Source organism: Cannabis sativa, chromosome 4 (genome assembly GCF_029168945.1).
Source record: "Cannabis sativa cultivar Pink pepper isolate KNU-18-1 chromosome 4, ASM2916894v1, whole genome shotgun sequence".
Lineage (NCBI taxonomy): Eukaryota > Viridiplantae > Streptophyta > Magnoliopsida > Rosales > Cannabaceae > Cannabis > Cannabis sativa.
Genome location: NC_083604.1, coordinates 3,769,208 through 3,878,828, shown reverse-complemented (window position 1 = coordinate 3,878,828; position 109,621 = coordinate 3,769,208). Strand labels below are relative to the sequence as shown.

At 31.3% G+C, this 109,621-nt stretch overlaps 10 protein-coding genes and 1 long non-coding RNA gene across 21 annotated transcripts; 7 read left to right on the top strand and 4 right to left on the bottom strand.

Annotated features, from left to right (window-relative positions):
• The first annotated feature begins 15,071 nt into the window (after positions 1–15,071).
• Positions 15,072–17,536, top strand: LOC115712864 (polygalacturonase 1 beta-like protein 3). The gene is made up of 2 exons (XM_030641268.2): positions 15,072–15,335; positions 15,429–17,536. Exons 1-2 carry the CDS (start codon positions 15,183–15,185, stop codon positions 17,247–17,249), a joined length of 1,974 nt encoding a protein of 657 aa, XP_030497128.2. The 5' UTR covers positions 15,072–15,182; the 3' UTR covers positions 17,250–17,536.
• Positions 17,537–33,468: 15,932 nt separating this feature from the next.
• LOC115712039 (protein NUCLEAR FUSION DEFECTIVE 6, mitochondrial) lies at positions 33,469–35,234 on the top strand. 2 transcript variants are annotated; one of them, XM_030640248.2, is made up of 4 exons: positions 33,469–33,729; positions 34,237–34,355; positions 34,842–34,886; positions 34,996–35,234. In XM_030640248.2, exons 1-3 carry the CDS (start codon positions 33,557–33,559, stop codon positions 34,859–34,861), a joined length of 312 nt encoding a protein of 103 aa, XP_030496108.2. In that variant the 5' UTR covers positions 33,469–33,556; the 3' UTR covers positions 34,862–34,886; positions 34,996–35,234. The 2 variants fall into 2 exon arrangements, with proteins under 2 accessions (XP_030496108.2, XP_030496107.2); XM_030640247.2 differs by having other exon boundaries at positions 33,471–33,729; positions 34,842–35,234.
• A 2,387-nt stretch (positions 35,235–37,621) lies between these two features.
• Positions 37,622–40,131, top strand: LOC115715029 (uncharacterized). The gene is made up of 4 exons (XM_030643813.2): positions 37,622–38,637; positions 38,743–38,946; positions 39,038–39,129; positions 39,221–40,131. The coding sequence occupies exons 1-4, from the start codon at positions 37,849–37,851 to the stop codon at positions 39,972–39,974; spliced, it is 1,839 nt and encodes a 612-aa protein (XP_030499673.2). The 5' UTR covers positions 37,622–37,848; the 3' UTR covers positions 39,975–40,131.
• A 192-nt stretch (positions 40,132–40,323) lies between these two features.
• Positions 40,324–42,904, top strand: LOC115712546 (uncharacterized). The gene is made up of 8 exons (XM_030640844.2): positions 40,324–40,769; positions 40,860–40,962; positions 41,030–41,127; positions 41,232–41,362; positions 41,455–41,563; positions 41,680–41,871; positions 41,982–42,118; positions 42,229–42,904. The coding sequence occupies exons 1-8, from the start codon at positions 40,449–40,451 to the stop codon at positions 42,515–42,517; spliced, it is 1,380 nt and encodes a 459-aa protein (XP_030496704.2). The 5' UTR covers positions 40,324–40,448; the 3' UTR covers positions 42,518–42,904.
• An 806-nt stretch (positions 42,905–43,710) lies between these two features.
• LOC115712545 (uncharacterized) lies at positions 43,711–49,536 on the top strand. 2 transcript variants are annotated; one of them, XM_030640842.2, is made up of 19 exons: positions 43,728–44,193; positions 45,228–45,265; positions 45,370–45,392; positions 45,921–46,027; positions 46,126–46,177; positions 46,260–46,344; positions 46,660–46,750; positions 47,178–47,216; positions 47,379–47,446; positions 47,551–47,613; positions 47,761–47,816; positions 47,905–47,978; positions 48,088–48,180; positions 48,262–48,363; positions 48,457–48,537; positions 48,632–48,723; positions 48,825–48,840; positions 48,933–49,043; positions 49,132–49,536. In XM_030640842.2, the coding sequence occupies exons 1-19, from the start codon at positions 44,089–44,091 to the stop codon at positions 49,231–49,233; spliced, it is 1,398 nt and encodes a 465-aa protein (XP_030496702.2). In that variant the 5' UTR covers positions 43,728–44,088; the 3' UTR covers positions 49,234–49,536. The 2 variants fall into 2 exon arrangements, with proteins under 2 accessions (XP_030496703.2, XP_030496702.2); XM_030640843.2 differs by lacking the exon at positions 48,825–48,840 and having other exon boundaries at positions 43,711–44,193.
• A 458-nt stretch (positions 49,537–49,994) lies between these two features.
• On the bottom strand, positions 49,995–56,908 carry LOC115712544 (ubiquitin-like-specific protease 1D). 4 transcript variants are annotated; one of them, XM_030640838.2, is made up of 14 exons: positions 56,367–56,908; positions 55,474–55,543; positions 55,109–55,194; positions 54,776–55,023; positions 54,591–54,639; positions 54,290–54,366; positions 54,156–54,188; positions 53,939–54,034; positions 53,147–53,249; positions 52,255–52,349; positions 51,935–52,057; positions 51,314–51,431; positions 50,789–50,896; positions 49,995–50,700 (listed from the first exon to the last, which is right to left on the bottom strand). In XM_030640838.2, the coding sequence occupies exons 1-14, from the start codon at positions 56,721–56,723 to the stop codon at positions 50,476–50,478; spliced, it is 1,788 nt and encodes a 595-aa protein (XP_030496698.2). In that variant the 5' UTR covers positions 56,724–56,908; the 3' UTR covers positions 49,995–50,475. The 4 variants fall into 4 exon arrangements, with proteins under 4 accessions (XP_030496698.2, XP_030496700.2, XP_030496699.2 ...); XM_030640840.2 differs by having other exon boundaries at positions 56,388–56,851; XM_030640839.2 differs by having other exon boundaries at positions 55,492–55,543; positions 56,367–56,847.
• Positions 56,909–66,216: 9,308 nt separating this feature from the next.
• Positions 66,217–71,836, top strand: LOC115712717 (RNA-binding motif protein 25). Of its 6 annotated transcripts, XM_061114805.1 has the most exons (9): positions 66,796–66,859; positions 67,306–67,699; positions 68,094–68,159; positions 68,309–68,550; positions 68,696–68,848; positions 69,296–69,710; positions 69,848–70,534; positions 70,642–71,219; positions 71,367–71,836. In XM_061114805.1, exons 3-9 carry the CDS (start codon positions 68,153–68,155, stop codon positions 71,619–71,621), a joined length of 2,337 nt encoding a protein of 778 aa, XP_060970788.1. In that variant the 5' UTR covers positions 66,796–66,859; positions 67,306–67,699; positions 68,094–68,152; the 3' UTR covers positions 71,622–71,836. The 6 variants fall into 6 exon arrangements, with proteins under 6 accessions (XP_060970791.1, XP_030496914.2, XP_030496917.1 ...); XM_061114806.1 differs by lacking the exon at positions 66,796–66,859 and having other exon boundaries at positions 67,305–67,391; XM_061114808.1 differs by lacking the exons at positions 67,306–67,699; positions 68,094–68,159 and having other exon boundaries at positions 66,217–66,870; positions 68,287–68,550.
• A 417-nt stretch (positions 71,837–72,253) lies between these two features.
• On the bottom strand, positions 72,254–74,400 carry LOC115712718 (equilibrative nucleotide transporter 1). Its single transcript, XM_030641058.2, has 2 exons — positions 73,706–74,400; positions 72,254–73,148 (listed from the first exon to the last, which is right to left on the bottom strand). The coding sequence occupies exons 1-2, from the start codon at positions 74,241–74,243 to the stop codon at positions 72,418–72,420; spliced, it is 1,269 nt and encodes a 422-aa protein (XP_030496918.2). The 5' UTR covers positions 74,244–74,400; the 3' UTR covers positions 72,254–72,417.
• Positions 74,401–80,381: 5,981 nt separating this feature from the next.
• Positions 80,382–83,752, bottom strand: LOC115714637 (ATP sulfurylase 2). The gene is made up of 2 exons (XM_030643382.2): positions 82,026–83,752; positions 80,382–81,076 (listed from the first exon to the last, which is right to left on the bottom strand). The coding sequence occupies exons 1-2, from the start codon at positions 82,824–82,826 to the stop codon at positions 80,618–80,620; spliced, it is 1,260 nt and encodes a 419-aa protein (XP_030499242.2). The 5' UTR covers positions 82,827–83,752; the 3' UTR covers positions 80,382–80,617.
• Positions 83,753–92,373: 8,621 nt separating this feature from the next.
• LOC133036436 (uncharacterized) lies at positions 92,374–97,791 on the bottom strand. The gene is made up of 2 exons (XR_009687084.1): positions 97,693–97,791; positions 92,374–92,623 (listed from the first exon to the last, which is right to left on the bottom strand). It is a non-coding gene; the product is annotated as an uncharacterized LOC133036436 (long non-coding RNA).
• Positions 97,792–98,523: 732 nt separating this feature from the next.
• On the top strand, positions 98,524–100,051 carry LOC115714648 (uncharacterized). The gene has a single exon (XM_061113173.1). It carries the CDS (start codon positions 98,876–98,878, stop codon positions 99,842–99,844), a length of 969 nt encoding a protein of 322 aa, XP_060969156.1. The 5' UTR covers positions 98,524–98,875; the 3' UTR covers positions 99,845–100,051.
• The last annotated feature ends 9,570 nt before the right edge of the window (positions 100,052–109,621 follow it).

Here is a 109,621-nt window from a genome sequence, read left to right as displayed (position 1 = left end):
ATATATATACTAATATATATTTTTAAAGGAAAAGTATTTTTTTAGGCTTTGAGATGGGTGGGCTATAAGTAGAGCTTAATTCATTTATCTACTTTGGTATCTCAAAAAATTGTTTGTAGTTATTTAAGATGTATCTTGTAAATTTTTTGAGAAACTATTTAGAAAAATATAATATACCGAAAAAAGTTCAAACATTTTATTGCAAGTGTAACTGTATTGTATGTACTATATTTTTGGGTGCTAAATTTTTTTCGAATTTCTCAATATAACTTAAATAACTATATAACATAAATTACCATAAAAAAATTAAACTAAAAAATTTGTTAAAATGCTAATACATAGTACAATTTTTTAACCCCTTTTAATTGCATTATAAAATTTTTCAAAAATATATAATTGCGCCACAAAATTAAAGGCAATGCTGTCTTGTTGTATAACATTACATGTGGCCATATATAATTCTCTATCTCTTTTCCTTTGTCATAATTTGGATAGAGAAAACCCACTCCCTAAAGGGTACAAATTAAATAAGTGAAAAGAAAGAGGGTATTTTATCCTTTCTTTTGGCCATATATCTATCTATCTACTACTACTATACAATTCCTTTTGGGTGTAGTTGTGTTTCATTTCAATTTATAACTATCAAGATTAAGGTCTGTTTTTGTTTCTTTTGTCATTTTCCAGTCTCTTTGGTTGGACAACGTACATGTAAACTAAAAATACATTTATTTTACAATAAAAGATAGGCTAATTATGATTTTTGCCCTCTGAACTTTGATATCTACCAAATCATATCTCCTGAATTTTTAAGGTCGTTAAAAATGCTTATTGAACTATTGAGATTGTTGAATTTAAGGACTTTTTCTAATTTTAGTAAAAGAGTCTAACATAAATAAAAGTTCAGGGGGCATAATTTAGTACATGTCAAAGTTCGAGGGGCATAATTTTGGTAGATATCAATGTCTGGGGAGCATGGATTAGTACATAAACAATCACTGAAATAGTAAAATTGAATAAAATTAGATAAAAATCTTTAAATCTAACAATCTCAATAGTTCAGGGACTTTTTAACGACCTTAAAAGTTTAGGGACATGATTTGGTACGTCAAAATTTATGAAGCAAAAATCCTAATTAACCTAAAAAAAATATATTATTTAGTATATATATATAGTTCATGAAAGTTTGGAATGAGATTACTCTAGCTAGTTTGGATTATGGTATAAAAAGTGTAAAAAGAAAGACAAATGAATTTAACTCGAATGAATTATCTATATATGTATGTAGTGCCTTATTTATTTGATTCATTTTTACTATCAAAAATAAAGCATATAATATACAATCAATTCATATTAAGTTGTTTTATTATTCTTCTATGACATGATCGAAATTTAAATGATCATGAGATATGTGTCATTTCTCAAGACCGTTATAGTAAAAATAAAAAGTAATTTCTGCAATTTTTAACTGCTGATAGATAAGGTAATTTATTTTTGTTTTGTTTGTTTTTTTCTTTTCAATGTCAAATGGTACATTTATATTTGTAAGAGAAACTAAAAATAAGTACATTTAGTTTCATAAAAGTTTGGAATGAGATGATCACTAGTGTATATAATATATATAATATATACCATCCCATGCTAGTAATAAAAGTATCAAAAAGGACAAATGAATTTAACTTTAGTAAATAGAGTATATTTTTCGGTATGGACTAGTGGAAGTATTTTGATTTTTGATCTCATTTTTTATTTCTGTTTTTTCACCATAATATTTATTTTTATAGTAGTAAATCTTTTACAAGTTTTCAAAGAGAAGAAAATTAAAACAATTTACAATATCAAAAAACAGAGTTAAATTGAATAAAAGCACTACTTACGTATTATGGGGCTGGTAGTTAAGTTAGGGCATTCAAATATGGCTGACATATTTAAATTTAGTTTTTTCAGTATTATAAACATTAACAATATATATAAATAATAATATAAGATGTTTTTACAATGTATGTACCCTTTATTTATTTTGATATCGTAGTTTAATTTTTTTTTTATATCCTTGTACGTTATAATTATTTATGATATCCTACAAAATTTAAAGAAGTTCAAAATAATTTACAATATAGAAAGCAGTGTTCAAACAACTTATTTTACACGTGTATAAAATAAAATAATCAAGCGTGCAACACACTTTTTGAATCATATTTTTGATGTGTTAATTTTTTCCAAATTTCTTAAATTTTATAAAATATCTTAAATAATTATAACGTACACATGACTATGAGAAAAAATTTGACTAAAAACTTATTTTGAATACCAAATCAGATAGAAATATATCAGCGCATCTCTTTTAAAGGGATGTATTATAAAATTTTCCAATAATATATATAGAAAGAGAGAAAAGTAGACTACTATATATTCTATATGTATACGTATATAGATATATAAGTTTATATATAGTTTTATTTAGCAACCAAGGAAGGAAGAGGCATATATGCATGACAAAAACAAACTCACATCGTTTTCAAGTAATAGAGACCGGACGGACTGTGTTCGTAATCTATTAATCTCAGAGATGAGACGTGATCACCAATATTATCATTAATTCCTAAAATAACCTTTCTGTCTCTTTTGCAATTACAAAACTTGCCATTTTCACGAGCTTTGTCACTGTCCATATCATAATGTTGCTCGTGTTTAATCATTCTAATAATAATAATGCAAAATGTTGGAAAGAGAGAGGTCACTAAAAGATTCTAATCAAATTAACACACAAATTTCAAAAACTAAAACGCGTTAATTAATTAATCACCATTGTTATTAGGCACCCGTAACAAATTATATAAGTGGTATTTTATGATTAGTTATCGATATTCTCTAAAAGTTATTTTTTTTTTTAAATTATATGGTACCCGATACTTAATTATACTAATAGCGACATGACGCTAAGGAGAGTGTTAGACACCAGTGGTGCTTTTTAACAATTCTCATTAATGGATTGGTTATGGAAGTACCAAGCACTACTATAAGGTGGCGTTCTGTGATATTCTATAATTTTTATTAAAGTAGAATAAGTGAGACTCAATATTAAATTACACCAATAACGAAATTATATTTCATAAAATATGAATACCTTTTAGCATTTCTTTTAATTAATATTCATTCTTGTTTTTGTTATTAATTTACCGTCACCTCATGTCCATCCAATTAAATGGTGACATGTGTCCCCAAACAAGTTTATATAATACATAATAGAAATATTAAAAGGTACCAGTATTGCTTGTTATATTATAATATTAGTATAATTAAATATCAGATGTTATATAATTTAACGTAATAATTTATATAAAATATCGCTATAACTGATCACAAGATGCCACTTTTAACTAGTACTAGGCACATGTGTATAAATCATATTTTCAGCGCGTTAAATTTTTTATAATTTCTCAAATATTTACATAATAGATGTCTTAAATAATTATATTGTATATTATTATATATATAAAAAAAATTACAATTAAAACTATTTTGGAAACCACTAGTGGAATATAGTAATTTCTACTTATTTGTAGTGAGAGGAAAAACTTAATCCTTTAATAAAATGCCAAAGGCTGCAAAGTGAGCTCTGACTCGCTTGTGGAAAAGAGTTTTGGAAAATGAAAAATGATTTTGTTTGTACACTTTATTATAATTCTACTACAATTTCATTATTATATATAAAGAAATTAGTGACCAAAATAAAGAGGATTAAATTATTTATTTTATAATTAAGATTTTTATTTTTTATAAGTGGGGTCAATTTTGTTTCTTTGGTTTCTATTGTATTTTTCAGTGTTAGAGGAAGTCCTTTAGTGATTCTTTTTGGAAGAGACCATGAATTTTGACGTTTGTTTGTGTGTGGTGTGCCAAGACAAATTTTTCGAATGTTTATGTGTGACTAATACTATTGCCTTGGGGTTTTCGTAGCTAGGACCCATACTACAATAACAATTGCATGGTCATTATATGCTAATTAAACTTGGTATTGATTACAGCTGGAGTTATCATTATTAATTTATTATTACTTGTATATCATTCGTGTTTAATACTTTAGTGTAATATCGAGTTCTATGTAATAATTTTTAAAAATACAACTAATCAATTCTTATGAGCCACTGAGTTGGATAAAGAGACACCAATGGGGTCGGGTTGAAGTTGAGACGGATTCTTTGGTTGTTGTTCAAGCAATCCGAGGTTCGGTTAACATTCCATCTCCATTTGGTCAACATGTGTCTGCTTGTCGTACATTGTTGGCTTTCTTACCTTTAGTCACGATTAATTTTGTTAAACGTTCTGTAAACAAAGTTGCATACTGTCTTGCTCGTAGCTCTTGTTTGTATTCAGATCGTATTTTCAGTGAGAGTAATACTCCTGCTAATCTTTTATCTATTGTAATGGTTGAAAGTTCATTCTATGTAATAATTTTTAAAAATACAACTAATCAATTCTTATGAGCCACTTCTAAAAGGTATAATATATAATGTAATAATTCTCGTTTTCATTTTCTTTGACTTCATGTGTATAATTAGTTGGATTAATTGGTCTAAAAGAATTTGCATTGAATGATTCAAATTGTGAATTTATAGATATGCATATTTTACTATTCATCTTTAATATTTCTACTGTGAATGTCGAGTAATAACGATTAAATAAGAATTACTTAAATGATAATAATTATTAATGTACTTAATTTTGTTAAAGAATGAGAATAAATTATTTATTAGACTCCCACTAAATTTGGAGTTATAGGGTTGGCAATTTAGGTGTGGTCGGGGATTATTATTATTATTATTATTATTATTATTAGATAAATAATCACTTCCAACAAAATATGTATTCCTTTTGGAAAAGAAAAACATAATATTTATCCTATTATTAAAATTTTAAAACTTATTAGTTGTTAAATGTAATGTAAACATAGTGTATTAAATTCTTCTTTTTTAAAATAATGCAATGACTCATTTGGCATTATTTTCTTTTCTTTTCTTTTTTTTTTTCTCCTAAAACATTTGTCACTAATTTCAACGATAAAATAATTTTTTGATCAATTATTCAAAAAATATATATGTATATTTAAATATATTTTTGTAATTCCAATTTATTTATTCTGATTTGAAAGCAAAACAAATATATAGGTAAGAATATTGTTAATCTGATTTATTCAAAGAGGGAATACCATGTCTGGGATAAGATAGAAATAAAAGCTCTTTTTCATGCTTTCATTTAGGTTATTTTAATTACAAATATCAATTATTCAATTATTCTAAATCTATAGATTTATTTTGTTTTTGAGATTAGATCTTAGATGTTGATTGTCTTTTTTTTTTTTTTTCTTACTATTTACTTCTCATATTAGGAAAAATGCTAATTAAGCTGTACATATAGTTTAATAAAATATGATTGAGAGTTAGATAGAGACATTTGTTGGATGAGAGAGAGATCTCTAATCCTATTTTCTTGATGTAAACGAATTATGGTTTATAATAATAGTGATTTTCTTAAAAAAAAAAAAAAACAAACAAACAAAATCTTGCCAGTGTATTTGATTACATGAAAGAGTATTATCCTAATAAATATAGAATAAAATAATATTATTTTATTAAATATATATATTAATTCTACCAAGTAGTTAAGTATATTTTTCTTTTTAAAATAAATTATTATTATTATTATTATTATTATTATTATTATTATTATTATTATTATTATTATTACATTTGTATTATTAAGAGTACTTACATCTCTTTCTCTACTTTATTTCTCAAAAAACATCACAAAAATGTATTTTTTTATTCTATACATCACCTTTTTTATTTTCTCTTATTTATAGAATAATATATTTATTGAACCAACACCTCAGCAAGATTCAACATATTCTAACCAACTTGGATAAGTTGGTTATGACAGCTAGGACATTTTGCAAAAACTGTTTTAACTGCATTTTCTTGCTTTAGTGTAACATCTTGATTTCTGTTATTAAGTTCTTGTTGTAAGGTCTCTGACCATTATTCAATATAAATAAAGGTCCAAAGCTCAACATTATTTAGTTGAGCATTTCCATCATTCCATCGATCACTTTTCTCTCCATTACTCCTTTACTGCTCTCTCTCTTTCTCTTCTCTGTTTCTGGTCATTTTTTTTTCTCTGGTTTATAAGGCTTTACATGGTATCAGAGCCATGGCAACCGATCGACCAGAAGCTCCAAAAAATCTGCTACCAAATGCAGCTACACCAGCTGCTTTACCCAACAACAACCTGCTCCCATTGAATCTGAGACTTGATCGATCAAACTACCCTCTGTGGAGATCCTTAGTCCTTGCTGCAGTTCGTGCGTACAATCTTGATGGCCACCTGCTTGGAACAAATCCTCAACCACAACGAAATCTTGCAGGTAATACCCCAAACCCAGCTTTTCAACAATGGATTCGTCTAGATCAATTTATTATGCATTGGTTAATGAATTCCATATCTGAGGCAATGCTTGCTCATGTGATTCATTGTCAAACATCGGCCGAGATCTGGACGGTTCTGAATCAATTGTTCGCCACAAGATCCAGAGCAAGACTACTGCAAATTCGTGGCTTATTGCAGTCCACCAAGAAAGGGTCACTTACCATTGATGATTACTTCTTAAAGATGAAGCAATATGCAGATTCTTTAGCTGCAGCAGAACAACCAATATCTGATGATGATTTGATTCTATACATACTCGGTGGTCTTGGATCGGAGTACGAATCGGTAGTTGTTAATCTCACCTCGCGAATCGACAACCCCACCCTCCAAGAAGTTCAGTTTATGCTTCATTGTCACGAAGTGCGACTCAATCAACTCACCACGGATTCCCTCACCAACATACAGGCAAATCTTGCCAATACAAACATGCCACAACAAAATCGAGGTGGATATCAAGGAAACTCATCAAGAGGCTACAGGGGCAATCGAGGAGGCCGTGGAAACTATGGCAATCGAGGGGGAAGGGGAAACAGACCAATCCGCGGTTATGTGGCGTAGCCGCCATACGGGTCTCAAATGTTATCATAGGTTCGATATTACATTCAATGGCCCTCCCCCAAACCAAGGATCATCATTGACTGCACCTAATGACTCACCCCAAGCTCTATTATTCGAAACTGCAGCAACAAATGACACCTCAGGAGCATGGTACCTGGACAGTGGGGCAACTCACCACATCTCCAATACATCCGAAACTCTCACCAACTCAACAGACTACAAAGGCAAGGCAAAAGTGGTAGTTGGTAATGGTTCTAATCTCTCCATAAATAAAATTGGTTGTTCTTCCATTCCCACCAAATTTCCTCACAAATCTTTACTTCTCAAAGATATTTTACATGTCCCAAGTCTTACCAAGAACCTGTTAAGTATATCTCAATTCACTAAGCACAATAATGTAACCATTGAATTTGATGATATTTGTTGTCTTGTAAAGGACAAGAACACGAAGCAAGCACTTCTTCGGGGTACCCTAACTGAAGGTCTTTACCGACTTCAAGTGCCACATTCCCCACCCACAAGTCAACCTGTTGAACAACCTCCCAAGATCACAGTCAAACCAGCTATATACAATTTCACTACAAGTAGCAATCCTGTCCATGACAAGTCCAAGACATCCTCTGTATGGCACTGTCGTTTAGGACATCCTTCAAGCAAAATTCTAGCAAAAGTTCTATCCCAAGTCTCCCCAAATACTAAATGTAACAATGTTCCTTTTTGTAATGCTTGCCAAGTAGGGAAGTTACATCATTTTTCTTTTACACAAACTGAAAATAAAACCTCTATGCCCTTTGAATTAATTCTTTCTGATGTATGGGGACCCTCATTTTATCCTTCCAAGGATGGATACAAATATTATCTCAGCTTTGTTGATGACTATACTCGGTTTGTATGGCTCTTTCCTATGAAAAACAAGTCTGAAGCCACATCTTTATTTGTCCATTTCAATGCTTATGTTGAACGAATGTTTCAACAAAAAATAAAGAGTGTCCAAATGGACCTAGGAAAAGAATATGAACCCTTGTATAAATTGTTCACCACCCTAGGCATTGTAAGACGAAACTCATGCCCACACACACATCAACAACAAGGTCGAGTAGAACGTAAACATCGACATGTTGTGGATATTGGTCTTACCCTTCTTGCCCAAGCTGAAATGCCATTAACTTTTTGGTGGGAGGCATTCACATCAGCTGCCTATTTAATTAATAGGCTTCCTGTTCCCAACCTCAACTACCAAATCCCATATAAAATGCTATTCCACCATGCCCCAGATTATAATCTTTTAAAGGTTTTTGGCTGCACATGCTTTCCCTTATTAAGGCCTTATGAAAATCACAAAGTATCCTTCCGCTCTTCCAAATGTCTTTTTCTTGGGTATTGTCACAACTCAAAGGGCTATAGATGTCTCCACTCTAGTGGTCGCATCTATATTGCCCGAAGTGTAACATTCAATGAAACCGAGTTTCCATACAAAAGTCTATTTTCCCCATCCAAACCTACCACTCAAACTCACACCACTCTCCTAGATCCCAATGATTTTCGTGTCCCACATACTCATCACAACACCATTATCACACCTACACAGCCCCAGTCAACCAACAATTTGAGTCATACCCCCTCCCCAACCATTTCTGAGTCAACCAACCATAATAATACATCAAACCAGTCATCACACCAGCACACCGATTCTGCCACTTCATCCGAAGCTCCCCCAGTAACACATAACATACATCCCATGTCCACCAGGTCAAAGATGGGCATCTTTAAACCCAAGATTTACCTTACCACTTCCAATACAGGATCTGAACCAACTACCCTAAAGGAAGCCTTAGCCAATCCGATATGGAACTCTGCTATGAACCAAGAAATGACAGCCTTGGTCAAAAATAGAACTTGGATCTTGGTTCCTAAACCAGCAGACACACCAATAGTGAGTTGTAAATGGATTCATCGCATAAAATACAGGTCCGATGGCTCGATTGAAAGACACAAGTCTCGATTAGTTGCCAAAGGTTTTCAACAAACTCCAGGAATTGATTATTTTGAGACATACAGTCCGGTTGTTAAACCTTGCACCATACGGATTATGTTTACCTTGGCAGCTACCAACAAGTGGGACATTCAACAAATCGATATTAATAATGCATTTTTGCATGGTGATCTTCAAGAAACAGTATACATGGCACAACCTCCCGGGTTCATAGATGCTCAACATCCCACACATGTGTGTAAACTCAACAAGGCTATATACGGGCTTAAACAAGCTCCTCGAGCTTGGTTTGACACCCTCAAAACCACCTTAATACAATGGGGCTTTCACAATTCAAAATCAGATACAAGCTTGTTTTTTATACAACAACACACATCTCTGCTGCTCTTATTAGTCTATGTAGACGATATTCTAATCACAGGTGATAATCCTACACACATTCATGCCATCATCAATGCCTTACAAAATCAGTTTGCCCTCAAACAACTAGGCTCAGTAAACTACTTTCTGGGATTCGAAGTCATCAGGGACAATGACACCATCTTTCTCACTCAACAAAAGTATACACGGGACCTATTACTAAGAACCAAGATGCTTGATGCCAAGCCACAGTCCACACCAATGTGCACAAGCTCCAAATTGTCCATAAACTCCGGCACTCCTCTACCAAATCCCACTGAGTACAGAAGCATCATCGGGGCTCTTCAATATCTATGCAACACACGGCCTGACATCTCATTTGCTGTCAACCGTTTGAGTCAATACATGCAAACACCCACTACAGAACACTGGGGGGCTTGCAAACGTGTTCTCAGGTATCTCACAGGCACCATACACCTCGGTCTCGTATTCACTCCTGCCCCTGCTCTCAGCATCAATGGTTACACTGATTCAGATTGGGCAGGGTGCCCAGATGACCGCAAATCAACCTCTGGCTATGGCATCTTCCTTGCCAATAATCTCATAAGTTGGTGTTCAAAAAAGCAACAAGTAGTGGCACGAAGCAGCACTGAATCCGAATATAGAGCTCTAGCTTTAGCCACCTCTGAAATAATGTGGATACAATCCCTCATGAATGAAATATCAGTCCCTATTTCAAGTTGTCCGATACTTTGGTGCGACAACTTAGGAGCTGGTTCTCTAGCCTCCAATCCCGTATTTCATGCTCGCACTAAACATATCGAGATCGACCTTCACTTTGTCAGAGATCGTGTCCTTGCTCAACAACTCGACATCAGATATGTGGACTTCCTCAACCAAACTGCAGACATATTTACAAAGCCCCTGTCTGTCTCACCATTCCTATTTCTAAGAAACAAGTTGACACTTGGTGTCCACCCGTGTCACTTGAGGGGGGATATTGAACCAACACCTCAGCAAGATTCAACATATTCTAACCAACTTGGATAAGTTGGTTATGACAGCTAGGACATTTTGCAAAAACTGTTTTAACTGCATTTTCTTGCTTTAGTGTAACATCTTGATTTCTGTTATTAAGTTCTTGTTGTAAGGTCTCTGACCATTATTCAATATAAATAAAGGTCCAAAGCTCAACATTATTTAGTTGAGCATTTCCATCATTCCATCGATCACTTTTCTCTCCATTACTCCTTTACTGCTCTCTCTCTTTCTCTTCTCTGTTTCTGGTCATTTTTTTTTTCTCTGGTTTATAAGGCTTTACAATATTTTAAGTATATAATATTAATTTATACACACTGTTGATACAATTTTTCATCAATAAATTTATAAGATCGTAAACGAGTAAGATGAACACAAGCACTAATTAATCAATGTAAACCGATTTGTAAAAAAAATTAACAAAGATGAACACGAAGATTTTATAGTAGTTCATCCCCTTTTGGTGGCAATAGACTAGTTCACTTGAAGTATTATTGATTTCAAAGCTTGAGGAGAATTTTCCCTTTCGGCAGCAATGGGCTAGTCCAATTAGAGTGTTATTAAATGCTTGATAAGAGTTCTCCACAGTTATGTTCTCCAAGAGTTCAATCCATAAGTGAGTTTGTAAAATGAGAGAGTGGGAGCTAAAGAGAATAATTTCATGAGAATCAAAATTGGGGTCCCTTTAAAAGTGACTTCACTCCCCTTATATAGATTTTCATCTAGGATTTAAAATCTCTGAACCCTAGAAGCACCTCCTTGTAACTATAGCCGAGTTAGGTTTGAAATACAAGTGATAACAAAAATCACATTTCAAAATAAATATCTAAAAAAATAATAAAAGTTAAATATATCTTCAAGGTCATGTTGGTAAGTCATGAGAGACATGTACTGCTAAGGTGAGGACCGTCCCTTGGGTCGTGACGACAAGCATGTTGAGGCCCACATTGGGCTAAGGTGATGTGCATGTGAGGCCCCCTTTGGCCGAGATGATGGTGAGGGCGCGAGGCTCCCATTCTAGCCGAGATGGTGAGGCGCGAGGACACCCATTGGTGGTGAGGGCGCGATGACCCATTGGGGTGATATGGTGAGGGCGTGAGGACCTTATTGGGTGGAGATGATGAGGGCGCAAGGACTCCATTGGTAGTGAGCGCGTGAGGACACTATTGGTTGTGAGGGCGCGAAGACCCCATTGAGTCGAGATGGTGACGGTGCGAGGACCCTATTAGGTCGAGATGGTGAGGTTGCGGGGGCCCCATTCGGGCTAGAAGTGTAAATAGATCGGGTCAGATCTGATCCCACCTGATCTAGATCATGTAAGGATCTGCCCCATCCCGCTAGATCAAATACTCAACTTGAATTTGATCCGACCCGACTTTTTGTAAAGAATTTTAATTTTATATCTATTTTAATTTTGTATTAGTATTATTTAATACAATACTATATCTAGTATTGACTTGTATTAATAGATTGTATAAAGCTGTAATATATTTTTAATAAACATGACCCCAACACCAACTATCAGTCGAGTCCGGGTTCGGGTCCGGGTCTGGATCAAGATTTGGCTCCCATTGTGGGTCTCAATCTGGGTCCCGGGTTCGGGTTTGTGTTCGGGCCCCGGGTCCGGGTTTGTAACTGGGTCTAGTTTAGGTGCCTAGTCCAGGTCTGGGTCTGGTCTCGAGTTCGAGTCTCGGATCTCGGGTCTGGGTCCCAGGCCCGAGTTTGGTTCTCGAGTCTCGGGTTTGGGTCCGGTTCTAGTTCCAGTTTGGGTACAGGTCTGAGTTCGGGTCCTGGTCCCGGGTCCTGGGTCCGGGTCTAGTCCTGGGTTCGGGTTTAGGTCCCAAGCCCGAGTTCAAGTCTCAGGTCTCGAGTGCGAGTCTGAGTTTAAGGGCGGGTCCCGTGTCTGGGTCTGAGTCCGGGTCCAGGTCCCAATTTCGAGTCCGGGTCTGGGTCCCAACTCTTGGGTCTAAGTTTGAGTTTGGGTTTAGGTTCGGTTCGGGTCTAGGTTTGGGTTAGGTAACCGGGTTCAGTCAGAGTCTGAGTCCGTGTTGTGTCTGAATTCGGGTCTAGGTTCGGGTTTCGGTCTGGGTCCCGAGTCTTGGGTTCGGGTACAGGTTCAGGTGCGAGTCCATGTCCCAGTTTTGGGTCCAGGTCCGAGTTTGGGTTTGAATCTAGGTCCCGGGTCTGAGTCATGGACTAAACCCGGGATTGGCCCGCACCCGGGTTTAAGTTTCAACAACCTCTAATAATATTAACTCGTGGACTAATATTCTCAAACATCCGAATCACATAAAAATCATTATGTCATTTATAATAAAACCTAAATATTCATATTTTTTTATATATATATTTTTGTTCTAATTACCAAAAATCTTAATCAACCATACTAATTTTCCAAGTTAGCATATTCATCTCAAAATTGTTCAATTAAAACATTTTGAAATTCAATTGATTAATAAAATTATACTAATTCTCCCAGTTTATCTCATTACTTTTAGATTTATATTATAATTGCTTTCTATTTGATGTTGGTTTAAAAAAATTAAATAGAAAATTAGTTTAAATTAGTTTAGTCTGAGTTAAGAAAAAATTAATAGAACTTTTGTTCATAATTTAATTCACACATAATAAACTAATTCTAAATTTTATAATAATAATAATAATAATAATAATAATAATAATAATAATAATAATAATCTATACAATGCGTAACTAAGAATAGGATATCACAAACAAAATTTGTAACTAGCATGTAACTGCATGTATACACTGCGTAACTAGAACACAAAAACGGAGCTACATAAGCAGTGACAGACTCAGAATTTTTACTTTGTGGGAGCTTATTTATCATTAAAAAATATTTATACCTATATTATAATTACTCTTACTAGATTTATTTAATTTTGTGGGGGGCTTTTTCTACTATTTTAATCTATAATTATGAAATTAAAAAAAAATGCATTTAATTTTTTAAAAGGCAGTATTTTTGTTAGTGGGGGCTATATAAAAGTGGGTTCGTCCCTGATTGGAGGGTGAGGTGTAGGGATGCACGGGATAAGAAATTAGCAGGGAGTGCTCTCTCCGTCTCCATCCTCGCTAAAGATTTTAATTCCCCGCTTATCTCCCATCGAGAATGGGACAGAAAATCCCCTAATGGGAGCAGGTATGGGATTGGACGAAAAATCTCTTCACAAAAAAAATAAAGTTTATAATAAAAATTTAAATGTATAAAAATATTAAACTACATAAAAATTAAAACATTATATATTACTTATTATTCAATAAACTAATTATTATCCAAAATACAACTTTAAATTTATAAAAAATAATACTAATATACTAAAAAAAATGTAAAAATAAATTACAAAATATAAAATATTGCTAGAAATATAAAATAAAATATTAAAAGGGTCATTGCCAGGGCAAGGAGTGTGATCCTCGTCCCCGTTCTGTTACATTTAGGAAAAAAATAATCCTTGTTCCGGCCTCGTTCGCCATTTACACGAGAAATTCCTGCTCCATTACGGGCAGGTCCCCGCGAGATCTATCCCCATAAGGAAAATGTACATCTCTAGTAAGGTAACTTTGACCCCTGAAATTTTTATATTTTCTTAAAAATTAAAAATCACATTCAATTATTTATATTTTCTTTTAATTTCTTCTATAATTATGTTTTACCCCCTTTAATTTTCTCTTTAGATTTTGGCCCCCATTAGTTTGAGATTTCCACCCAATCACTTAGATTATTAAAATAAGTAATTAAAGATAGTTTATACCAAACAAGTAACTTAGATTATGTATTTATAATATTTCGTACTACCATTAATTTTCTAGCAAGTGAAAAAAAAAAAAAAACAGAATATAAACAAGATAAGACAAGATAGGCACACACGTAAACAAATTTTCAGCTAGATTGTTTTGATATCCGTATTTACATCATAAATCATGCTCTTTTACAATTCCAATTCTAATTGCATGATTCTTACTATCTTTGTTTAAACTTATTTCATTTTGTTACATAATTGTTTATTTTATCAATTAACTTCGACAATTAGTTGCAACATAACTCTCAAGTCTCTCAACACACCATTTTTTTTTTATTAAAACCATTTTTTATTTAAAAAATTACTTTAACAACATTTATTTGATGTGTAACGGTTAGATTAGATCAACCTCAGTTTTTCATACCACTTTCTTTTTACTTAGTTTCAAAGCAAGAACAGTTCATTTATTGAGTATTAATTACAATATTTTATTACAATTATTTATCAATCTCCAATTACATGTTGGAATATTATTTTTTAATTTTTTTCATAACGGTCTTCGTTATACTCACCGTATCATCCTTGTAAATTTTTGAAAAATTTCGAACAGTTTACAATGCTGAACATAGAGTTTCTGATATTTCAATTTGTTAAGTATGTTCAAAAAATTCAAACGTATTTTTAACAGTGTAAATTATTCAAAATTTTATAAAGATGATATTATAAACCTAACAAATAGCACCACTTACAAAAAAAAAAAAAAACACAATATATATTTTCAAATAAAAAATTAACTAAAATATTATAATAGAAATTCAGGCTAACACTACTCTTTATTTTATTTATTTATTTCCTAAAAAAAGGCCCAAAGCCCCAAACCCATTTGAAAATCGCACGCACACACTAACTCACTCACTCCTTCCCGATTCTCTTTTAACTCTCTTCACTCACACTCACAATATAAAATCCTTGTTACAACCCAACAAATGCACCAACATTCTCTCTTTTCTTTCTTTCATTTTTTCAAAAATATAAAAAATTTAAAATTAAAAATGAAATTTTTTCAGTTCAATGAGAGACCTGTGACTCTTGTTCTCTTTATCTTCTTCTTCTTCATCATCTCATCATCATATCTGAATGTAAGTCTTTTCATAATATCATCTCTTATTAATCTTTTTTTTGTATGTATATGAGTATTATATATATATAACTGAGTGTTATGGCCAATGCAGGTTGTTCTTGCCGGAGAAGAAAACCCATTTTCCCCACAGGCTTATTTGAATCGTTACTGGAACAAAGAGATCCGAAACAACTTGGAAAAGCCATCGTTTCTTCTCTCAAAGGCTTCTCCTCTCACAGCTACTGATTCGGCCATTTTTGCAAAACTCGTTTCCCAAAACTCACTCGCCACGCGCCTACCGGAGTTTTGCTCCTCTGCCCACCTTCTCTGTTTTCCCGATTTGGCTCCCAGTCTCGAGAAGCACGACAAAGATTCCAACTTTGCCGGCTATGCCAACAAGAACTTCACTAATTACGGAACGGATCGGCAAGGGGGATCCGACCAGTTCAAAAACTACTCTCCCGGAGAAAACATCCCCGTCGATTCTTTCCGCCGGTACAGTCGTGACTCACTGGGTCACTCCGACAAATTTAACAATTACGGTTCCGATGGCAATGTTGTAGACCAGAGTTTCAACACTTACGGTGCTCATTCCATAGGTGGAGCCGGAGATTTTAGCAAATATGCCGATTCAGTTAATGTCCCAAATCTCAAATTCACTTCTTACTCCGACGATGTTAACGGCCGGCACCAAACATTCAAAGGGTACAGTGAGAACGCCAACGCCGGTGACCAATCTTTCGCTAGCTATTCCAAGAATGGAAATGGGGCACAGAACGAGTTCACGGGTTACGGAACGAGTGCCAATGTGATTGGGTCTGGATTCTCGAGCTACGACCAGACCTCCAATGGCGGAAAACACACGTTCACTAACTACGGAAAAGACAGTAACAATCCCCAAAACAATTTCAGAAACTACGGCGACGGAGGAAACGCAGTAGAAGAGAAATTCTCAAACTACAGAGCTCAATCCAACGTGGGTGACGACTCATTCGACTCGTACGGGAAATCTTCAAACGCAGAACAGATCAATTTCAACAATTACGGTAAATCTTTCAACGAAGGAACTGATAAATTCACCGGGTACGGAAAAGGAGCAACGGGTCAGTCAATCGGGTTCAAGATCTACGGCGTGAACAATACATTCAAGGAGTACGCAGAGAAAGAGGGTATCACATTCAGTAGCTACACGAAGGTGAGCTCAGGTCCAGGCAAAGCTTCTGTAACAACAATGGCGGAAGTCAGTGGCAAATTGGTAAATAAATGGGTCGAACCGGGTAAATTCTTTCGCGAATCGAATTTAAAGAAAGGGGTTGTTATGCCAATGCCTGATATTAGAGATAAGATGCCTGAAAGGTCGTTTTTGCCCCGAACAATTACCTCAAAATTACCATTTTCGACATCGAAACTGGTCGAGCTGAAGACGATTTTCAAAGCCGCCGACAATTCATCGATGGAGAGAATGATGAAAGAGACACTCTCAGAGTGCGAGAGGGCACCAAGCGCTGGTGAGACGAAACGGTGCGTTTCATCTGTTGAAGACATGATCGATTTTGCCACGTCGGTATTGGGACGAAACGTCGTCGTTCGGACAACCGAAAACGTCAACGGGTCAAAGAAAAACATCTTGATTGGTTCGGTCAAAGGAATCAACGGTGGGAAAGTAACGCAGTCAGTCTCTTGTCACCAGAGCTTGTTCCCTTATTTACTGTATTACTGCCACTCTGTCCCTAAGGTTCGGGTTTACCAAGCGGATATTTTGGACCCGAATTCTAAGGCTAAGATTAACCACGGTGTTGCCATCTGTCATTTGGATACATCTTCATGGAGCCCAACTCATGGAGCTTTTCTCTCACTCGGGTCGGGTCCGGGTCGGATCGAGGTTTGCCATTGGATTTTCCAAAATGATATGACCTGGGCAGTGGCTGATTAATTATTCACTTTCACAAATAATTTAGCTCACTCTTATCTGATTTGGGTTCGAACCAAATGGCTTAAGAAAGCTTAGCCAATGGCTCGACTTCAAGTTAGTCCCCAAGTCCCAACCTTTTTTAGCATATTAAGTAATGCCTTTTTTTTTGGTTTTGATTGATAAGAAATTTATTAACTTATGTTTTTTTTTTTATGATAGATATTATATAATATTTGGTAAATTTTAATTTGGCTTCCTCAATAATAGGAAGACCAATTGCAATTAATGCAAGAATGATTTAAGCTAAAGTGTTACTATTATGTGGTTGATAATAATAATATATCGATACTACTACATATTATAATTAATGCATGTTAGTTGGTTTAATCATTATTTTTTTTAGTAGTCAAGTAGAAACAATTTTTTTTTTTTTTTTTTCATTTTTCTTTAAAACAACACATCATCTATAAGCATTGAAAAAATGCCAAAATATGAGGACGGTGAGGTGGTCCAAAGAGTCATCCTTTCTCATGTGTGAGATTATAAAAGAAAGAAACCATATGAGACAGCTGTTGCCCTGGCTTTGCTCTTATTTTGTTTAATTGAAAAATCCACATAACGTTATGGAACACAATTTTTTTTTTTTGGATGAGTGGGAAATTTCATGGATATTAGCTCATTTTGTAGCCTTTACAACACCCAACAATAGAAAAAAGGCTAAAGAGATTTCATTTCATTTATATGCAAAGTCAAAATGACGGTGGAGGCTTTGGTGTCCCTCCCTAGAGTTTTAGACACTAATTGAATCAAAAGTATTGGAAGAATATAAACACTAGAATGATGGGTATGTGTACAAAATGGTGACTTTTAGTGAAATTTGTTCATTAATAATTGAAATAGAGACTAATGAAGGGTATGAATGAGTAATGGTGGTTGTGTAATGTAAATGTAGTGGGAGACAGAAACTGCTAGATGATCTTCTTATATTATTTTTATTTAGGTCAAGAGTTCGAATCTCATCACATAAGAGAAATTATGTTGTATATAACAATAACTCAGTTAGAAGAATATTATTAGGTGTGAATTCTTGTAGTTAAGTTACCGAAAGAATGGAAAAATACTCGCGCACCACGTAATCTATTGTTTTATTATGAAAAAAATAAAATTGTTTAAAATGCAATTGATCAAATTTCATGATTTTTAATCTCACAATCACCAAAGGAAAAGTGAGAGCCAATTAGTATTAATTTCATGATTTTTAATCTCAACAAGACTACTTACATATACTTATTATTACTAAATTATATTTAGCATATCATTATCAGAACATAAATTTGGTGAGGTACACATATTATTAACAAAGAAAGCGAAAGGATAACGGCTACGTTTTATTGTATAATGTTCATATTCAATTACATAACCCCAAAAAACAATTAATATACTAATTACGGAATTTAAGAAGAGAACAGATTTAATTAGATTATGACATGCAATTCTCTGTTTTCTTTAAAACATGTCAAATCATAATCTAAATTATTCACATTGGAGATATATCATTGTCATAAGATCCTCCATATACAACATTTTCTAATTTTCTTCATGTTTGGTGAGAGTAGCTCATGAGTAACTGAACAATAATTCTAAAATATGATGAATAATTAATAATCACCCACATCTTTAAATTTAAAGGGTATATATGTATGAATGAAGTACTCAAAACTTGATATGTATATATATATAGATATATTCATCTGAAGTTAATAAGAACATCACTTTGTTCATGAAAAAACTAATATTAATTAAATGCTACGTACTGTATTTTTTCAGCGGTGGAATATACGTACTTCTCACTTCTCAATTCTACTTCTACTCCTTTATATATGTGTATATTATATATAATGGTGTAAATTAATTTTGTGAATCCAAATTATTATTAAGTGCAATATTGGATTCCAAATACTATTTCAACCATCCATGTCCTATCAAGTATTTAAAAACGCATTAAATTATAGCTGTCCTGTATGTACCACACTATTTTATCATGTATGTGTTTATTTCGAAGGCCATTATCATTATATAATATAATACAAATATATATATATATATTTATATAGAAAATAAAATAGTTGTCGGTTGAGATGAATGGCAGTTACTAGTTTCTTCTTCTCCAGATATATACTACTCTGTTCATATAATTATTTGCATATGCAGATTATTCATCATAGTAGCAACTTTGAATTGAAACATTATTATCACAATAATGATATCAAAATAAAAAAAGGGCTCAAAAGTTTTTATGATACACTTATTATACTGCTTTTTGATAATTTTATTATGTAACGTTTGTATGAGGTTGAAAAAAGTATAACATTAGATTAGATACGATTACGACCCAACCAAAACTCTTCCCTTATTATCTTCTTTCTGACTTTTCTCTTTATCTAAAGTAAGAAGATAAGGCAATTGTTTTACTTTGGGTGAAAAAAGTAGTATTCTAACGGTTTAAAAAACGTTGAAACTAATAGATATATATGTATACTTTTTCATTACTCAAATCATCATAAATATTTCACAATAGTTGTTCTAGTAATAAAATAAAGTGAAAGGTAAGTTTAAGACTATACATATATACAAATATATATCTATTCTATATAAAGTCTGTCTATATAACTGAATTTTTAGTTTATGAGAAATTCATTGGTATTTTTTTAAAAAAAATAATTTATAATTCAAAAATAATAATTTTATTTTATTAAAATGTATTTTAATATTAATTTTTAAATAAATTAATATTACTTTTAAATTTTAATCGGGTTTATGAGAAATTTATAGATAATTTTTTTTAAAAAAATAATATTCTATTCAAAAATAATAATTTTTTTTATGAAGATGTATTTTAATATTAATTTTTAAATAAATTAATATTACTTTTAAATGTTAATCGTATAAACCTAACAGGAAACACAATCTCTGAAAATTCTCAATAAAATAACTAACCTCGAGGGGATGAGCAACCAATCGTGATTATTTAGGATAATCATTTATAATTTCTTTTTCTAAATCTCAAACCCTCAAACCCTATATTGCTATTGAATTATTGCCTCATCTATTCTCTTTGATCTTTCAGCTTCTATGCCGTGATTCATGGCCTCTCCCTTGCTATATTGCTTTACTTTTAAACAGTTTTGGGATATGCGAAATATAATGTCATCCGTTAAAGAGTTTGTTGGGCACACCAAAAGTAACAAGATATCATTTTCAATTTATAATCCTTAAATTTTTTATGATGCTCATTTTGAAAGGCTAGGTGTAATTGTAATGTCGGAGTAGCTAGATTTTTTCAGAAGATAAAACTCACATCAGCACCGCCATTGCTGGCACCCATTCTAACGAATACTATTCTTCTAAGCTCATATCTAACACACAAACAACATAAAGTTGAGTTGAACCAAGATGAGATAAACATTTTTAAGTGTATTACCTATTAATATAATAAAAAATACCTACCATAAAATTTAGTATACGTGTCTCGCACGTAACTTTTTACTAGTATATATATAAGCACCAACATATATATTATATACTAGGGTCCTTATTGAATCCAATCTGTACTATTATGTTTATAGTTCATCCGATCCGCACTAAATGCAGATTTTATTTTTTTTTAGATCAAATACACACAATAGCTTAAATCCAATTCAATCTAATTCGCAAAATTGTGGATTAGATTGGTTATTTTGAATTGGTTACTTTTTAACATTAAACTATTTAATATTTATGAAAAAAATATTTTTCCACATAATTAGCAACAAAATAAAATAAATTATTGTTATTTTATGTCTCCAACAAAAAATTAAAATAAATAAAATAACAAATTCAAAAGATAAAAAAAAAATGTATGTATATAAAAAAATATTTAATTTTGTTTTAAATTGTATGTAGAAAAAAAATTATATATAAAACGGAATATACATTTAATCTATTAAGTTTTGAAATATAATTGTATTATATGTATTAGACTTTTAAATTATTATTTTCTTTACATTAAAATATTATTTGTATATATAATTTTTTAAATTTTTTTATAAATGTGTGGATTTGATTAGATCGGTTACTTTTACATGTCAATCAATATCCAATCCGCACAAGTGCGGATTTTAAAATTTTCAGTCCAATCTAATCTGCATAAGTGTGGATATCCGCACTTTGCGGATTAGATTAAATTGGATTGTACAAATTGAATTGAATCGGCTATTTTATTTTATGAACACTCCTAATATATAGGCATTAATATATATACATGTAATTAATCTCAACTATAAAGTTAACTTAGTTCATTTGTGTTAGTTTATTACGCAATTGTGATTCTTAGTTTACTAAATAAGAATTGGAAAGATTTTTGTAGGTACTGTAGAATATTACTACAACATCTATACTTCACTATGAGAGGAGGGCATTTATATCTATTCTATATAAAATGTGCCTATATAACTAAAATTCTTGGTTTATGAGAAATTTATGGGTGATGACTTATTATTTTTATTTAATAAAATAATAAAATATTATTTATATATAATAAAATAATAATAAAACCAATCTCATTAATATTTGAACTGATATTTAAGATTCTGATGTTTGTTTTCTTTAATCTTATACTTTTAACTGAATTTAAATGTCTCAAGTATATATATTATATAATAACATATATTTTACTCTCACTGATTAATCTTTTATTGTTCCTCATAAATATAATAGTGTGCATTCTTTTTTATTATTATTATAAATTGTTGTCGTTACATATTGAATTTGTATTTGACTTGACTAATCTCAGTGATAGTGTGGTAGTGGCTTTCTTGCAACAATGTACTTGAGGTCGATAGACGATCAATGTGTGAGTAAAGCGAGTACAAATAGTATAGGTATTCTTTCTTTTCTCTTTATCTCTTCATCTCCTATCTCTTTGAATTATATTTGTATTTATAATTTTTATTAATTTATTGCAAATTTCAATGATGATAACATTGGGTTCGAGATACTTGAGGTTGTATTTTGTTGAAAATACAATAAAGAATAAGAAAAATTGTTACAAATGTTATAAAGAAGACATTTATTTAGTGAATCAATTATAATTTGTGTGGAAATCTCAAATTTTGAGTTATATATATACTTTCTTTCCATGTATAGTTATTCTTCATTAATCTAATCCTTATATTTATAATGATTATATTTAGTACTATTCATGAAATCTCCATTTTCCCTAAGCAATACATAGTTTATTTGTTTCTATAATTTTGTGCTAATTTTATTTTATATTTTTTATGTGCCAATTATAAAGTGATAATATATATATATATATATATATCTCATATTTTCTTAAGGTAGAGTTTATATTCAATTTCATATATTGGCTAATTGTTGGTACTATCTGGTTCTATTTTTTCGTAATTTTTTGTCTTATTAAACTAATTATTATACTTTAAGTTACTCATTGAGTAAGGTAAAATAATTACCTTAACCTCTGAAATTTATACTTAGTTATGAAGATTTTGACAACAAAGGTCAATACAATTTAAGTAAAATCTTATTTTCAAGTTTAGCAACAAAATTCAAAATGAAGAAAAAAAAAAGTTTGAGCATGAATTTAGTGAAGCTATGAAAATTCAAAACATATACTGCTAAGATATTTTTTGAAACAATAATAATCAATTCTTATTTTTCAAATTAAAACAATAATTCAATTAAAAAATTATGATAATAAAAAATTAAATTAAATTTAAATGTAAACTATACTTAAGATATTTTTCAAAAAATATATAACTTTTATTTTTTCTCAAATTATCTTAAGAATTATTTTAGAATATGTATATATTTTCACATTATATATGTATTTATAATGTATGACTAAGTTTTTAAATTAATTAATATAGCATATTATTATTAATAAATTAACTACGTTAAATAATAGGTATGGTTATATATGTAGAATATTATTAAAACAATTATTCTATAGATTTTAAAATAAATACCAATAATAATTATTATAATCTATAAAATTGATTGTTATATCTATTTTCTACCTAAAGTGTGCCTATATAACAGAATTCTTGGTTTATGAGAAATTTATGAATGACTTTTTATTTATATTAAAAATAAAATGGTTTATTAATAAAAATAATATAGTTTATGAGAAATTCATGGGTTACTTTATATAATGAAATAAATAAAATAAATCTCATTAAATCTAAAAAAATACGATTGGGTTTTTGCTTTATATATTATATATATATTGCTAAATAATTTTTCTATTTGTTTTTTTGGCTCGATCAGGTTATAATTGCTTACCTCTACATCTAAATCTGAATATATAAAATGTGGCTATATAAACGAATTTTGGTTTATGAGAAATTATTGACTGACTTTTTTTAAAAAATATTATCTTTTTTTTTATATAAAATGTGGCTATGTAACAGAATTCTTGGTTTAATATTATTATTTATTTTTCTGTCAAAATATTAACAGAATATTCTAATACTTGACAGAATATTCTGATTAGAAAACGTTAATTATAATTGATTAATTTTAGATAAATAATCCTACCAAAATTTAATCTAACAAATTTTTCTCTCTAGAGCAAAAATCCCAGCCTCCAACATAACGTTTACCAGTTTATAACCTTAGTTATAATTTCTTAAGCTATATTTTATAATTTTAATTTTCATATAAAAATTTGAAAAATACTAATGAAGACAACATGCTACATGCTATTATACAAAAGTATTGCATTTATATATCCCACGATGTTTCAAAAATACTTTTGAAAGTTCATCTTAAATTAATTATTAATATGTAATAAATGATATTAGTTATTATATTATTACTTCAAACAAAGGAAAGTTCTAGCGGTGCTTTTACTTTCTAATCATCTCTTGGTTTCGGGTAGAAAGTCATATTCATGTGTATATGTGTACGTTAAATTTTTGTTAATAGGCCAGGGAAGAGAGTATAGTCTTACAAAACTTGAAATGTGAACCTGAGTTGTCAGCATATACATAACCTCAATTTTGGTTTCTTTAACCAGCTGCCACACACAAGTTACTTACTCTAAATTTATAACCATTTACAATTTTTTAACACTCAAAAAGTTACCAAGTTTGTTTTCTATAGCTCTACTTATTAAGGTAGAAAAATATTTTCAGATTGACTCCTCTATTCCGTTTATTAAATGAATTATTTTCAAGTTGACACATTAACTTAAAAATGACACAATAATGACCTACTACAAAGTATACACTTATATTCATTCTATTTATTGAGAATCAAAACGTCAATCTTCTCCACTAGATTAGCCAGACACACACAATATTATTTGGACATAAACACAGGACACAATATTATAACTCAAACTCATAAACACTTAGTCAAAACTTGAATGAATAATGCCACTCTTTTAAGTTTTAATTAAGACTGTATATGACTAGGCAATTTTAGTTATTGTATTATCATTGCTGCTACATAATTGATCATTTTTTAGATTTTTGATGTGAAATTTTGTATTGTGAGCTTTTTACAGTTTCTAATAGACTTCAATGAGTAATAGATTTATATAATTATACTTGGAATAAATTTTGATAATTTTATTTGGTAGATTCCTATTTTGTTATTAGGTAACATAATATTATTATTCGTTAGGTCTGTCACAATTATTAGAATGAATCAATTTAAAATCCTTTCACTATATTGAAAGGTGAGATTGATTTTAATATGAGCTTAATTATATATTTTATTTTGTATATCTATTGTTTTATTTGAAAACAGGTGAATAAATGACTACACTATATACAACAATTAAGGACATCACTCCAACTACAGAAAGTTGGAAGAATAAAATGAGAGTGTTAGAAAAATTTGAAAAGCGGACAAATAAGAGTTCACCACTCAAATATCAAATACTTAATGTTAGCAGACAAAAAAGTATACAATCAGTTAATTTACTGTTGAAATTGTCAATACTCTACTAATAAATGCTATATTTTCCGAATTTTTCCTGTACACCCGCTGCAACAAATTATTATTTCATAAAAATATATATTTTTTTCTTAAAAATGAACACAGGGTAATGATGTTGAACCTAATAACTAATAATATATATGGGTGACTATTTAATGGTTACATTTTTATTGTAACCATATGGTTACATTTTTTTTTTTAACCTGTAATAGCAGGTTACCAATAGGTAAATTTTCCTTTTTTAGATTTAATTAATTATAATTAACTATTTTTTTTAAAATAATTAATTAAATAGACATTCCTATTTTAGAATTATTTAATTATAATTAATTATTTTCTTAAAATAATTAATTAAATATTTAACAAGACCTCTTTTAGCAATTAATATTTATATTTAAATACTTACTTGAATTATTTTAATAATTAAGCCATTTAATTATAATATTTACAATAAAATTTATTTTTTTACAAAAATTAAACTTCTTTTGACACAAATTAAAATTCTCTTCTTATAATAAATTTTTAAATAATTAGTTATTTTGTTACAATTATATGAACTAAGTATGAGGCCTCAAGCTAATCAATCGATAACAAGTGCAGCCATTTTTTTCTAAAAAATCCTTCAACTTATTTTATTTTTTACTTTTTAAATATTTAAATAAAAAAATTAAATAATTAAGTATAGTAATTTAAAATTAAGATTACAAGAATAATAAAATTTAAATTATGAAATTATATGTGTATAATTTTAAATTATAAAAAGTTTTGCACTAAAATTCTAAATAATTTAAGTATAAAAAAATAAATTGCTAAAAGATCCTTATATAGTAATAAATTGCAAAAAATTAATTAATAATTATAAATAATTTAATTTTAAAATATAATTAATCTTAATTAAAGTTTTATAAGGAAATAAATGATTAGGTTACTTTCAGGTTACAAGTTATTTATAATTTATTTTTATTTAATTTCCAAATTAATCACAACCATTTAATAGTAATCCAATGGCTTAAAAAAATGTAATCATGATGGTTTCCATATATATATATATTATTTTTAATTGTATCACTTTTTAATAACGTAGAAAAAAACTAACATAAAATTTAGTATACGTGCCTCGCACGTAATTTTTTGCTAGTATAAATATATATATATATATATATATATATATATATGTATATATACTTTGTATTGTGACGACCTATGTAGTCAGTCAATTCTACTCATTATATATACATGATCTCACTTATAATATTTTTGCTAGAATTAACTAGACACAAAATAATTCTTGTAGCAATAAATGACTACTTTTACTAAATAAATACCTGCAATTAGTCTTATATAAGAATATCTCATTTATTCTCTTCTATAAAAATTGAAGGAACAATTTTATATATAATAATAATATTATTAATGTGAGTTGTGACAACAACATAATTACAGCCGATTAATGCAGCTAATTAATTAACTAATCAACTTTGAACCTCCATGAAAAGAGGCTATAAATAAAATTAAGTTATAGATTTTTCTCAACCAAACAAAAATTAAAATTAAGGTGAGAAGAGGACCACTGACCAACCATATCAAGACCATCACTTGCCATAAATTTTGTTAGCTATAAGAGCTGATTTTGAAAATATTATTGTTATTAGGCACCAGTAATATTTAACATTTTTAAACATATTGTTTTGCGATTAATTAATGATACTTTTTAAAAATTATTATATTAAATTATATAAGACATGATACTTAATTGGACCAATAATAATATTAATACATAATAGGTATTTAGACTATTAGTGTTTTTTGGGTAATTCTCTTGAAAAAAAGGGTTTTTCTTATTACATTTTTTTTTGGGCAGAACTCTATGTAATGTATTTCCTTTCTCAACAAATATCATAAGCCAATTAGCCAATCTGTATTCTCTGGACAAAACTCAACCACTCTCTTCAATATTTTATAATTATATCATAGAGAAAGAAGAGAAGTATCATAAATGAATAAATAAATGTACATGTATATTAAATTTTGTAGATGATATATGACCAAAATATAGTCATTGCATATATACACCACAAAGCCAATATCCATTTCACAAACGACATTCAAAACAGTTGTTTATAATTACACACATACATCAAACTTATTGTTTATATATTAAACTGATCAAATACGACAAAAACTCATTTATGTAACAAAAACTTCTGAAGGTGAAGTGTAACAATATTTTTTACGAAAAGAGAAATATATATATATATATATATATATAACACTATATATCACAAAACTGGATAAATTAATGGAGAGAAAACGACATAATAATAATACATTGGCATGAATTTTCAAAGCCCAGTTTCTGAGTTCGTCAGATATAGAATTAATGAAATTTCTGTAGACTCATAATTTATGTCCTTTGCAAAAGGACTCATAATACTTAATTCACCTCAACAAATTCAACTCATCTCTATCTTTTTCTCTTTTGATTTTTCTTTAGTACATAATATATGAGACATGTTTCATACTATTGTCATTTATTACTTTCATGGTTTTAAGATTGTCCATGTGAAACTTTTTATATAGTCTGCAAAAATCTCAAAGTAAAATACTATATTTTATGTATATATATATTAATTATACTCTGATTTTGTTTTTGACTGATTGATATTGAAAGATACATAAATCCCATATTCTGGAATCTTTTTTTTTCTTTGTAAAAAGTAAATAAGTCTTTTGATGAAGAATATTGTCTAAACTGCAACATTTTTTTAGGCTAAGAAATAATATATAATATATATTATTATAGGTGTTAATGTAAGTCTGTAACTCCATCACTTTGTGTCTGCTCCTAACTTTAAAGTGAGAATTAGTAAATGATTTATTTATTTATTTATCTTCTGATTTTTTCTATATTTTTAAGAACCATTATTGCATTAAAATTACAATTAAAAAGTACCATATTTTTTGCTTATGTATATCTTGAGTTTATGATCATGATGAAGTCTCTAGCTTCTTATATATGCTTTTTGACTTAATTTTTCACTTTTTAAAAAACATTATTCCACATAGCCAAAGATGAAAGAAGCATATTTAGCCATTATTATTTGCTCAACAAGTTTAGAATCATGAAAATGGGCCATGATTATCACCATTTCTTCTTTGAATAGCCTTTAATTTATGTTGACCACTTTTGGGGTTCACAAATCTTTTTTTTTTCTTGGGTGTTTTTGTTTGGTGATTGGTGTTAAAAAATTTGCTCTTAGGGAAATGATCACTTGAGGTTTTAAATTTAATAAAATATTATCATGTATCAAATTAATTTGTTTTTGTTGGTTAATCAAATAATCAACCTAGTTTTTATTTTCTGCTGGGGAAATAATTAACCTAAACTATGTTGAAAACTAGAAAGTTGGTTTTTCCAACAATTATTTAACACTCATGGTTTTTTTTTTCTTTCAATTGAGTCAATAAGTTTTAATAGTAACAATTAAGTCTTATATATATTCATCAATTTTATTTTATATACAATATAATTAACATTTTTATGCTTCAATTTATTAGTACATAATTAGAGAGTTGGTAAAAATTAATGTTTACTGTTGTAATAATCTCTTAATCCTTAATTATCAATTTATAATGGATTAATTATTTAATTATAAATTTGAGATCAATAACTAAAGGGAAATTTCATTTTTTGCCCTTAATAAAACCCCCAATATCAAAATTTAGACCCTCCACTAATTTGTACAAATTAATTCCATTGATTACATGAACTTCCCATTTTACCCTTTTATTAAAAAAAATAAAAAAAAATTGTTAAAAACTAAAAAAACTTCCCCCTCTCTCTTCCCTCTCTCTTCCTCTCTCTCTTCTCTCTCGTGCACCCCTCTCTCTCTCTAAAAAAAATTGAAAAAACTTCCCTCTCTCTCTTCCCTGTTGAATGTTTATTTTTCTGTGGGCGGTGGTAGAAAACCGGAGCACACCCCAATCACTCAAGAATCTTACACCATTATAATGGATAAATTGTGTTTTAAGCATTTTGTTAGATTTTATGTAATTTGCTTCGTTATATGTGTCGTATTTATTGAAACTGGTATTTTTTGGTTTGAAATGGTAGAGATCTTGCATATCTAGTTTTCTGTCGAAATCTGGGTTTTCCAGAAGTTATCGACAGTTTATCGATAGAATATCGATGCTATGTCGATATCCTGCTAAGAAAGGTCAGGGATGACCATTATCGACATGTTGTCGATAGTTTGTCGATATCATATCGATTAAAAAGCAAATTAACCCTAAAATTGAAAGTAGTTTGACCAATAAAATTGTCTGTGTTGTTAATGTATATCGATGGGATGTCGTAGGTATATCGATAGGATGTCGACACAATGAGAATAAAAAAAAATTTGACCTAAAATGTCGATAATTTGTCGACGGTATATCGATAATTTATCGACAATGTGATTTAATTGCTTTCTGTGTGATAATATCGACCTCATGTCGACAATTTTGTTTGCTAAATAGGCGTGATCATACTTGGAATATCGATAGCATGTCGACAGTATGTCGATATGTTGGCGACAATGTGATGTAATTGCTTTCTGTGATTGCTAAGTGTGATATTGATTGATTGTCGACATCATGTCGATAGTGTGTCAACAATTTTGTGTCGACAAATTCTCAAATAAATTATGTATGTTAATTTGCTTTTTAATCGACATGATATCGACAAACTGTCGACAACATGTCGATAATGGTCATCCCTGACCTTTCTTAGCATGATATCGACATAGCATCGATATTCTATCGATAAACTGTCGATAACTTCTGGAAAACCCAGATTTCGAAAGAAAACTAGATCTGCCAGATATCTACCATTTCAAACCAAAAAATACCAGTTTCAACAAATACGACACATATAACGAACACAAACTACATAAAATCTAATAAAATGCTTAAAACACAACTTATCCATTATAATGGTGTAAGATTCTTGAGTGATTGGGGTGTGCTCCGGTTTTCTAACACTGCCCACCGAGAAATAAAACATTTGACAGGGAAGAGAGAGAGGAAAGCTTTTTCAGTTTTTTCTAGAGAGAGAGAGGTGCACGAGAGGGAAGAGAGAGAGGAAGAGAGAGGGAAGAGAGAGAGGGAAGTTTTTTTAGTTTTTAACAATTTTCTTTTTTATTTTTTTTAAAAAAAGGGTAAAGTGGGAAGTTCATGTAATCAATGGAATTAATTTGTACAAATTAGTGAAGGGTCTAAATTTTGATATTGGGGGTTTTATTAGGGGCAAAAAATGAAATTTCCCTAACTAAATTCATTTAGGATAATATTCCTAGCTACTCATGGTACCAAATCTCCAAAACAAAAGTTATTATGCTCATTATTTTAAGAAACTTCAATAAGTAATTCAAAAGACTTAATAAAGTTATTTGATACGAATTGAATCTTTTATAGTGAACAACAAGTTCATAAAAGAAATTAATTTCACATAAGTCTAATTACGCATAATCATTATTATATAAAACACATTTATCAAGATCTCTATCCATATTAGTAATTTGAATTTGGATCATGTGCATTCTTTAAGTTGTGCTCAATAAACTAACTGTATTAACAACCATTAATTAAATATTCTATAGTTTAATTTATTACTAACTATTTTATTTATTATTTGTCATCTTAATTCTCTCGTATACTAAATACAATATCACATCCTATTTGTGTGTGTTGGAGGTCCTGGGTTCGAGTCTCAAGTTATGCTGATATAATATATAAACGCTTAAATAAAAAAAAAAACTATTCCATAATATCTTAGATATTAAATGCTGTAATATTCAAAATCCTCTAGCTTGGCTAGGATTGTAAAAAATTAAAAATAGATTAGACTATAAGGTTGAGAGTTGCATACATAAAGGGCTTGGTTACATAGAGTCTTGATTATTGCATTTGTGGATAAAGGCCTATGTATGGAATCTTGATTGTTATGCTTATACATATAGGACTCAACTAGAGCTTAGCTAAAAAATTATTTTGAGTAGATTAAATACATGATTGAGACTTCTAATTACTTGCACTGGTTGTAAACTTGTAATATTTCTCTGTCACATAGGTCATAAATTAATCTATATTTGGTAGCATAAAGAAGGGGGAGAAAAGAAATAATAGCAGGGAAAAAAAAGTAAGGACACATCATTTTAAGGGAAATTTTTAAAAATACCCTTTTTATATTTTATTTACAATTTCTTACAGCCTAAAGTTTTTATTTGTTTAGCAAAATGTAAAAAGACAACTAAAAATAACAATAAATAAATCTCATGAAAACAATAAATAAACTATAAACAACCAAAAATAATATAAAAAACCTTATAACAATTATAATATAACTATAAATAAACTATAAAATAACCAAAAGAGTGCTTTATTATTTTTACTGAATATGTATTTTTGTAAATAAAAAAGTTCAAAGCGTAAAAAAAAAAAAATCCGTGTTAATGTATTTTTATGATGATTTTCATATTTCTGATAATTTATGTAATTTTTTCTAATTTTAATATAATAAGATATGATTATTTCAAATTTGGCAATTAACTTAATATTTTCAAAGTAAGGAGTAGTAAACCATTTTTTGAGGTCATTTTCCTGCTATGACTCCCCACGGAGTCTACGTAATTGGCGATGGGCTCATCAAAATCCTGATAATAAGGCCCAAATAATAAGGGAATTTTATAAAAATACTGCTTTTGGACCAAAACTTTACAATTATACTGGGACACGGCAAAAATAACATTTTTACTGCCCCAGCCCAATTTCATTACTTTTGTACTGCCCAAGCCCAACAGCATAACATTTATACTGTGTGTGTGGGGAAACAACCTTCTTCGTGTGTGGGGAGACGCCGGAGACGGAAATCACCAAGAAAAAACCATTAAAAACCAGTAAGAATAAACAAAAGCAAGAAATCGACGTCAATAAATAATCATGGCAAAACAACAGTAAAACAACACTAAAACAATCAAACAAAACAAAAGAAAAAAATGATTAAAAAAAACAAACAATCTGCTGCACAACCTCAACACCAGATGCAAAATCAACTATATTTGCAAGTCTATTCCTAGAAAATTATAAAAAAAAACTACTAAAACAACACTGAAACAACACAAAAACAAATGAAGCAAATATAACTACTTAGAAAAATATAAAAGAAACACACACCTCAAAACTCTCTTGTGAGTGAGCTCGTCAAATATATTTATAGGAGAACCAAAAGAAAAAAACCACAAAAATAGCCAAAGAGAACGAAGAAGAAATGTATTTATAGCCTCCATCTTCCACACTCACAGACATAACCATCACAACAACACGAGAACACCCAGAAAATACCTATTAATTCAAATAAATAAATCATGAAAAACAACAGTAAAACAATACTAAAACAATACTAAAACAAAAAAAAAACAATAAAAAAAAATGATCAAAAATTAACTATGTTGTGCACATCCTCAATACTAAATGCACTATATTTGCAAGAAAAGTTCTAGAAAATTAGAACAAAAAAAAACCACACTAAATCTTATATTTTAAAAAAAAAACATAACTAAGAACTTCAAAAATTAAAAAAAAAAAAAAAAGAAGAAAAGAAAAGAAGATGAAGAAGAAGAACTAAGAACTATCACCTTCATGGTCTTCCTTCCCCTCATCATCTCAGCCATGAATGGTGTTCTAAGTTTCTTTCTTTTCCTTCAATATAATTTTTTTTTTTTGAATGGTTCCTTCAATATAATTAAGTATATATAATAGTAGAGTTGGACATCATATATATATGTTGATAGGAGAGGAGATGTACGTGGCAAGCATGCATGAATGTTATGATGTTATAACATATTAATTTTCAAATTTTACATGCAAACAAAAATACTATAAAAATAATTAAAATGCTTGTCACTTTTGTCACATCCCACATCCAATCAACTTTTTTAATAAAACAAAAAACTTTAAATATTGATGTGAGAAAATCTTATAGAGATATGTACACAAAAAAGTCTATATTGTTGATTCAAAAAAAAAAAAAAAGTTGGCAGCCGAAAAAAAAAAAAAAATATAGTACAAAAGTTATTTTTGGAGTGTAACAGTATAAAAGAAATAAAATGGGAAAACACAGTAAACTGTGTAAATTTCCCAATAATAATAATCCAAGCCCAAAACGAAAGAGTGGACTTTGATCCATATCGAGGTCCAGCCCATAAAGAACCCTTTCTCTAGCGAGAGGTCGATCTCTGCTGCGACCGAGGGAGGGAAGCTTTCGAAATCGAAGAAAGCAAACAATGGCGGCTAACTGTGTGAGGCAAACCCTACGAGCATCGTCGGCTTCTGCAAAATCCCTTTGGAGTTCTTCTCCTGCAGCTTTCGCTTCAAAAGCTTCTAAGTCCACTGGACTCGGCGCTTCCAAGCCCAACTTAGCTTCTCCTTCACCTTTTCACAAACTCAATTCCTTAAGGTGAGCTCTCTGTTGTTTTAGCTTGTGGGTATTCCTTTGTTCATTTTACTAAGCTTAATGTACCATTTTTTGCCCTTATCTTATCAATTTAAGCTTTCATTGTTTTTGTTTCATACACTTATTGAAGCTCTTTAAGCTTGGTCTGATATTTAATTTAAACCTGATTTGTCTCAATATAAGTCTCTACAAGATGAAGATTCTATGGTAATAAGTCTAGCATTATATGTATTGTAACTGCTGTATGATATGAATTTGAAATTCCAGCATTGTGAGCATACTGTACAAAATGAACATCTTTTAGGGTGCGTTTGGTTGGAGTTATGAAATAGAATGAAATGGAAATGAATCAATTTTGATTTCTTTGGTTGCACAGTTGCATTTCAAAGTATTGAAATTCCTCCCAATTTTACCAGCTACATTTGGATACAGCTTTCTCTTTGTTGTCTTTATCAAATTGATTTATATGTTGTTATTAGAATTTATAAATGATGATTTTGTACTTGCTAGGCTTCCGGTGGAGTTAGCTGGCTTGCAGTCTTTGATGCCCTTGCATAGTGCTACTGCTGCAGCCTTGTCCACATCTTTGCTTTCTTTGCACAATAACAAGTGGGGTTGTCTATCAGAAGGTACCTTCAAATTTTAGCTTTCGTTTTGTTCTTGTTTCGATTCAATGCTGTAGATATAGTAGACACTGTGCATTGTCATCTGATGAATTTATGGCATATAGCTCTTCTGTGTCTTTTTTAATGTCATTTTCGTTGATACAACCGAATTGACTGAAGAACAGAACTTTGATATAGATAGCATCTGTAGTTTTTAGCTTCAAAGATTGGGGTTTTCTGACAAGGATTTAAGAATAATGCTTTTTATGTGGATTTGAATGAGATTTGGTGTTCCATCCATGGTGATAGTTATCGTAGAAATTGGTCTTTTGTTGCCTATTCATTTTACTATTGGAATTTGAACTAGATGTGGAATTGGACAAAATAAATGCTTCGATAGCTTGGCTTTTATATTAGAATGTAGTGTGCTTGTTTTTTTATGTCTCTTTACCACTAGCTTCATAACTATACTTCTCTGAATGGTTGCTAAGATATTGTTGTTTTGTGCAGGTTTTGCCACCCCACTATAACAGGACCGATGAGCTTGAGTTATAGGTATAAACCAGAGACAGTTTTCTGTTTTGTAATGTTTACATTTGAGATTAATGTAACTCCAGGAATGAGATAGATTGTTACATTGTTTGTTTCACTGGTTTTGTGACAGAGACCTATGTTGTCATTCTTTGAGTATTTGGGCAAGGGATCATCAATACCAACAAACACTGGATAAGCTTGTAATTAGCTTATTTCATTAGTAGTACAAATAAAATTATAAATTGATCATTTTTGAACACGTATATTTGTCAATGAAAAACCAATTAATATCTGATCATGTATGCATATTCATCTTATGATGAGACTGTTGTATATTTTTCATGGTTGATATGTTCTTTTGGACTCAAACTCGGTCACCATTCTTTCTCTCTAACTTTTCTTTCATGCCATACTAAATATAAGATAACATAACCTAAACACATTACAATATTAATATTGTTTCCTAGTACTCAGTGTTGCTTCCTTGGTCGTTGGCAGTAGGGGTGATCTTCTCAACAACTGCAATTGATAAGTTTTTTAGTGAGGGTCAAACAAAGTCTTTCTGAACAACTTAAAACAACCTTGGCCACCACCTTACAATGATAGCCAAGGATTATATTATCACAAACCTTTCTGCACTCCATGGTTGCTTTATGGTATGATTTGTACACACTAGCTCCATCACCTTTAAGAACTAATAGAAAACTAATAGACGTATAGAGTAGTGTATAATGAGTGAGAGTAAATTGGTATCTTTTAGGAAAATCAGTTCAATTTATAGGGCATGATGATGTGACTTACCTCTCTTACAATGATATAATTGAATTGTTGCATAATCATAGTGTTAGGATTTTATGTCCTAAATACAATTTAATTTTATTATAATCTTATTTACTTTCAATAACGATCAAAAATTATATCTTAACTTTATCATATGTTTTGTTCACATGTTTAATACAGATTATATATTTAATATACAAGTTTTATTAAATTCCGAACATATAGTTATTTATAATTACAGTGATGTCACTACAGTGAAAAGTAATTGTGATTATATGCTTCAAATTATTAAGTATCACGATTTATCAGTATACTGGATTTACATTGACGTGATAAATCAGCGATAAGGTTTATTCAACTTGAATAAGTGGAATGTCTTTTATTGGGCATTAGTACACTAGTATCAATGTATCGGCTATACATCGGTATGGACTGATATTGACAATAGAAAAGATATCATAAACTTGCCATTATATCTTTTTTAAGTCAATGACACTTAGTTGATTATAAATCATTTGATCTCAATCTTGCGATGGTTAAGCTCTAATTTAAATGTATTGCACGAGTTCCTTGACTTGTTCGTTACAGATTACATGTAGGCATAATACTTACATCTTGGGAACTTGGTAGTACAATTGAGTGAGAGTATTAATCATAAATATGGACATTCTATAACTATTTAGAAGTAAAATGATGGTTTCTTAGAGCTTGGTTTAACGCGATAAATGATAGAATGCTCATTTCGGTAATTATATTAGTTTCTCGATATATCATTTACAAGTGGCTAAGTGTTTAAAGGATAAAATACATTGAAAGATAAAACAGTAATTTTGTCCTTACTCAATGTAAACCATCGATAGAGGATCAATAATTATTGTGATTTAAACAATGGATAATTTATAGCATAATTATATTTGGTATATAGAGTGTTTTATGTAATCAAGAGTACAATTCCGAATATATAGTGGAGTCAGAAAGAATTAATAAGCTAGAAAATTTACGTGATAAATTTCAAGATTTGCTTATTAAGAGATTGGTTACATAGACTTATGGTCCCACACTAGCTGAGATAATATTATTTTGTAATCTCAATTAAATGATTTATTTAATCAAGTAGTATTCTAAGTAAGACTATATCTTATTTATAAATTTTACTAAGAAAGGATATATTTGAGCAAAAAAAGAAAATTTATAGTAATTTCTTAATTAAGAGACCTTGAAAGTCTAATTAATAAATATATTTAAATGTTAATTTATTTAATAATTAATTATAATTATTAAATAAATAAATCTATTATTTAAATAATTTTGTTTAATATTATTAGTAATAATAAATATGTTGAAGACAAATGTGTATACACCATTGTTGTGAATTTTCATTTTCATTTTCAAAATTATTTTAAAGATAAAAAAAAAAAGTTTAGCCTCCTTTTGAGCTACAAGATTAAATCTTACTAATTCTATTGAAGTGTTTACTATGCTGGAAAAAAGTGTAAAAAGAAGGAAGAAAAGGAATACTTTGGTTCCAATTAAAGTCTCTCTTTACTGTTTTGAAGAGTGGACTTAATTAATAAATATAAAATTTTTTGATTATCTTTTTTAGCTTTGATTAATCAATGTAACATCACTTTTCCTAACGTCCTTTGCAATAAATGATTTTTAGTTTATTCTTATTATTAGTTTTTTTTTTTAATTAACTCAAAATTAATTTACTTGAATCCAAGTCTTTAAATCAATATTTTTTTTTAAAAAAAAAAGTCTTTGCATTAATATAAAAAATAAATGATTTACCAAAACAAGCCAACAAAATAGAGCCTTTTGTTAAATTAAGTCACAAGGCAAACCAAATAGGAGCCAAACCAACTGGTAGATAAAAATAAATGCAATGTAATTCAAAAACTCATTACGAAACGACACAGTTTCGAGAATATGACCGTTGCACTTGGCGCAACGTTCGAAAATTTAAAAAAGAAAAAGATTTCCTCTTACTAATTGACCGTTGCCAATATCCACTGGGCAAATAAAACCCCCAGCTCAACCACATACTTCCTCATCTCCAACTATGGAAAGAAACTGTTAATCTTCGATCCAAGATCGTCATGAATCTTGATTCTCTCGAATCTTGATCAAAATCCTCGATATCTGCTTTGGGTTTTCTTTTGTTTTCGATTATCTTTCTTCTAACAGCTCTGTTTTGATTATCATGGCTGCTCTAGCACCGGGAATTCTTTTGAAGCTCCTTAATGGGATGAACACAGGGACGAAACCCACCAGCGAGCACCGGAATTCGCTCTTACAGGTGACTGATATAGTCCCGGCCGATCTCGACGAGAAGAGTCTCTGGCCAACTCAAGGCTTTTTCATTAAAGTATCGGATTCTTCTCACTCAATTTACGCTAGTCTTCCTTCTGAACAAGATGATATTGTTCTTAGTAATAAAATGCAGCTTGGTCAGTTCATTTACGTTGACCATTTGGAGCCAGGGTCTCCGGTTCCGATCATTAAAGGGGCTAAACCACTCCCTGGTCGACACCCATTTATGGGGACACCAGAACCATTGATGGGTCTTAGAGAGAGAGGTGAGCAAAAGTCTAATTCAAAGGCTTCAGCTTCATCAAGAAGGGGTTCTTGGGGATTAGGCAAAAGTGGAGTAGAAGATGGGATTTCATCACCCTTTGTTCTAAAGCCTGTTCCTTTAGATTTCGACCAGTGTACACCGGTGAAAGAGAGGCAGGCGAGAGCTTTGAGTAGTCATCCAATGTCTCCAATGATCAGAGGAAGAGCAGGAAAGGATGGCGGCAACTCAAGTGCTACCGGAATTCGGTGTTCTTATGGTGGTGGAATTTTGGGTAAGATGCTTGATTCTAAAGGTGAAAGTCCAGCATTGTTAAGGAAAAGTTGTGTTGTTCCTTCTTCTAATGGGAAATTTCCAAGAAGCAGAAGTGTCTGCGAAAGAGAGCCAAGAATTCCAATTAGTCCCTTCAACTCAGCTGTAGGTACATTTTCCCCTTAAAGTAAATATTGGTATTGAATTGATGATGTTCTTTGAGAGCTCATTTCTGTACATTTTGTTTTGATACTGATGTTGTTGTTTCAGGATATAAAAAGCTCAACTCCTCCACCAAGATTGCGAAATACAAAAATAGCAACTCAACTCAACATGGCTGGAGAGTCTCAAAACTCATCATCCAACACAAAATCGTCTAATCAGCCACAGCATGTTAATAACATATCACCTGATAATAATAAAAGCACATGCCTATCTATGAACTTGCCAGGAAAACTTAGCATTTTGGGCAAGGTGAATTCTATTCTATGTTTCAATACATTCTCTTTGAACTATATATTAAGCTTTACCAATTTGTTTACCCTTTTATCTTTGATTTTTATAGGAAGCTGTTCAGCAAAGAGAAATGGCTCAGAAGATTGCTCTTCAAGCACTAAGAGATGCTTCAGCAACTGAGGCCTTAGTTAGATCTCTCAAGTAAAGAACACTCTCCCTAGTGCTGAAATTTCTTATTACCAAGTTCTAAAGATGACTGATTTTCAACAATGTGATTTGTTTAACTTTGCAGGATGTTCTCTAACTTGACCAAATCAGCAAAAGCAGAGAACCCATCAGCCTGCTTCGATAAGTTTCTTGAATTCCATCATCAAATTGCTCAAGCAGTAGCTGAAATGGTGTCACTACAAGCTGCCACTTCAACTGAAATGTCCCAAAACTCTGTTGGGATTAAAAGGAAAGACAAGGAAGAAGACATCAACCCTTCTGTTTTAAACGAAATAACACACAATTCTGCTAACCACACCGAGTTAAACTCATCAAAAAGGCGGTCAGCGTTGCACAAATCAGTTACAGGCAATTCTGAGAAGAGTGAAGAAAAAACAGCTACTGCCAGTGGCATTGGAAAGCTCCTGAGATCTAGCAGTGTGAAAAAAGCTTCTTCAGAGAGAAAAACATGTTCTTCCTCTACCCCACTTGGAAAATTGTCTCTTGACTCCATTGCTGAGAATGATGAAAACAGCAAACCGGGTTCTTCTTCTTCTTCATGTGGCTTAAGCAATACAACCATAAAATTGGGTAAACAGATTGAAACAGAATCTGGGAACTGGTTTATGGAGTTCTTAGAGAAGGCTTTAGAAACTGGTTTGAAGAAACAGAAAGGGAAAAAATCAGCAGATGGGGAAGCTCAGAAAGTTCCTCAGTCTTTGATACTTAAGGTCATTAATTGGATTGAGGTAGAACAAAGTGATAGTAGTAAGAGGCCAGTACATCCTAAAGCTGCACAAATAGCTCGAAAGCTCAGAATCAAGATGAAGAATCCTTAAGAATAGGAATAACATTTTCGATTAGATTTACATTTTTATATACGTTGATTATTTGTAATGAGTTTATGGAGTTTCTGTGTGTGTTGTTACGCATTATTTGTTTGATAATGTCCACGAAATATATAAATATCTAAATTTGTTTGCCGTTTGAAATTAATTCTAGTTTTATCGACATGAACGACATGTCGTTTATATGTAAAACGACATATATAATAGAGCAATTTGCGGCGAAACCCCCTTATGTTTTGATTTTTATACACTTAACCCCCTTATCTTTATTTTTGGTGGCAAAACCCCTTTATGTTTTAATTTTTATACACTAATTTTTAGACGACAGTCTTTCCATGAATATAACGATTTTCAGATTTCGAAGATAAAACAGTGTGAGTTTCAAAGTATTATCAACTAACTAACTATAAACAGCTTTAGTTTGAAAACCCTAGCGAATTAGGGCACAGATTAACAGACTTTGCCATGGAGATTGGGTGCATGTGGATGAGACGAATTCGGTTGAGACCCAATTCTCTCATCACTTCTGTGACCACTCCGATTGGCTCCTCCTCCTCTCCAGCTTTCAGAGAACCCATTTTGTACATTTTCCGGAAACGTAGAACCCACGTACAGGGTCTCTTTCAGTTTCTTCGAACCCACCGTCGTTTGCTTACGACCGCCGCCGCCGTTTCACCTTCAAACCCTCGAGCTCCCTTCGACTGCGCTGAAGGAGTTGACATTGATGATGTTTCAAACAAAAGCTCGAAGGTTGTTCTTAAGGGAATGAATTACTCTGAACTTGAGGTAATTTTTTTAGTGGGAAAATGAATTTTGTTGATTGAAAATTGGGAAATGAAATATAATTCTAATTTTGAGGATGTGGTGGGTATGTAGAAATGGGTTCAATCACATGGATATAGACCTGGTCAAGCTTTAATGCTATGGAAACGCTTATATGGGGACAATATTTGGGCGCATCATAGTGATGAGTTAGAAGGTATATGTTTGGTCTTGCGTCTTTTCTATTTACACAAATTGCTTTGTTAAAAATCTACTTATTGTAGGTTTGAACAAGGATTTTAAGAGCATGTTGAGTGAAAATGCTGAGTTCAAGGCGTTATCTTTGAATGAAATTATAACAGCATCTGATGGAACTAAGAAGGTAGGCATAGTCATTCCCCTCTCTCACTTGTACTGTTTAATTATGTATTTGTTTTCTTTCTTGAGAATATTCTCATTGATTGTGAACCTCACAGGAGGTTGCAGATTTTATTTAAGTTGGAAGATGATTTAATAATTGAGACTGTTGTTATACCTTCTGATAGTGGCCGTAACACTGTCTGTGTTTCGAGTCAAGTGGGCTGTGCCATGAACTGTCAGTTCTGCTTTACTGGCAGGTAATCTAAGATTTCATTTTCATTTCTTTGTTATATTCATTTTGTAGTTTGAGTCACATGTTGATGTTCTTACTCCCTTTTACACTTTTCAGGATGGGTTTAACAAGAAATCTAACTGCAGCTGAGATAATTGAGCAGGCAGTATTTGCAAGGCGCCTGCTCACTAGCGAAGTTGGTTCGATTACAAATGTTGTATTTATGGTATGTTTGCTGGTTGATTCGGTGTTTTTTTCTCTATCTGGGGTATAATTATTAATTATCTATTGAAATTTACTATCCTTATGTCTTTTGATGGCTCTAGTAATATGTTTTCATAGGGAATGGGAGAACCGTTTCAAAATATTGACAATGTTATCAAAGCTTTAGACATTATGGTGCATGATCAGGGGCTGCATTTCAGTCCCCGCAAGATCACGGTTTCAACTAGTGGACTAGTCCCACAGCTGAGACGGTTCCTCAAAGAGTCAAACTGTGGTTTAGCTGTTAGTTTGAATGCCACAACTGATGAGGTATATTTCAGTTTTATCTGAATGGGCAAGTCATTCATGCTTACCTGCGTCAGTTTCAACTATGCACAAACTTAAAAGTTCTACCATGCTTAATCTTATTATTGTTGCAGGTTAGAAACTGGATCATGCCAATCAACAGGAAGTATAAGTTAGACTTACTTCTTCAGACCCTTAGGGAGGAACTTCGCTTCAAACATAAATATAAAGTTCTATTTGAATATGTAATGCTTGCTGGTGTTAATGACAGGTTGGATTAGCTTTTAAATTTCTACATGTTTGGAATTGGATTACTAGCATGAATGCATCGAAGTGACATTTACTAATCCTTTTCATTGTTTGTTTTTCTGATTCTTGCAGCATGGAAGATGCAAGGAGGCTAGTTGATCTTGTTCAAGGTATTCCATGCAAAATCAATCTCATCTCTTTCAATTCCCATTGTGGATCCCAATTCAGACCAACTAGGGATGAGAAAATGGTTGAGTTCCGAAATTTTTTGGCTAAAGCCGGATGTACTGTGTTGTTGCGACCTAGTAGAGGTGATGATCAGATGGCTGCCTGTGGTCAACTTGGCAATCCTGGTCCTGTTCGGGCTCCTGTCCTCCGTGTGCCTGAGAAGTTTCGAACTGCCTTAGAAGTTTCAGCATGATTTTTAAGACAACCATGGGAAAACCATCATTTGGTTATTTCATAGTCTACTGGCCTAATTCTTAGTAGCTTCTAAGTTTAGTACCCTATATAGTACCCTATATAGCCTGTGCGGTTTTGTTAAACCAACCACTTAGGCTAGGTGCTAAGCAATTTAGTAGAATCTGGTCCTTTAAACATGAATCTCACGGATGCCATTGAATAGTGTAATGAATCTCACGGATGTGATTGAATAGTACGAGTACTCTTTAAAACAACATTGGTCGACGTAAAATCTCCTTCCGCTTTCCCATGCCTTATGGGGTCTGCTCTTGGAAAATTCATCACGTTCTGTTTTTTCTTGAGCTCTTCTCTCGAATAAAACGGTGCGTTGCACCTTTAATCATCACATCACCTGTTAATTTTCAGTTGATAAATCAATTTAGTTATCATTTACGAAAATACCCTTCAGAGATAAAAAAAAAAAAAAAAAAAAAGAAACCCCCTAACAGAAATGAGGTCAACCAACACAATGTAAATACAACCCATTACATTATGAGGCCTCTTACATTATTGCTACTACGTTTCGTGATTACACACGTTATTTCTTTTATTATTATTAGTTTTTTTCTTTTTGAAAAGCTTTTATTATTATTAGTTATGTCACTGTAAACATGTCAAATTTAGAAAATTATTCCATGTGCACCTTACAATGTATAAACGCAAAAATCCATATTGTGTTCATAAAATGGGTTCTTTTAAGTATTTTTATAATAATATATCAACTATTCACAAAGACAATTGGCTAATATTATTGACAGTAGATACTCAAAACTCCAATCCATCTCTCTCTCAATGTCAATCCAAACCCAGAAAGAAACTTAACACAGGTTTATTCTCACTATGACTGTCACTGCAAATTTTATGTGACGTTAAAGCAATTAGGATTGGACAGCTTATATATAATATAGCATACAGGCACCAGTGGTCCTTCTATACGTGAGTATCTATTGGTCCAACTAAATATCGGATCCTATATAATTTAATATAATAACTTTTAAGAAGTATTGCTAGCCAATTACAACGCAACATGTCGAGAAGGTGCTAGGTACCACTAGTCCCTAATAGCACTGTTCTAGCACCTAAATGAGAGCCACGTAATCACTTAGCTCTTTTCCGTGGGTAACACGTCTAAAATATTTTGGACAGATTTGTCTCAGAATCACGGTTATAAATTTCAACCGTCAGTCGTTTACAAACACCGTTAGTTATTACAAAAATTAATTAACATAACTTCCTTCAGTGTTTTTTACTGTTTAACAGTTAAATTCCCTAAAAGAAACTGCTAATTTAATTTGTTGATTAATAACAATATTCTCTTCTCTCCTTTGGTCTCGTCGTTTGTGACGCTATATATCGTTTCTCTCACGTTTTATTCCCTCTTATTTTTTAGTCCCCACTCAGTAACCACCTCTCTACTACTCTTTTATCCATACTTCTCTTTCTCTCTCTAGCCAATATTTCCAAATTCCTTGTTCTTCGGTTCTCTACTTCTCCATTCTTCGCTTGTGCATTTTGCTCTATTCAGTACAAATGGAAACTCCTCCTTGCTCCGATGTGTGGGAGCTCATCTCTAAGGATCGCCGCTCTCTGAAGCATGTTCATGACAACGTGCATGGAAACATCTATCTCGAACCGGTACTATCAACTTTCGTTTCCATAGCTTCGAATCTTAGTTTTCGTTTTTGATTTTGTTCTTTCGTATTATCATTTAAATAATTTACTTAAATCGCTTTTGGTTTGAAAAAGCTTTAAGTGCCTCTGGTATATCTGCTGAAGTGTGTTTCGATTTTTCTTCCGTGAGTAATAATATTGAAAATAGTATTTATTAGATTTTTTTTGTTAATTTTTCTTTCCTCACTGGTTTATTCTGTTGTTTAACAATTTCTTTCAATTAGTTATTTATAATACGACGCTTGGAAGTCTTTTTGATGTATATTTTGATTTTAAGGATTGTATAATCGATTGATGTTCTTATATACTAAATAGATGCTGTATTTATTCGATACTGTTTGTTAAGATAACTGTTTACAATATTTATATTTATTTCTTACATTTTATGCATTTACTATTTCCGGTGTGTGAATAATTTCGTTGAATTTGAATTTGATTCACTTATATTTATTTATAATATTTAATTACAGAAGTAATTATTGACTATTTTTCCGCTCTAATCGTCGTTTTTTCTCTGTAATAAATATTTTTCCTAAAAATAATTAATTACTTCTTTTTTAATGGCTCCGTTTTCTGGCTATAATCTGAATTGCGATAAGAGTTTATATGATGATGAAGTAACCATTCGCCAGTTTCTACGGAAGATTAGAACTCAAAAGATATAAAAAAATTATTTTAACTCTGTGCTTGAATATCCTTTGAGCTTTAATATTTGAAAATGCTAATCACGAAAGCCTTGCGATGAAAATTTGTTTATGAACTGTTCCTTTCTTAGAAGAGAATATTAGTTTTCAATTTATAAACAAAATATCGAAGAATAACTGGAAGAATCTTCATAATTAATAAATTTTGACAAACAAAATATAGATTATGGAGGGAGAAGCACTAAATTAGGCAAACTTGGAACTAATTAGTATTTTTATTGAGTTATAGTTATATTATATATGTATATATTTGAAGATTATATATATTCTAATTTTTGTTTCTGTACTTTCTAGCTGTTCATGAAGTTCATTGATACACCACAGTTTCAGAGGTAAGTTTGATTGAATTTCCAGCAACAACAACATTTTCTTTTGAGAACATTTTTCTTATTTAGCCATTGCCACTTCTTTCTGATGACACAACTACAAACTGCAGGCTGCGGGATTTGAAGCAGCTTGGTGAGTTGACCATTATTAAAAACATGTGTCTTTCTTTCACTGGTGTCAGCAAAATAAAAATTATAAAGAGACATTTAACAATTACAAAATGGCATTTTGTGAATAAGTAATGTTTGATAATCCAAAATTAAGTTAAATTACTTTCAAGGCTGACTAATTATGATTGTAATGAAGTTTTGAATTGTGTTTCACAAAAAAAGCAACATTCAAAATTTGATGGAATCTATTCCAAGGGAATGCCGTCTTTGTAGTTTGTACTACAGTAATTGGAAGAGTGAGGCGAGTTTTGGTTTTGTTTTCCTTTAGCTAGCTGGAGGAACCCTGATTGGTTGCCCTTCAATAAATTAAGATGTCGGAATCCATTTATGATAGCTGTAATAAAATTCTTAACCCATAGCTAATATGTGAGGCAATCTGGTATTCCTATATTAAACTGGTTTCAGAGGCAACTCAATGTGGCATTGTTTCCGTCCAATTGAAATACTTTGTTCATCTTTGACTTTATCATTTTTTTTCACTTTTATCCAGGTCTGACACACATGGTGTATCCTGGTGCTGTACATTCTCGATTTGAGCATTCACTTGGGGTGTACTGGCTTGCTGGAGAGGCTATTAATAAAATTACAGCTTACCAAGTAGGACTTTGCTGTAACTATTGTTCCATCTTATGCTTAACATTTATTATTGAGCATAGGAATGAAAATATGTCCTCCTTCACATGCCATCCTTACAGGGATTGGAGCTCGAAATTGAACATGATGATATAAAGACAGTAAAACTTGCAGGTATGCCAACTTTTCCAGTCACACAGTATATACTTTAGCTTAAGCAAATTAATTTGACCAATCTTCTATTGAATATATTTAGGCTTATTACATGATGTCGGGCATGGACCATTCAGTCACTTATTTGAGCGTGAGGTCATGTCCATGGGACCTGGTGGCAATATATGGTGACTCACATTATTCAATCTATTTAGGCTATATTTTGCATAAAATAGTTGAAACAAGATGTAATCTACGCATCACTAATCATTTGGTTCACGCAACTTTAGTCGTTTGAATTGTACACAAAATCTGTTGAATTTTTTTGTCTTCGGGGCATGTTTATGAAGCATAAAATAAAAATAATAAACTTTATACATTATAGAAGCTGTGAAGGGCCTTCACAATAGCTTGAACCCGTTTTTTTACCTGGTTGTGACCAGTAATTATTATTCATTTGAGAAACTCATCTAATTTTCTGCTAAGAATTGAAATGTTTTCAGGTCTCACGAAAACATGTCTGTAAAAATGATAGAGTACATGGTTGATGAAAACAACATTGATATTGATCCGGAAACACTCAAGAGAGTGAAGGTTAGTTATGCTACTGTATCTTTATTGATCGAAACATATTAATTTAGTATTGGTTGTGTTAAATCTCATTTGGAAAGGATTTTTTCTGCTATGTACACTTTCAGACATATATCACTGTCTCACTGTTGATGTTCTCTTATGGTTTGCAATTTTGGTTACTAAGATCAGCTTTTCCCACATCTCATTTGAAAAGGATTTCTTTCTGATATGAATGCTTTCAGACATATTCCATTGTCTCATTTTTGGTGTTCTCTTATTTTTGGTTTGCAATTTTCGGGTACTAAGATTAAACTTTTAAATGTTTTATACTCTCACGTAATGCTCATGAAAGCGGAGCTGGTAGATATCATATATCACTACATCTTTTATCTTGATACTAGTGAATTAATCATTATTCTGACTGATAAATTTCTGTTCTGATGAACAGGATATGATCACTTGTAGTCCTAAAGATGTTTTACTCACTGTAAGTCGCATAAGTTTTTGCACTCCAGTTCTCAATAATGTGTTTTTTTTTGGCAATACTTTTTAAAATTGTTCTCATGGCATAATATAATTACCTTTAACATGCATCTTCGTATTATATCCTCATCCATTTCTCTTTTTTGCCATTTTTCTTAAAATATAGAGTCTGAAGCCAAAGTCCTTCCTGTATGATATTGTTGCTAATGGTCGAACAGGAATAGATGTTGACAAGTAAGCCACCAGAAATAAACTTTGATTTTTACTTAAAATGTCATTTGATTGGATCATTTGGTATTTGAGATTCCTTAATTGAAAGAATACTATTTGTTAAACAGATTTGATTACATTGTACGTGACTCTCGTGCTTGCGGCCTTGGCTGCAATTTTCAATTTGAAAGGTTTTGCCTTCTTCGGAAACCCTTAGCGCCTGTAGTTTATAATAATTTCAAGTTAACTCAAAATTTGTGTGATTATTGGTCATCACACAGAAACTATGTATTGATTGGGGCTGTTGACCAATATATGATTATGTTTTCGAATTGCAGGTTGATGGAATCTATGCGAGTAATGGATAACCAAATATGTTATCGTGCTAAGGATTGTATGTAAATCTTGAATATTCCATTATCATTTTGGAACAATCAGTTGTTTCCCCACATTTTTTCCTTATATTTTCTGCTTTTGAACAGATTTGACCATCCACAAGTTATTTGCCACTCGTGCTGACTTGCATAGGACAGTCTATACCCATGCCAAAGTGAAGGTATTAGAAGTTTGCCTACTTTTTCTATCTGGGAAAATCAAAAGCTTATTTATTCTATGTAAATTGACTTTCTAACTGTTGTGTAACTTGGGTCCAATCTTTTTCTCAGGCAATAGAACTCATGGTTGTAGATGCTCTCAGAAAAGCTGATAGCAGTTACCAAATTGTGTCAAGGGCGTTTAGACCATCCGAATTCTGGAAGGTGAGAAACATCACCTGCTATTACTCTAATGATAACTAGATTTTAATGTTTATGGGATTGAGTGTTTATCTTCAAATATAGTTGGATGACTCAATTTTGAAAGCAATTGAAACATCTTCTGAGCCAGAGTTAAAGGAGGCGAAAGATTTGATAACTCGAATTCGGCGGAGAGATTTGTACAAGGTATGATAAATATTACCAAGAATATAAGGTAGCTATTTGAGAAATCTATTGCCAAGTTTTGTTCACATTCTTACCATTTCATCTGATTTTCAGTTCTGCAACGAATTTTCTGTCCCAAAGGAGGAAATTGACTACTTCAAAGCCATCACCCCAAAAGATATAATCTGTTCCCAGGTCCAATTTCTTTTATTTTTTATTAGACGTTATGTTCCAATTTGGAACAATTAGCGTGTATGTGGTATGCTAATGAGTAGGTTTTTTCAATCAGAAATCTGGCCACACTTCATTAACAGAAGAAGATGTTGCTGTAAGCAATGTTAAAATTGATTTGACTCGTGGAACTGATAACCCTTTGCAAAGGTACCTGAGAATAAACCAATTATGCAACTCTTTTCATTTCTAATAATTTCTCATTATTAATTGGGTTTTTCTCTTCTCATGCCTTCACTCCTTGCTCACAGCATCAAGTTTTTCAAGGTCTACCTAATGCCCTTTTGGTTATAATTCATGTCATCGCTCGTATATTAATGGTTCTCAATTATGGACTTAATAGTTATGCTTTTTTCCAGGATTATGAGAGCTCTGATACATTTCACATTGAAGATGATCGCATCAGTCACCTGTTGCCAGCTTTTTATCAGGATACGATTGTTAGAGTTTACTCAAAGAAGCCTGAACTGGTCTGTTAAGCTATAATAGTCCAAGGATTTGTTCTTGCCTCAGCTTTATATAATACTTACCATTAATGATGATATATCTATCTTACAGGTGGAAGCAGTCTCTGCTGCATTTGAAAATTTTCAGCTAAAGACGTACGGTATGAAAAAGCAAGTTCACGAAACTCCCGAGAAGAAAAAACGTCGAAGGTAAACACTGATCAAGTGTTTAGCTCTCTTTTTTGTTTTGTTGGAAGACGTAGATACATATACGCACATTCACATACAAAGAAAAGTACTTCATCATAAAGAAATGTATATGCACGTAACGTAACCCTTATTATTTCTGAAAATGAGGTAAAATGTACATTTACTACCTGAATGCCTGCCTAGATCAGATACATTTTTACTGCTGAAAATTTTGTAAACACCCCAACCAAATACTCTGCTCAGCAAAAAATATGTTCTATGGCCAATCTATGTGAATTGTTGTATTCACTCCCAAGTAATTTCGATGTGAGTGCTTGTCTTTGGTTTACAACTTCATTAACTTAATCCAATTTCTAAACAAAAATTATTGATGTGCTGTACTAAAACACCTCGCAAGATTCAATTTGGATTTCACGAGATCAAATACTTTAGTGAGTAATATGAAATATTTTTTTAATTAATTATTTTTATTGCAAATATCTATTCAATTGTACACCAAATATTTCTGGTTACTTTCATCACAAATAGAACAGATTTGACGATTGCATCAAACTATACCAAAACAGACCAAAAAATTAATTTAAAATAATTAATCCTACATACTTTCACCACAAATATTTCTAAACCATAAATTTTTACATCCTATCTCTCTGAGTACTCACCTTTTTTATGAAACGAGAATTTTTTATGGAAGTGATCAAATCGCTCCCTACCTATTGGATAAGTTGCCTCAAATGCTAGTACAGATTGCAAATACAGTTATAATTATTGTTCTCAATCTCAAATTTACTATTAAAATATTAATGTAGAAATTTAAAACTATAGGTAGTCAGTCCAAAAAAAAAAGTATAACTAGTCAGTTTACATGGTTAGTGAACATTTGCTCAAAGAACCATCACCATCCTCAACTTTAGAGGGCTTTTCTTCAAAGTCACCAGAAATTGTGACTGTGCGTCCCAGTCAAAACTGGTCGGGTTGCTATTCTTGAAAGTATGGCACTTGTGCCGATCTATACAAAACTGATCTCAGAACTTTATACAGCTGATTGGCCATTTACGACTTAAATGAATGTGTCAGAAGAAGCAATGTATTTGCATGATGCATCATCAACTATGTGAACTATACAAAAAGAGAGGCTTTAGAGTGTGAGAAGCAATGTGCACCAATCTAACCTTTAGTTGGCCCCACATTATTCATCTGAAGCAATCACTTGAAGAAAAAGGAGAGACCTCTGTTGCCCCTTAATTCATTCCTCTAAAACAACACTAGGAGGGGAACCTTGCGAAGAGTCCGATGTGCAATTAGCCTTTGCATTTTTGAATTCTTCTTGTAAAACAACACTAGGAGGCGAACCTTGCGAAGACTCTGATGTGCAATTAGCGTTTGCTTTTTTGAATTCTTCTATGAGTAGCTTTCGAATTTTCTCCCTCAAACCAGAGGCCTCTTCGGGTTTAAACCACTTCTTCCCGAACTGACAAGTGCAAACATCATATGATAATAAAATTTATGGTGGGAAAGAATACACCAACACACAAGTTGAAATCAAAATGTTAGTGTACCATTGCTAGATCTTTCTTTTTCAGCCTTTCAGGAGCATCTTCGATGAACCGCTCCATGAAGAAAAGTACAAAAAGACCACAATCATAATCGTTTCTTTGTTGAGGAACCTGGTGGGAAATGTTAGAAGAATCCAAGATAAAGTGGTAAGAATCTGACCAAACACTTTCAAGAGGATAGAAATCACAAGCTTAATATGTTCGAAGCCCGAGAAAACACAGAAAAACAGCTAAAACAATAAGCTTGTTTAGGCTAATGTTAAAAATCCCTCCACCAATATGCATTATTTTCTAATCATATTGTGATTTCACTTCTTAAGGAAAAAAAAATAATTAAAACCAACTATGATTTAATAATGTTACAAAATAAATAGTGTGGACGCAGTTGAAACAAATAAAATGCAAGCAACAAAATTTAGAGAGCAGGTATATGAGATACCAGTGCTATCTATCTCAATGTTCATCTGTGAATACATAATTCACAGAGTATATACAAAATTTTGTGAATGATTTGAGGACGAAATTTACCGTAATGATTTTATCTGTGATTTTGTTTGGAAGATTTCTCCATATGCTTTCTGGCAAAGGAAAATCTGAACTAGAAGTTGCTTGTTGATCCAAATACTGCCATTCTTCTCTCAAAAATCTACAATGAACATTTACACATACTTACAGGAAACTGATATTCTTTCGCAGAAAAGGATTTCTTCCATATCAATCAGAAATAATGCTTTATGTTTTAGGTATACAACGAGTAAAAAGACTAGGAGAGTGTAGTGAACACGTATCGAGTTAATGGTCATCTGTTTCATAATGAATTAATAAGTGAGTTGCAAAGATTGAGAAAGTGGCTATGCTTTGGGAATGTGTAGAGAAATATATACTGGTTTGCTAGTGAGGTAGATATTTTGTACCGGCAAATTTTAGTGAGCTACTCTAGGGAGAGTTTCAAGTCTCTAGAACACTCGGAAACTTTTTGAACTCTTGCTAATATGCTCTGCTCATTGATTTGTGTATGAGAGAGAGTGTGTGTATCTCTAATTTTCCAAGTCAGTGCCTATCAAAGTCAATGGTTGAAAATGCTTACTCTACATGGTAATGATCGAACAAAAGTATAACTAAAGTTGGGAAAGCCTTTTTATGTCTCACCTTTTAATGTTTTGAAAAACTGACTTGCTTGAGTGAAGTCCTAATGAATCTAAATGCAGCACAATTGGTCCTGACTCTTCTTTCGGGTCTGGATTACAAATTATCGCCAGGCTCCAGTGAAGACTGAATACACCAAAACGAGAAAAAGAAAATGTGCATGGATTATAATTACGCAGAATAGAACAGGAACATAAATCATGTCTCAATTAATCAAAATGTCAAAGAGATGCAGCATTTAGCAGCTGGTAATTTATAAAATTAGTAGAAAAAATTCCCTTTTCTAAAAAGCACTTAAGCATCTAGATGCCTCAAAGACTTACTCTTCATTTATAGGAACAAATATGTATTCCTTCTGAAATATATTTACACCCTTCCACCATCTTCTGAGCTTGGTAAAAAAGTCCTTGCCATTCCCCTACATGTTACAATTAATAATTACAAAGCATGAAAAAGGTAGAAATGGCAGTTCAACATCATGAAAATATTAGATAGCAAAGTAACTAATAAATTTATTCAAAAAATAATCACTTAACTAATATTTTAACGAAAAAAATAAAAGAATTCGTTAAAACAACAATTTCTATTAGATAGTAACACTTTATACATAAATAGATAAAGATATTTAACTTTCTTCAACAAAATATGCACATATGTATGATTTAAATATATATCTACACACATGTTATTTATATATTTCATAAGTTTCATAAATTTAGGTGGCATTTGGTTGGAGGTAATAAAAAGGAATGGAAACAATTTTCATTCCATTCTTTTATTTGGTTGCATTTTAAAGTATTGGAATGTCATTCCAATAGGATGTCCTTTCCACCATTTTAGTGGAATGACTTCCATTTTGAAATGGAAGGAAAGACCATTCTAATGTAACATAAGAACAAATTTAATGATTTTTTTATGAATTTTCTTTATGCATTTTAAATTTTATTCCATTTCATTCTTATTCTCATTCTTATTCCTATGTTTTCATTCTTCCCAACCAAACGCAACCTTAATTTTTGTAAAATAATAAAATTGTTTTATTGTACTTCATTTAGTACTATATAATCAAATAATCAAATCCAATCCAGACCAATTCAATACGGTCTTAACAAATAATTCAGACTTATCCAATCCAATCCATCTTGTTCGTCAAACAAGCCCTTAAGTATAAAGAGCAACCTCTTGAAGGTAAGCAGGAAAAATAAAGAAACAAACCTTGTTAGATACAGCTTCTTTGAGCTTATTGTAAAAGAAGGTATTAAAGAAATGGCAATCGTGCATTGCCCGATTTGTTGGAGAAGCATGTTGCTGTAGGTACCTAGCCAATAATCGAACAGTTAGAACATCTCCAAGGGTGCACCATTCCACCAAATTGGTGTGGAAATTTTAAACCATTTTACTCCAAGAATGGTGTGCACCAAATTACACACCATTAATGGTGTTGGATTTTGAATCTACACTAAATTGGTGCATAACTTTTTCTTTTCATTCCAACAGTTCTTTTAATTTGTTTTAAAATATTATCATTAATTATTTGTTGATAATCATAATTATATCATGAATTAGTTATTATTGGTTATTAATCTTAAATAATATAAGATATGAAGTCTTTTAAGCAAAATATTTTTATTTGGTGTCATATTTGGATTTGGTGTTGAATTATTGGAATTGTTGCACCAAAAGTAATAGATTCTGCACCAAATTGGTAAAAAAATGTACACCAAAATGGTGCAACTGTTGGAGATGATCTTAGTAAAATACGTAGCAAAATGTTAACAAGAGATCTAATAATATGCATAATGCTAGCACGAAAGCCTCAAAACCATCATCAAACAAACAGTGATCAAGCCCATGAAGATTATGTCTATAAACATGTTTACTAGGTTCGCCTACACAACTACAAGGACCGACAATACTATAACAAATCATATTTAAATGGAAAATAGTGAGTACTTGAAAAGAAGGCAATAAAGAAAATTAACTATATGAAAAAAAAAGAAAGTTTACCGCATATAAAAGCTCATGATAGTTGATGCCAAGTAGCATTGAGGAGCAAGGCAGTCAAAGTCCGAATAAGAAATCACGTCACATTCTGGATCATCCCTAAAAGTATTTACATGACAAGAAACAAAGAACAAAAAAACGGATAAATCATCAATTAATATAAATTTCAAGAATGTCACTTGATTCATTCTACTAATTGTAAAAAACCAACTTCATATACCTCGATGGGTAGTATACCTTCACCTCTCTCATGCTGAAAGTTTATAAAAAAGACAAATCGTTACTCACATAAACGATCAATGCATATAGTAGACTGAAGCATGTAGACAAAAAAAAAGGTACAAAAATAGTTACGATTCATCAAGTTTCTCTATTTCCTGCATTGTCTCCTGAGGTTGAGGTTCCTCCTCATCAAGAACAATGGTCTGTCCCTGGTTGAATAAGGTTAAGGTTAATTAGATTAATCAACAAAAAAAAGAGAGCCTATTATGGATCAGCACTATGTGATTCTTCTCTCCTACCCTGTGGAAGGAGTAGAAGACAGCTACATTTCCATTAATTTGGCAGAAGGATTAAAAGGAAGAAAAGAAAAACTCCAGAAGTCAGGAAGCCATTTTTCAAGTTAGAGAAATGTCGGGCTTCAAAAGAAATATACCCTTCTGGTCCTTGTATTATAAGAATTCGAGACTGGAAAACCATCATTCCTGTAAAGAATAAAACAGCAAATGGTTATTCAGACAATTAAAAAAAAAAAAAAAGTGCAGTCAGAATTGCTTAAAGTACAAATCATATGACTTAGAATTCTACAAATTCTTCAATCATTGAAAGCAGATGCCTTACTTTTCTTTCAATCCTTTATCTTGAGACTGGACGAAAGAATCTCTGCTTGTTTGATTACCATTTGAAAGACCAATATTACCTCCTTCAGAAGAAGGATTGCCATAAAAATTTCTTGGCGAGACTCCTGTTGATGATCGATTATGCTCTTGTTTCTGTGAGAATGCTTTATTGTTTCTCATTCTCCTACTGTTGCATGGACCCAACAATGAAATCTCATTTTCAAATGCATTGCCTGTCCTAGAATCCGTCTGTTTAATAAATGTACAACAGCATTAACAACACATGGTTGACAGAAAATACATGTTAGATGGAAAAGAAAGTTAAGCAGCATACATGGCCGTCCATCTTCTGAAGAAAACGTGAAGCAAATGTCTTCTCTTGAGATGTTGCACTGTCTTTTTTGAAGTCTTCAGAACCACCTAAAAAAACGCATTTACGAAATCAAGATATTAGAATGCATGAGACATGCTTCACAACAGACTACAGACCTAATCATAGCCTCCATGTTCACAATGTTAATTGATAGAATCTAATACCCTACAAAATGAGCAAAGTACAAAAGTACTTAAACAGGTAAATCAAGGTTGGTGATCTAATACAATTCTCCAAACAGTTCCATAACAGTCATAAAACAACACAAAATATCATGAAGTGGAAATTGTTCAAAAATCATAACTGTCAAGAGATTGAAAAGTTACCGAATGTCTCACTCTCACCCGCAACACTAGAGCTTAAAGACCGTGCAGGGTTCTCAAGTTCATTAGATTCCTGTTCAATGGAAATTAAAGATACTAAGAATTCACCATAAAAAAACAATGCAAATTTTCAATTTGAACATTCACAACTCCAGTAGCCAGTTAACCTTGTAACATTAAAGTTTGCAGATAAATCAATTAAAATTTTCATATCAACAATTCTCATTTGTTCTGACAACCAAATATCTAAAAGAGAGAAACTCCCTACTTTCCATTCTCTTTCAGGCCAAGTTTAAAAAATATGATTAGATTGAATAGGATTAAAAAAATATATAAAAGAAAAAACACATGAAAATGATTGAGATAATCATCAACAATGGAAAAATATATATTACAAGTATATATATTAACCATGAAATACATGAAGATGGGATAAAATTATCTCAACATTTCAATGGGATTAAGTCCATACTAGAACATTTAAGTTGTTATACTACTTTCTCCAACATCATCACATGTTAAATATTATTCTATATCCAATTTAATTCACTCTCCAAACAGAACTTCAAGGTTCATTTCGGATTAGTGTAACTATGGCCTAAAAGTGCAACTTGCAAAAGAAACCCAAAACTCAAGCAATCAAGTTGTAAGCTTTGTTAGAACATGTGAAGCAAGTTCAATCAAACCCATAATCAAATACTCCTAATAAAGCTATAAACTTGTTACCATTATTAATTGGCTGAGCCCAAAATTACTTGAAACCCCTAATATCTGAACTTTTTTTTTTTGAAAACCCATTTCTTTCATAGACAAATTATTGACATTTCCAGAAAAAGTTTGCATTTTTTTTCCTCATTCCAAAATAAAGAAATCGAAATCAAAATCAAAATCAAAACCTCTAAGTGAATGGTCTCAACCCGTTTCCGTTTCCTTCGTTCCCTCTCATCCTCGAGTGCCTTAAGAGAATTTTTCAGCCTTTCCCCTTTGTCGGGCAACTTGCTGGCGAGTCCATTCTTAATGTTGATCGCAGTACTCCTAATCCTCTCGTTAAGCTCATGATCGGTCAACTGTTCGTTTGCTTCGTGTCTTCGATCGGAGCTCATTTCCGGCGAAGGCCTCTGAGCCTTGGCGCCGGTGAGGGTTTCGGACTTGAGGATGACTAGAGGTGGCGGTTCGTCGTCCTTGGTGGAGAAGAGCTCATTCCAGTCAAGGTTCAGTGGTTTCTTCTTCTTCGCTTCCACCTCGTCTTCCATGCATAGAGAGAGAAAGAGAGAACAGAACACTAAAATGGGTTCGGCCACACTGAATCGCTTCCCCCTCCTCGTTGCTCTTTGTGAGCTCTTTTTCTTTGGTAAATTTGAGTTTCTATCACTGTGTGTCACAATTAAAAATTAATTTTTGTTTTTAAATGCAGTTTGTAATTTTTATTGGGATAATTAGTATTATTTTTTTTTTGGTAAATACCATTTTTTTTTTTTTGAAGGTGGTAAATACCATTTTAGATCTTATGCTTTGTAAAAATTAATAATTGAATTTTTTATTTTGTTAAATGATAAAATAAATTATGTATTTTTTAAAATTGTACAATAGGACCGTAAATTAATTTTTTGTCAAAATAAAACTTAATAATAATTTGATTTAGAGACATTATGACAAAACCGATTACATTTTCTGTCTCTGTTCGTGTTAGAAATTGTCTTACAATTAGTTATATTAAAAAATAAATTTTTAAAAATTGAGCTCAGAGTCCTATTTTTATTATTTTAGAAAATATAAGGTCTATTTTGTCATTTAACAAAACATAAGGTCCAATTGGTAACTTTTGCAAAACACAGAGTCCAAAATGGTATTTACCCTTATTTTATTTGTTTTAATTTTTATCTTTATTTTCATATTTTTTTTAATATATACCCACTTTTATAGATTATATCCCCACTATACCCACTTAGGTTAATAAAAATTATGTGCTAGACTTAAGTGGATGGTGATGGTATATTGGACAACCCATTCACAAAAGTGGATACATTTTAATAAAATATAATATGAAAGTATTTTTTAATAACAAAACAAAAAAAAAAATTATTCCTCAGTTATCTTTTTTTTTTTTTGTAATTTTTTTACATTTTTAAGTTTAAATATTTTTTTACAAACAACACTATATAAAAATAATAGAAAAATAACATACAAATCTATCTATTCTATATAAAGTGTGACTATGTAACAAAATTCTTGGTTTAACAATTTTTTTTAGCGTTTTCATTTTATTTTATTTTTTTTGTTGAAAATAGATGGGAGCTAACGTTTGACGTCATCCTTTTCTATATTTCAAACTATTATTTTCAAATGGCCCTCACCAGAATCTCTCCCGATCGTTCCATAAAAAAATAATAACTCCCCAACTATGTCATATACCCTCTCAACACGCCCTGACCACAAATTTCCAATCACCGAAATCAAAATTCTCTGGAAATCGTGTTAGTCTGGCTCTACTTTTGTTCTCGATATTGGTGCGGGGGGCTTTCCCCTCTGGGAACGAAACCCTTTACTAGAAAGGAACTGTATGTTTATGCTTCTTTTTTTTAAAAAAAAAAAAAATTGCTAATAAGATAAAGGTTACTTATAGTGCCTAGCACTCTTGTGAGGTGTAATATCATTATTGGTGCAACTTAATATCGGATCACACTTATTTTACTTTAATAAATATTATAGAAAATTACTTATAACTAATTATAGGACGACACTTCATCATGGTGTTAGGCACCATGAATACCTCACAGCAGCAATCAGGGGCGGAGCCAGGTTTAAAAGTGAGGGGGGGCCAAATTCACTACCACCAATTAATTATATATGTGTTATTTTTTAGGGGAATTACTCCATATACTTTTTTTAAAACTTTTTATTTTTTCAAATTTATGGTTTGGGTTTCTACAGTGGTTGCAGCACTAGTTGTAATAGGGATTTCTATACGATTTTTTGTTGGAACGCTAGTTGCAACAGAGTTTTCTATGTAAAATTTCGTAAAAATACAAAAAAAAAATGTTTTAAAGTGTAAAAATAAAAAAGCCTCTATGTTTTATCTTAATAATAAAAGTATATTTATACGTATAGGATCAAAATAAAACTCAATGATATATGATCACCTTATTTATAAAATGGTGACTCGTGTGACTTTCTTTGAAATAAAATAGAAAAAAAAAAAAGTTACCATAATATTTGATTATTGTAAGTGTTTTGATATTTTTTTAAAAAAATTGAAGAGTAATTTTGCTAATCATTTATATTATTAATTATTAAATTTAATAATAAATAATAAGAAAAATGCAATCAATGACTTACAAAATGGAAAAAAAAAATAAGGAAACTAATTATTTTTTTGAACATTTACTCTACAAGTAAAGTTTGTTGTAATATTATTTGAAAAATTCTTTAGAATATTTTACTTTGATCAAGGGGGGCCACTTAGTAACAAAGTCTTAAAATTAGATTATATATAATAAACATTAAAAAAATAATGCATGTATACTAATTGGGGGTGGGGGGCCAAGGCCACCCTTGGCTGCAATGTACCTCCGCCCCTGGCAGCAATGCTCTAGTTGTAATAGTCTAATATTAACTATTGAACATTGTACTTGTTGACTGTTGTTGGTACTGTGTGAAGCTAAGATCTTGAAGAATGTCACCGGGATCTTAAGAAGAAGAATTGTTCACCTCTTTTCACAACCGCCTTTGTCGAGATGAGATTGTTCTCATGAGATATCCTTATGAATGCAAACAAGTTTAGTTTCTCATTGGTGTCTACTAGCTAGCAAGGAGGCTTCTTGCCTTTTCTGCTTAGTGACTTTGTGATCCTTCTCGTGTGACGATGCGTGAGCATACTCAAGTGCTTACTTGTAAGCCTTATGAAGCTTTATGACCATGACTTAATTGAATTACAAGATTCATAATATATATGAAGGAGAAATATTAAAAGTTAGTACTATTTAAAATGTTATATCACGTCTAATTAAGTATCACTTGAAATAAATTGAGAAACATTTCTTTTTTGTATTTATTAATAAAAAAACTCTCATATTATATTTTATTAAAATGTATTTACTTTTGTGAGTAAGTTACTTAATATATTCTTACCCTTCATTTAAGTCTGGCACATAATTTAGATTAACTTAAGGGATATAATAAGATCATCATCTATAAAAGTAGATATATCTTAAAAAATATAAAAATAAATGTAAAAAATTCGTAATTTTCTCAATAAATTGTCCAAATCAAATAATTCTGGTTCTTGACACTAATGCTCGAGGCCAACTTCTTGATTATGTCGTAGGTGGTGGTCCAATTGTTTGTTTATATCAGATGCTTCTTGAAGCTATCAACAAAGGAAAGATATTTTTCATCAACAGGATGTAGTATTTGAGGATGTTATTGCTTTTATTGTCTAAATTTTCGGGAGCAGTTTTGTCCTATGTGGCTCGCAATAAAATATTTGCAGCTCATGGTTTGACAAAGCATACCTTTTAGTTAGACGATGAGCTATCCTGGTTTGAAGAGTGCCACTACCGTTTGTGGATTGTTGCATTATTAATCACGTATGATTTTGATCACCACGTCAAAAAAAGAAAAGGTGGATCTACTGAAAAATACTGTATTTTGATTCGTTTTAGAAAATTACCGAAAAGATTTATTGTAACTTATTCAATTTTTTGACGTATCTTATTCATTTCATTTCTCCTTATTGTACTTACTGAGTGGCTAAAATATAATATTAATATCAATTAATATTGGTCAACGATTAAAGATCAAGTGTAATCTGAAAATCCAAAAATGTATTTCATTTTTTACTTTCTTTTCTTCTTCCTGTTGTTTCTGATATATGAAAAATTTATAAGTTGTCTTAAAATATATATATATATATATAGGGCAAGACTATGGTAGGACCTAACTTTTTTTGACCATTGATTTTAGATCATGTGGTTATTATGATGTAAGGTGTATACTCTTACGATAGGACTGCTTGTATACGATTAAAACTTTATACATATTATAATAATATTTAATTATATTTATTTTTTTAAAAAATAATATTAATAATTAAAAAAATTATTAATTTTTATTTTGAATTATTTTTTTAAAAGTTATTTTGAATTTTTTTTTTAAAAGTTATTTTGAATTATTTTTATATTGGTATTTATTTTCAAAAAAGAATTATTTTCTCTAAACTCATTTTTTTGGCTTCTTATTTTTTTGGCTTTTCATAATTTACTGATGGTTTTTTTTTTTTTTTTTTTTTTTTACACCTAGTCTTTTCTTTGTTTTTCTTTTAGGCTGTGTGTGATTCTGGTGTTATTGACTGTTTTTTCAGTGGTTTTTATTTTGTTATTTGGCTGCTCTTTTGAGACGCCACTTATAAAAAAAATTAATTAATTCGGTTTGATATTATTTTTTCTGCCAAAAAAATTGAGTTTAAGAGAAATAAGTTGGTACGGTTCCAATTAAAGAGCATATAAAATCATTCAAGGAGAAGAATTTTTGAAAATAAATATCTATATAAAAATAAATTTAAATTAATTTTAGAAAATAATAATAATAATAATTAAAAAATAAAAATTAATAATTTTTTAATTATTAATATTATTTTATTTTTTAAAATAAATATATTATTAAAATATTATTATAATATGTATAAAGTTTTAATTGTATACAAGCAGTCTTATAGTAAGAGTATATACCTTACTTCATAATAACCACAAGATCTAAAATCAACGATTAGAAAAAAAGTTCCCTACCGGTAGGGAACTTTTTTTGACCATTGATTTTAGATCATGTGGTTATTATGATGTAAGGTGTATACTCTTACGATAGGACTGCTTGTATACAATTAAAACTTTATATATATTATAATAATATTTAATTATATATTTATTTTAAAAAATAAAATAATATTAATAATTAAAAATTTATTAATTTTTAATTTAAATTATTATTTTTTTTAAGTTAACTCTCATGTAAATCTTCATAGTTTCCGCACCAATATTACTATTGCTCTAATTTTTTTTTTTTTGGAATAACTCAATATACTATTTTTTTAACTTTTTTTTTTTTAAAATTTACGGTTTGGGTTTCTAAAGTGGTTTCTCCGGTGGTTTTTATGTGAGTTGCTATACGATTTTTTGTTGCAATTTAGGTTGCAGCGCTAGTTGCAATAATAATTTTTATGTAGAATTCTGTAAAAATGCAAAAAAAAAAAAAAAAAAAATTGTTTTGAAGTGTAAAAATGAAAACTTTTTTTTTTTCTCACTCGATATATTAAACTAGTGTTTTTTTTTTCATTTTTTAATTTTTTTTTTCTGGGAAATTTCTTTTTCTTTTATTCATCAATGAATTTTGGAGGTTTTTTTTTATCAAGTCATTTTTTTATCAATTTTGACTGTTATATTACGTTGTCTTATTATTATTATTATTATTATTATTATTATTATTATTATTATTATTATTATTATTATTATTATTATTATTACAAAGTGATTTGGATCACTCAAGAATTTACAATAAAAATATCATTAATTGGAGTGGGAACCTCTATTTTTCTTTCATTTTATTGATTAATAGATTTTATGAGTTTCTAGATTAGCATCTTTTTTTCATCGTCAGAGTAGCTGCCTGTGTCGGAAAAGTCGTCAAAGCTGCTGTTGGTACCGGAAAAATCGTCAGAATTAGTATTGTCGCCAGAAAACTCATCGAAAAAATCACCAAGACTTAGTGATTTTTTCGATGATTTTTTTTTTTTGTGATTTTTCCAGTGATTTTTTCAGCGACAATGCCAATTTCGACAACTTTTTTGGTGCCGGCAGCAATTCCGACAACTTTTCCGATACCGGCAGCTGCTCTGACGATTTTTCTAGTGCCGACAGTAAACTTCAGTAACTTTTCCGGTACCAATACCAAATAAAACTACCTAAACAAATAAAAATATTAAATATAGGCTTTGAAAATCTAATTTACATATATATGACATATCAAATATCATAAAATACCTAAAAATAGAAAAATATTATATAAATTGGTCAAACTTAAAAGTGTCATATTTATGTAATCAACTTTTAAAATCTCTTAGTGAGTATAATTTCTTCTTTTGTTATATAATAGTGTATATTATTGTTATTAGAATATTATAAAAAAATTTGAAAATTTGTAAATAATTTATAGTATTACAAATGTAATGGATTGCTTTTATGAAATATTATTATTTTTTTTAAAAAGACCCATAAATTTTTTATTTATTGAAATAAAGTAGTTTTATTTTTTATTTTTTTTTTAAAAGAAAAATTAGCTGTGATGGAGTACACTGATATCAAGTGTACAAATTTTTTTTTTTATTCTTATTGGTCAGTTTAACTTCCTTATGGCATGAGGTAAAAAGAGAGGGGAGTACACTAGATTTCCCCTATATATATATATATATATAGGGTAATATTATGGTAGGACCTAGCAAAAGTTTCCTACCGGTAGAGAACTTTTTTTTTTACCGTTGATTTTAAATCTTGTGGTTATTATTGTAAGGTATATACTCTTATTATAGGACTGCTTGTATATAATTTAAATTTTATACATATTATAATAATATTTAATAGTATATTTATTTTAAAAAATAAAATAATATTAATAATTAAAAAATTTATTAAACTTAATTTTTTAATTATTATTATTATTTTCCAAAATTAATTTAAATTATTTTTATATAGATATTTATTTTCAAAAGTTCCTCTGATGTAGGCTCACTTGAATGATTTTAGATGCTCTTTAATTGGAACCGTACCAACTTGCTTCTCCTAAACTCAATTTTTTTGGCAGAAAAAATAATATCTAACCAAATAAATTATTTTTTTTATAAGTGACGTCTCAAAAGAACAACCAAACAACAAGATAAAAACTATTGAAAAAACAGTTAATAACACTAGAACTACGCATAGCCAAAAAGCAAAACAAATAAAAAAAACTAGGTGTAAACATAAAAAAACCATCAGTAAATTATGAAAAGCCAAAAAATGAGAAGCCAAAAAAAATGAGTTAGAAAAATAATTATTTTTTAAAATTAAATACCAATATAAAAATAATTCAAAGTAACTTTTAAAAAAAAAATAATTCAAAAAAAATTATAAATTTTTTAATTATTAATATTATTTTTTTTAAAAAAAATAAAATTAAATATTATTATAATATGTTTAAAATTTTAATTGTATACAAGCAGTCCTATCGTAAGAGTATACACCTTACAGCATAATAACCACATGATTTAAAATCAATGGTCAAAAAAGTTCTCTACCGGTAGGGAACTTTTGCTAGGTCCTACCATAGTCTTGCCCTATATATATATATATAAGTTGACCTATCAATATCTATTTCATATAAAGTGTGCCTATATAACAGAAATTCTTGGTTTATGAGAAATTGATGAGTGACTTTTTATTTATATTAAAAATAAAATGATTTATGAGAAATTCATGGGTCACTTTTTATTTATATATAATAAAATAAATAGTTTAATTTATTCTCTCCTTAATTCTCTCATATTTTTAATTTTTTTATTAAATTAATAAATATTAATCAATTAATTAATCTACTAATATTAAAATATTTACTAAATTTTTTAAAGTTTAGCATTACTAATTAATAAAAACATCAAATTATCATTCATTCCTATTTCATATATATACAAAATCTTTCTTGAAAAATTAAAATATATCTAACTCATTTAATATTATAAAAATTAATTAATTAAGTAAATAGTAGGATGCTTTGCTAATTATTAATTTATTTTAATTATACTCTTATTATATTTATATAATGGGGAGTTCTATTTGCACCCCATAAAATGATAAATACACCCTATTATTAAAAAAAATATAAACTTAAATAATTTTTAAAATTTACTCTAAATATTTTTTTAAAATTTTTTCCTCACATTATTTTATGTTAATTTCAATAATTATTTTGATTTTATTTTCATAATTTTTTCTAACTCATGTATATATATTTTTTATTTTTTTTTAAGAAAATTTCATATAAATTTTTTGTTATAATATTTAAAATATAATTTATTTTTATTTGATAGGTATATTTTTTAAGAATATGAATTGGAAGAAAAAAGTTAAAAAAACTTAGTACAATTGAAGATATAAATTTTATATAAAATAAAAATTATTAAAATGAAGTGTCTTTAGAAATTTTGGGGGTGTAAATAATATTTCCTTTTTATAATTTATTTTCAAAAGGATCGAGTAAGAGAATACGTGTAATATATATATATATCGCATTTACATGCATGGTATAATAATTTATATATTCATATATCTATATATCTATCTATTTATATAAAGGAGAAGTATGAGACGGTGACGTGGTGTTAGTTAATCAGTAAAATACTATATGTAAATGTAGTATTGGCCAAACTAATAATTATTTTAGAAAAATAATTTAAAAAACAAAAATTAATTAAAATAAATTCATATTATTCAAAAAAAAAAACATTATATACACATTAAATGAAATAAAAATTAATTTTTCCATCTTCTTCCCGTCATATTATTTTTATAAATTAACAATAATTTTTTTTTTTGTTAGGAGATTAACAATAAACTTTGATTCTCGATTCAAATGATATTTTTTAATTCTATTTTCATATATTTAAAATTTTAATTCCATAAATTTTCTACTAATATTTTTCAATTAATGAAACGAAAAGAAAAACATTAATTCCTGTATGAAAAATCAAACTTTCAATCATAATAATCAATAGAAACAACATCAAATTTCAAGTTCTCAAAATCTATAAAAATAAATAAATAAAAACAGATCTCATAAACACAAACTCAAACATTAGAACCTCTATAAAACACTAAAACTCAAACATTAAAAACACACACAATAAAATTCGAACCCAGAACTTATAACACACACATCTGAATAAAAATTAAACCATAAATGAAGATTTATGTTAGTATTTTTTGAATTTCGGTATTTATCAGCAACAAATTTAATATTTTAAGTATTTATATCATAAATTTTTTAATAGTAAAGTTAAAATTTTAATATAATTTTATTAAGTAATTATTATTAATTAAAATACATAATTTATTTTTAAATATAATTTAAAATATTTTATATATCCGCCGCGAAGCGCGGGATGTTTACTAGTATAGACATATATATATGAGTTGATTTTATATGTGATTCTACAATGCATATTGAATTGATGCAATCTTTATTTGTTTTAGCATTTAGAAGAATTTTTTAGTATATTTTTTTTTATATTTATATACGTTATAATTATTTAAGACATCCTATAAAATTGTGAGAAATTCAGAATAATTTATTTTACACACATATAAAATAAAATAGTCACGCGTGTAATACACTATTTGAATTTAATTTTCGGCATGTTAAATTTTTCTAAATTTTTTAAAATTTTACTAGATATCTTAAATATATATATATGGGTACAGATTTCCTATTATATTATATGTGTAAAGTTGAAAAGGACTCTATCTTAAAAGGAAAAGGTTGAAAAGGACTCCTTTCATATTTTTATTTTACTAAAAGAAAAGAACTAGTTTATAACTATTTTTATTTTATGTGTAGTTTTGTTAATTTTTTAAATGGGCCGAAAAGAGCGCTTTTTTGGGCCTAGGACTGGGCCTGGTTGGGTAAGGTTAGACTATATACCACCATATATGTTTCTCTCTCCTGTTTCTCTCTCTAGGGCATAATAGAAAGGGAAATACAGAAACTCAAAGATTCACAATTTAATCAAAAAGAGTTCCCTTTTCAATTCTCCGATCTCTTTTACACAAACAGCTTCTATCCATGGCGGAACCTTCTTCTTCTCCGGCAACCCAACAATCAAATCCGCCTAACGAAAACCCCACCACCACTACCACCGCTACCCAACCCAATCAAGAAGTGGTCTCCACTCAACCCCCACAACTACCACCGCCGCCGCTGCAAACGCCTTCGCCTTCCATTCCCGTCGCAGCAACCGTTAATTTAAATCCAACCATAGTTCCTCCTCTTCCTCCTCCTCCGTCTATCTCGTATGCAGTTCCGTCGGTGTCTGGTGTCTCCACCGTTCCACCGTCAGCGCCGTCATTCCGTCCGGTTCCTCAGTTCACTCCTGTACCTAACCCGAATTATCAAAATCCAGTTGTTCAACCCCCCGGTGTTGGTTCGGTGACGGCGATGGCTCCTGGCGCGGCAACCGGTGGTCCTGGTGCTATGACGATTCCTATGCAGCAGCCATTGATGCAGCCGTATCAGCTCGCCCCTGGTCAGACTCTTAACCCTGCTTTGAGACCTCCGTACGCGCCGATGCCAAATGGATACGCAGCCATGCCTGGTGGGTTATTCGTTTCTACATACATTCTTCTTTGGTTAATTGGCTTTGATAAGTGTTTGAATGTTCATATTTCCGTTAAAAGTTATTACTTGTGAATTTTTATATCTTATATGAGATAATTCTCATTTCCCAGTTTTGGTGTTTACTCTGATTCAAGTTGTTTCAGAAACTTGATAGTTGTAACGGGTGATAGCTAGTTTTGGTGTCTACAGGATTTATAATTTGATTGAATTAATAAAAACAATTAGACATTTTTGAACGAGTAGATAGGAAAATTGTGAAGAAATAACATTAATGTTGAACTAACTACACTTTCAACTGTTGAACGAATTTAAGAATAACATAATGTTGGGGAAGAGTATGTTAGAACAGAGCTCGGAGTTTGTTAAAACCAATGTGTGTCAGTTAGATAAAGGGTATCGATGACAGGATGTTTTCTCCTACAGTGTCTTGATTGAATACGGTGAGAAAGGTTGGAAGGCATGCTTCATTCATATTGCTTAGAGATCCCCCCTCTACAACTCCTTTTTTGGTATGCACATATTTGCTTTGTTCTTTTGTTTGTCTTTAGAATAAGAATTTAAATGAAACACTTATTATTACTACAATACAAAGATAATGGCATTTGGATCTTATTACAAAAACTATATACAAAGGTTTAGCAAATTATATTGCTCTCATTTGTCCCACCAATTGGTTGATGATGATCGGGGCATGCTCAATTAGTAGGATGCTTTCTGGTAGTTTAAGGATACTTTTCCTTTAATGGATTTATCAAGTGCCAGAAGCACACCATGTTTGGAACTGAGTGCTCATTGGCATTGTGTTCTAACTTCTAAGGTATCAAAACTCTTCCAAATAAAGGCTATTTCTCAACTTCTTTTTCTTTTATTATTTGATTACAATATGTGTTGGTGCATGATGAATACTTAATGATGTGTTTTTGCGTTTCATTTTCTCTTGCTTTGTGACTCTTCTGCATTGATTTTTCTTCAGAGTTAGGATGAGTGGAAATTATAATTACACACAAATTATTTGTTGTTTTACAACTGCTTTTGTATGTATGAGAACTTGTTGGAGGTACTGTGTTACTGTACTTTGGTATTTGTTTTTGCAACTGGTGTGGTTGAAATATTTTTCAAGGTTGCTATTTTGCAAGTGGATGCATAAGGTAAGGTCATTCCTGTATCTATGCTTTACAAAACTTGCTATTTTTTTGAAATTTTTTCTTCAGGTTTTCTGTTCAGCTGGTGATAGTTTCCATGCCTATGCTGCCATCTCTATTTGCTTTTAATGTGTGGTAACAACAATTAGTTATTTTACTTAACCTATATTTCCTTTAATATGTCAATGTGCGTTTTCTTATCAAAATATATTGCTGTCACAATATCTATAGTATGTGAATTTTCTCTGATATATTTGTCTAGATATTTGTTTTTATTTATGTAGGGCTTCCTCGGTTCCCTTCTCCTTATCAAACAATGGTTCGACCTTCATTTCGACCGCCTGGAGCAATCGGTATGGGGGTACTATCTCGCCCACCTATTCCAGGAATTCGCCCAATCATTCCCCCTGTTGTTAGGCCAGCTATTGTTCCTAATCTTACTCCTGCTGAGAAACCACAAACCACTGTATACGTTGGCAAGATAGCACCCACAGTTGAAAATGATTTTATACTGGCTCTCCTTCAGGTACTTAAATATTTGCAGTGTACTTGCATTTGATGTTTTTTTTTCCATACTAGCAATAAGTTATTTTACATTGTTTTAATTTTGTATGAACTGTACTAGGAGTGATGTCTTTTATGATTTTTAATGGTCTCATATGTGTTAAAAGGTTTGTGGAGCTGTCAAGAGTTGGAAACGTGGTCAAGTGCCCACAAATGGGACTCCCAGAGGCTTTGGGTTTTGTGAGTTTGAGGGTGCTGAAGGTGTTCTACGTGCATTGCGCTTGCTGAGTAAATTTAATATTGATGGGCAAGAACTTGTGGTATGTCTGGTTTATTTTTTTTTAATGTCTTTTGCTATTTCTTGTCGCACGCCTTGTAGATTAAAAAATATTAGTTGATTGGTGTTATCATAAAGTCAAAGTCACTTAGTATTTATATATATATATATATATATAAATAAATATATAAAAATAAAATGGTTCCATGTAATTAAGAGCTTCGTGTACAACAATTTTTCGATTCAAAATTTCCAATTGTTTTCAAGTGAATGCCTTGCTTATGACTCTAATGTTTCAAAAGGCAGAGCAAGGAGTGTGGTAAAAGTTCAAAATGGTAGAACACCTTTCATGTTACTCTGGCAAAATGATGTGTTTACCTTGAGGGAGTGTGTTTTTTTTAAGGACTAGAGAAAATCATGTTGTAGCTTTTTCAGGATTACTTGATGATATTTAGTTTGTAATCCTTTCTCACTTTTAATCACCTGACAGTTAAATGTTAATCAAGCAACAAAAGATTATCTCACACGTTATGTTGAAAAGAAAACTGAAGTTTCTAAGAAGGTAAAAGAAATCGATGCTTTGGTGGCAACTGCTAAAGAGGGTGAAGCTGCAGTGAGTGATGAGAAGAAAATTGACCTTCCAACTCCGGCTGCAGAGGAGCCAAAGGAGGACAATGATTCGGTGAAAAAAGAGAATGACAGTGCCACCTTTGGGATTGTTACTGATGAGGACAAGGAAGCCGACCGGGTAGCTTCAACCAAGCTGAAAAGCATGGTAGAAGAGAGGATGAAAAACAAACCTCTCCCTCCACCTCCTGCTCTAGCACCTGTTGATGTCATTGGGAATGCAAACTCAGAGCTGCCCGCAAAATCGAGGGATGGGGAATCTGAACCTGATAAAAATGGTAATGTTTTAATTTTCCTAGTTGGTAATTTTTTTTTTTATATTTTTTCAAGATGCTGTTAACATTTTCTATTTTAATTTGAGCATTCCTTGGGGATTTATCCTGATGCTGTTTGGTCATTTTTTCTGGTCTTGCAGATGCTGCCGATGACAAGAATGATGATGAGCTCACTAGTGACAACAAACAAGTTAGTGAGAATGACAGGGTTGCTGTTAGCTCACCTGATAAGAATAGGAGGAATGATAGAAGAAGCAGAGAGAGAGACCGAGATCGTGATCAGAGAAGGGATAAAGAGCGAGAGGTTGAAAGATACGAACGAGAAACAGAGCGAGAACGTATACGAAAAGAGAGGGAGCAAAGGAGGAAGATTGAGGAAGCTGAGCGCCTGTATGAAGAATATCTTAAAGAGTGGGAATACAGAGAAAGGGAGAAAGAGAAACAGCGTCAGTATGAGAAGGAAAAAGAGAAAGAAAGGGAACGTAAAAGGAGGAAAGAAATTATGTATGAAGAAGAAGATGAGGATGATGATTCAAGAAAAAGGTGGCGAAGAAGTGCAGTGGAGGACAAGAGAAAGAAGAGGCTTAAAGAAAAGGAAGAGGACTTGGCTGACAGACTAAAAGAGGAAGAAGAAATTGCAGAGGCCAAGAGGAGGGCTGAGGAGGAAAAGCTGCAACAGGAACAGAAAGATGCTTTGAAGAGTTCACTTGACAATTCAACCAATGGATCCGAAGAGCCTATGTTGGTGGAAGAATCCAACACTGAATTGAATGATAAAGCCATGGAAGAGGATTCTGAAGCTGAGTCCAGTCGTGAAAACTGTATTGGTGTGTTATCTTCTACACACTTTAATATTTATTTATTTTCACTTGTGTTTTCTCCAGCTTCTGTTTTCTTCTCATTCTTGTTTGAATGAATTTTGCTTGTGTTACAGGGGAAACAAATTTACATAACGGTAGTACCAGTGATGAATCAACCATGGCTCCTCCTGCTGCTGCAATAGATATGCAACAAAATGGCAATGTCACCACAAAGAAATTGGGCTTTGGTTTAGTTGGGTCTGGAAAACGTACTACAGTGCCTTCTGTGTTTAAGGAGGATGACGATGATGATGCACATAAGGATAAGAAGATGAGGCCCTTGGTTCCCATTGACTATTCAACGGAGGAACTAGAAGCTACTCAACCGAGTGTTTCTGGAACAACTCAATCACATTTGGTTGCAGCTGCTGAATTTGCTAAGCGAATATCAAATGTTGGTCCCAAGGAAGAGAAATCTGACAATGAAAAGGAAAGAAGTAAACGCACACGAGAGCGGAACGATGAGGATGTTGTTCGCAGTAAAAATGAGACCAAGGAGAAGACTCATGATGCAGATCGAGAACATGGTATTGATAAGATAAAATCGTCAGACAATAAGAAGCTTCTAGATGCAAAACAATTGATTGATATGATCCCGAGGACCAAGGAGGAGTTATTTTCATATGAAATAAATTGGGCCATTTATGAGAAGGTAATCATTCTTTCTATGCTTTTATTTCAAGTTAGTCTGGTTGAACTAGTTATGCTAATAAAATGCTCCATTGATTATAGGTAGTCAAGTTTCCTAATTGATAATTACACTTTGCTTAATCATACTTGAAACCTTATGCTTTCACAGCACGCTTTGCACGAGAGAATGAGACCGTGGATCTCTAAAAAGATAACGGAGTTTCTGGGAGAGGAAGAAACCACTTTGGTAGATTACATCGTGTCCAGCACTCAGGATCATGTGGAAGCAGACCGCATGCTGCAGCTTCTTCAATCGATTTTAGACGAGGAAGCGGAAATGTTCGTTCTTAAGATGTGGAGGATGCTCATCTTCGAAATTAAGAAGGTGGAGACAGGCTTGTCATCTTCAAAATCAAGAACATAATGTGTTTGTTTCTAATTCTAAGCTATCTCTTTCGGTTCTTTCTATGTTGCTGTAGAATGACTAATTGTAGTACTTTTACCCTAATTCACATATGTTTCCATGTCCTTAGATGTGATCTGATTCTGATAAATTGCTGTAAAGTCTTAAACCATATTCTTCAGCTTTATTGGTTTTAAGGTTGTCTTCACCATAAGCAAATGAAACCCATTTTTGTACTCTTGTGTCCCATTTATTAGTTATGAAGAGTCTCTCTCTCTATTCCAAATTTGTATTTTCAGATAGTACTTGTCATTGGAATAGTGTCAATCTATAAATTGAACAAGTTACAGGTTTGTGGTTTGTGTTTTCCTTTTACAGCAAATTTATCACACAAATTGAACTGGAATACTTGTGAATTTGCTACAAATATAGATTAATTTGCAGATGTAGCATCTTTCAGTACTAATAAAATTATAGTGAATAGATGTGTTTTGAGGTGGCTCAAAACATTATTTACAAGAAATAATGACCATGTTAAGTTTCTCTGTTTGTGCATTGTGTCCCAAGAAATAATAATATTTGGGGAAATCGGTTTTGGAACCAGAAAACCACATCCCAAGTTTCAATTGATTAATTAACACGAAACAACTAAATTTACTATCAACAACAGCATTTACTATCAACAACAGCATAATAACAAAGAGTGGGATTTACACAGCTTTTAAAGAATGGAGGATACCAGAAAGAAAGTGGTCATTTGTCCTATTCTTAAACGAGGGATCCAACAATAAATATTGTACAAATTTTGTTCACAACTTCAGATAACCCAAAACCAAGACACAACTGAACCAGCAGCCATACCAAAAACCAAGAACAATACACTCACAATACCTGCAGTTTCTGAATGTTGTAATGGAACCACCTTGGGAGCCAAAATCATCAACACACTGGTCAAGTAGCCATTGGTAAGACCCAAAAGGCAAGTTAATATTGTCACTGGAACCTCAGTCCTTAAAAACTTTGGACCATGAATGCAACCATAGAAGAGTGGGAAAAACAGCAATCTCACAACAGTTCCACCAACAGCTACCTTTGTATTCTGAAGGAGATACAATGGGGTCAAACACTTACCAACCAAGTCAAAGATATTGTAGCCAGTAATGAGAACGATTGAGTACCAATCCTTGAGAAGAGCAGAATGAACATCTTCAGTTATGTAACCTGGAAATATAGCCAATGTCACAATGTAGATAAGGATAATCCCTAATCCATACCATTTGATTCTACAAACAATTTCCCACAAAGTTGATCTCCATACAGCTCCGGTCAAAGGACCTTTCTCCTCTTCCTCCTCATTCATAGCTTGAATCTTCAACTCTCTGTAATACTTCATAACTGGAAGCCTAAGTGCCACATTGTATAGAACAATGCAGATCACCATTACAACTACCGACACAGCAAAGTAAAGGTTTGCACTTTTCCTAAGACCAACAGCATCTTGTGGGAATACAGCTTTTGTAAAAATCCTTAGAAAAGACACAAGAACTCCTGCAAAGACAATAATAATAACTTGAATAATTTGGGCAAATGCAATCCTACTTAAGTCAAATTCTATTTGATGAAACAGTGCCATAGATAGAAGAAAAGACAAAAAAAATTTCCCCTAAACTATTCATACTACCTACTCTTCTCTTTCGAACTATTTCACTTGTTAATCCCTTGAAACTATTCAATGCAATAACAACTATTCAATATGAGACTTTCTCTAATATTTTCATCAAATTATAGCATGCTCAAGTTTCAAATTCTCTAAAAATAGAATAAATTATTGATTCAACAAAAGAAAAAAAAATTCTTTCCTCTTGAAATCAAAAGTCTAAACAAAGCCTTAAACTAAATTAATAGCACACCACATTCAACTCATCTGCAGAAAATGGTAAAAGACAAAGTTTTGCTAACATAATTGACACAATAAAATCAAACCCATAATACAAAATTATGTCAAAAAAGTTCAGATTCCAAATTAGAGCCATAAAAAGATTAGATTTTGAAAGAAATAAGAAAGTAAAGTAACCCATTGATCAAAGTCAACAAGAGAACTTTACCTGAGCCAGCAGTTCCAGCTACAACAGCTTGCATATACCTCTCCGGCATCTCACCGGCGGACCCAATGGTCCCACCTTGAACCAAAGCATCAGAAATGGACGCAAGTACAACAGCAGCCACCGTAACGTAAAACCCACCGTACAACCCGACCCGACCCTTGATGTAAACGGCGTCGGTAATGGGTACGACGAGCAGTGAAACGATGAAGAGACCCAAACCCAAGTTAATACGGAAATAAACGTCGGATTTAAGGGAGTATAAGATAATTAAGATGAGGGAAACAAGGCCGACCATCATGTAAACGACGGCGATTATACGGTCGACGCTGATATCTGGGTAGATGAAGGAGAAGTAATCGACGGCTGTGATGAAAGCGTTCCATGGGAAGAGATAACCAAGACCCAGAATGAAGTAGATTATGTATGCGAAATGGAATTTGTCTTCGGGTACTTTACCGGTTTTGGTCAAAATCTCCGACGTCGGAAGGAGAAGAACAGCCTCGGCTTCTCCGTTGGGGTTTTGAGCCGTTAATCCCATCGGAAAGATCAGTCAAATTTAGAAAATGGGTATATGGCTTTGAATTTGGAAATGAATTTTTTTAAAAATAAATAAATTAATTCTTGGTGGTTGCTTTGCTTTGCTTTGCTTAGTTGCTTGGTTGTTTGGTTTCTTTGTTTACTTTAGTAGTCCTACACCAATAACTTTGGATATTAAATATTTGAGTAATTAAGTTTAATTTTTGTTATTTTTTTTTTTGGTAAATTGCGGCATAAATAAATACTTAATGTTTCTGATTTTATACACTTAAATACTTAATGTTTATTTTTGGTGGTAAAAATACCTAATGTTACAATTCTCTTATACCGTTACTACCACTTCCGTTATTAACTCATAAATATAGACACGTGGAGGGCTTAAATGCATTACATTTATTTATTTTATTTTAAAATTTAATATTCTTAATATAAAAAACTAAATATTACTTGTTTTTTTTAAAAAAATAAGAGAGATGCAATACTAAATTACCATAGCTGAGTGAACTAGTGTAGTATATGGAACATGATTATCGAATTGAAGTGCCAATATCATGTGAAAATTGTTAATGAGAACACATTTTTTTTTTTTTTAAACAAGTAGCATTTAGTTTCTGATATTAAGAATATTAAGTTTTAAAATAAAATAAAAATAAATGTAATGCATCTGAACCCTTCACGTAACGGTATAAGAGAATTGTAACATTAGGTATTTTTGCCACAAAAAATAAACATTATGTATTTAAGTGTATAAAATCGGAAACATTAAGTATTTATGCCGCAATTTACCCTTTTTTTTTGAGAAAATACTGTTATTATTAAAATTGAACAACAGAATAGATTGGGGAGGGAATTTCCCCCAACAAAAAAATATCTTCTAATGGAAGAGCAAATTTTGCTAAAGCATGAGCTGCTTTATTGACATCTCTTTTAAATCTTTGCTACAGGAAAAGAGGATAAAAGATAAATAATATCATCTACCAAATCATGAAATGGTGTTACAAAGTTTAATTTTTGGTTGGATATAAAAATTTAAGTTTTATTTTTAACAGAATTAATATGTTTATTTTTGGAATTGTTTTTAGGTATATGTTTATTAGAATTTAGTTTTTTATTGGTTTAAATTATTGAATTTTTATTTTTATTTAAAAATTAATTTTAATATGTTAATAAAAAAAAGACACGTGAGTAATGATTTTATATTTAACTGCTTGATATTGATATTTCATAAATATAACTATTATAACCGTAAAAATTATATTTAAGTATTTATCTACGATAAAAATTTAAACTTAAATATTTACTTAACAAATTACTTTAGATTAAAAATTATAGTAATTTAGCACAATAGTGTTTAATACTAATAAATGATTAATGATATTATATACTAGTTACTAAATTAAATTATGTAAAAATTGATGATTAATTATACCAATAACGATATAATATAGTTAAGTAGTACTAATAAAAGTACTTTAAAATATAAAGATTACAAGAAGTAATATATTAATATTAGTGTAATTTAATATTAAGTGTTAAATATTTTAGGGCTTTTTTCATAAATGTACAACAAAAATAAAATAATTACAAAAAATGTGCAAAAAAAAATTATTTTAAAAATTTATTCATTTTGAAAACTTATTACATGAAACCATACATTTTTAATATGTTTATTAAACCTCAAAATAAACAATTTCGTAAAATTAATCAAACGGTTTTATAAAAATAAACAAGTTAAATATTTTTTTATTAAAAGATAAATGTTTATTATCTATTTTAGTATGAATTATTATAATTTAATAAGATTTTTTTTAATAAAATACAATATCAAAATTATAAACATTAATGTATATAAATATAAATCAATACTTAAAATTACTAAAAATAAACATGACACGTAGAGTGATATAATAAACATATGTGAATATTATTATTTTGTTTATTAAAGTAGTATGTTTAATAAATAGAAAACAAAATAAACATATATATACAAAGTATTTTATATTATTAGTATGTTTATTATAATTGTAAACATAAAAATAGACATAGTCAATTTATACTATACTAAAATAAGTATATTTTCTTTTTATTGTTTCTATATATTGATTATTTTCTAATGAGTTAGTGAACAAGTTTTTTATTGAAGTATAATTCTTACATCAAAAAATAAATAAACAAACATAACTTTATAAATTCCAAAAATTATTTAATTAAAAAAAATAAACACGACACAATTAATAAACAAAAAAAAAGATAAAGATAAACAATTTTTTATATATATTATTTATTTTCTAAAAAATTACTAAAAAAATAAACATATAACACACGTAGAGTGATATAATAAACTTATGTGAATATTATTATTTTGTTTATTAAATTAGTATGTTTAATTAATAGAAAATAAAATAAATACATATATAAAATATTTTATATTATTAGTATGTTTATTATAATTGTAAACATAAAAATAAACATAGCCAATAAACACATATATAAAATATTTTATATTATTAGTATATTTATTATAATTGTAAACATAAAAATAAACATAACCAATATTACCATATATATACTAATCAATAATTATTACCATTATATATTATAATAAAAATTGAAAAAAAGTTTTTAATTATATATAAAAGTGTATGAGAAAATGATAATAAGTTTTTTTGCACATATTTTGTAATTAATTAAAATAATGTATACAAAATTGTAAAATGCCCAATATTTTAATTAAATAATTAATATGAGAAAATACTAGTGATTTACAACGTGCCACGTTCATATTAAGGTGCTTCTTATTGCTTAATACCAATTATCATAGGTTGATGAATGGTAGTTGGTACCAATGAAAAGAATGAATACGACACCGTTTTACTATTTAGAAAATTGGGATAGTTGAATAATGAATAAATAAGGTAGTTCAGAAGTGGGGAGCATATGGAACTTTAGTTGAGTAAAAGGTAAACCAATGAATTTAGTCTCACATGTTATTTGTCTCTATAGAAGTGATTTTTTAATGTGTTATTCTATTCCAAGAACAACCTCTTTGTGGTCTTCATGGTAAAGTAACATTTTTCTTGCCTTAAAGTCCTAAGTTCGAGAACCGTTTTTGGATATGGATATAGAAAGCAAACACATTAATTTCCAATGTTTCTCTTCAATAAACTATTTCCTTATAATCTTGTTTGTGTATTTCCACTTTTTGGTTTCTCCACATTCACTATTTTGTGTTGAGAAATATTAAAGGCCATCTTTAATGCCACTTTAAAAATTTAAATATGATGCAATTTTTTTAGTAAAAATCTTTAATTGAACTGTAAAAATATTATTACTTTAGTGGAAATCTACAGTGTAAGTTATTTTTTTTTGAAAAATTTTAACGAGTGAATTAAAGAATTCAATGAACACAAATAGGAGTTCATGTATTCATTCTTAGGATTCAGGTCAATTTACTAATGATTATTGTTGTGATATGAATAATTCTTTCATGGTAAACGACAAGTTAATGAAAGATATTTATTACATATCGGTGCAGTCATGCATAATCGAATTATACACAACAACTTCACTATATGTCCATGTACATATGCGATCTGAATCAAATATAATGTATAGTAACTCGCACTTATTAACAGTTTCATATTAAAGATTCCCATTACTTTAATTATACTACTGACTTGTTTTATTCATATCATATAATTTTATTTCTCTTGTACGTTCTTACAAGATTATACATTTTTCATATGAATAAGTAATTTTTAGATATTTAATAATTATACCATTATAATTAAGGGATATTGGCGGCTAAACCCCCCAAACTTTTGGGTTTGTGACAGTTAACCACCAAAACTCAAATTTTGGCGGCTAAACTACCTGAACTCCACTTCCGTTTTGTTCTGCACACCTCCGTCCAAGAATCACAGTTAAGTGCCACGGTGGACTGTCCACGTGTACACACTTGTACACGTGGCAAGTTTTTAGTGGCCCACGTAATATTAATTTTAAAAAATAATTATAAATATTAAAAAAAATTAAAAAAATTAGAAAAAAAAAATTAAAATATTTTTTTTTTCTTTTTTACTTTTTTTTTTTAAATTTAAAAAAATTTTAAAAATAATTTTTTTTTTCTTCTTCTTCTTCTTTCTTCTTCTTCTTCTTCTTCTTTCTTCTTCTTCTTCTTCTTCTTTCTTCTTCTTTTTCTGCAGAAAATCCCAGCTCTCTTTCTCTCTATCGTCTCCTCCCTTTGCCCCTTTTTACAAGGCGATGGTCACAACCTCTTCTCCTCACTACCTTCAATACCTCCCCGAAATGAAATTCCATCCAACTCTTCTCCTCCTTCACCTCCAATCCCGATTTCCAAATACCCTCCTCCTCCTTCTCGTCAGAGAAAACCCCAGAACCCTCCTCCAATCGCATATTCGAGAACCGGCGTTCTCTCCCTTTGCGCTGCCGACCATGCCTAGGCCGTGGACTAGGAAGGCGCCATTGAAGAGCGCCAAGGAGAAGAAGAAGAATCAAAAAACTCCGCTCTTTGAATCGTTTAATCTGCTGCCTCCTTACACCAAGGGGTTAAGCATCTTCAAATGTCGAGTCATTTTCCATTTGGGAGTAGAGAAGAGATTCTCGGGGTCCAACTGGAGGATTTGCAGAAATGGGGTTTGAAGTGAGAATGACGATCCCGACGGTAAAAGAGTACGGCGGGGTGGTGTTTGAAGCGAGATGGGTGGATTTGCAGAAATGGGGTTGGGATGAATCGGGGTGGGGTTTCTGGGTACTGGGTGGGGGGGTTTGTCGATCTCAACGTGTGGTCGCCGCCGAGAGAAGGAGAGAGAGAGAGCTCTGAGGGAGAGTGAAGAAAAGAAGAAGAGGAGGGCTAGGATTTTGGTTGGGGGTTTTGGTCTTGCACGCAGGAAAAGAAGAAGAAGAAGAAGAAAAGAAAAAAAAAAAAGAAAAGGAAAGAAAAAAAGAAAAAAAAAACAAAATATTTTTTTATAATTTATTTATTTTTTATAATTTTTAAATATTTATAATAATTTTTTAAAATATTTTTTTCTGTTTTTTTAATTTTTTTTAATATTTATAATTATTTTTCAAAATTAATATTACGTGGGCCACTAAAAACTTGCCACGTGTACAAGTGTGTACACGTGGACAGTCCACCGTGGCACTTAACTGTGATTCTTGGACGGAGGTGTGCAGAACAAAACGGAAGTGGAGTTCAGGTAGTTTAGCCGCCAAAATTTGAGTTTTGGTGGTTAACTGTCACAAACCCAAAAGTTTGGGGGGTTTAGCCGCCAATATCCCTATAATTAATATATCATTTATCTTATAATTGTATTTCATATATTCTCTAATATATTATCCCAACAACTCGACCCACCACCGGCACTATCCTTTGCGACCCATGACTGACGACAAGAAGCTCGACCAACGACCCTTGCGACCCAAGACTGGCACTGAGGAGCTGCAATAGAAGAAACGTCGGAGGGTTTTTTTTTTTTGTACATTTGCACTGTTTTGCATTGCAAAAACTTAATGTGAAAATGATAAGCGTGTTAATTTTTTTTTTTTTTAAGCTGCTCGATGGTGTAAGATATTTATGTCTAATATGTTGATTGATTGGAACTGTAATCTAATCTTAAGTTGAAGAGGACAATATGTTGCCCGATAGTGTGCATAATATTATATTTTTTTCAATTGTTGAGCATGTTGCCCGATATGTACACGATATTAGGTACGATGGGGTACAATATGTAAGATTTTTGCATGTTTTCATCTATTTTTCTTTCTTGTCCGATTGGGTTGGTTCCGATGGTATAAGGTGAAATAAGTTTAAAATAATTGTCGGGCACAATCGGGCAACCATCATACTTAAATCAAGAAATAGTTTGGACCCTAACTATCAAACTCGCAATCGGACTATCATCTCTAACATTCAAACACTATCATCGTTGAACTATTATCGGGCGCTTATCGTGTAGTATTAGGCAAATTCAAAAAAAAACTAGGTAACCAAAAACTCAGATTCCACCATAAACACGATTTCCACCACAAAAATCAGCCAAAAATAATAACAAACGACAGATCGAACATCTAATAACAAAATTCTTAATCATCAAAACCATCAATAACAACAAGATTTAAGAAAAATTACCACCCATTTATTTTCTTCAAAATGAACCAAAATGCTTGGTTTTAATCTTCAAACTTTCTTTAATCATTCCTCAACTAATATCATAAGAGAGAAAGAAAGAAAAAGGATGGGAGGGATACAGTGGGGAGAGAGAAAAAGAGAGAAAGAACCTAATAATGTAAGTATGAATTAATCAAATTTCCCTTGATCAACTCACATTTTCTAGTACTTTCAAGGCTTAGTTAACAATCTTCAGTTTGCAATGTTTGGTAATAATTGGCAAGAACACCCCATCCACTAGGGGACATAAAACCCTCTGGTGGGTTCTCACCATTCTTGGCATAACTCCTCATCTTTGTTCCAGAGATAAACTCAAATTCTTTAGCCCTTGAAGGGTCGAAAAAAGCCATTTTCTTATGCACAATATCATATGCTGCCACTCTGAATGGCAATATATGTAGTTTGTCAAGTCCAGGAGCCATGCTTAGGAGTTTCTTACCATGATCAGGATCATACAAGTCTCTGTTTTGTGTTGGGTGAGGCATACCAGCTGGATCTCTGCCCACAATGTAAAAATTAGCTCCACCATTTATTCTTGCTTTTGCATGCCATTGAACTTCTGTGGGACCTGCATAATGCATGGGAGATGGAAATATAGCCACTATTGTCGTTTTGGGATCAAGAATTCCATCTTCCAATACCTAATGATGATCAAGGAAATAAACATTATACCGATGTGGCACGTTGCGATTAATTATCAGTTTCTTATATTATTTATTAAATCAAATTGTGTTAGATCTAATATTGATTTGTCCTACTAATGACGTATCATCTCTTATGTTGCTTACACCATAAAGTGTCTCTTAACATTTCTCTTTAATAAAGTTACTAGTTTAGTTGTGAGGGAGGGATGAAAAAAAAAAAAGGGTACATTCTCACACCCTAAACTTCTAGTTAATATGTCATACTATATAGTTAATTTTAACATGAAAAAGGTGAATAGGTAATAATATATGAACCAAAAATATGAGGGAATAAATTAGTTAAAAAAATTGTCAAATTTTATATTTTTGGTGCACAATGAAAATAAAGGATCAAACTCCAATTTTTCTTAATATTTTTTTTGTTGCAAATGTAAAACTTTTTTATAATTAGAAATTAGTAAACATAATAATATTGATGCAATTCAATATTAAATCTTATATTTTTTAATTTAATAATTATTTTAAAATATCGTTAGATGGCATTTCATGATAATGTTGAACATGTGCCTAATAACAATGTCTTAGTGCCTAGTTGATAGTGATATTTTCATAAATACTCAAAAATGACAAAAAGTTTAACAAAAATATGAATTTGTAGTTTTTTAAATATTTTCACAAAAATACAAAGGGTTGTTTTCACATTGCCGCTATATGAAAACAACATAAAAATACAGTTTTTTTTTTCCTAAAAAAATACAAGTAAAAAATTTGTAAAAGAAAATTAAAAAAAAAATACAATTTTGGGTACTGAACCCTGATTGTTATAAATTCAAATTTTACAAAATGAACTATAATTTAACAATAGATATGACCACCATCTCAGTTTAGAAACTTATAATAATGCAATATCAATTTTGTTGAAAGAAAAATCAAGTGAGAGAGTGACCTTGGTATGTTGTTCCATTCGAACATGAAGTGGCACATCATCAACCTTAGTGAAACCTCCCAAAGGATGAAGCAATAAGATTGGGTTATTGTACCCCATTTCCAATAGGCTTCTTCTTGTGTCATTCATTAACAGAGCATGTCCATTATGAACAGGATTCCTTAATTGAAAAGCAAACACTGCATCAGCCTCACGCCTCTCAAATTCATTCCTCAATTCTTGAGGAGACAATCTGTAATCATCAAGCCCATCATTGTATTTTATGGGCTCAAACACTTCTAAATCTCCACCAATAAGCCAATTTCCACCTTTACTAATAGCCTCATCAACATATGGCAATCCATCAACTGTGGTCCCCCATGTTCTTGCTATTCTCTCTTCTTTGTTATGCTTGTATATCTCAATTCCTCTAAGTATACCAATCAAAACCTTGTTGGGACTTAATAACCCCACATGGGTGGAACACCCAATTCTCTCTTTTGTCTCATCATCAATGGCTAACACAATAGGAAGTGACATATTCACCACTATTGATGACCCATTTTTGGTGGTTTTAAGTGAATTGAAATGCAAGCTTTGTAAATACTCATTTTCTCTCATGAAACCCTTTAATGGGCTAGCCCATCCTTCACTGATCACATGAGCCCATTCCAAATCAATCTTAGTGAGACTCACCTTGGGTAGAGCCTGAGCTTCTAGGACCCTTGAAGCCCTTTCAATCTCAGGGACCACAAGATTTACAAGCTCACCCCCATCGGGCTCAATAAGAGAGCTCTTGATAATAGGAGATGGAGAATGCATTGTATCTGATTATAGAGAATAAATGAATAGTAATAAAGTGATTTGGATTAAATAATGTTGGGGTTATTATTATAGAGAGAATGAGATTCGGTATAATTGAGAGAGTTGAGGAGGAATGAGAGACTGAGTCCACCACCTTTGATCCAAACACATCCACACATTATTATTTGCTACCTATAAAATTTGAGTATGTAGAGGCTCTAATATAAAATTTGATGAAGTGAATTGTACATATATGTTTATTTTGTGGCTTGTTTGTACCAATTATATTGTATTAAATATATAATGAGATTAATCTATGTCTGCCAAATGAGGACGAGTTTTTGTGTATGTATAATAAGATCTATAAATTAATAAATTCGTTCAAAATAATAGAACGCACTTCAGAGGAATAATCCTCCAACTGAAGTACACGACCTGTAAAGAAATAAGAATTTTTTGCCAAGCAATGAGCCAACTTATTTGCAGATTGTTTTACAAAACACAAATTGTAAAGGCATAAAATACCGCTCTGAACCGCTTGGACACACATCAAGCTATCTGTTTTTAACATGACTCTATCCCACGAATGAGTTGCAATCCAATTCAATGTTTCTTCAATACCTATTATCTCAGCAATTTTGGGTTGAACACATCCAATCTTCTCCTTTTTGAATGCTTCTACCATAACACCACGATAATTTTGAGTTACACAACCTATGTCAAAAGACAAGACTCGAACCAAAAAAAAAACTAAAAGGAAAAGACTAAAGTACCATGTCAAAAGACAAGACTAATAGAAAAACTAAATTTTATTGGGCGGTGAATACTCGTTTTAAAAAATTATTTATCTTTTTCTTCTTATATAGAGATATAATTGAGATTTTATTTATATATACGTGAATGAAAAGTAAAAGAGTAATAATAATAATAAAAAAAAACAGATTCATCTATACATATAGATATTTTTATAATCTAATTGTTGAACACAAGTTAATCTAAGAGAAATAATAACAATGGAAAACTTAGATATTAAAGACGAAGAAGAAAAAGCAAGTGATTATGTTCTAGAAGAATTACTCCTCAAAATATTCATACGGGTTATCTTCCATCTCTGATTCAATGAATCATCGTTTGTAAAACTTAATATTCTTTAATCACTCAAAATCAATTTATTTGCTTTATGGGTAATATTCATTAAGAAATATTCTATATTTATATATATAAATCTCAATTTGAGGGTTTTTAATTTCTATGAAAATATTAAGTTGTTTGTAATGATCAAATTAGAAAAGGTTGGAAAATAATAAACTGTATTGTGGTTATATAACTAATTTATTAGGTGAACAACAAAATGTATACATAATGTGGGACTAACATAATATACTCATTTTTTCAAAAAAAAAAAAAAAAAAAAAACATAATATACTCATAGCTCATATTGGAGAATCCTTTCTTTTCTAGTGGGCTCTTCAGATCCTTCAAACTTGGTATAATCTGAAGAGATTGGCTCCCAACTTGGTATAATCTTTAAAAGCATGGTATTGCCATAGACACCAATTCGTAACAACTATGTCCATTATAAAATAAAATAAAATGTCCATTATACATAATAAATTACTCTAATTTAAATTGAAAACTCCACATTTCAAACAATAAATAAACCATCCATAAAATGTTCATAAAAAAAGTCCACAAGTCTCACACAAATTTTATAAAAATATATATTGAAAATGCAATAACTTGACAGAAATTAAAATATGTCTTCTATTTTTATTAAAAATTTCTTTACCTAATGAATTTTACTACCAAATGAATCAAATTATTTATCTAAAAATTACTTAAAATTTAAAAACAACATCCTCCACAATTCAAAATCAATTTATGGAAAATTTAACACATTTTCAAACATGTCTTCTATTTTTATTTAAATTCTTTTACCTAATTAATTCAACTATTTTTTTAAAAAATAAATAAATTGATTTTTTTTTCTTAAAAAAAAAATACAGATCGGGCCTAACCCGTCCCAATTATCTCAGATCGGGCATGACCCGCTAGGCCAAAGGAAGGAGTCGGGCCAAATCGGTCCGGGCCAAAGTGATGTCGAGCTGGGCCAAATTTGTGGCGGGTCGGGCCAGCCCGATTGACATTCCTACTAATAGCCTCTTTGTCAATACTAACAACAGCCAAGTTAAAAATAAATTATGAAGCAATGCAAAACAGAAAGAATTGTAAACTTCATATATAAGTTTTTTAAAATACAAGCTCAAAAATTAATCACATCTCATCTTAATCCCAAACTTTATATATGTCTACCACATTTGAATTTGTAATTAGTTTTTCAAATCTTTAAGAATCAACCCATAATCTAACACGGTTGGCAATCTCAATTGTATAAATCAAAAACATACAGACATATTTTTGCTCAAATCAAATACAAGCCATACCTTATTCTTCTTTGTAAACCAAAGATAAGTCAATCTAATATACTCTTATGAGTGAGAGTAAAACTCACTACTCATGAACAAAACATTTGAATAGTTCAAAAATAAATCTGAAATAACCCAAAGTAAATCGATTGTAAAATATTGAGCACCATAAAAACAGAGGGTGTAATGGATTCACATATAAGCAAAAGCATTCTTCAAAATCAATATCAAACACAAAACAAAATAAAAAGAACAATGAGAATTTCTTCTAGATTTTAGATCAAACAAACACAATATCAACAATACATCAACCCCTTTAAACCTTACCACTGATGATTAATTCAAAGACAATTCAAAAGAAATCAAAGAATACAAGAACATTTGAAAGAAAACAACAACAACAACAAATGGGGGAACTAAATCCATATTGTTGTAACAGTAAAAACAAAACTAATTTCAATTCTCTGCTAATGAAAATATACATGTTTCCAAATCTAAATCTCTCCATATTAGGAAGAGATTAGCTACATATGATATATCATTCCAAAAATAATACTACATATATCCCCTTACACTATTTTCAAGAAGAACCATAGGAAAGTTGTTAATGGAGTGGTATGAGGTAAAAAATAATATTGCTGTACATATATCCACAATACAAAATCTAAGTGTGCTTAGTTTTTAATGATACCATACATTTAAAAATAAATTAGATTATAAACAAAAGTAAAAACTCCGCATAATTTAAAAAAAATTAAATAATTAATCCAATAGAAAATTAATTTTCATTCCACTAACATTCGCTTATTACAATTGAGACTCAACATATCAAACTCAAAACACTATCAAACTAAATTCTAACTTTTCTTCCATAATTAATGTTAAATCTTTTTTAACAATGAAAATTCACGAAAACAATTATTTCTATGAAAATATTAAATCATTTTTAATATTAAATCGTTTTTAACGCTGGTCAAATTTCATGAAAGTTAGAAAATTAATGAAAATTGCATTGTGATTATATAGGTTTTTCACTATGTGAAAAATAAAACAAACACATAATGTGGGACTAACATAATATACTCTTCCTTCATTTTTCCAACCTATATAACTTATACTATTGGAGAATGAAAATATAATTTGGAAACATAATGAGAATGAGATTTATGGTTATAGGGTGTCTTTCATTGCTAGAGATTTCTCCCGTGTGTGAGATGTTGGGAAACCGACTGTGAGACTTTCTTTCTCTTCTTGTGAGATTTCTTTCGTTTGTTACTGAGAGCTTGCCATTGTATTATGGATATGGAGGATAACGAGATAGTACAGAATGAGGATAGCAACCTGGAAGAATTGCGTCTACAGTTCATTGAGGAGGCTACTTTGGAGCTTGAGGCAGATTTTGAGATTAACAATGAAGTTGCCAAAACTGGGGTGGTGGCTAAGCTTTGTGGGTCTCGACCTCTGTCTAGAGGAAGAGTCAAACAAATACTTACTGGTGTTTGGTCTTTGAGAGGAAAGTGGAGGATGAAATCGTTAGAAAGGGGCCTCTGGGGTTTCTTTTTTGATCATCTGGAAGACAAAGAGGAGATTCTTAAACGAAGACCTTGGATTATAGCAGGTCAACTATTGAATATTCGTGAATGGCCCCTCGATGGAGCTTGGCAGAGGGTGCCACTGAACAAGGCAGTCTTTTGGGTAGAAATTCATGGATTACCAACACCCTATCTTGTCTTTCAAAACTCAAGGGTGATTGGAGCTAAAGTGGGTGAGTTCTTGGAGTCGGACGGTGTCGACAATAGAATCATAGCTCGTAGAGGCTTTCTAAAGCTTAAGGTCGACATATTTATCGATCAACGTCTTCCGGCGGGTTTTTACTTGAGCATAACAAGAGGAAGGAAGGAATGGATTCAGTTCAAGTATAGGAAGGTGCCCAAGCTGTGTTTCAACTGTGGTTATTTGGGACATGACAGCAGTAATTGTTCAAGAGATCGAGCCTATGCCTTCCCTCCCATTGGGAAAGCCGTGCCACTTTATGGGCCTTGGATCAAAGCTACTGTGCCTATTCGAAGCTGTTTTGATACCAAAGGTCCTCTCCTACTCCGGGAAAGGGCTGAGACGTCGGAGGCGGATCGGGCAGCAGGGAATATTCAGGCGAATGGTACGGTGACCCCTGAGGTGCTTGGTACTGAGGCGTGTGCGGAGGCCACTACCTCGTTTGCAAAGGTCGTACGTACGGAGAGTACGAGCAAAACTGTTATGGGAATTTCAAAAGGAACCACTGGGGTATCGACACCTGGTAAGACAGCTGGGAATTCTAGGGTGTGCGATGAGATCCATCCAATGAATCTTTTGGGCAAAAACCCAGATGACGACAATGTCTTGGTCTGTATGATGGCCCACGTTGGTCCAGATGCGGCCCAAGTTGTGGAGAGGCCCCATCATGAGTTATGCAAATCACGTACCCCACATCTTCACCCTGAACCCGTGTTTATTGATGGGCCCATTGATAATGTGGAGGAGATTACTAATAAGTTACATGGGCCTCTTCTTGAGGAAGGGATGGGCCTTCTTGACAAAAGTGATAAATGGTTTCTTTCAAAAGACTCTCCTGTCTTGTTGGGCTCTGTTTCAAAGAAAAGAAAGGCGTTGGGTAATGTGACCCCAATTATCCATCTGACTCCGAATGTGTCATCATCTTCAGCAGTGACTGTGGTGTCTCCTCTAGCTTCCTCCCTGAATGTTCCGTTCAATCCCGGCAAATCGTCGCCTAAGAAACAGTCTTCAAGCTCGAGCAAGAAGAAGGGTCGTCGTGGCTCTCTCAAAAATAGAGCCATTGTCACTAAAGATCTTCCTGAGATAGTTATCAATGAACCAGGTACCAACTCAAATTGTACACTCTCTGAGAATTAAAATCACCTTTTTGATGTTAGAATTGAGCAAAATTTTCAATTGGGCGAGGAGGCGGCCCTTACCATGCCCCCCCATTCCCAATGAGGGCCCTTTCCTGGAATTGCCGCGGTCTTGCTAGACCGGCGGCAATCCAAGCTCTCAAGGCTTGGGTTAAGAGGCTGAGGCTTGACTGTTTGTTCTTGATGGAGACTAAGATAGGTGTTTCTCAGATGGTTAATATTTGTAGGGGGCTAAATTTCGATTATGGCAAGTATATTCCTTCTCGTGGTATTGCGGGGGGATTCTGTTTTTTATGGAATAAAGATGCAGGAATTGAGGTCACTGAGGTTCTTGATTCCAGATTCCTTTGTAAGGTGGAAGATATTGCAGTAAGGCATGTGTGGAGTCTTCTTGCAGTTTATGGTACGCCTTATGAAGATCAAAAATTGGATTTCTGGGATTTCATGATTTGTAAGATTAATTCTCAGTCGGGGCCTTGGGCTCTCATGGGTGATCTAAATGTCATTCTAAACAAGGAAGACAAGTCGGGTGGCAATGCTTTTATGCGTCGTCATGGCGCAATTCTTCAGAATTTTCTTTTTTCAACAGGAGGAGTCGATTTGGGATACAGTGGATGTAGGTATACATGGCAGAACAAAAGGAGTAATGGTCATTTGGTCAAGGAGCGTCTGGACAGGGTAATTGTGGACACAGATTGGTTGACTGCTTGTCCTTCGGGGAGTGTTCGCAATTTCCCGATCACATGCTCTGACCATAGCCCCATCTTGTTCGATTCCTGTGCGACTAAACCCAAAGGTTTTCGGCCTTTCAGATTTTTCGAAGCTTGGTTTGATGATCCGTCTAGTTGGGAGGTGATTAAAGAGGCTTGGTGTAGGGGTGTTTCCAGTGAAGAATTAAGTTATTTGGGGAAAAAGATCAACAGACCTCAAAGTGCTCTTAGATGGTGGGGTAAACATGTTTATGGAGACTGTGATACGCGTATAAAGAATCTTGAATTGGAGCTCCAAGCTCTTCAATCCAAAGAAGTCCATGAAGTTGATCTAGTGGCTGAGGCTACAATTTTAAATAATCTGGGAGATTTGTGGAAACGCAAGGAATCCATGTGGAAACAAAGGTCTCGGGAAACTTGGTTGGCTAAGGGTGATAGAAATTCTTCGTTTTTTCATGCCTCTACGGTGGTTCGGAGAAAGAGGAATCACATTTGGAACCTTAAAGATCCCGGTGGCAACATTGTCTCAAATGAGAAAGGTATCGATATCATCCTTAATGATTATTTTAAAGTTCTCTTTGAGTCCAATGGTCCTTCGTCCTTCGAGGATCTTGACTCTTTGATTTCTAACTCCGTTTCCTATGATGAGAACCTGAAGCTTATTGCTGTCCCTGAATTGGAGGAAATTAAAGATACTATTTTCTCAATGCATCCTTTAAAAGCCCCGGGTCCGGATGGCCTCTCGGGGTGTTTCTTTAGAAAATGCTGGAACATTGTGGGAGAAGATGTGGTTCATTGCATTCAACAATTCTTCATTACTGGGGTGTTGGAACCGGGACTTAACCATACACATATCTGCCTTATTCCTAAGGGCATTAACCCTGATACTGTTGATAGATTCCGGCCGATTGCTTTGTGTAATTTCACTTACAAGGTTATAGCTAGAATCTTAGCCCAGAGGTTGAGGCATGTTCTTCAGCACATCATTGCTCCCTTCCAATCGGCCTTTCTCCCGGGAAGGTGGATTGCGGAGTCCTCCATTCTCACTCAAGAGATTGTAAGTGTGATCAAGAAGAAAAGAGGAACTGGGGGTTTAATGGCCCTAAAAATGGACATGAACAAAGCGTATGACCGTCTCGAATGGGGTTTTCTTAAGGAGGTGATGCTTCGGTTTGGGTTCGATCCTCATTTTGTCAAGATTATTATGTGCTGTGTTTCCACCGTGTCGTATTCCATCCTTCTAAATGGTCGGCCTCTCAAAAAATTCTGGCCCGAAAGAGGTATCCGCCAAGGAGATCCTCTATCTCCCTACCTATTTCTCTTATGTAATGAGATCTTTTCAAGGATGTTATCCTTGGAACAAGACAAGGGTCTCCTTCATGGTATTCGAGTTGCTAGAAACGTCCCGGAGATTTCCCATTTAATGTTTGCGGATGATACCATTGTTTTTACTAGAGCTAATCTTAATGAAGTGGAGGTGCTAAACAGTTGTATCAAGAAGTTTGAAGACTGGTCTGGTCAAAAATGTAGCAAACAAAAATCGGGAATCCTTTTTTCTAGTAATTGCCCCCGGTCTTTGAGAGAAGCCATTGAGAATAATCTGAATATAGGGGTCATTCGTGAAGAAGAGAAACATCTTGGCAATCCCTTTATGTTCGGTTGAAGTAAACGAAAAGATTTTAACTTTCTCAAGACCAAGCTCCACGATAGAATGGAGGGCTGGAGACTTAAAACTCTCTCCAAGATGGGGAGATCGGTTTATGTGAATGCGGTTGCTCTTGCTTTACCTTCGTATACCATGTCCACCTTTCAACTCCCTGCTTCTTCTTGTAGAGAGCTTGATTCCATTGTCAGAAGATTTTGGTGGACGGGTTCCCCCGATCATAAAAATTTTTGGGCGGCTATTTCTTGGAACACTCTCTGCCAGCCGAAACAGAAAGGTGGTTTGGGTTTTCGTCGTTTCGAAGACATTAATCATGCTCTCCTCTCCAAACTCGCTTGGCAGTTGGCGAGTAAAATGGACAAACCTTGGTGTCACATTTTCAAAGGGAAATACTTTCCTAGGGAGTCCTTTTGGAGCATCCGAGAGAAGAACAGTGATAGTTTTGTTTGGCGGGGTATTCTCAACGCCAGGAAGACTATTGCTGAAGGGGCTTGCACTATTATTACCTCGGGGGAGGATATTGATATTTGGTGGCAACCTTGGATACCTTGGTTGAGATACGAACAATTTCGGGAATTGATGGAAAGTGTTAGAGCCAAGGCACCTAGTATTAAATGTGTGGCTGATTTGATGTACCGCATAAACAAATGTTGGAACACTGGCTATTTGCGTTTCATCTTTGGGACTATTGTGGGAGACCAAATTGCTAAGATTCAAATCACCAAGAGTAATGAGGGTGATATGCTCATTTGGAAAAATTCGACTGTTGGTACCTTTTCTGTAAAAGGAGCTTACTGGGCTGATCAAGAGGCCAGATTCGGGGAAAGAAACCCCATCTGGAAATGGATTTGGGATTCGAAAATTCATCCAAGAGTGAGCATGATGCTTTGGCGAACCTGTCTAAAGATTCTCCCTACTGCTGATAAGTTCAACTCTATTAATGTTTGTCCTGTGTGCACTTCGGTCCCTGAAAATGCCATTCATCTGTTTGTTCGCTGCCCTTTTGCGACTGCAATTTGGTTTTCTGGCCCTTTGTCGGTTAGAGTTGATTCAATACCAGGGGATAGCATCAACATGTTTTTAAGCAACCTTTGTTCTTCTTTGTCCCCTTCTCTCAGAAGAAGGATGCTTGTATATGCGGGTGTTATTATGGATTGTATTTGGAAGCAAAGAAATCATATCTTTCATTCCAAGGAAGCTCTTCAGAGTATTGATATGGTTCGGTTGGAAGTTGGGAGGAGATTTGGCGAATTGGATCCTGATCAAGTTTGTTTGGCTCAATCGCCCCTTGGAATTCCCAGATCGGTGCAGGTCCCCCAATTATCTACCAATCTCTGTCTCCTGGTGGATGGTTCCTTTCTTGAAGGAAATTTCGGCTGTGCTATGGTGTCGATCTCGAGGAGCTCGTCCGAGTGGTGGACCGGTGTCTCCTCCGGCTCTTGCAATTCGGCCTTGGAAGCGGAAATGATGGCGGTCATCCATGGACTGCAATGGGCTATTCAAAATCGGTTGGATGATTTAACTGTTGTCTCCGATTCCAAAATTCTGGTGGAAGCTATTCGGATGAGGAAAGCTCCAGAATGGATTTCGTTTGTTGCCTTTAATGTTATTTTGAATTTACTTTCTGCCTTTTCTTATTGTAAGTTTGCTTTTGTTAAAAGAGATATTATCGGTTATGTTGACCGTTTGGCAAAGTCCACACGCCGTGATTTGGGTGTCTGGCAGGTTGTTAAAGGGGAGGGATTACCCCCTGTGAATCCCAAACTATTCTGGGCTTAATCTATGAACTGAGGTTCTTTCAAAAAAAAAATAAAAAATAAAAAATAATTTATTGAATACTTGAACTAATAGCTCCAAAAAAAAATGCTCATCATACATAAAAAATCACTCTAATTTAAATTGAAAATTCCACAACGAGTTAATAATAAGTAAATATCATGCTTCATAAATGTCCGTATCTAAAATTTCAAACAATAAATAAACAATCCATAAAATGTTCATAAAAGAGTCCATAAGTCTCACACAAATTTTATAAAAACATCTATTGAAAATCCAATAACTTGACAGAAATTAAACTTCAAATGTTATTCTCCAATGCCATACATTTCTGTCAAAAGAAAACATATTAGTTACAATATATTTAAAAATATAGTATAATTAACAACAAAATATAAGAAAGGAAAAGATAATAACCTATGCTACAATAGTATCATTTAGGACTAATAAGCTCCACACTAATTCATGATTGTGATTTAAAATTCCAATTACCCCAATATTGACAGAAAGCTAATAACACAACCTTGATCTAAGTCATATCATAATAAATAATTCTGATTCACAAGAATTAGTATATCCACAAAAGAAAAAACCTGATTTGTATCATCAAATAATTGGATCATACAAATATACAAAATTCAGCAAAATAATATTATAATCCAAAGAAGTCAATTTATATCTCACTCGCTCTATAACCCTTAAAAAATTCATGGCTGATTTTTTATTTTTATTTAATAAAATAATAAAATATTATTTATATATAATAAAATAATAATAAAACAAATCTCATTAATATTTAAATTAATATTTGAACTGATATTCTAGAAGAGAATTTTAATTTTATATACTTAAAAAATTAAAAAAAATTTATTATTAAACCAAAAACCTAAACTCTAAAAAAACTATGCCTTTTTTATCAAAACCCCAAAAATACCCCCCTCATAATTCACCCATTCTCTCTCTCTCTCTGCATCATCTCTCTCTCTCTCTTTCTCTCTCTCTCTCTCTCTCTCTCTCTCTCTCTCTCTCTATCTCTCTCTCTCTCTATCTCACATCCCAACCGCCCACCCTCACCACCACCTCCGACCTCCATCCTCCGACCTCCGACCCTCACCACCACCTCCGACCACCCGCACCAACACCCCGACCCAGCCCCACTCTCTCGGACCACCCAAAAGTCGCACCCCCTCAGTCCACTCTCTCTTCTTCTCTCTGAAATCGCAGAAAAAAAAAATTTCCCCCTAGGTCCGACCATCGGACCTATATGTTTTATTTTTTTTTTTTTTTTTGCGTTTTCAGAGAGAGGAAGAGAGACCCAAGTCTGATGGTCGGACCATGGGGTCCGATGGGTCCGATTGGTCGGACCCCATGGTTCAACCATCGGACCTAGGGGGAAATTTTTTTTTTTCTACGATTTCAGAGAGAAGAAGAGAGAGTGGGCTGAGGGGGTGCGACTTTTGGGTGGTTCGAGAGAGTGGGGTTGGGTCGAGGGTGTTGGTGCGGGTGGTCGGAGGTGGTGGTGAGGGTCGGAGGTCGGAGGATGGAGGTCGGAGGTGGTGGTGAGGGTGGGCGGTTGGGATGTGAGAGAGAGAGAGAGAGAGAGAGAGAGAGAGAGAGAGAGAGAGAGAGAGAGAGAGAGAGAGAGAGAGAGAGAGAGAGAGAGAGAGAGAGAGAGAGAGAGAGAATGGGTGAATTGTGAGGGGGTATTTTTGGGGTTTTGAAAAAAAAAGGCATAATTTTTTTAGGGTTTAAGTTTTTGGTTTAATAATAAATTTTTTTAATTTTTTAAGTATATAAAATCAAATTTCACTTCTAGAATCACAACCCAATGATTTAACGCCGTTAACTATGTTTTTTTTTTACTCGACTCATTTTGTGTATTTCTTTTTTCAAATCCATCCTCGTGAATGGAGCTTCAGAGATCAGTGATGATGAGGCTCTTTCTAGGGTTTCTGCTACCGTCTTTGGCACATATCTCAATTCATGGTAGATTCGTGGTGGAGAAGAACAGCTTGAGGGTAACATCACCAGACCGAATCAGGGGAACTCATGACATCGCCATTGGAAACCTAAAAAAAATCGATTGAAAATTGACATCGATTTGGGTGGAAATAGTGATGTGGCCGGATTTCAGATTTCATTGGTCGGAAAGGGGTATACCTGCCACATTTGAGGTTCAGAAGTTGTGTCCCTTAGAATATATGGTTTAAAGAGATTTGTTGTAAGAAAATAAAATCTGTATTTGGTATATTAAATTCTTGTAATTCTATGGCTAACAATTTTGTTTTGTTTATCCAAGCTATACTTGGAATGAAGTGGTCTCTAATCACATATGCTCTAACTAAGCCATGATTTTGAAGGACTTTATGTTGGTGTCTATAAAATCTTACAGTGAAGAACAAGCACATTAACCTTGTAGGTAGTACTGTGCATCTGTTAAATTTGCACATTCTCTGTTTTGTTTTCTTGAACAACAAAGCTTCATTTTTTCCTTGATGTATATATATAGCAAGCAAGCTACTTTTGAGTTTTTTGGTGGCAGAGGCTCCTAACTTATAAAGTGATGACTAAGAGCATAATTTATCAAATAATACTATTTTTTGGTGGCAGAGGCTCTTAACTTATCGTATGATCTGGTTCAAACAGGGTAAGATGCGCAGCTTTTCTCTTCGATGATGAAAGAGCCATCTAGGACTATTTTGGTGAATTCTTTTAGAATTTAGGTGAATTGTCTCAGAGTAACACTATGGCACCATAGGTTAGATATAATCTCCAATGTGATTGCTTTGTATCTCAATTTCAATGTGTGATTAAGTTTTTTCTTAATAACTATAATTGTTGTATATATTTAATGAAATTTGGTAAGCGTATTTATGTATATCCTTGAATCATTTTTATTTCATTGTTGTGTTTAAATATCTCTAATTAGTATCATAGATGATGATGTGGCCAAAATAGTTTTCAAAATCGAAGGCTTCTTCAGTATGAGAATTCGTTGACAACAGCGACTGATGTTATGGTGGCTCAAGACAGCTTCGGTAAATATAAGTCTATCTCGGATGGTCTAAGAGAGTTGTGGTGTATGTGAAATTTTGTGTTTATAACGCATATGTGGAAATTGGGTAAGATGTGTTTATCATTGAATGGATATTTGAATTGAGGTATTTTTTCTTCAAAATTTTTATGGGTTTTGCTTAGAACTATAAATATATGCTATTTTGTATTTTATTCTGATAAATAGACTAAAAAATTTTACAGTCTGCTATTTCCTCTTTCACCTCGTTTGCTTGTATGCTCTTGTTGCCCCTTACAAATCATAATGGTACATGTTATTTTTATGTTTTGATCTCATCTTAGGGATAGAAAATGAATTCCATGATTTTATTTACTTTTTTTTCTACCGAACACTTGTACTTTTTAGGTTTTTGGCTTTTTCTTATTGATTTTGTGGCCGTTTCAGAGTTTTTACTGTAAGTTTTCTTTTGTTTCATTTATCCTCTCTGAAATAAGTTTAAAAAGTATTGTAGTAGTACATATGTGTGTATGCTATTTGATGAAGTCACTATGTGATTATATTTGATAATAACTGTACGTTTATTTCTTTTCACGATGAATACCAATCGTCTAATTTCTTGTTTAGGGTTTGGTTAGCAGATCATTATATTCTACGATAGAAAATTTGATATCGGTTGGGTCAAGTGCGGTGCTCAAATCACCGTTGTCATCTTATCACCAGCGGGAATTCCTCATGCTTTCGGGCACACTTCAGTGGATGAAGTTCTCCAACACTATTTTTAATAATAATGCTGATCATCAATTAATATCTAAGATCAATAATTCAATTTTAAATCATTAATAATAACAATGACTAAATATCTAGAAAAATATATAGAGAATATATAAAGAATCACGTAAAGAAACATCAATTAAAATATAATGAAAGGGAAGTGAGAAGTAGATCTGGCTTAATTTTATTGGGCTAGAAGGGAACTAATTAAGGCTAAAGTTTCACATTAATAAAAGAAACAGAAATTATAGAGATACATAAAAAAAATTGATTAACAATTAATTAATTATAAAACAAAATATGTAGTGAATCAATAAATGTGAACTCAGACTAAATAATAATAAAAAAAGTCTAACCTGATTATAGAGTTCACATTTATTTAGTCTAATGAAATATACTGGAGATGTGTAGTTTTTAAAAAATTAAATAGTTTTACATGCTTTTCATAAGTTGATTTTTTAATTAAATAAATTATGCACACCATGTCTAATCATCTTACATGAAAATACATCACTGTTTGCAGGAACACCGTCGCTTTGTCGACACTACCATATTGAATTTATCAAAGAAAAAATAGATAATCCAGATATATGCGGACCCGGCTAGAATGAAAAGTGCAAAATACAAAAATTACACTATTGTCTCTATCAAAGAAAATGAAGATTGAAATCCATCAATGACTATCATTAGTTTTCTTATCTACAATTTTTAAAAGCGGACAAAATAAGAGTTCACCACTCAAATATCAAAAGCTTAATGTTAGTAGACAAAAAAGTATACAATCGGTTAATTTACTGTTGAAATTGTCAATACTCTACTAATAAATGCTATATTTTCAGAATTTTGCTTGTACACGCGTTGCAACAAATTATTATTTCATAAATATATTTTTTTTCCTTAAAAATGAACACAGTGTAATGATGTTGAACCTATTAACTAATAATATTTTTTTAAAATTTTTAATTGTATTACTTTTTAATAACGTAGAAAAAAATTAGCATAAAATTTAGTATACGTGCCCCGCACGTAACTTTTTGCTAGTATATATATATATACTAGATAGATGTTACGTGTCAAGTCACGCATGTTAATTTTATTTTAGTTTTTATTTTTTTAATATCCTAATCTTAAATTAATAATATTCAATGTAGTGGTAATCATTGAAATTTGAAAACATAATAGTGATTTAAATAAAAATAAAAAAAAAGTCAGCCAATAATTTCTCATAAATAAAAAATTTTAATATTTTATATAGAATAAATGTGAGCCAAACAATTATAATCTGATCGAGCTAAAAAAACAAATAATAAAATTCTTTAGCAATATATATATATATAATATATAAATAGTACTAAATTCTTATTTAGAATAAGTATATTTAGAAAACCTAATCGTAGATGTATAACAGTAAAAACCAATCTTTTTTTTTTTTTTTTTGATGTAATGAGATTTATTTTATTATATATAAATAAAAAGTGAATGTCTCATAAATCATTTTATTTTTAATAATAAATTATTTTATTTTTAATAGAAATAAAAAGTGACCCATGAATTTCTCATAAACCAATAATTATGTTATATAGTCACTTTATATAGAATAGATAGATATGTACCTGTTTGGCAATGGATTTGGAGAAAAGTGCACAAACGGATAGCATAAATACAAGATAAAACAATGAATGAAAAGGATTGGCTGTCATATCTTCCATGCTGCACAATAAATGAATCAAAATCTTCAGTTCAGTAATATTAATATTTAAAATAATTAAGAGAGAAAATCTTTAATTAGTTACTTTGAAGGTGCAGTAATATAATAAATTATACCCCGAACAACATTGACATTCTCAGACTTAATCCATTTTCTCAAAAGATTTATAACAAAGTTTGCACTGTACCTCCTGTAGATCAGTAATTATAAATAATAAAAAGAGGTTAATCAATAAAATCTATCTGTCTATTTAAAATCAAAATTATTATGTTTCAATCTGCGATATAAAATTGTGTAACAATATATGAAACAGTATGATACAAATCAATTGACTTAATAGGTAACTAATTAACCCAACTTCTGATATAAAATTATGATGTTAAACGCAATCAATTAATCTAAATTATAAATATTGAAGGACTGAGCCGAGAAAAGAGATAAAGGGTCGAGCGAGAGAGATATTTGAGGATATGCGTTATTCTGAGCAGAGGTTTATATATGATTAATAGTAACGCTCAGAAAAAAAGTATTCTAATATCGACGTGGGACAATATTCTCTAATTCCTCTCAAGATGGTGGCTATTTTTGCTAGGTGTAGATCGAAAGCTCACAGTTATATAATTTGATACCACGTCGAATCACGCGATTCCATCTCAAAACCAATTGATCATGACCTGAGAAATTTACGTATTCTTATATATGATTCAATATTTTCACATTTAATCCACATATTCTCCAATAGGACCCATCCACCTCACTGGTGGCCCCAGCTTGTTTGTTGATGCAGCTGTAAGAGGATTGCTCAGTTTTGGGGCTGCCATTCTTTGCAATGGTGGTGATTCTTCGTATGACCTTTTTACCTCAAAGATTATTATATTGGCCCAAAATGAATTGCAATAATGAAACTAGTAGAGATTAGTTACAAGAGGAACTTTCTTATTAAAATAACATTTCCAAAAGTCAAGCTGCCCACTGAGGCTCAGAGATCATATTCGATTGAGTCAACTCAAAGAGGAGACAGACTTTAAATCTGAATTTAAAGAATAACCAATTTCAATTCAAGGAAGAAGAAGATTGAGTATCCAACAATGAAGGTATTTGATATCCTTAAAGAAACTCTCACAATTTTTCACAAAAACACCAACTTTATTTTCTTCACCATTCTAACATCACTGCCTCTGTTTTGTTTCTTAATTTACTATGAAACCTTCCTCCAAAAATTCCTGTCTCAAAGTACTGAAAATCTCCCATTACCAAAAAAGACAGGTCTTTTTATTCCTTCACTTGGTAACCCATGGCTTTTACCAATTGATATGTTTAGAAATATAAACAAGTACCATTTTAATGAGCTTTTTCAAATGTGTTTTCTCTATTTGGTACCCCTTCATCTCCTAGAGTTCATTAACTTAATTTTCACTGTTGATTTGTCTTCAAAAATTTACAGAGAAGAAAAAGCTTTGACATTTTTTGATATGTTTCATCTAAGGATCGAAAAAGTCAGATTAAGAGCCACTTTTGTTACATTTCTCTATGTTGTGTTCTTATCCACATGTACTCTTCTCGGGTTTATTTGGTTACTAGTAACCTATTCTGCTGTTTTTAGGCTCTTCTTCACACCTGAAAGAAGTGGAATTGTTTTGAATAATTTTGAAAGGGTATCTTCATTGGGATTTAATCTTTTCCATCATCTAATTTATGGGTCAAATCTATTATTCTTGGTGATAATCTACTTGCCTTGGTGTGCTATATGGAACTTGGGTCTTGTGATTTCAATCCTGGAAGGGATTTGTGGGATCAAAGCTTTAGGCTCAGCAGCTTATCTTAGCCTAAGGAATACTCAGAATGGAGTTGGTTTGGTGCTTATTTTCACTATTTGGGAATTGGGTTTGAGGGCACTATGCCTCTACTTTGGCTGCTATAAAACATGGTTTGGGATTATTGGTTTGATCAGTTTGTTATGCTTGGGAAATGCAGTTAAATGGGCCTCTTTTGTTGTGTATTTTCAAGATTGCATATGGCGAGTTTCTAAGAAGAAAACTGGTGAGGAACAAGGTTAAAGCATTGTTTGTCTAAAGTGGCAATTGAATTGTAACAATAGATTATTAATTAATTTTGTTTTGACGAGAATTAAAGATTTATTTAACGTAGAGTGGAATATGTATATAGAATTTTTTTTCATTTTTTTTAATATTTTTACGGAAATTCATGTAACAACTCATATAACAATTGAATTAATGTAGCAATATAAATCGCAATTTAAATTCATATAGTAACTTATATAATAATTATTATTATTTTTTTTTTAAAAAAACTTATATAACAATTATTAGAGCAACCCAAACTGTAAAAATAAATAAAAAAAAAATAAGTGCATATACTATACATAATGCAACTTGTTTTGATAAAGTTTGAATTTTGTTTTGATGAGAATTAAAGATTTGTATGGTAAAATGTATATAATCCAGTCCAATTCTATTTTTTAGTGCATAATTGATGCACTTGGTTGGGGGGTTTGCTGTCTTATTTATCTTTTATGTAAAGTTGATTAAAATTTAAAAGAAAAAGAGAAAAAATATTTCACATTTCATTTAATTTAGTCTTCATTTACGTTTTACTAAGTTATTATTCTTTTTTCTTTTTAGTATGGTAAGAGATAAGAATATTTAATTTGCATTTAGGAGGAATTTTACTAGAAAAACATTGCTATTAGCTCTAGTATAATAGGATAGAAAAATATCAATGTCATTGATGAATATATTTTTAGAATCACCTTTATTTTTACCTAAAATTAGTGTATCTCATTTTTCAATTTAGGTTTAAAAAAGGAATAGTTAAAATTCATTTAGTAGGAATTGTATAGAAATATAGGTATTTGTAAAATAGGATAGGCTAGATATATTACTGTTTATTTATGAATATTTTTTTGAATCACCATTATGTCTTATAATTTTTTTTTTTTTGAAAGGAAACCGATACAGGTTAAAATAACAAAGGTAATAAAGTTACGTAAGCAGAGGAGGATTTTCTTCCATCTATAACAGTTCATTGTCTATCCTAAGGGCATGCAGAGATACCCTAGGAGAACTAGACAATAAAACCATAATATTAGAAAAAAAAACCTCAAAACTGAGAGTTGTCACTTCCGATCCACTAGTAGAACACCTACAAAATAAAGAGAAAATTAATACATAATCAATATTTAATAAAAAAAAATGAAATTTCCCTTACAAAAAAATAAAATAAAATATGAAATTTTATGTAAATAGTCACAAAATTCTCTAATGTAAATACTAGAACTTAGCTATTGTTGACGGTGACTACACTACATTTGATGTGTTATTATTAGACTAAACTAACCTTACAAAATTAAAACTAGTCATATAATAACTTTACAAAAACTAAAAACTAGCCATATGTTAGCCTTACAAAACTAAAACTAGTTATACTGGCCTTACAAAATTTAAATTAGCCATACTGGCTTTACAAAACCAAAAACTAACCATACTAGCCTTACAACACCCAAAACTAGTCATACTAGCCTTACAACACCCAAAACTAGCCATACTGGCTTTACAAAACCAAAAACTAGCCACATTGGCGTACAAAAGAAAACTAGCCACATTGGCCTTACAAAAAAACTAACCACATTGGTCTTACAAAATTAAAAAAAAAAAAACAAGCCACTTACAAAACTAGACATATTGCCTTACAAAAACCAAAAGACACATTAACCATAAAAACTAAAAAGTCATATTAGTCATAATTAAAATAACAAAGATGATAAAAAAGTAGGTTATCTTAATTTTTATTTTTATTTTTATAAAATAAAATAATAATTCTTACTTTATATATACTTTACTTATGGAAAGTAATTTAAAAAATTACCATTGAATAATTTTTCTATATATAAAAATATACAAAAGGAAAACTCAATAAATAAAATGTATATAAAAAGATATGAAATGAAATAATCAAAACAATTAGAATTCTATTTAAGATAGACTACACAAAATTAAGAAGGTTAAAAATAAATAATTAAAATACACTGAATAACTCCCAAATTTATAATTATGGTTATATAATTACGTTATAAAATACACAATTAAAGACATTTAAAATACTTAATTCTATAAGTTGAAAATATATAAAGTCAAATTGATTAATGTGAAAATTAAAATATAATTAAAATATATATAGTAACAAAATATAATTAAGAAAATTTATTAAAATGACTGGCAAGATTAAAAATAAATGCCCAAGAATTTCTCTCCATTAATAGGGAATTACATCTATTACCCTTGCCAACCTCACCACCACCTTCGCAAGCCGCAAAACCACCACCGGAAACTGGTCCGTGAATGATAGTCAATTCTTGCATAAGAGCTAAGGCACAAAACAAAAACAATACATGCATATCTGTATATAATATATACATATATACATAAAACAAAATAAACAATATGAATACATATGGCAAAAACATGTTTAATTACTTTTCATCCACACTCCTTTAAATCTCATCTGATGAGCTTCGTTTGAAGAAGGCTTGCACGGCTCGGCAAGAAAGACAGCGTCGTCATCTCCATTTGTCTAGATCTAGGGTTTCCATTCCCTCCCATAAGGACATACCGTAAGAAACGAATCGTGGGAGACCCAATTCGGACGCCAAATCTAAGGTCCACCATAAGAACCCATCAGAGACGATGAAGCTCGGAGAAGGATAATTTTTCCGGGAAAGATTGATGAAACATGCTTCGCCTTGCCTTGCTTTGGTTTCATTACAAAACATGGGGAAAATGTTAAATTAAAACATTAGGCAATTTCGAGCACCACCAGAAGTGATAGTCAAGCCATATTCCATTATGTCTTATAATTAAATATTAATAATGGGCAATCTATCATGGAGATATAATATCATGGTCGTCTTAAATATTTTGGAGGCCCTGTTCTAATTTAAAATTTGGGCCCTACAAAATAATGTAATTTATAAATAATATTTTTAAATATTATCATTCATTTATATATTTTACAAAACACCAACAAATTCCAACTATTTATAAAAATTGTTATTGATTCCAATAGAACAAAAAAAATATAAAAAAAAAAGAATATAAAAAATTTGAAAAAAATAATAAATAGCAGTAATAGATTTTTTTTTTTACTTAAAAGCATTAATAGAATTGAAAATGAGCTTTGAGTATTGGGATAGAAATGACTAATGACAAATTGTTAGCTCTTTCAAAAGTTAGGTTCATTAAAAAAAATTATTAGGCATTAAAGAAAACAATATATTGGGCCTTTTATTTTTTTGGGTCTTGTGCAGTAGCCCATTTTGCACTCCATCATGGCCGGCCATGTATAATATAAGCAGATATATTGATCTCATTTATGATTATGAACATTTTTTTTTAAAAAAAAAAAAACGATAAAGGTTAAATTAAAATAATAATGGTAACAAAGTTACGCAATTAATGAATAATTTTATTTCATTTACTGTCTATCCTAAGGGCATGCAGAGATATCTAGAAGAACTAGATAATAAAACCTTAATAAAAAAAAATCAAAATTAAAAGTTGTGACTTCTGACCCCACCAATAAAATAACTACAAAATAAAGAAAAAAAAAATATAACAAATGTTGATGGTGAAAATTCGTCAACTAAATTATAGCTGAAAAATCAAAACTTGGATGTAAGACCTAAGACTAAGATGAAGATTTGGAAATATGGAAACTTAAAAAAGAAATGTAAAATAACTATGGAGAAAGATAGAAGTGTATATTTCTCTAAGTCAAGTGTTACAATAATTTTACAACCTCCTCTCACATCTGAGAATAGAGTATTTATAGGCTCTAATGGCCTGGAATACACTTGTTTTTCTCAAGGGACAAGTTAGGCTTATGTGGCTGTGAGTTGCGAGTGCAGGACACCTTGTACTATTGTTGGGTGTCGGGTGGTCCCAAATTTTGGAGTAGTGGTCGCAAGGTACTTGTTGTCGGGACATAAGGGGCTACAGAGGAAGTGCCTCCACTACTTGTACCCCCTCGTCTCCAAGTCACGTTGAAGGTATGACCGTACTCCATTTCGTATCCTTCCGCTTACATGCCTCGTCTTTGGATTCCTCTCCTAATGGATTTCTCTCCAACACTTAGCCAAATTCTCACACACTCATCACTCCCACGTCTCGCACGCCCCACAGCTCCCACGGACATCTCGCACCATTGCTCGCACGCACCACCGCTCGTAGGGAAATTTCGCACCACGACTCGTGCGGATGTCTCGCATGCACCACGACTCACGTGGACGCCTAACACCACGGCTTGTGCAGACGTCTCGCACGCACCACAGCTCGCAAGGACATCTCGCCCCATGACTCACACAAATGCTCCACGACTAGCAAAAATACTCCACGACTTGCACAAATGCTCCATGACTCGCACAAATGCTACACGACTCGCACAAAGGCACCACAGCTAGCACACTTTACTTGTCTTAGTGTTTTGGCCATAACTTTCTCGATATATGTAGGAATTGGATGATTCAAAATGCTTTAGAAAGATAGGAAAGAGATCTATGGATTTGATGTTCATGACATGATCTAATTCTAAATGCATCCTTATTAAAATCCTCTAAGAACTTCCACTTATTTAATTGGCCTTACTAACTCTACTTGCACCCACCTACCTCCATCGAAAATACCACAAACAATCACAAATGCACGATGGACCTTTCAAAATCTTCATAGAGTGATGTTTTCTCCTTTGTGCTTTCCCAACTTATCCAACACTCTGCTTGCGGGCGACCATGAGGTCGATTTTTGAAATGCTTGGACAAGTCTCTGTGGATCGTAAATATCGATTCTTGGAGTTAACATCAGGTTAATCGCTGACTAATCTCGAAGGTTAGCTTTGCTAATTTTTAGGGTTAACAACAAATATTTAATACAATATAAAATTTTATATAAATAGTCACATATAATTCTCTCATGTAAAGATTAGACTTTATTTATTCTCATCTCCATTATTGAAAGTGACTACAATACATCTAATGTGTTATTATTAGACCAAAATAACCTTACAAAATCAAAACTAGTAATATAATGGCTTTACAAAACTAAAACTAATCATACTAGCCTATAAAACTAAAACTAGCCATAATGACCTTACAAAACCAAAACTAGCCATACTGATCTTACAAAAATCAAAACTAGCTACATTTTTCGTTCAAAAAAAATACTAGCCACATTTTCCATATAAAATAAAGCTAGCCACATGACCTTACTAAATAAAAAGCAAGCCATTTACAAAACTAGACATATTGCCTTACAAAACAAAAAAGCCACATTAGCCATAAAAACAATAAAGCTCATCTGATTATGGAACTTTTTTAATTCACCATTAAGCTTATAATTAAATAATTACCATTTATGAAAATATATTCACCATTTTTTTTGTAGAGAAAATGAAAATATCTATTAATAGGTAAATCGGACAAAATTCATTACATGAAAATATAGCTCAAAGAGCAAAATTATGAAAATTAGACATACAAGTCGTTTACAATAATATGAAAGAAAACCCTAACAACAACCTCAACTAGGGATCCAATAAGCCACTAGCGATCAAGCATTGAAGATGTGTAAAACTAAATGAACATCTGATGGAATTCACCTATCAATGACTATCAGCCAATGATCTTCTAATAAAATTGGGACATAACAACCCTATTGTCCAATCAATCTAGAATGAAAAGAAATAATCAAACGACCAACCATAGCGATAACAATCGTACTAAATTACCATTACTACAAACTGTACTTTTCTTATCAATTTTAAACTGACACTTATACTTTTAGTATTGGGTTTGTGACAAAAGGTCAAATTTTTTGTGTCGGTTTAGAGAGTTTTGGTATCATTTTACAACAGACACTATAAAGTACACATATATGTTTTTTCTTTTAGTTTCGATTTAAAACTGACACCATTGAATTTTGGTGTTATTTTATAACTGACACTAAAAGAACCTGATTTGTCCGGTGTTAGTACAAGTTATCTATAATATGAAAGTATTGCAATCCGCCTTTGGTGGTGACGTTGAAGATTATAAATAATTTTTATCTTCTTTTAATATTTTTTTTTTTAATTTTTGTCAAACGATATGCTAATTGGATTGTTCACCTTGTGGTTAGACATTCTAAGTTATATGATGATTGTGTTTTTCGAAGTCTTATCTCTCTTCTAATGTTGTTGTCATCGTTGAGGCCGAATTAGTCTAATTGAATGAAATTTTCAATTCAAAAAACAAAAAAACATAAAATTGATAAAACTGTTGATTATTTATTAAAATATGTTTTAATAAAAATATTATATTATTAATAATTTCTAAATCAATAGTATATTAAACATATACCTAATTAAATTTATAATAAATCATACTAAAATAAACAATAAATCTATAAACCATAATAAAAAAAAATAATATATTTTTGTGTAAAACTATTAATTATTTATTTAATTTTGTTTATTTATTTTTTAATGAAGGTCTTATATTTATAATAAATCATAAATTTATAGTAACTTATATAAAAAAAAATTAATTTAATAATCTTAATAGTTTAAAAAAAATTTTAATAGTAATGTGAAAATTTAAGAATAAAAATCTTTCAAGAATTATATAAGTAGAGGTAAAAGCTTATCCAACCGGACCACGTCAGAATAAAGATTTCCACCCAACCGGGGAAAGAAATTGCTATAATGAGTTTAATTCGGTTGTGTTCCCCAAATAAAGGAAGGATCAAATTTTTTATATATTTTGTAAACATTTATTTAAAAGAGAATATTTTAGGTGAAAGTACTCCAATAATACATATGACTATCTGTGCACTTAATATGGACCATTCGATTGTTCTCATTTTGGATCATGATTTCGATTTGATCGATGACTCGGAGACCTTAAATTAGAATATTTTAATTTTTTTTTTTAAAAAAATAATTGGGCCATACATGCGTGAAAAGTTGGATCCTTTATATGAATGAATGAATATTATATATATAATTGAAATTGTCCTAAAATTTAGAATTTCAAGTTTATTGATTTGACCAAGACTTGACCTTAAACTAATATATAAATTCTTAGAGCAGCTTCAAGGAGACTGCAAATTGATAGTTTAGTGTATATAATTGATCCAAAAAAGCACCAAATTGAGCAGCAAATTGTAGGATTCTCTACAGTGCACGGGATATATGTCGTGCACTGTAGCCACGGCATGTTTTGTTTTTTTTGTTTTTTTTAGTTTTTTTAATAATTTAATTAATATTTATATATATTTATATTATTATATTTGTAAAATTAAGAATTATTTTTTGGGAAATTTTTTAATACACATTTTTAAAAGTGATGTACGAATTTACTTCTATTTATTTCGGCACCCGACAAACTTTTTTAGTCTATTTTTTTTATATAGTAGTGTATATTATAAATATTTAAGACATCCTCTAAAATTTAAAAAAATTTAGAAATATTTAATACGCCGAAAATAATGCACTTCTTTAAAAGTGGTGCACTGATTTACTCCTACCTGTTTCGGCATTCGGGAGACTTGTTTAGTTTTTTTTTTTTTTATGGTCGTGTACATTATAGTTATCTAAAACATCCTGCAAAATTTTAAAAAATTTAAAAAAATTTAAAATGCCGAAAATAAAATTCAAACTTTCTGTTGCGTGACTCTTTTATTTAGAAGAATACATTGTAAAAGCACCTTATAATATTTTGTTTGTGTAAATTTAAATGTGAATATCATAAATTATTTTTTCTTTTAATTATAATTTAAGTAAAAATTTATTATATTTTTTTATTTTTTTTTAAATTAAATAATAAAAATAATTTTTAAAATTAAACACATATTATTTTTATTAATTAATATGATATTATTTTTTTATTTTATTAAAAAATTAATATAATAATAAGGAATATTTTTTTAGTGTAATTTTTGGTGTTGTGGTTGGAGTAGAAATAATTTTTGACACTAAATTTGGTGATAGTGTAACACCAAATTTGGTGTCTCCTTGGAGATGCTCTTAAGCTTACTACCTAGCTCAGTATATTATTTCTTTATGAAATCAATCAAAATTATTAGAAAAAATAGAGCAATTAGTAATTAGTAAAGAATCTTCTGTAAATCTCAGTGACATAAATGAACTTCTCTCTCTGCACTGCAAGTATTATCTGAAAAAGCTTTGACCTTAGAACTTAAATATCTACTCAGATAATAGGATGCCTAATGCTCTTTCAGTTTTAACTATTGTTTTACTAAATATTGTTTGAGGCCTTTTACAGCAACAAGCATTTTGATTATTTTTGGCTTGTATGGATTCCCATTTAGATTTTTAGTGACTTTCATCTGTTGCAGCTGCTAAAGCTAGAATTTTGCAACCAATAAAACATTCTTGATAGGACCGACCTTAAGTATAAGTAGGCTAGACCTATATTTAGAGTCCAAAATAGAAAATAAAAGATTTTATTGCGTTTTTATTTGAATAAAATTAAGTGTATTGTAAATAAAAAAATATTTATAGATTGGTTAGTTGAAGTGTATAACACATTACATAATGATGTCGGTTTGAGTTTTATGACATTCTTTTTTAATTTTTTTTTTCATATATTTCTAATAGTGAGGACCTTGAAATTTAAATAATCTTAAGCCCATATATTGTCCTGATTCCTAATTTGTATTATTTGCTTTGTTAAATTCGAATAACAAAGAAATATTGTAAAGGATATGTAAAATAACCACATATTCCATCATACCTTATAAGAAGCGAATCATGGAAAGTGAGCTTCACTCTTTCTTCTTTGAACTATAATCATAAAATAAACAAGAAATCACATGAAAATATAACCCCAAAAAACATTCCATTTCAAATTATCATTTGTCCTAATGTACTAAGTAGGATAACTCTACTAATTTTTCTTCTTCTTTAAATATTTGATCTAATTATTATGATAACATATTTTGTATCCTTATTCACACATGACTACTATTAAGTATATAAGAACTAATGATATAAGAATTTTATAGTTTTCAAATATTTCAAGTGTGAATCTTTTCTTTCATCATTTAGGAGCCGTTGTGAGATGAAAGTCTCATACAACATACTACAACTTCAGGTGACAAAGAGTTGTCATCGAGGTGCCAAATTTTTTCGTAGATGTGAGTTCTTAGAGAAAATCAGCATATTATCCTTAAAGTAATTTTTATTTATTAAATGACGGTCATTCTTCTCGGTATTATTAGATAACTGTAAATTGTAAGCACACACTTTTCCTCATAATTTTTATCTAGGGCTTCCTTCATTTACAATTCAAATCTATAATGTTAAAAATCTTACTTGATGAGTAATTTCAAGAAAATGTTTTTAACCATCAAAATAATAAGAAAAAACAAATAACTACATCAAATGTGTATAGCTATGTTCTTTACAAAATAAAGATACATATATATATGGGTGCACTTTTAATGGGTATTACTCAAGAATGAGTAAAATTTTAAAAAAATTGAGTTTTTATGCTTAATTTTTCTATCTAATTAGAAAAATCTCTTACTTTTACATCATATGGGCTGAGATTGTTCCATCTATTGGAAAAAAAATTGAAAAAAAAATTTCTAGCAAAAGAAAAAGATAAGTAAAAGTTAAGTTTCACTTAAATATTTTTATATGAACATATTTTTGATATAGTATAAACAGAGGTATTTTTTGATATTTTTTTTAATTAAGTAGTTAAACTAAGTATAAAAATTCAAATTTCTCTTTTATTATTTGTTATTAGATTAAAATTT

Bases quoted from the DNA above. Each gene is read 5' to 3' on its own strand.
- LOC115712864 (XM_030641268.2), top strand. From the start codon at position 15,183: ATGCACCAACATTCTCTCTTTTCTTTCTTTCATTTTTTCAAAAATATA. The intron at 15,336-15,428 runs GTAAGTCTTTTC...TGGCCAATGCAG, and splicing joins TCTCATCATCATATCTGAAT to GTTGTTCTTGCCGGAGAAGA.
- LOC115712039 (XM_030640248.2), top strand. From the start codon at position 33,557: ATGGCGGCTAACTGTGTGAGGCAAACCCTACGAGCATCGTCGGCTTCT. The intron at 33,730-34,236 runs GTGAGCTCTCTG...TGTACTTGCTAG, and splicing joins CACAAACTCAATTCCTTAAG to GCTTCCGGTGGAGTTAGCTG. The intron at 34,356-34,841 runs GTACCTTCAAAT...TGTTTTGTGCAG, and splicing joins GTGGGGTTGTCTATCAGAAG to GTTTTGCCACCCCACTATAA.
- LOC115715029 (XM_030643813.2), top strand. From the start codon at position 37,849: ATGGCTGCTCTAGCACCGGGAATTCTTTTGAAGCTCCTTAATGGGATG. The intron at 38,638-38,742 runs GTAGGTACATTT...TTGTTGTTTCAG, and splicing joins TTAGTCCCTTCAACTCAGCT to GATATAAAAAGCTCAACTCC. The intron at 39,130-39,220 runs GTAAAGAACACT...TTAACTTTGCAG, and splicing joins GCCTTAGTTAGATCTCTCAA to GATGTTCTCTAACTTGACCA.
- LOC115712546 (XM_030640844.2), top strand. From the start codon at position 40,449: ATGGAGATTGGGTGCATGTGGATGAGACGAATTCGGTTGAGACCCAAT. The intron at 41,128-41,231 runs GTAGGCATAGTC...AGGAGGTTGCAG, and splicing joins CATCTGATGGAACTAAGAAG to ATTTTATTTAAGTTGGAAGA. The intron at 41,363-41,454 runs GTAATCTAAGAT...TACACTTTTCAG, and splicing joins CAGTTCTGCTTTACTGGCAG to GATGGGTTTAACAAGAAATC.
- LOC115712545 (XM_030640842.2), top strand. From the start codon at position 44,089: ATGGAAACTCCTCCTTGCTCCGATGTGTGGGAGCTCATCTCTAAGGAT. The intron at 46,028-46,125 runs GTAGGACTTTGC...CCATCCTTACAG, and splicing joins ATAAAATTACAGCTTACCAA to GGATTGGAGCTCGAAATTGA. The intron at 46,345-46,659 runs GTGACTCACATT...AAATGTTTTCAG, and splicing joins GGACCTGGTGGCAATATATG to GTCTCACGAAAACATGTCTG.
- LOC115712544 (XM_030640838.2), bottom strand. From the start codon at position 56,723: ATGGAAGACGAGGTGGAAGCGAAGAAGAAGAAACCACTGAACCTTGAC. The intron at 53,250-53,938 runs GTAAACTTTCTT...ATTATTGGCTAG, and splicing joins ATCATGAGCTTTTATATGCG to GTACCTACAGCAACATGCTT. The intron at 51,432-51,934 runs GTGAGACATAAA...TGTTCATTGTAG, and splicing joins GTTTTTCAAAACATTAAAAG to ATTTTTGAGAGAAGAATGGC.
- LOC115712717 (XM_061114808.1), top strand. From the start codon at position 66,331: ATGGCGGAACCTTCTTCTTCTCCGGCAACCCAACAATCAAATCCGCCT. The intron at 68,551-68,695 runs GTACTTAAATAT...ATGTGTTAAAAG, and splicing joins TTATACTGGCTCTCCTTCAG to GTTTGTGGAGCTGTCAAGAG. The intron at 69,711-69,847 runs GTAATGTTTTAA...CTGGTCTTGCAG, and splicing joins ATCTGAACCTGATAAAAATG to ATGCTGCCGATGACAAGAAT.
- LOC115712718 (XM_030641058.2), bottom strand. From the start codon at position 74,243: ATGGGATTAACGGCTCAAAACCCCAACGGAGAAGCCGAGGCTGTTCTT. The intron at 73,149-73,705 runs GTAAAGTTCTCT...TTGTCTTTGCAG, and splicing joins AGCTGGAACTGCTGGCTCAG to GAGTTCTTGTGTCTTTTCTA.
- LOC115714637 (XM_030643382.2), bottom strand. From the start codon at position 82,826: ATGCATTCTCCATCTCCTATTATCAAGAGCTCTCTTATTGAGCCCGAT. The intron at 81,077-82,025 runs GTCACTCTCTCA...GATCATCATTAG, and splicing joins GAATGGAACAACATACCAAG to GTATTGGAAGATGGAATTCT.
- LOC115714648 (XM_061113173.1), top strand. From the start codon at position 98,876: ATGAAGGTATTTGATATCCTTAAAGAAACTCTCACAATTTTTCACAAA.